Source organism: Medicago truncatula, chromosome 8 (assembly GCF_003473485.1).
Source record: "Medicago truncatula cultivar Jemalong A17 chromosome 8, MtrunA17r5.0-ANR, whole genome shotgun sequence".
NCBI lineage: Eukaryota > Viridiplantae > Streptophyta > Magnoliopsida > Fabales > Fabaceae > Medicago > Medicago truncatula.
This window is the reverse complement of record NC_053049.1, coordinates 45,648,223-45,792,401: the sequence shown is the minus strand read 5'-3', so window position 1 is coordinate 45,792,401 and position 144,179 is coordinate 45,648,223. Positions and strand designations below refer to the sequence as shown.

At 32.0% G+C, this 144,179-nt stretch overlaps 12 protein-coding genes and 1 long non-coding RNA gene across 15 annotated transcripts; 8 read left to right on the top strand and 5 right to left on the bottom strand.

Annotated features, from left to right (window-relative positions):
* The first annotated feature begins 851 nt into the window (after positions 1-851).
* LOC25502135 (disease resistance response protein 206) lies at positions 852-1,693 on the top strand. The gene has a single exon (XM_013591688.3). It carries the CDS (start codon positions 906-908, stop codon positions 1,473-1,475), a length of 570 nt encoding a protein of 189 aa, XP_013447142.1. The 5' UTR covers positions 852-905; the 3' UTR covers positions 1,476-1,693.
* An 18,502-nt stretch (positions 1,694-20,195) lies between these two features.
* On the top strand, positions 20,196-23,986 carry LOC25502133 (uncharacterized). Its single transcript, XM_013591686.3, has 2 exons — positions 20,196-20,424; positions 21,342-23,986. The coding sequence occupies exon 2, from the start codon at positions 21,614-21,616 to the stop codon at positions 23,645-23,647; it is 2,034 nt and encodes a 677-aa protein (XP_013447140.2). The 5' UTR covers positions 20,196-20,424; positions 21,342-21,613; the 3' UTR covers positions 23,648-23,986.
* Positions 23,987-31,145: 7,159 nt separating this feature from the next.
* On the top strand, positions 31,146-36,410 carry LOC25502132 (calcium-dependent protein kinase 1). The gene is made up of 8 exons (XM_013591685.3): positions 31,146-31,931; positions 32,230-32,373; positions 33,335-33,487; positions 34,028-34,143; positions 34,915-35,082; positions 35,580-35,707; positions 35,799-35,898; positions 36,021-36,410. The coding sequence occupies exons 1-8, from the start codon at positions 31,271-31,273 to the stop codon at positions 36,099-36,101; spliced, it is 1,551 nt and encodes a 516-aa protein (XP_013447139.1). The 5' UTR covers positions 31,146-31,270; the 3' UTR covers positions 36,102-36,410.
* Positions 36,411-39,004: 2,594 nt separating this feature from the next.
* On the top strand, positions 39,005-46,163 carry LOC25502131 (potassium transporter 3). Its single transcript, XM_013591684.3, has 9 exons — positions 39,005-39,252; positions 40,222-40,465; positions 40,570-40,818; positions 40,958-41,008; positions 41,495-41,755; positions 41,837-41,889; positions 42,607-42,721; positions 43,745-43,999; positions 44,484-46,163. The coding sequence occupies exons 1-9, from the start codon at positions 39,205-39,207 to the stop codon at positions 45,584-45,586; spliced, it is 2,379 nt and encodes a 792-aa protein (XP_013447138.1). The 5' UTR covers positions 39,005-39,204; the 3' UTR covers positions 45,587-46,163.
* A 797-nt stretch (positions 46,164-46,960) lies between these two features.
* On the top strand, positions 46,961-51,381 carry LOC25502130 (uncharacterized). The gene is made up of 4 exons (XM_013591683.3): positions 46,961-47,520; positions 48,076-48,231; positions 50,242-50,313; positions 50,501-51,381. The coding sequence occupies exons 1-4, from the start codon at positions 47,386-47,388 to the stop codon at positions 51,167-51,169; spliced, it is 1,032 nt and encodes a 343-aa protein (XP_013447137.1). The 5' UTR covers positions 46,961-47,385; the 3' UTR covers positions 51,170-51,381.
* Positions 51,382-59,438: 8,057 nt separating this feature from the next.
* On the top strand, positions 59,439-66,143 carry LOC25502128 (uncharacterized). Its single transcript, XM_013591680.3, has 15 exons — positions 59,439-59,820; positions 59,902-60,023; positions 60,650-60,738; positions 60,831-60,866; positions 61,011-61,104; positions 61,394-61,442; positions 61,555-61,655; positions 61,957-62,021; positions 62,144-62,640; positions 62,733-62,820; positions 62,947-63,105; positions 63,335-63,903; positions 64,927-65,065; positions 65,366-65,434; positions 65,532-66,143. Exons 1-15 carry the CDS (start codon positions 59,591-59,593, stop codon positions 65,805-65,807), a joined length of 2,583 nt encoding a protein of 860 aa, XP_013447134.1. The 5' UTR covers positions 59,439-59,590; the 3' UTR covers positions 65,808-66,143.
* A 1,267-nt stretch (positions 66,144-67,410) lies between these two features.
* LOC25502127 (reticulon-like protein B2) lies at positions 67,411-69,825 on the bottom strand. The gene is made up of 5 exons (XM_013591679.2): positions 69,456-69,825; positions 68,643-68,823; positions 68,406-68,547; positions 67,947-68,016; positions 67,411-67,814 (listed from the first exon to the last, which is right to left on the bottom strand). The coding sequence occupies exons 1-5, from the start codon at positions 69,673-69,675 to the stop codon at positions 67,645-67,647; spliced, it is 783 nt and encodes a 260-aa protein (XP_013447133.1). The 5' UTR covers positions 69,676-69,825; the 3' UTR covers positions 67,411-67,644.
* A 10,885-nt stretch (positions 69,826-80,710) lies between these two features.
* On the top strand, positions 80,711-82,563 carry LOC25502125 (probable membrane-associated kinase regulator 2). 2 transcript variants are annotated; one of them, XM_039829636.1, is made up of 2 exons: positions 80,711-81,993; positions 82,127-82,563. In XM_039829636.1, exons 1-2 carry the CDS (start codon positions 80,964-80,966, stop codon positions 82,198-82,200), a joined length of 1,104 nt encoding a protein of 367 aa, XP_039685570.1. In that variant the 5' UTR covers positions 80,711-80,963; the 3' UTR covers positions 82,201-82,563. The 2 variants fall into 2 exon arrangements, with proteins under 2 accessions (XP_039685570.1, XP_013447131.1); XM_013591677.3 differs by having other exon boundaries at positions 80,716-81,993; positions 82,124-82,563.
* A 7,763-nt stretch (positions 82,564-90,326) lies between these two features.
* Positions 90,327-91,382, bottom strand: LOC25502124 (uncharacterized). The gene has a single exon (XM_013591676.3). It carries the CDS (start codon positions 91,332-91,334, stop codon positions 90,651-90,653), a length of 684 nt encoding a protein of 227 aa, XP_013447130.1. The 5' UTR covers positions 91,335-91,382; the 3' UTR covers positions 90,327-90,650.
* Positions 91,383-94,651: 3,269 nt separating this feature from the next.
* LOC25502123 (respiratory burst oxidase homolog protein A) lies at positions 94,652-104,857 on the bottom strand. The gene is made up of 14 exons (XM_013591674.3): positions 103,772-104,857; positions 103,413-103,572; positions 103,099-103,147; positions 102,301-102,414; positions 98,864-99,286; positions 97,798-98,184; positions 97,602-97,697; positions 97,229-97,344; positions 96,670-96,837; positions 96,406-96,565; positions 96,057-96,254; positions 95,786-95,914; positions 95,587-95,665; positions 94,652-95,483 (listed from the first exon to the last, which is right to left on the bottom strand). Exons 1-14 carry the CDS (start codon positions 104,415-104,417, stop codon positions 95,374-95,376), a joined length of 2,835 nt encoding a protein of 944 aa, XP_013447128.1. The 5' UTR covers positions 104,418-104,857; the 3' UTR covers positions 94,652-95,373.
* Positions 104,858-131,311: 26,454 nt separating this feature from the next.
* LOC120577332 (uncharacterized) lies at positions 131,312-131,802 on the bottom strand. The gene is made up of 2 exons (XR_005643385.1): positions 131,740-131,802; positions 131,312-131,650 (listed from the first exon to the last, which is right to left on the bottom strand). It is a non-coding gene; the product is annotated as an uncharacterized lncRNA (long non-coding RNA).
* Positions 131,803-136,724: 4,922 nt separating this feature from the next.
* Positions 136,725-138,008, top strand: LOC25502119 (protein LURP-one-related 8). Its single transcript, XM_013591670.3, has 2 exons — positions 136,725-137,216; positions 137,444-138,008. The coding sequence occupies exons 1-2, from the start codon at positions 136,920-136,922 to the stop codon at positions 137,846-137,848; spliced, it is 702 nt and encodes a 233-aa protein (XP_013447124.1). The 5' UTR covers positions 136,725-136,919; the 3' UTR covers positions 137,849-138,008.
* A 104-nt stretch (positions 138,009-138,112) lies between these two features.
* Positions 138,113-143,531, bottom strand: LOC25502118 (uncharacterized). Of its 2 annotated transcripts, none has more exons than XM_024772507.2 (7): positions 143,250-143,531; positions 141,822-142,160; positions 141,589-141,744; positions 140,209-140,546; positions 139,473-139,980; positions 139,082-139,129; positions 138,113-138,951 (listed from the first exon to the last, which is right to left on the bottom strand). In XM_024772507.2, the coding sequence occupies exons 1-7, from the start codon at positions 143,326-143,328 to the stop codon at positions 138,428-138,430; spliced, it is 1,992 nt and encodes a 663-aa protein (XP_024628275.1). In that variant the 5' UTR covers positions 143,329-143,531; the 3' UTR covers positions 138,113-138,427. The 2 variants fall into 2 exon arrangements, with proteins under 2 accessions (XP_024628275.1, XP_024628276.1); XM_024772508.2 differs by having other exon boundaries at positions 139,097-139,129; positions 143,250-143,530.
* Between the last annotated feature and the right edge of the window lie 648 nt (positions 143,532-144,179).

Sequence of the window (144,179 nt, the reverse complement as noted above, 5' to 3'; positions counted from 1 at the left end):
AAACAAAAAGAAATTGTTTAAAAAATTGTATTTAATAATGACAAACAGAATGATATAATTCCCCCATATCGAATATAAACAAAAAAGTGGTTATATTTCTTTTTCTTAAATATAAGCAAATATATAATTACTTTTGATTTTATTACTCTATTAGTATCATTCCTACAATACTCCTTAACTAATATACGTTTTATTTTTCAGTGACTCTTTTATTTACGATGGAACAGATCCTTATAAATGGTACTTTTGAAAATGCTCTTATTTTGTTTATGGGTGTGAATGAAGTTAGTTATTTTTCCTTATTATATAATCATGATTGAATGAAATATGTAAGCATATAAATAGAGAAGGCAATCCAATATTATTTTGTACATCCTTTTTATAAGTTTTGATGGTGCAGCGGAAGTGTATATGCTTTTATTCACACACAGGGAAAAAAAACCTAATATTTATAAGATAAATTGCCAAAATAAACGAGACTTCGGTATCATGCGTAAGTTTTAGGTGATGTTTGTCACTTCTTTGTACCGACAAAATCCAACTATAGACCTAAAAAAGAAAGGCAATCCAACAAAACTTAATTAATTGCAACATGGTGACAACTAGGGTACCCATGAAAGAATGGTGGGTAATTTACCCCAACCAATACATATTAGCCACATAAGCACATTTTTAAGTGGTATCCATGAATTATTTTGACCCCATCAACAAATTGCTCATTTTCATTGGTTGGTGGGTAAATTACCCACCATTCTTCAAAGGTAATCTAGAAAAAACCTTGCAACATAGTTTATGCTTTTGGTGCACAACCGCTTATAAATATCAACTTCATGAACTCATAAGTCATAGCCTCCAAACTATTAGATAAAACCAATTAACAATATTGAAAAGAATTGAAGGAGGAAATGAAGCTCATTTCAACTCTCCTCTTCTTCTTACTCCTAATCTCATTGACATATTCATCTGCCACTCCAACCAGATCAAGAAAAAGGGATCGTGTTCATGAACCATGCAAGAGATTAGTGTTTTATTTTCATGACATTATTTACAACGGTCACAACTCCAAAAATGCTACATCAGCAATTGTAGGCACACCAGCATGGGGTAACCGAACCATATTGGCAAACCAAAACCATTTTGGTGATTTGGTTGTTTTTGATGATCCAATCACTTTGGACAATAACTTACACTCACGCCCAATTGGTCGTGCTCAAGGATTTTACATTTATGATAAGAAAGAAATTTTCACTGCTTGGCTTGGTTTCTCATTTGTGTTTAACTCTACTCAACATAAGGGTAGCATAAATTTTGCTGGTGCTGACCCTTTGATGAATAAGACTAGGGACATTTCGGTAATTGGTGGGACTGGTGATTTCTTCATGACTAGGGGAGTGGCTACTCTTTCAACAGATTCATTTGAAGGTGAAGTTTATTTTAGGCTTCGTGCGGAGATTAACTTGTACGAATGTTGGTAATTAATTAATTGGCTAAATCATTGTTTTCAGCTAATTATTACCAACTGTGTTTGTGTTTTTTTTGTTTGTTTTTTTTTTTTTTTTTTGTCATTTACATTTGTTTCTTTTACCTTTCTTTTAAATGTGGAGCCTTATTCAAAATTGAATAATGCTTCGCATTTAACATTATGTGTGAAGTTTTGTTTGGTGAAGTTAATTAAATTCTTGGATATTTTATCCGCGTTCATTTCATGTTTCTTAATGGAAATTTGGAATTAGGTTCAAAATGAAGTTTACTCGTTATTAAAATTGCCCTCCGTGAGCTTCGTTTTTTTTTAGATAAACAAACTTAACTCATTTTATTAATAATAAGAGTCTCAATACAAAATGAAATATGATCATAACCGTGAGAACTAGTACAAGATAATTATGTCCTTGCTAGCAAATGGACAATACTATAATTGCTTGTTTCCGAATGAAATTTATCTTAAAGTTTTGGTAGGTTCTAAGTGAAGTTTTGCAAATATCAATAATAGCGCCAAACATTGAACTAGTGTTGAGTCTCCTAGTTAAGCCGTCAACCACATACTTGCAATCAAGTTCGATAAACACCTTAGATAAACATATATTGTCAAGTCATTTTATTGCTTCTTTTCAGCTCCTTGCCTCCGCTTTGTGTGCTTGTGGTAATCAAAAGAACCAAGTTGGTTTTGCCTTTATGAACTCTCATACGCTTCATATGATGTACATGCATATTCCATAACATCCTTGTTCCTTGAAGATTGTTGTACGATATTGCACATGAGCTTATTTAAGTTAGTAAGGATATTACATAATATATGCAGAGAGGTACACGTTCGAACCCCGAACAACTATGTTACTGTTCACCGGTGTTTTCGTAAACAACAAGACTAGTTTTGATTATTACAAGCAGGATCAAACCAGAAATCATATGACATTGTGCAATCTTTTTCAAGAAAGTGTGGAATGTTCATCATATTCATAGGTTGCTTTATGAACAAGACGAAGTTGTGTATGAAAATAAATGTCTTTCGACAGAGAAAAGTAAAGGAAATGCAAGTAAAAGACTTAAAAGTTTAAAAGGGAGAAACTTAAAGAAAAGGTAGATTACATTACATTAATGTAAAGGTGGTTCGACAAATCAAATTACATACATTCTGTATGACTCTTTTCTCTAGACACTGGTACTTCGAGTGCTAGAATTCTATAAATGATTTCCGACCCTGTTTTTCCTATGAAAAACTCTTATTTATACATAGAAAAGTAACTGTAAAAAGTTAAACTGCCGCGAACTGCACTTCTTCCATCGAAAACTGCTTGTCCACCACGTCTTCAATAAGAAAAACTGCTGCTTCTGAATTTGAATGTTTTTCCCTTCGACAACAACTGCTTGGCTTCGACCAATCTTTCCTCTGAATACCCTTTTGTCGAACTTTGAAGCTCTTGAACTCTTCAAAATACTAAGTCCCAGACCATGTCGAAATCTTCATGTTGAAGAAAATAACTTTATTTCTTGAAAGAACAAAAATCAACTCTCATTGACTGCATTAATTGAGCTTGTCGAAATTATTACAGGCTAACATCTATTTGACATAAAAATTGCTCTATTAAAATCAGAATTTAAAGTTGTAACTCAATACTTTCACCGTCCCAAATTATATGTCATTCTACCAATTTAATCTTATACTAAGAAATGCAACTAATTAAGATAATTATATATTTTTAGTGGTTGAATGTTTTTTAGTGTTTTTTTTTTTATTGTAAATTTTTTATCTACGACATTTGTGTTATTTTGGAATTGATTTTGCATTATTTTGAAATTATTTTTTTATTTTGATTTTGATTGAATGATTGAAATAAGGAATGTGGTGGTAGTTCATGATTGATATTTCGAAAAATGCACATTTGTTCGGTTAACAGATCTAAAATCAGCGTAAGTTAATTCACGTTTGGTATCGAATGGAAGTTAATTTACGTTAGAGTTAATTTTAGAAGTTTTGGATGGGAACGAGGAAAAGATTAAAATTCTAAGATAATCATATGTATATAGCCTAAAATGGAGTAGTTTTTTTTTTTTTTTTTGACAAAAGCCTAAAATGGAGTAGCTGACATGTTATCACTAAATATAAGATGATTGTATAGCGTAAAAGCTTGTTAATTGTCAACATGGAACAATTAGGCCCTGGTTGACCGACCAAACAACTAACTACTAACTACACCAGTTGCCAACCACTGAGCCAAAACATGGGCTGGCTATATTTGACTTCTTTTCAAGTTAGAAAATCACGACAAAAAAGTTGTTATCATGATTTGGGTAATCGTAGGCTTAAAGCGTTTGAGGAAAATTAATTAAACAATAACATTCAAATGAGAAAAGTGGTCCTTCTCCTTCCCTCTTTCTCAAATATGAACTGTTTTTTCTAAATATTTAGTTTAACATGGCTTGGAAGTAAGATAATAACTTGAGTGAAAATGAAGTATTAATTAGCCAATAAAAAATACACGAACGTATACTATTACTAGTCTAGCCAAAGTAGTCTCCACTCCCCACCCACTCACGTCACCGACAGTACAGCACATACAAACTAAATTACGAGTAATGTTATAAACACTCGTCATAACGCACATTTTCTAATTTTTACCATTTTATCGGATGAAATACATAATCATCATGCCACTTTAAAAACTGATTCAACATAAAATGAATTTCACTTAATAAAGGATTGAATGTTAAGATTAAGAAAAATGTGTTAAAATAAATGTAGTTAACGTCATCTTACATTAAAGTTTTTAATTTTAGTCGAAAATACCATTCTATTAATGGGTCGGTCTAAATCCGAAGGAACAGGGCATTGAGAGCATCTACAAGCAGGGCAGAGATACGTGTTGTTCAGGGTGTTCATATGAACCCCCTCAAATCTTTAAATTTCCATCAATTATCTCCATTTTTAATTGTTTGAACACCATAAGATTTGAATATAGCACCGGTTTTGCACCATTTGTTAGTAAAAAATTCAATGTTATGTACGGAAAATGCTTGAGTGACTTTCCATTTTGGTAACATTGATGACTTTATTGTATTTTAGATGAGAAGTAATGATAGATAAGTGTGACTTTCCATTTTGGTAAAATTGATGACTTTATTTTTAGATGAGAATTAATGATAGATAAGTGATTAAGATAAATTATTTTGATAAGAGAAAATTATTCGTTAGGAGAGAGATAAAACCAAATGTTACCTTTTATGTACGGTGATGCACAGTAGACATTCTAACACACGCATATAATGTTTCAGATTAAACTATTATTATTAAATTAACTAAAAATATTTCTTTGGAATGGCTGTAAAGGAAGGAAGTAAAAGATGAGCACCTTGTCCTTACGGGGGGGTTTAATATAGGAAAGGGAAGTTCTTTCCCATCATGGGAAAGTCGAACTATAGCCATAGATTTAATATTTTTTTATTTGGATGGCTAAGATCCATGACCTGGTAATTGTTCTAAGCTTGGTATTGTGAAACAAAGTGGTGGACCCCACCAATTGATTAAATAACAATTTTACATTTATTTGATTAATCGATTTTGATTTTATTGCTGTTATTATCAAATAAATGCAGTAATCAATTGGTTTTATTGCTGAATCTGTCACCACATTATCATTTCTCTTGATGAATTTCATTCATCATCCTTTGTCATATAATAATACCATCAAAGAACACGAAAATACATCTTGGATCAGTGACATAGAAAATGCCATAAAAATATTTTTAAAAAAATGCAAAATTCCAATTTTATGTTCAATAAATCAGATCTATAGCAATCATCACCATCTGTGTCTCAGACACAACTTACAAACTAATTCGTTACACATCAAAAATCTTATAATTCTTCTAATGACAACGATATTTGTCCTAGATCTACGAATTTGCGTGTTCGATCAACAAAGTTTGACAAAATTTGTATCTACCATTGTTAAATTCTCAGTAATGAAAAGAAAAATGGTGGTTATGACTTATGAACAAACATGTTCTTGAACAATAGTGAGACAGGTTAAGCTTTTTCCCCTTTGCTGAGTTTGACTACGATGAAAGTTTAAAGCTTTTCAACAATTAACTCTTGTGATGATTCACAATAAGTAAAAACATCAATTCACAAGAGCTTGATGATGGAATTTGATTTCACTGTTTTTATTAGTACCAACAACATACCTACTTTATTGAAGGAATTTGATTTAGTTGTTTTCATTAGGATTATTGAGATAAAATTTGATTACTGGGAAGAAGAAGATCTGAATGTATGAACATTAGGAAGAAACAAGAAGTGTGCGTAGAGAGAGAGTAAAAAGAGGAGAAAGAGAGAGGGGAGAGTGTATGGTACGGTGCCTAAAAAAAATAACATTAAAAAACAAATTTCAGTTTTTTTTTTTTATTTGGAACAGGTTGACAACTGCCACCTATCCTGAAAAAGGGAGCTTTCCCAAGGTGGGAAAAAACTCCTCATTCCCAGGTTAAACGCCACCTGTCCTTACTTAAAGAAGAGTGATGATATACAAACATCCATACATGGCATACATCCTTCTACACACTCCCATGTGGCATTTTTAAATAATTTTATTAAGGGTAATTTTGTCCATTCACTCTCTTCCTTCACCCATCTCCTCATGTGACTTCTTTCACCCCTTCTATCTCTCTCTCTCTCTCTGAACTCTCATCCGCTCTTTCTCTCTCAATCCAACCTCACCACTCCCTTTTCCTCCGATCAGCCACCACCACTCTCCGTCGTCGGCATTACCTTCGCTGACGTGATTCTGTCTTTCCGTCGTCGTCGAACTCCTCTCACGTCTACTTAGCTCTCGCTGTTTCGACTGAGATCCACCATGGTGGTGATGGTTTACGTGGTTGTTAGTAAGTTTAATTGTAAGTCTTCAGATAAAACAACTAACAAGAACATGGTTGTGGATGTTTTCTGTTTTCATATTCTGTTTCTGGTATATTATGTTCTTTATGCACATATCAAGCTTGTACATGTGAAGATGTTGAAGAAGAAATTGGTGAAAGCTTTTATGTTCCATTAAATAGTCAGCTCAATGATGTTGGTTTAGCAATATAGCCCCATTTTCCAAGGCTGGATTCTTCAGTAAGATTTCGTTTTGGTGGTTGAATCCATAGTTTATTTTTTTGTAGAAGGAGAGACCGGAAAAGGGAAAAGAGAGACAGGAAAGAGAAACAAGAAAATAAGAAAAATAAAATAAAATGCCACATGGAGTGGTACAAAGGTGGTATAGGAATAAGGGTGTTTATGTATAATTATCTCTTAAAGAATGATATTTGATACTTTGTTGTCTAGAGTAGATACATATATAATGTATAAAACGAATAAGATGATATTTATTAAAATATTTATATAGATTAAAATTGTATAATTCTAATAATTACTTTATCAAATAAAAATTTGTTTCTCCACATACATGTGTATTCACACACATGCACACCTATATTTAAAGGAAATACATAATTTTGGTGTGATATTTTTTTTTTTCAATTATATATTTCATTTAAATTCTATAAATTTTTTATTAAAAAATAGATAGAATCCATTATAATGAGAACAATCTCTCCGTCGAAGAACAAGAACAATCTCAATACAATGGGAGTAACTTAGACACTATAAAATAAGTTTAAATTGATGTTATTTACAAAATAAAAAAAACTTATAATTAGATGTAATAAAATAAATATATAAATATATAATTATCCGCAGTAGAAAAACGGATAAACAAGTATGTTGGCGCTTTTTTTTCCACTAATATAATAATAATAAGTTATTATTATTTAAAATAAATTGCACCCCTAAGTCGGAGTCTTGACTACGCCATTGGCTACAAGAAGCAGGATTGGGTCCAAAAGTCAAGTTCTGTTTGATAATTTTTGTCTATATATATACGCTGAAGCTACCTCCTTCCTCCTCTGCAAGCACAACAAATATCATTTTATCATTATTTATTTTTATTTACTTAATTTTATATTAGCAAACTCAAATTTATATTTATATTTTTCTGAATAGAAATTAGTTCTTAAAAAAAAACTGTGATAGCTCGATATTTTGGCTTTTCATAATAAGTAAAATGTTGGACCAGAGGTTGCTCGATCATCATTCAATTACCCAAGGGGAAATATCATTGATATAATATATTGTATTTTTTAGAGGATATTATATTGTATTTTGACATACAACAATGATATTTGGGCATTTCAAATTTCTCAATCTCATTCATCACAACATTTTTTAATTTAGATTTGACGTTGTCCGGATTTGAGGATTTGATTGTTTATAGTTTATTTTGTTTATAGTTTATTTAATGTAAAAATTTTATCTTAAAAATTGTGTATTTAACTTATTGAAATACCAAAAAATAATTTATTACTACATAAAATTTAGCAACTGTTTTATTTTTTGAATTATTAACTAGTGCCCTAATAGGACTTGTTAACATGACATTTATTTTAAGGAAAATGACAATGATTGTTCTAAAGATATTCTTTAAGGACTTTAGATAGTAAGTTTTTATGAAAACTTGTGCATTCAATTCAATAAAAATTGAAGTATTAAGTTTTTGGGTCTTGTTAACCGATGCCCTGTGGTATTGGTTAAGAAACTAAAAGTGGAAATAAAAGATATGATTTGCATTGAAAAAGTAATATTTTAACTTTTAAAAAATAGAATACACAATTTGCAAGAAATTTTTTCCTTATTTAATTCCTTAACCAGTGCGTGCCCCAGGCACTGGTCAACATTTCCGTAAGTTTTTTCATTGATTCATAATTAGGAATCCTTACAGATTTCCTTTATGGCACTCATTTTTTTTGTTACTTTATGGCACTCGTCAGCAAGACTATTTTATCTCAACCTCTCTTTTCATATTACATTACCAATCTATCACATCAATAATATTGAACTCCATCTACATTTTCTCTATGAAGGGTCTCAAGGTGTATACACCCATATATCATGTCCACCATACATTTTCTTTTCACATATGTAGATTAGTAAAGATGGTGAATTACCCTAAATTATAAGAGAGTTTCTTTTATCATCCTTAAAGCTTGCGATCTAGTTCAAAAGTTTCAAAAAATGAGCATTTATAGAGGTTTTTTTTTTTAACATTTTTACTACTTTTAGATTATATAAACCAAAATGTCATAGGACACGCAAGAAGCTAGTAGGGTGGGATAAGAAACTCACAAGTCACAAATTATAATTCTTATAGTAACTGTTTGGTAGTGGAAACCAATATCCTTGGGACGACCAAATAATGTTGAGTGAATATTTATGAGAATTTTCTCACGATCTATATTTCTTATGCACTTTCCAAAATATAAAAAATGTTCTCGGCTGTATAACCTAAAATGAGGTTTTCCCCTATTTTTAAATTACAAAAAATTAGCCATCATCGTTTTAGCCACGATTCAACTGTGGTTAACGGCTTTTTTTTCTTCACCAATTCAGATTCTAAAATTCAAAAAAACAAACACTTCAGATTTTATAACTTGAACACCCGCTATGTCAAAATGAAATTTTACATTTTTTTCTCAAGATATTTTTGCACAAGAGGCAATTAGATTGTAAGATTCAAAATACTTAATTTTTCGGAATTCAGAATCTAAATTGGTATTAAAAAAAAAAAAAAAACAGTTAGCCACAGTTCAACCGTGACTAAAATGGTTGTGGTTAATTTTTTGCACTTTGAAAATAGTGGTAAACCTCCTTTCAAATTATAAAATCCAAGAGCATTTTGAAATTTTAAAGGGTGCGTGAGAAGTATGGAAGGTGAGAAAAGAAATTGACAACTTTTATCGATGTTTATTAGGCCATGGACAAAATAGCTTTGCAGTCACAACTTTTTATGGGTTGGTTTTAATGGGTTAACTATAGTTTGGGGACACTTTCTCCACCTCCCACATTTCCAAAGAGCTACAAATGATAATTTCAAACAAACATGTGCTTTTTTAATGTGTGCATCCGAAATCATATTGAGGTATCTAGGAGCATTTGAATAAGACGATTTAAGTTTCTTGTAGGTTAACAGGTTAGTGGTCTGCTTGAGAATGTCGCAATTTTGAAACACTTGAGCGAGAGTTTTGTCGCTCATTGTAATTTTATCCGACTTGATCAATTAGTACACACAATTGTGCGCAAAGAATAGCTAACAATTTTTAAAGAAAAATACATTGAGGTGTGAAAAGTTTCTCCCTTTAGCATTGGAAGGTTCGCATAGAAATGGCCGAAGATTTTTACATGACAACTGGTAGAGATTTGATTCTGCAGTATCTGGCCCCAGAATAGTTCACTTGTGTATAATTTTCAGCCAAAGAAACCTAGTATAAAATCTAAATGATTGCTATGGACAGAAGTGACGTGGTTGACTTTCCTTTAAAGAGGCCATTATTGGGAAAGAATATGTTCTTTCAATTCAACCAGTTAAAACAAGACTTAACGAAGGAAGTCTCGCTATACTTTAAGCATAACAAAATGTTGGTGCTCTTCTAACCACAGTTTATATTCTGCAGATTATGCACTATGGGTAGCATGAAATGAAATACATTGTGTATATGTCGTCGAATATTCCATATGCAGCGATAAAGAAAACTATACACGCCTTTCTTATTCTTTATTGAAGATTATTGACTTTTCGGTGTGGCTGATAGATTATTGACTTCATCGGGCAAAAGATTATTGACCACTTGTTCCGTTTGTTTCAAATAATATTCATGAAAAAAAAGTATTCTTCCGTTCCTTTGTCTTTTTTGTAGAATTTTTTTGTTTCTATTTAATTGTCATTTTCAAAATTCAATGCAATATTAAATATTTTTATCAATATTACTAGAGCTGTCAAAACGGGCCGGCCCGTTTAGTCCGAATAAATATAGGGCTTGGGCCTAAAATATTGAGCCCGAATTTTAATAGGCCTTTTTAGCCCGGCCCTTAAAAGCCCGGTACCCGTTAGGGCTAACCCGAATGGGCTGCGGGTAGCCCGTTAGCCCGCATAACAAAAAAAAATTCTATAAATTATATATATTTTTCAAATAATTATTTACTTAGTTGATTATCAAAGTAAAAAACAAAAGTGAAAATTCAATGAATTAACACAAATATAAATGTAATATAAAGTTATATTTATTCATTTCGTCGAATATATAAATATCTATAACCATAACATATCTAATTTATTTAAAATCATTTTTCTCGTCGTTTTAGTTTACGACGTTTGTACGAAAATGTTTACAATTTACTTTTGTGCCAGACATTATTTAAACATATTAAAAATATTATTTATAAAAAAATTATAGTAGTGTTTTATAGTATTTTTTTAAAATAAAAAATATATAATTTTTAATACGGGCCGGCCCGTTTAGCCCGCGGCCCGGGCTCGGGTAGTATATTTCAAGCCCGTTTTGTCAACCGGGCTTTTTGGCCCGACCCACTAAAGCCCGAAGCCCGCAAGGGCCGGGCCGTCCGTTTTGACAGCTCTAAATATTACCCTTAGTTATTTATTACGAAGAGAGAAATAATTGAAACAAGATATTAAATGAATGAGGTTATTATTGGAAAAGGATAATTTATTATATCAAAAGTAGTAACATTTATTGACTTTATTGGTTTGTGTAAAATGTCAAAAAATTACAATTAAAAATGAACGGAGATAGTATAATTTTGAACAAGTAATAAAGAGGGTCTTTCTTATCTTATGACAATGTAAGATTTTTGAAAAACAAGTTAAAGAAGATAATCTCTGGTTCGTCTCCAATAATTTGGAGGCTCTTTTATAATCTTGACAATTTTCATTTAAAAATAATTGAAAAAAATCTAACATCATTTATTTATAGTGGCTGACAACTAAGTTGTAGTTAAATATATGAGCAATAGTTTAAACATGACTTTTACCTACATACAAAGAGACATTTACATATGGGCAATGCATAATTGATAGCAAAATAGTTGTCTTTAAAACTTTTACCTACGAAAAAATTGCATTTAGTGATGGATTTTTGTCGTAGGCACAATTGTTTTTTTTCAAATTTTTGAGTCCATCTATACTTGAGGCCCTATGACGAGGGCCTTGTTGCACTTACTTATTTGAGTAGCTTTCAAAAAGAACAAGATATAAAGAGAACGACTCTGTAGTTTTTCATAAAGGTCGATCTTCGTGCGTAGTTATTATTAACTATTTCTCTCTATTTTGTGCACAAAAAACTATTTCTCTCTATTTACAAGTAATTTGACATTTTTCACATAAATAAAATTACCCGTAACAATTCAATAATTTTTTACCTCAAAATTTTTTTAGATGCATACTCGTTTAAATTTATAAAGTTGGACATTTGTTTGCACAAATTTACCATAAAAACTACTTTAAAAAGAGTTTACCCTTAAAAACACAAAAAAATAAATTAAAATATAAAAGAATTACATGATATTAAACTGAATTTAGATAAATTAAGAAAACACAGTGGGTATATTATAAATGTTAAATTAACAAATTATATTAAATCATATTTTTTTAACAAAATTAAATCATATACATATACACAAACCCAAAACATAAAAACTACTTTAAAAAGAGTTTACCCTTAAAAACACAAAAAAAAAAAAATATATATATAAAAGCATTACATGATATTAAACTGAATTTAGATAAATTAAGAAAACACAGTGGGTATATTATAAATGTTAAATTAACAAATTATATTAAATCATATTTTTTTAACAAAATTAAATCATATACATATGCACAAACCCAAAACATAATTAAATCATTTTCTTGCGTTACTGAAACTAATATTCTTTTACTCAATTCAAGATTGTAATTCGATTCTGCTCTATAGGTTTGTGATAGCATTTTCGGCAAGGCGTAAAATTTTTAGGCATCATGTGAAATGATATTTCTCCTTACTTTTTTTGGAGGAAATATTTCTCCATTCTTTTGTTGCATGCTTTCTCTTACGTATAATTTTTTTAGGGCTTCTCTTACATATAATTATTGCCGTATAGTTTGACATATGAAAATACACTCTAAAACATTCACCATACGAAGAGAAACGAGAGGATTTTAAGGAGATTCCGTGTAATGAAGGGCTGCGGTTATGGTGCATAAGGATGCACCCTGCATATATCCAGAAATTGTTCCTGTGAGTTGTATTCCAAAACCATTAGATATACATATGCACCATATATGACCGGAATACAACTCACAGAAACAATTTCTTGATTTATGCAGAGTGCTTCCTTATGCACCATAACCGTAACGAAGCATGTCTTAATAACTTGCATGGAAGATATTTTGGTAGTTAAAAAACACGTAAGTGAATGTGATATGAATCATCACCCATCAGAGTTAAAGTCGGTGGCGAAAAACAGACGTGGCAGTTCCTCTCCCATGCATATGTAAGGTGCGTGAAATGGAAGAATCAGAAAATGGTGAAAGGGACGATTGTGATTTTTGTGGAGAATTGGGGGATGGACAAACATCACTCTCTCCAGTCTCTCTCTACCCACCACATTGTCTTGTTCCTATGTCCCTACCCCACATAAAACCTTTACCACTCCACTTGGTTTTATATTTCCACTTTTGTGCTCGCACACGGCTTACTTGTGTAGAATACTAATACTAATATCTCTCTTTTGTCAAATGCATGGGAAAATACTTGCCAAAACAAAAAGCTTGGCAATATTAATGTTCTGTTTAGAAGGTAAAAGAAAGTGAAAGGAAAACAATCACTGCATTATAGACATCAGAGGATATATGGTCCACTAATTATGTGGAGAATCTCTATAACCTCAATGGAGTTTACCATAATTCTCCAAAAATCCATACACATATTTTATGCAATAGATTTAACATGATATATAAAGTAAACCCACGATTGGTAAAAGTTAAAGCAGAGAGTGAGTAGCAAGATTCAATGTAAAGATGTTGTGGGACAGAAATGCACATGCTCGTAGTCCATCCACTGCGTATCTTGTCTTTGTTCCTTTTTTTTTGGGTACCCACTCAGTAGCAATTTAAAAAAAAAAAAAAAACTAAAATAGAATATATTAACCGAAATCCTTGAGAATTCAGTACGAGGAGTGCCGAACCTAGGATAAAAATCATATTAATTATATCAAATAGTAAAAAACAAAGAAAAAGAGGACAAAACCAAGCTAAATTAAACAAAAAAGTTTAAAGAGATTAAAGATGAGTTTGTACCATTTTTAACAAAAAAGTTGAATTTTACAATAGTAAAGTAATGAGAAGAAATATAACGTTTCATGTATGCAAAATCTAACTTATCATTGTGTTTGTGTATGAATGTATTTAGGTTTATTTAGAGTTTTGATCCCTCTTGTTTAATTGGCCTCCTCATTTAAAAATCACTCGATTTTAGAACCTTTATTTTTCATATTTTTTTAGTAAAGAATGATTATGCGACGTATTTTAAACGATACGATTTGATGATGAGAAATGATCAATAACTATAAAATTACAAAATATTACTAGAATCTTGAATAAAAAATCAATGTAAATATGACATATCACAATTTTTAAGTTCAATAGTATAAAAAAGATACCAAAACTAGTTGATATTAAAATTGATTGCATAAACTTCTGTTTCATCAAAAAGAGAAATCTTTATCCAAACTCTTTGATCCGATTAAATTTCTCTCTTTATGGTGGATGAAAGCAAGAAAACATGGTCTTGATTTTGATATTCAACAATAGTGGATTAATCTGTATTTATGTTTCTGTTAATCTATTGTGTAATTTTTAGTTTCCTTGTTGTTTTTGGTGCATCCGTTTTATTATTTCATACTCTATTTTCGGTTTCTCTTTATGTCCTTCTTGTTTAACGCATAATTTTATTTTAGCTTGATTAAAAAAAAACTGCATAAGTCAAAAAAAAAAAAAAACTGCATAAACTTCAAAATGGTTTCTTTTATGTCCTCCTTGTTTAATGCATAATTTTATTTTAGCTTGTTTAAAAAAACTGCATATTGCTTAAAAAAAAAAAACTGCATAAACTTCAAAATATTTTTATTTATTTAACCGGTGTCCCCACACTCTTGTTAAGATTTTTTTTCTAAATAACCAAAAAATTAGAAATGGAAGGAGAGAGTACAAAAAGCCAGCAGACATGCCTGATACACGGCACGTGGGCTCTAGAAATCGAATACCAAATAGTATATTCTATATTATTCTCTTTGAGGATTGCTAGTAACTAGGCAGGCAATCCCAATATTTTCCACAAGTGACAACTAGGGTATCTATGGAAGAATGGTGGGTAATTTATCCCAACTAATACACATTAGCCACATAAACATATTTTTAAGCGGTATCTATGAACTATCTTGACCCCACCAATAAATTGTTCATTTTCATTGGTTGGTGGGTAAATTACTCATCATTCTTCAAAGGTAATCTAAAAAAAACCTTTTCACAAATGCAAATTATAAGAATTGGGGATTTTTTACACCATATAGATAAGAGAAATGATATTTGTACATCCATTTTCTAACAATTTTTTCTCTCATACTCACATTATATTTTTACTTTCTCTCTCTCTATTGCTTTGATTTTTGTGTCAACACATACTTTTCTTTGTAAAAATATGGTTGTCAACGTGGTTGTCAACCAAATTGATGTTCAAATAACATTGCTCTATAGATAAAGACTAAATTGACTTTGGTTTGCTAATTTTGTTATTAGAATAGTTCCTACCGTTGAATGACAAAATTTCATGGTGCAAATTTAGTGGTTTGAAAGTTCTTTTTTTCTTCAGTTTATCGTATCATTGATAAGAAGCTTTCACACTCGTTTTATACTAATTGTAGAGTTTATATGGTGGATCTTTTCTTTGTTATCTGAGTTAAAAATTGAATATCTAACTATAAATTTAAGATGACAAGTCTCTTACGCGTGAACCAATTAATTGTTGATCTAGCGGTTTGAAAGTTGCATCGGACTTCTAATGGTTTTTTTGTTGTTTAGACATCTAAAATCCCTTTCTTAAATATCGAGTGAATGTTGGGGGACAATGTTGTATGAGAGAATCTCATCGTAAAACTTGCATCTTATATTCTAAGATTACATGTAAAGATTCAATGGTTGGGAGATGTAGAAGATAAGGTTCACTTGAAAAATATACGGAAAATGTTAACAAACGGTCTTATGAAATTGTTTAAGAAATAACTTCTGCATAAAATATTTGATTTGTATTTTTAAAATAAAATTTCGTTTTTAATTTTTTTTAAACAATATTTTCGATGAACTTGTTATCATGGTATATAAAAGATAATCAAGGTGTTACAATCTTTCGGACTGACTTAATTTTTTTTTTTGATAAATAATATTTGTAAACCTTTTTTAAAATAACTTTAAAACAACAACTTTCCCTTATTCTTTTGGAACAAAACAAGAATGGAGAGACAAGGAATAGAGAGAATAAGAAGATAATATGGTTGTAAGAGTGAGAGATAGAGTTGTCTCAAAAATTGTTCTAAAATGAATGTATAAATATTATTACTTATTTTTAATTTTTCCAGAGTATTAGTTAATTCATTTATCTTTTTTTACATTTTGTCAATCATATGCAACTAAATACTATGTTCAAATAGTTTCACCCAAAACTTCCTCTGTTCAATATATATTAGTAGTATTTTTTATTGTGATGCATGCATAAATTTTTGAATAAAAAATATATTGAACATAAATTTAAAAATTATTTAATGAAAATAAATGAAAAAGGTTAGAATTTTGACATATAGTAACGGACCGTAAATATGGTTCCTTCCATATTTCTATTTAATTTGTTGTGGAGATACGTTTGACTGAAGCTTTAATTTTGTTGGCTTTGTTATTCTTGCAATAAAATTGCATTGTGACACAATAATTATTGTCAAAATGTCTCATCAAATCATTTTTTAACATATTAAAAATTGAAGTATTTAACTTTTTCAATAAATATTTTTTAATTAGAAATCCTTTAAAGAATATCTTTAAACACTCATACTTATTCATTTTTGTTTTTTTAGAGATTTTTGGATGAGTGTCTTTTAATTCCGTAGTTAAAATATGGCTTAATTGATCTGCCGGTCCCTTAACTTATTTCTTTTATTCAATTTATTCTCATAAGTCTTAACTTTCTCAAACATGTCCTTTAACTTATTTCTTTTATTCAATTTGGTCCAATTTTAATAATTTTAATCCCCTAAAAAAGAGACAATTGGATTACAGAGGTCTATCATGTTTTATAGTGTATCACCAACACCTAATTTTTTGCTTTATTCATCTTCTTCCTCCATATTCATCTTCTTTCAACCTTATCATACCCTAAAAATTCTTCACATTTCTCATGAAAACCTAGAAAAATAAAATAAAAAAACTCAAATTAAACACCGCAAATAAAAAAAACTCACAAATTAAACCATACAAACCCTACAGGTTTTGGATCAAACTCTTTCTTCTTCTTCCTTCGATGACAAAGTAACCTGGGAAGATGTCATTAAGATGGCTGAACAAGTTTCCAAACAAGCCACCACAGGTACTTTCAACTCTTTCTTTTCAATTCTAATTCAATTGAATCTGTCTCTTTATTTAGTGTAATTAATTAGCATAAACAAAAAAATTGATGAATCATAATTTTGCAAACTTAAATCAAATGGAAGGTAAATTATCAGCTCCAGAAATATGAACACCAACAAGTTGGACAAAACGGAACAAAGGGAAACCATTGAAGACGGAAACCGTGTTCCTCATAAACACGAGAAGCGATTTTGGCGTTCCAGAAACGGTGAGATCTAGGGACGCGATTCATGACTGAGTGGTTGTGAGAGAGAAGGTTAAAGGTGAAAAAAAATGGGTGTCAGATTTGAATTGAGTTTGTAGTTGAAGATGAATTGAATTTGTGGTTGAGGGTGATGAATTTGATTTAAATTGAGTTTGTGGTTGAAGATGAATTGGATTTGTGGTTGAAGGTGATGAATTTGATAAATGAGTGTTAATTTTTTTTTTTTTTATTACAAAATGAGTGTTAATTTTGATTGTGAGTTATATGTTGGTGGCGGTGTTAATTCTAGATTTAAGTAAGTGTTTAATTATATGGTTTTTGTTGAAGTTGAAATGATAATTTTTGAAAGAAAAAAATTTGATTTTTTATGAAGAAGATGAAGATTGATGAATGTTGTATGAAGATGAAGATTTAAGAAGAAGATGAAGGAAATGTTTAATTTTTTATTTTTTCTGAATTTTTACGACGAAGAATTGAAGATGATTAAATTTGATGGGTTTAGTGATGAAGAAGAAGAAAGTAAATAAATTAGGTGTTGGTGATACACGATAAAATCTGATAGACTTCCGTAATCCAACGGTCTCTTTTTTTAGGGGATTAAAATTATAAAAGTTGGACCAAATTGAATAAAAGAAATAAATTAAGGGACGTGTTTTAGAAAGTTAAGACTTATGGGACCAAATTGAATGAAAGAAATAAGTAAAAGGACCGGCAAATCAATTAAGCCTTAAAATGTTGATAATTTTAGAAGCAGCTCCCAACTTAAAAAGCAATTTTGATAAGTAATTTAGGGCCCGTTTGATTTAGATTCTAAAAATATGGATTTTTCTTTCTATTTTTAAAAATGGACTTTTTTTTAAATTTATTCAAAAATAGTAAAAGTTATTTGAAACTCATTTAATATAAGTTAAAAAAGAGATTTTGACATTCACTAACTTAAATATTCATTGTTCGAGATTTTAGATAGTAAAAATCACATATTTCAAAAATGATTTTTATGAAAAGCTATTTGAAATAGCTTTTTTTTTTAGAGATTTTTTCAAAATTTTAGTATAAAAAAAAATTACAACCAAATGATGAAATACTTTGAATGACATTTTAAGATAAACTATTCAAACAGATTTTTTCATTTGAAGTTTTCCTTAAAAATTTCTTTGTTAAAAAATTATAACAAAATCACACTACACTATCAAAATCTATTTTGAAAAAAAGCTATAACAAACGGAGGGCCTTAAATGCTTCTACTTAATTAACCACATAAAAGGTAAACATAGTTAAAAACTTCATGCCTGTTTGGTTTGTATTGCAGTTTGTTGCAGATAAAAAGGGGATATGCATGTGACACAAAATGGTTTAGCAAAAGATCATTATAAATATATAGGTGATTTGAAAAGGTTTGAGTGCCAGTAAAATTTGCATGAGTGTGTGTGCATATAACCTAAGTAAGTAGAGAATGAATGCAAGTTATATAAATGAACACACGAATAGAAATCACTTCATCAGATATAAAGGGAGAGAAAATGAAAATATCATATACGAAAGAAGAACCATGCTAAGTTATAATCGTCTGCCATGAATATATGCACATTTTTAATGTCAAGAAAACAAGTTTTGTGGAATATTGGCGCTTTTAAATAGTTAACAGATTCGTTTGTGAACCACATGAGATTAGAAACAAGGGCACTATTTGCTTAAATGAAAGGTTATAAAAGTTACTTAAGACACTTACATATCAATATATAAAATACAAATTCTTGTAGAGAATTGAGAACTATAAAATACAACTTTTTGTAGAAAAATCGAGAACAAACAATTAATTTTTTGAAATCGTTTCACCTAAATCACGCAATTACCTAAATCACGTGTGAAACAACCGCCTTCTAAAGATAAACTATTTACCGTTAAAATCTAAAGATATCAATTTTCATATGACGTGCTGCAATCGATGTTAAACACATCACCCACACAAATCATTAAGATTCCAATCGGTGTAAGAACTAACACAAAATATCAAACGTAACAATGACTTAGGTGAGTTGCCGCTAAAAGCTAAAATGTTTCTTTCTTCTCCATGCGGTGTACATGAACTTCTCCATTTGGATCCACAAGGATTTTCTCCAAATTGTTAATAATAGGGAAAATGTCTTAAAAATATTAAATAATGACTTACTATGGTAGAGATTGGTGACAATGTCACAAGGTTAATACAAGAAACAAGGTAACATTCCTTAGAAGACAAACCTAATGTTTTTTTTAACACAAGCTTGAAATTATTGGTATCTCGTTTCAATTAATTTACTTGTGTTTTATATTTTTAGTTTTTAAGTATTTTCATTACTTTTATGATAAAAATTTCAAAATGAAAAACTTGGAAAATCTTCTCCTTTAAACAAGACGACCCATATCTATTTCTTTTATATGTTATTTTCGTGAAGTAATAAGAGTTTTTTGCACTAAAACAAAAAACAAAAGTAACAACAAACAAAACTAAATCATGAGAAATCTCATTGCGTCGTGTCATATTTTTACAACAATTTTAACATCTTATTTTTGTTACAACATCTATATACATACACATTTTCTATATACATCTTGTACCGATAACAAATAAAAAATCTTATCTCAAAACGATAACCCTTCGGTGTTAAGTAACGATATATAAGTTTTACCAATTAATTTTTTTTATTGAAAAAAAATTAGTCTGATTTTCTTTTTACTATTTTTAAAATAAAAGAAACTTTTTTGATCAAAAAAATAAAAGAAATTTTAAATTAATTCATTCTTAGTTTTTTTTTTTTTTAAAAAAAGGAAAAAAGTAGGAGGAAAAAAATGGAAAAAGAAAAAGTAAATGAAAAAAAATGTAACCCTAGAAAGGTGGTATTAAATTTGGGTATTGCATAGGCACAGAGTCCTAACAGTAAACACGCGCCTCTTCATCTTGTTGCTGCCAACCTCACTCCTTTTTTTCCTTCACCGTTCTCTTCTCTTCTCTTCTCTGTCGGTATCTTTCATCTCTCTCTCTCTCACTCACTCACACAATCCCTTTTCCGATTCCAAAACCCTAATTAACCGCCGCTACTCATAATCATAATTCAAATCAATTTCCAAATCGAATCGAAACAATAGGTAGGTAATTCTCCCTTTTATCTCCAATTTTCAGTTTCAATTCTTTTTATTTTGATTTCAATTTTATTCTTCCTCCTTCAATCTCATAATCTGCAAGCAAGTCAATTATCATTTTATTTCAATTTTCTTTCGTTAATTATTATATTTTGTTCATCCTCTGAGCTCTGTAATGACGGGATTTTGGTTTTGATTGAAAATTCTGAGTTTTTGAAGTTTATTAAATTTGTAACTGAGAATTGATATATTTGTTCCCCTTCCTCTTTCTCTTGCAATTCAAAAACAGAGAATTTTTCCGTGTTTTATAATTCTCTGTAATATTCTAGTCAATGTTTTTCTCTACTATTTCCCTTTTTTTAAAGTATAGTTTTTTGTTGATTTATTTAAGTTAACTGTTAGTTGTGATAACTTGTTCTATATTTTTGGTTGGTTTTAATCAATTTTAGTTACCTATGATTGTTTAATTTATGTTTTTTTTCAAGTGTTGGTTCACTTTGAGTTCAATTATCTCTCTGATTTTTGCTTTTTAGCTATCCATTCAAGTGTTTTTGAATAAAAAGTTCATCCTTTGGAATTTGGGTTGTGGTGTTCAAATTTGTGAAGAATTATTAATGTTTTCCTACCAGATTATGTTAAAATAGATTTTGGAATTGTGGGTATGAATCTATATTATGTTCACTTTGATATGATACAAACTATTGTTAAAGTTGGCCTACAATGCTTTGTTCATTTGTTAATATGCTATCAGTGTATGGATACATTAATCAGTGCTCTTTATGTTTTATCTTAGATTTTAACTTGCACGTAAAACATTTTCAAATAAATGTTTTTTCTTATTTGGATTTGTTTTATTTTTCCATGAATTATCCATTAACATTTTAATTCAAATCCATCTTCTGACCATTGTCTATTACTAACAGGATGATTGCTTCCCCTATGGGTTTTGGAAGGAGTCAGATGTTATTGGGTTAGTTTGCACTTACAACAACAGATAAAATCAATCTCAGTTTAATATATATTATATGGATCGACGTGATACCTCGGGGTTCGTCAGCGGGGGTGCATTATACTCTTGTGGACATATCTAACCCTAACTTTGTAGATATACTTTTCTTTTTTGCTCAGAAGTCAGGCAGGCTATTCTGTTGACATTCGTAAATAGGATTAGATATTTATTTTCTGCAGTTGTTTTATGGAATCAAGGTTCGGGCACTTGGGATTTCCTGTTAATAATTCTGCAAATGCATTCAAGATTTTGGGCAGCTCTATGCAAGTTGAAGGAAGTGGAGTTGATTATTATGGTACAGATACTATGCTGCGACTTGATTCCCCTGGTACTTCGATCCCCTCCCTTAAGCCTTCCTCTAGGGGATTAAAAAGGAAGTGGGATTTAATTGATGGTTGTATCGATCAGACAGTTGGCTCTTCCCTGTCACTTGGGCTTGGGCGTTCAACCAGCTCATCAGACAGCAAGGGAAGTTCAGCCGTGGCTTGCACTGCTATGTCTTCAGGCAAAGATGTTGATGAGGAGTCATCTATGGATATTGGACTGGACTTCACTCTTAATCTCGGCTGTGAAAAGGTACATAGCCTTAAGAAATCAGCTGATTCCAATATGAAGGCGTCGAGGTTTGATTTGGAATTGAGCCTTTCCACCAGACCTTGCGAGTCAGATATTACAAGTGTTCATCTAAATCCATCACCTCTTCAATTGAATATGGAGATGGCATCAGTATTTAGTGGGACTCAAAATGCAGACGAGGGATCAACCTCATGCAGTTGGATACCGGGGGTTGTTTTGCCATCTTTGAAGGCATCATCAAATACAGACACCAGTTTCCTTCTAAATCAGGCTCCAAAACAGTTTGATCACAGTCCCATTGTTCTGGACCACTCCTCAACTGGACCAAAAAGTGCAGTCACCTGTATTTCCGGGATAACACATCAACAGCAGCCACCGCATCGCCATGTTAATTCCAAGATATGTCAAGTTGAGGGATGTGGAAAGGGAGCTAGAGGTGCCTCTGGACGTTGTATATCTCATGGTGGTGGTAGAAGGTGTCAGAAACCTGGCTGCCACAAAGGAGCTGAGGGTCGTACCGTGTACTGCAAGGCCCATGGAGGAGGCAGACGATGTGAATACCTTGGTTGCACTAAGAGTGCAGAAGGACGGACCGATTTCTGTATTGCCCATGGTGGTGGCCGAAGATGCAGCCATGATGGTTGTTCTAGAGCTGCCAGAGGGAAATCTGGACTGTGTATCCGACATGGTGGTGGCAAGAGGTGCCAGAGAGAAAATTGTACCAAGAGTGCAGAAGGCCTATCAGGTCTTTGCATCTCACATGGCGGAGGACGTCGATGCCAAGTTGCTGGGTGTACAAAAGGGGCACAAGGGAGCACCATGTTTTGCAAAGCACATGGTGGAGGGAAACGGTGTACAGCACCAGGGTGCACTAAGGGTGCTGAGGGGAGCACCCCCTTTTGTAAGGGCCATGGTGGGGGCAAACGTTGTACCTACCAGGGTGGTGGAATTTGCACTAAAAGTGTTCATGGAGGTACCAACTTTTGTGTGGCACATGGTGGTGGAAAGAGGTGTGCTGTAGCAGGCTGCACAAAGAGTGCCAGAGGAAGGACTGATCACTGTGTCCGCCACGGGGGAGGCAAGAGATGCAAATCTGAAGGGTGTGGAAAGAGTGCACAAGGTAGTACTGACTTCTGCAAGGCACATGGGGGAGGCAAGAGATGCTCGTGGGGCCATCCTGGGTCAGAATATGGCATCCAGCCAGATGGTGCTTGTACTTCATTTGCAAGGGGGAAAACAGGTCTGTGTGCACTTCATAGTGGACTAGTGCATGATAGAAGGGTTCATGGAGGTCTCTCTTTGGGATCTCTTCCGGATCCTCGTTCTAGCAAGCCAGATCAACTAAGGCAGTCACTCTTTGACAGAGACATGGAAGTTGCTATGATGAAAATAGGGAGTGGTACTGCAGCTGCCCCATTGAACCAACTTGAACTTGCAAGTGCTCGTGCCTCAGCTGACGAAGGTGGTCACTTTCCTATGTCAGTTGCTGTTCCTGAAGGTAGGGTGCATGGTGGAAGTCTGATGGCAATGCTAACTGCGGGTTCCGGTAGTGGTACAAGGACAAGCACCGGGAAAGGTATAGCTAATATTGATCCATCCATGCCAATCAAAGGTTACAATGTCATGCCCCAGAGTTGGATTTAAAGCTAGTTATCGATTCTGTTGTTATGGTTTCTTTATTTAACATATTTTATTAGCATTTTACTTTGATATCCCTTTGACGTCAGATTTTGGACGATTAGTGTTATTCTCTATGGAATGCACAAGTTGTCTGACGATTTAACGTAGGGACATTGTACTTTGTTAGGTAGTTGGCGATGTTCTTTTTCTATTCCTAGTTCCTGTGTAAATATAATTATATCTGATGAAATGTCTAGCAGGTTGTGAATACATGTTGCTACCTGTAAGGACTTTAGTGTGCCATGTATTCTATTTAATAATTTCAATAATAAAGCCTTCCTGAATTGTATTTCGTTATTATAATAATGTTGTGCACTAGCTTGACACAACCATTTGACAGGCTATATATTCGGACCGAGGTTGCTGCCATTTGGTTATTAATACTATTATCATAGAGACCGTTCATAAAAATTGTGATGTTTATTTTGTATATTCATTGTTTTCTTTTTTAATTTCTTCAAAGATGATAATTTGTTTGTAGTTTTTTCAATCACTAGGATTTTTTTATTTGGGTGATGTGTGCGTGGTGACAGTTCAAGAGGCAAAATAAGTGCTGCTGGACTTTTGATGAGCATGACAAGAACTACATATTTGTGTGAACTGTAATTGATTTACATTATGTTCTTGTATATGGATATTATTCTGCACCTTTGTTTTTTTCTCGCAAAAATCTTCATTCACAAATAATTGAAGTGTCGCTAAGAACCCATCTCTATCTCTATAATTGAGCTAATAGCAATTGCACTAGAGAAAACTGAGTTTTATTTCCTTTGGCTTTTCGATTTCATCAACATGAAATGAGAAACGACAATGCCTTCACAATTAGTTTGTTGTAGCATTTTTCTTCCACTAGAGCCATTTAGTTCTATTAATAATTAATATCAGACTTCAATTTTACAAGAAAAGGCTACCTAACATTATTTATATATAGGCTTATTTGATCCAATGGTTCCTTAAATAATTTTAAATTTTCATTTTAGTCTCACAATTAATAAAACGTACCTTTAAGTCCCTCAATTTTTTCTATGTTTGTTAAATAAATCCCGAAGTTAAGTTTAACCCCAAATGATGTTTACGGTGGATCATTCCCATAATCCATTTTTATTTAAAAATATTAATATTTAATTATAAGAAGATGCTTGCAAGAAGAGGAGAGAAAAAATTGAAATTTTTAATTTGACATTAGGGGTATTTTAAGTATTTCACAACGTTAGTATTATTTTATGAAGATCTAATGGTCTCTTTTATGATAAATAAATTGAATGGTTAAAATTAACAAAATTAATAAGGTATACGATGAACCACTTTTAAGGTTGGTTCACCATAGACTTTTGGAGTTCAAGTTAACGGTCGGGATTTATTTGGCAAACGGAAGAAAACTTGAGGGATCAAAATATACGTTTTATTAATTGTGAGACCAAAATAAAAACTTGAAATTATTTAGGGGACTAATGGATCAAATAAACCTTGTATATACTTTAAAAGCTACACGCTATTATTTATAAAAGAAGTTATGCTATCAAATTAATAATATTATAGAGTAGATAAATAGTTTGGGGTTGATAGCTGAAATTGTTTTATTTGATGTACAAGTTACAAATTCGTGCTTTGCACGGGTTCAATAACGTATTCGATAAAAAAAATCGAAAGAAAAGATGTTAAAACGACGGAACATTGTGATTCATCATAAAATATGTATGGGCTGATTAAGAGAGCATATAATCAGTTTATGAGACTAGGAATTGACAAAATATTTAGGATGAAAACAATTGGAACCAATGATGTGTGAATTTACATATTATCCAAAATTATAAAAAAGAGTGTTGTTGTTATAGAGTTACCAAAAAATGATTGATAATCATATTTACATCAAATGAAATCAAGCAAAGAAGTAGCATCGGTGAGTGAAGATAATCTAGTCTAGGATTAGAGTTAAGGTGATCTGTTGAAAGTGCGGATCATGAACATTAGATCTTTATTTGGAAACGACTTGAACATCCATACTTTTATGTGGCTTCTCTAGATCAAAAATTAACTTATCACCTACCTCTAACATATATTCTTCGGCAAAGTTTGAACCATTGGCCGCCTAAGTATTTTGTAACTTGCTCTCTTTGCCATTATCAAGCGAACTTATACCTTTTTTGAGCTTGTTTGTCGATGAGCGTGATTGTTTTTCGTGTTCCTTTTAGAAATGTCATTGATATCTCATTTGAGAAGTGATAGGTACAAAACAAATTTCAGTGTTAATTAGAAGTTATATATATGTACATTTCTAAAACATTTACCAAAACATTATAAAGATTTACTGTTGAAAAACAACATGTTTTATTTTGTTCAATAGATTAGGAAAACAACATTACAATTAACATGATACTAATTGGAACCAATGAAGGAACCAATAATGTGCAGATTAACGTTGCATAATAGTTAGGTTTATAAAAGAGATTGCAAGTGTCATAGACTAACGAAAAAGGGTCTTTTGCCAATATTTACATCAGACAAAATGAAAAGAACAAATGACATCTCAAAGTCAAGATAGTTTACGACTACAGTCCAAAGCGATACGTCAAAATAGTAAAAGTTCAAATAGTTCAATAACAAAGATCTACTTTGGAACAACTCGAATTTGCAAGTTCTTCTGTGACTTTTCGAGATCAAGGATGAGCTTACCACCTTCTTCCATCTCTCGTAATCTGCAGAAATTGAACCACTACCCACCCAAGTAATTTTCATAGCTTGCTCTATCGGCGGTAATGAGGTGACAGTTATACCGTCTCTCTGTCTGGTCATCAATGAGAGTGATTGTTTTGCGTTTTCCTTTCAGAATTGTTCTTGACACCTCGTTTGGGAAATGCTAAACAGGAAAATAAATGCAATATTAGTCTAATGCATATTTACATGGATAAGATGTATGCGAATATAGTTACATATAATTTATAAAATAAAGGTAGCATAACTGATTTTAAGCTAAATAAAATGTAGCAGGACTTCTAATTTATCTTCCTATAAAGTCTAGATAAATGCATGCATGTACATTATATGTACCCCGTTGACCAATTAACATTGTTGAAACAAATGAAAATTAAGCATCACTTACGCATGTGCATGTATAGCTAGCACCATTTGACATTGATGTCTTCGAACATTTGGTGCAACACTCATAATACAATCCAAACTGGTTAGGATTGAATTTGGTTGTTTTCCAAATAGTGATGCAATATGTTCATAACACAAATTATGCACATGAAATAAAGAATAATGCAATATGTATTTTTAATTTGTGCGTAAAAAAACTCAAAGCATGTTTGTGCATAAAAAAAGCAAACATTGACTAAGTTTATAAATTCAGCAATTGGCCTAACCTGAGACAATTTGGAAAAATCGTTGTACGAAGTACGTTGAGAATAGGTCGAACTCTGACTTAAGTTCTAACTGAAGCTTTGAATCTGAGCTTGAGAAGTGTCAATGTCACGACAACAATTCAAGAAACATGGTCAAAAAACAATCAAATCGGATTGTGAAATAATAAGTTACTCTAACACTGTATTGTGAAATCATAATGCAAACTTACTAAGTCTTAAACTTCTCAACAACCGGATGATGTAGGTTGATGAATAGCCTCGAACCTGACCAATTGTTACATATATTTGAGTTGTCATTGACTACAAAATGGAAGCAAAGAACTCAAGGTAAATAGATGGTAAATGATAAAGCTACAGAGTATTTTTCCTATAGTGTTACATCAACTATATTCCCACTACATAAGGAAAGACATCTTTCGGGTCATCATCAAACTTATACAAAATCCTATCATCTGATGCTGACAAAATAAAAAATAATACATTTTCTATTTAGCAATGTTTAGTTTTTTTGAATATGAAAAAGATATGTATAGTTTGTTACGATATAAATGTGCAATATATATATATATATATATATATATATATATAAAAGATAAGTATAATTTTTTTAGACATCGATAACTTTTATATATAAGCATAACTTTTTTAGGCATCTATACCTTATTTGAAGAAAAGACATCTACAATTTTACTTTTAATTAAAATCAAAATTAATAAAAATTACAAGTATTAGCGTAACAAAAAAACAGACACACATAAAGTATTACTCTACACGCTAATATATGTGTCTGTATATTTGCGAGGTTGAAGAAAGAAAATAAAAATATTTTGTATCATTAAATGATAGCGTGGATAAAAATATTTGTGAGATTGTTATGATTAAACGATATTTAAATTAAATATATAAGTGATAAAAAGATAATAAAATTCTTTGAAAAAAAGTAATAAAATTAAATGGAACCTCCTTAAAGAAATTAAATGGAACGGCTAAAAAAAAAATTAAATGGAAGAAAAAATTATATTGAAATATATTATTGAAAAAATAAAATAAAAGGTTCCCAACGTGAATTGAAGAGAGATGCTTGTGAAATAAATTGTCGAGAAGTAGTTTTTTGAAATAACATTCAACAAATTTTGGGCAAAGCTCATTCCATTCAATTTTATGCATTAAAAAAAATATCTTTTTTAGTAAGTACTTAATTGATATTGTACTTGGCCTAACTTCTCCTTAAAATGTAGAGAAGTTAAAAAAAAACCGGGTCAAACGGTATCTTAATCTCCCACAACGGTAGTGTAGAAGCAACTGAATTTAAGAGAAAAAAATTAGAAAATAGTTAAAAATAACAAAATTGGAAAATAGTCAAAAGTTTTTAGAAATATGAAAATTGGAAAATAGTTAAAAAAAAAATCCGTGAGGTAGCACTCAACCAAGCAATACTAAAAAAAATTATATGCATTAGCGTAACAAAAAACAGACATACGGACATAAAATATTATTTTAAACGTTGATGTGTGTGTATATTCACGAGGTTGAAGAAAGAAAATAAAAATATTTGGTATCATTAAATGACAGCGTAAATAAAAATACTTGTGAGGTTGTGATGATTAAACAATATTGAAATTAAATATATAAGTGATAAAAAGATAATAAAATTAAATGGAACAATTCAAAAAAATATAGTAAAATAAATTTAAATGAAAAGAAAATATATTGAAATATAATATTAAAAAATAAAAGAAAAGGTTTCCAGCGTGAGTTGAAAAGAGGTGCTTGTGAAATATATTGTTGAGAAGTAGTTTTTTAAAGTAGCATTCAACAACTTTTGACCAAAGCTCATTCCATACAATTTTATGCATTAAAAAAAGTTCTCTTTCTAGTAAGTACTTAATTGATAGTATGTTTGACCTAACTTCTCCTTAAAAATGTAGAGAAGTTGGAATAAAAGTCAGGTCAAACGATACCTTAATCTCCCACAACGGGCAATGTAGAAGCAACTGAGTTTGGATTGAAAAATTGAAAAATAGTTAAAAAAAGAATAATTGGAAAATAATTAAAAATATAAAAATTTCAATTATGGTTATTGACCCCTAACTAATTTAAATACAAAACAGCCCCATATGTTTTGATTCTTTGGCAGTTTTGGCCCCCCAAGGCAAAATAAAAATAAAAAATTTGACACGTGGCACCTCACTTAGGGTGCCACGTCAGCGTTGACCGAGTCAACACTGAACTGGGGGTTCAAAACTGCCAAAGAATCAAAACATAGGGGGCTGTTTTGTATTTAAATTAATTAGGGGTCCATAACCGCAACTTTTGAAAAGATAGGGATCCAAAAGTGCAATTAAGCCTTTGTTTTATAAAAAGTTTAAGGGAAAATTATTTGTTAATAAGATGCTAATACTATTTTACAATTGTCATTATTTTTTCTTTAAAAATTAATTGTCATTGTTTCAAGAACTGTCGTAGATTTTTTTTTTTTTTTTGACAATAACTGTCGTAGAATTTAAACTTTATCTTAAAGTTATGAAGTCTTTTTTTTTTTTGGTGGTTGGGGTTCGAACCCTAGACCTTACATATATTATGCATTATTCATACCAACTGAGCTAAGCTCACGGGAACTAAAGTTATGAAGTCTAGTTTTACCAATAAGCTATAACTCATTTTGTATAACTGAAAATGTAATATTCTACTATTAATAATTTTTGCAAGATCACGCATCTTTTTAATAATAATAATTGTATATAGCCTTACTTTAAATATAGGATTTTGCAGAAGACACATTTTAAGAAGATGTTTTTTAGCAAGTTATTCAATGAGCATTTGCTAAAAGATACTCTCTCTGATCCTTATTATAAGAAACAATTTAAAGTATCTTTTAGCAAGTTATTATGAAGATGTCCTTTTAACAAGTTATTCTATGACTTGTTCAAAAAAAAAAAAAATTATTCTATGAGCATTTTAGGTTGATTGAATAATTAACGTATGTTGTTATAAATATAGACTAAATACATCACTTATATAAGGAACCTAAAAAGTCATATGTTTCTTATAATAAAGATCGGAGGGAGTACCAACTAAATTTTACGAAGGTGTCTTTTAACAAAGTTATAACTAAAAAGTAAAAATCACACCTTGAGGTGTGAGTTGCTAAAAGACACTTTCATGGGTGGCTTATAGCAAAACCCTTAAATATATATAACTCATGTATTTATTTATCTAATCATCTCTTAAAAAAACTCCTGAATTCATGAAAAAAACTTTCAGGAACGAATAATTAAAATAAGTAACTCATTCATTTTCCTTTTCTAAAACAAATATTTTAATTTATTTCTTATTGATTTTTTCAATAATTATAACTCATTCAGTTAGTCATACGAGTGTTCTACTCCGAATCAATTAAAATTAAAGATGTAAACTGATTTAGAAAAAATCAAAATCGCACAAAAATTGAATTTTATTGCATATATTTAGATGTTCTTTTATGAAAACCGTTCGGATCGTACTAGATTTTGTATTGATTTTTGATAACAAAACCAAACCAATTAAACCGCATAAATATATATTTTAATACTTTTTAATTCTTTATTACAATGATATGTTGCATTAATTTAATATCCGATGGTTTTAATACTATTTATTAGTTTAATTCAATCTTCCTTAAAAAATTAGTTTAATCCAATCTATTTCTTTTGACCATTTCATATGTTTGTAACATAATCAGTAAATATCATACCATAATATTCTTAAAAAGAAAAAAACCATACCATAATATTATTTTTAAAGATTATATGTAGTATAATTTGCATCAAACATATTATTTTACATGTCTTTATAATTAATAAAAAATTATAATTTGTATTTTTGATATAAAATAAACCGCGTTAATTTGACTTTGATCTTATTTTTTAAATAAATCATCCAAAATCGAACTAAAATATGTAGAATTTTATCTTTGAATCGAATGAATCCCGTCTGAAAATCAATTTAAACATAAAAACAATTAATCATGAGTAGTTTCTTTGAAGTTACCATTACACACAACATATAACACCAAAATCTTTTCAGTTATTTACATGTAGCTACATTTTCGGTTAATTAATTTAGACATAAAAAACTCCAATTTAGTCCTTGTTGTACGCCGGCAACCTCGTCCAAGACACTACACACACTCTTTCTCCCCTCTTTCTCCGACATTTCACTCTTCTCCATTGACTTCAACTCAATGGGGGGCAACTGCAGCACCGGCGCCGGCGCCGGAATCAACACCACAACCACCACCCCCCATTCCGATCCTCCACCCAAAAACGCCCCAACAATCCTCCCACAAAACTTCACTCCCTCACCCCCTCAACCACCCTTACCCACCACCACCCTCGGCCGCATCCTGAACCGTCCAATGGAAGACGTTCGCTCCATCTTCATCTTCGGCCGTGAACTCGGCCGAGGCCAATTCGGCGTTACATATTTAGTAACCCACAAAGTTACCAAAGAACAATTCGCTTGTAAATCAATCGCTACACGTAAACTCGTCAACCGTGACGATATCGATGATGTCCGCCGCGAGGTTCAAATCATGCATCATCTGACCGGTCATCGTAACATTGTTGAACTCAAAGGTGCTTATGAGGATAAACACTCTGTTAACCTTGTTATGGAGCTTTGTGCTGGTGGTGAACTTTTTGATCGGATTATTCTCAAAGGACATTACTCTGAACGTGCTGCTGCTAATCTTTGTCGTCAGATTGTTACGGTTGTTCATAATTGTCATACTATGGGAGTTATGCATAGGGACTTGAAACCTGAGAATTTCTTGTTTCTTGGTAAAGAAGAAAATTCGCCTCTCAAGGCCACGGATTTTGGTCTCTCTGTGTTTTTCAAGCCAGGTTATTTTCATTTGTATTTGCTTACATTCGTGTTTCTTAATTTTTGCATTCATGACTTGTAAAATGTGATTAATGGAAGAGTTTCTTAGTTAGTTGTTACTTGCTTAAGGACCAGTTTTGTAAAAAGCTAAGATGATGTGTTGAGAGTCTCTCGTTAGATAAGATATGACCTGAAAAATATATTTATAATAAGTGGGAGGCAAGGCATTCATCACTGACAAACTGGTTTTGTAAAATCGGGTTAGTTTAAATAGAAAAACCTAATAGTTATTAGTTTTATTTTGATTTATGGGAGCAGGAGACGTGTTTAAAGATCTTGTTGGGAGTGCATATTATGTTGCTCCTGAAGTGCTGCGCAAAAGTTATGGGCCTGAAACTGATATTTGGAGCGCCGGAATTATATTATATATTCTGCTTTCTGGTGTCCCCCCCTTCTGGGCAGGTAAAGTCTCCTTCCTTTCCTTTCCAAGTAAATGCTCACACTCACAGCCTTATTTACTATATATATATATATATTTTTTTTTAATGTTGATAACATGCATTGTAGCATATATATAGTTGCATTATGAACTATAGTTGCATGGAATGTATGTAGGATGCTAATAACTGTAGTGTAGACTTGTTTGTCGGTGTGTTGAACCAAGTATCTCCAAAGTTTTAGTTGTTGGCTGGTCGGACGAAAAACGAATGTTGTGTACCTCGTTAGCTTTATTGGTGATTTGGTCTACACAGACTAATTGCAGTTAATATTTTGGCAGTCTTTGCAGTCAACCGACTTAAGTTGTTGGATAGTGATCGGATGACTCACATTGTGTGTTAGGAACCCAAGAATTGAATTCCAATGAACACAATGCTATTTGGCTCGACAACTTTTTCGTCGGAAACACGCGAATATATTAATTACCCAATCAAATAATGCTAACCATAAAAAGTCAAAGTGCTGGCCGGAAAACACGGTGCATGTGGAATAAAGCAACGGTGGTGATGCATTTGTCCACTCTCGTCTCGTACTACAAAGCATTTTTCTTCCAAAGAAATACAGATTTTATTAAGAATACTGTATTCACAATTGCAATATTCGCAGATACTCTCTAAGCCTATACACATACTCTATGACTAATCCAAATACCAATCTAACTCTAACAACTTATAACTACATTAACTACTCTAATTTCCATTTATTCTAAATCATCATAACATTATGACTTTGGCAAATGGGGAAATTGAAATCTCAATCATTTTATATTTATTTGACATTTAAGATTATTGGCTTCAGTGATTGCTGATTGCATCAAATACAGTTTTGTTAAGCATGCAAGTTTTTTTTTTTCCTTCTACCTTGATTTACATGCTTTTGAAACTTCCCAATGTTTCTCACACCCATTTTTATCTATGATGTGAAGAAAATGAACAGGGTATCTTTGATGCTATTCTTCGTGGACAAATTGATTTTGCGTCGGATCCTTGGCCTTCTATATCAAGCAGTGCCAAAGATCTGGTCAAGAAGATGCTACGAAATGACGCTAAAGAACGGATATCAGCAGTTGAAGTACTCAGTAAGTCTAATTCTTCTAGTATACCTAAAGTGATTTGTTTTATTCAAAAGTGGTTTATATTTTATTTTGATCATGTTGGCACTGAGGGAAATTCTGGCATTGTTTACTCGCCTGGAAAGATTCTGATCATGTAGGGTATTACACTATGATTCAGTGAGGCTGAGATAACGAACTGAAATAGGGTATGGATATTCAAAATAGCTGTATTTGATTCGACTCCTTCAATAAGAGAAAGAGGATGGAAATTTATTTTAACACCTAGAAACACTTAAATTCTACTCACATGAAAAAAGAAAAAGAGAAAAGAAAGTTAGGTGGGTTAGGACAGACAAGTATGGTTCCTGCTTACTCCTGAACTTTGATTTTCTTTCGGCCTCGTGTATAATGTGCTCTTTTTTGTCACTCTTTTACAACCCTGTGATAAGATGACTTTGCACCTAATGCATTTGCCATTTTATATAAAGTATAGTATGCATGAGTTTACTCTTTTACTAACATTTTGAATCAACCAATCATAACAACATGTTTTATATACTCCAGATCATCCTTGGATGAGAGTAGATGGAGATGCATCTGACAAGCCTCTTGATATTGCTGTTTTGAGCAGAATGAAACAGTTCCGAGCAATGAACAAGCTAAAGAAAGTAGCTTTAAAGGTAAACCATCTTATATAATAATTTTTGTTGTCATGAACGTCATAATCAATCTTCAAATAAAATATCTACACCACCACTATAAATAAATAAAAGGTATACGGCATTCATAACTGAACTAGATCAAGGAATTGAATTCTGTTCTTCCTGTTAAATAATTTCAGCTTTGGCTGCTAGAGAATTTATTCCTTATTGGGAAACCTAACCATGAAGTGTGTTAAGGAGAAATCAATAAATGATTAAGACCTTGTTTGGATAAACAAATCAATTAAGTGGTTATCATACAAGTGCTTATATATAAGTTATTTTTGTAACAAAAGATAAAATAAAGTCAAATTATGTTCATATATTCTAAAAGCTGTTTTTATAAGCTATCTTGTCGAGCTTTTGAAAATAAGCGGAAAACAACTTATGGACATGTCATAATTTGTTTCCATAAACTTTCCCTAACAGCCTCACAGGTGTTCATGTCAGTAGGTAAGTTCAAATAAATCATCCAAACAGACCATAAAATCCATGTGTCCAGGCTACAGAGCTGAAACTATCTTAAATACACTAAAAGCAATAATTACAAGAATCTCAAAATCTTTGAATTATTGCAAGTACAATATATTATCGGCCTATTTGTAATATTTACTTGTTCTCCAACATAGTGCAACAGCAGTAGTAGATTATATAGTTTTATAATATGATTAAGATTTGTTGAAGGGTTTGGTTTCTTAGACAGCCTATCCAGCATAAAAAGACATCTCATAAGTATTTTATTTATCACAGGTTATCGCCGAAAATCTTTCTGAAGAAGAAATTATTGGCTTGAAGGAAATGTTCAAATCCATGGATACAGACAATAGTGGAACAATCACTTTTGAAGAGTTGAAAGCTGGCCTCCCTAAACTCGGTAGTAAAATGTCAGAGTCTGAAGTAAGGCAGTTGATGGAAGCGGTAAGACTATTTATTTTCTTCTTTGGGTATACCATAGGATAGGTTGTTGGTTCTTCCTGAAGATGTATTGTGGTCTACATGTCTTGATAACTAGTGTTTGTGTTTAAAGGTTACTTAACATTTATTTCATCTTGTTTCTTCTACATTTTGACCTGAAACACTAAGCTCATTCTGTGCAATCTTATCTTTTGTCTTTGTTTCTAATTATGTGTCCAAAACTTAGTTTTTCATTTGCACAAAGTCTTATATTAAGCAAATACAACTTTCACACCTTTTGCATCTTGTCTTGTTGATAATCATTGGCATCCAAATCTTGTTTCATGCTTATAAAGAACTTGACTGTGTAAATTATTTATTCCCTTTATTTTCAAATAAATTTGCATCTCTGCGTATGTAACAATTATGATGATGTAAATAGTATCTTTAAAGCTGCATGAAATTTGATCACTTGGTTACTACTTCTCTTGATTTTAAGATCATAATTATTTGCTTTTCAGGCTGACGTGGACGGTAATGGAACCATCGATTATATTGAGTTTATAACCGCTACCATGCATATGAATAGAATGGAAAGAGAGGATCACCTATATAAAGCCTTTGAGTATTTTGACCAAGATAAGAGCGGGTATTCTCATTACTTTTCCGTTCAGAACTTATAGTTTAACAACATTATCGCAGTAGATGATGATTTAACATGTTTTCTTCTGGTTTTGAAGGTACATCACAAAGGAAGAGTTGGAATCTGCCCTTAAGAAGTATAATATGGGCGACGAGAACACAATAAAGGAGATCATTGCCGAAGTTGATACAGACAACGTACGTTGCTTCCTTGTCTTTATATTGTTTGAATCAGCAACACACTAGTCAAGCAATTAATTTTATATTTCTATTCTTGTTCAGAAAATAAATAAATTATATTTCTACTATTGTAAATGCAGGATGCAAGAATTAACTATGATGAGTTTGTAGCTATGATGAGGAAAGGCAACCCAGATATAACCCACAGGCGTCGCAAATAAGCTCTATATAAGCTGTTTTAGTAACATGGAGTGAGAATTGCATTCAGCAGAGTTTACGCGCCTGTAGTGTCAAGGGAGCACTTTTGTGTAGCATAATTTTGGGCGTTTTCTTTTGCCTGTTATTTGGCTGCAGAGATTGGGCATTTGTATCTGATATTTTCAGTTCTAGCTGAACTGAGTTTATTTCTACTGCTTGAGTAGACAGTAGACACAAATATGTACAAATTCTGGAAGAAGAAAAACAGGTCAATACCATTTTCCCTAGTGAGGTCAAAAGAAAACGATACAATATTTTTTTTGGTGAGTAAATGGTACTCCAGTTTTTTTTGGATCAAATAAGCTTAGTGGCGAGAAACACACACTTAAGTGTAAGTGTGGCGAAGTGTGAAATTGCAGGTTCGAACCCACTTTCCACACATCATATATTCATGCAGCTATCGATTAGTCTAATATAGCAATCATGACATACATTGTGATGTGAGAGTATATATATGCAAACATGGTATTCATTCACTAATATGCCAACGAGACAATGCAAAACAGTTTTTGTAATCTAATAACTCTCTTTTGATTAAAAATAATCTAATAAACTCTTGAAGTGATCAGCTTAGTCTAATCTCCAAGTGTGCCCTGCTCTTTCTGCGTTATTTTTCAAACTTTCTGCGTTATTCAACAACAATAATTTTTCAAAAGTGGAACAAGGTCAAATTATTTTATATATTTTCCCTTGTGCTAAAGTCGTGATCATTGCTGAACAATTAATAGTTACATACATTATTTGTAGGGGGTGAAATTCGAAATACAATTTTCCACTTATCCATATTTAAAGTGTGTGACTCTATCTATTATATTAGATAGTCACGACTAAAAGGCGATGAATGCTTCACACTTATAGAAAATAAAAGTTGGGATTGAAGGAGTTATTAGTTATTACCATAGCCTTCCCATTTTGTTTTGTTCCTTGTAAAAATTTCAAACAAGAAATGGTGAATTTCCACATGAGATGAAGTTGGTGAATAACTTGAGCACGTGCATCACGCAGTCCAGCACGTTTGAGCATTTGCCATGAGAGTGTCGTTTTCGGAACGGTGAAAAGGTGCGCCGAGCTGTTAGCCACTGCGACAGTGGCACTGTTAGATTCGTTTGTCAAAAGTAAACAAATACTATCAAAGTGGGAAATCCCTGTGCTTATGCATATTCAGCGTCAACAATATCATTATGATTTATGCACCTCATATAATAAATTCCATGTATGCTTCTGCATCTTGATAAAGACATAGGTATGATTAATGACGTTATTTATATGAAAGGGAAATGATATTATAAACGTGTTCCGTCAGCATAATTCATCGGTACCAACATTGTAATATGTAGAAAATTCTCCATTTAATTATTTTAGCTAAAATTACATTTTTAGCCCCTTAACTTAATTTCAGGTAACAGTTTGGTCCTTTATCTTTTTTTCATTTTAATTTGGTCATTTTTGTCCATTTTTATATACATTTTCAAGTTTCAAATCTAATATTCTTATGCAAACATAGACGAGAATCATAGATTTGAAGATTGAAAGACCATAAGAAAATAAAATCATGAATTAAAAATTCATATGAAAATGGACAAAAATGACCAAATTAAAATGAAAAAAAGATAAAGAACCAAACTGTTATCTGAAATTAAGTTAAGAGACTAAAAGTGTAATTTTGCCATTATTTTAAAAGGTGAAATTCTAACAAGGAAACTGTTTTCGAAAAAAAGTTTATCAAGCCAACAAATAAAGCTATCCAGATGTATTAAATGGGTATTAGTCACTTTGGTCCTTGTATGATGAGTAGTCATAAATTTCAAAATACCCCTGATTGCGCACTTTGATCCTTAACGCTAAAATAATCTCTCAATATTCACAATACCTTTATTTTATATAGGGTTATAAAGATTGATATGACAATAAATAAGTATATAAAAGGACTGAAATGATATTATTAATAAAACATTTTAATATCGTAGACTATTTTGACTAACGAAGTGCATAACAAAAGATTATTTTAAAATTTCAATACATTAAAGAATTATTATGATTATTCGTTATACATTTACTTACCAAAATATTATTACCCAAAACAAATCTACACAAAATAAATAAAAAATAAACATGCAACAAAACCCCCAAGATTTGGATCAAGTCTTAAATAGACCGTAGTGGTGATCATATTATTTGTAAGAAAATTATCCAATTTTTCATTAAACAAACTTTTCTAAAAAATAGTATATTTTTTTTTTAAGTAGTTTAGCGGTTAGAATTCATTTTTTTTTTTCATCCCCGTGAGCATAACTCAGTTGGTAGGGATATTGTATATTATATGCAGGGGCCGGGGTTCGAACCCCGGATACTCCACTTCTCCACATTATAATGTGTGAGCTCCAGCCACTAGGTTACTTGACAAAAAAAAAATAATAAGAATTCATCTTTTTCAATGTGAATAAGTAGGGTGTCCGGAGTTCGAATTCCGACCCCTGCCAACTATGCTATGGTCAGAGGGACTTTATTACTACCTCCGTCTCTAATTATAGGGCCATTTTGAAAATATAACATGAATTAAGATAGTGAATATTTGTATTAAATATGTTTGCAATTAGTATTGTTTTTACAATTTTATCCTTTAAGAGAGATGTTTGATTTATTTATGTTTTCAACATGTTATTTATTGCTGATTAAAGAAAAAGATGTATAATAAACAGGGGCATGTATGTAAAGATATAATTAATGTAGTTGAAAATAACAAAGAAATTTTATAAAAAGGGACAACAAAATTTTTAAAAAGGTTTTATAATTAGGGACGGAGGTAATATTATTTTTGACAATAAAATACAATGTATTGTTGAATTTCATTTCATTTGTAAAAAAAATAAAAATTGTGAGAATTTGTAACAGCATTTTACAAAGGCGTTGCAATTGGAGAAGAAACAGTGGATTACTCCTTTTTGAAATGAAACGAGCACGACGATGTTAAACTGATTCATTTCAACGCGCGCTCTCTCTCTCTCTCTCTCCCTCTCTCTGAAACCCCCCCCCAAAAAAAAACAATTGCTCTGTTTTGGCTTCGCTATGAGCTCAAGCGATGGGAATAGACAACGAGGTTCATCATCCACAACGGTACGTTCTTCTTTTTCTCACATAATTCAAACCCTAACATAACCATATAGATTCTTTTTCTCCTTTCTAGATTTCGATTTTTACTGCTTTGATTGAAAACCTTATCATTGAATCAATCAATGTTTAACACAGTAACTATCGATTAAGTATCATTTTCTTTAATTTTTGCGCAATTACTGAAATGGAATTAAGATCCGTTGTTTATTTCAAACTCGATCCTCGGCGTAAACATGGATCACTTGAATGAAAATTTGCAATGCGAAGATCATATGCTTTGTAAGTTGAAATTTGAATAAATATAAATGAAAAATGAGCAACCTATTGAAGTTCTATGCATGTAGAGGGAAAAAAAGGAAGCATTTGAATACCTCTGTAGTCTATCTTTGTGGTATTCTTGTGTGTTTAGTTTCACAGTGACAAAAATTGGTTATGAATGATTCGATTATGTAAAATTGATTGACTAAAAGTGAGCCAAATGTAAAATGATTTATGTTTTGGTACATTCATCTGAACGTGAGTTGAACAAGGTTAATACAATGTTATCAATTGCTGATCACGGAAAATAGAGGTTTGTTCAAGTTTCACAATGCAACACTGTAGACTTGATTTCACAATATTTTTTTTTTACTAAGTAGTGTATTGCGGAACAATAGGTTTTGTTCAAAATCTGCTATGCAATAGCACTATAGCATCAAGTTAACAACATTGCACCAAAAATCATTTGTTGAATCCAAAGTTAAAAATTCTAGCTTTAAGACTCTGGAGGCAAAATCAATTCTACTTGAAACCATCCAAACAAGTCAAAATCAATTTTATACCTCTAGAATCAATTTTGGCTCCTACACAAATGGAACCAAACATACACTTCGTGCTTTACTTTAGTTGTTTATATGCCTTTTTCCTCTTTCCCCTGAAGTTTGTTTCATTTATGTAAGTGTACTATAATGTATGATTTCTTTCTATTGACAGGTGGAGCGTAAATCTCAATGTAAAACACTTTTCTTTTTGACATACCAGAGTTTGGGTTTTCTGTTTGGTGACATCAGCCTCTCCCCTCTTTACGTCTATCAAAGTATATTTTCTGGAAGACTGAAACATGTTCAAAATGAGGATGCAATATTTGGCTCATTTTCTTTGATTTTTTGGACTCTCTCACTTATTTCTCTGTTGAAATATGCTGTTTTCATGTTGAGTGCAGATGATAACGGCGAAGGTAAGGATTATTATTCTGTGAGTTTTGATCCCCCCTGTCCCCTCCCCTTTCAAAGATCTTTCCTCTTATTAGACTTAGTAGTGCTAAGCATTCAACTTGTGCAGGGGGAACTGTTGCTTTGTATTCACACCTTTGCAGAAATGCAAAATTTTGCTTGCTTCCTAATCATCAAGCATCTGATGAGGAGTTATCTACATATCGCAAACCTGGTTACTCAAATAGAAATATACCACCATCATCTTTGAAAAGATTCATTGAAAAACATAAGAACACAAAAATTGTTTTGCTTATTTTTGTTTTACTTGGTGCTTGCATGATAATTTGTGTTGGTGCACTCATGCCTGCTATTTCAGGTAAGGCACATCTTTTTCTCTTCACAAACTTGTCAGTTTTGTCTGGTAGAAACTTATATGGTTGATATTTTACTTTATAATTTGTTTACCACGTATTAGCTCTATCAGTATCTCTATTGATCAGAATTTTGTTTTGCAGTTCTTTCATCTGTTGAAGGGTTGAAAATCGAAGCGAAGATTAAAAATAATAGTAAGTAGAAAAAATGCTATTCTTCCATCGAACAATTTCCAGTGTTCAAAGCTTAAATAAGCAAAACAGAATAAATATCAACGAAGACTAAAGAAAAGGAGATACCTTAGGTCTTAAGATAATATAATGGAATGTAATTCCAGAAAATGCAACGTTGTATGACTTTTGTTACGATCTATAACCTATAATATTTCTCCTCTTATACCCCAAGCTCACTGTCTGGTGCATGGATTGATTCAAAGAAAATATCTCAATAGTTTATTGGGTAGGTTCTGCTTTGTGACTTGAACTTGAAGAGTTGTTTCCAAAAAGTTCAATAAAGCTTTCTTTCCAGTATTCTTCAGTATAAACGAAATCACTAGGATGTTGATTCTGAAATTTGACACACTAAATTTCCCCCCATAGTTTTTGACGTTTCATACATATATATGTAAAATGCACTATAGGTAGTTTTCCATTAAAATTTACGCTTATATCACTATGCAGGCATGGTTCCTCTTATTTCTTGTGTTCTACTGGTTGGACTCTTTGTTCTGCAACACCGTGGCTCCCACACGGTTGCCTTCATGTTTCCTCCTATAATCATCCTATGGCTACTGTCCATTTTCATGATTGGCATTTACAATGTCATCAAGTGGAATCCAAGAATATATCAGGCCTTTTCTCCATATTATATATACAAATTCTTTTGCGTTACAGGAAAAGATGGTTGGATTAATCTTGGAGGGGTATTTTTGTGTGTTACAGGTCTGTGTCTCTTTTAAATTTCATCTTCTGCTTGAGTGTTATTCTTACCATATACATTATGTTTTTCTTGCATAACTTCAGGGACTGAAGCTATGTTTACCGACCTTGGTTACTACAAACAAGTGCCTGTAAGGGTAGGTGCAGTTAATAAGTATTAAGTAGGATTTCAATTTCATTTTAACGGGGATGTTCAGTTCATGAATGTGTAGCCTACAAATTGATACCCAAGATTGATTAACATTATTTGACTGCAGGGTTTCTTTTAGGGTGATGAAAATTTCCTTTTGTCTGTGACTTGGTGTTTATACCTAGTTATGATATACTTTTTAGACTTGACATGTTAGATGTGTCTGTTATATGTGAAAGAATTAAATTGCGGTTTGAAACTATGAAGGAACTGGGACTTAAGATGGGAAGTTACCACAGATAAGTAAACTAATATTAGCAGAATAGCAGTTGATTCAGTGATACATACTAATTTGTATTACACACTATATATTAGTAATTAAGTACCATAGAAGTAAAGCCCTTATTTTAGAGTACATGTCTATACAAATCACAAGCACTACAAGAAAATCACTACAAGAAAAGCAACAGTGAGACTGTCGGTAGTTGATTCAGAAAGCAATTATTGATTTGTTGTCAACAATTCTCAGGCTAAAGCGGAATATGTGAAATCAAATGTTGAGTTGACTTACCAGTTTAAGAAAGTGCCGTATATAATTCACCTTCATCCATGATCTTTGCATATAATCGTGATTCCTCATTTTAATTAGAATGCCTTATCTTTTACATTAAATTTGAACAATGACCGTCTTAACTCCTAGTATTGTATCCTTGTTACCTTGCAGGTTGCATTTTCTTGTGTCGTTTACCCGTGTCTAATTCTTCAGTACATGGGGCAGGCTGCTTTTCTATCAAAGAATTTATCGGCGGTACCTATAAGCTTTTATGCTTCTATTCCAGGTCAGCTAATGTAAATACTATGATTAAAAATGGTCTGATAGGTCATGTTGATTTCTTAAAGACACGGAACAACGTTGTTTGCATTTGGAAAAATCAACATTGAATGCTCTTGTGTGGATCTTCTGTGTTGTAACTTGGCCAATTTGAATGCTTCAGATGTCTCTGGAATTTTTGAGTGGGAGAGTATTGAACCTAGTGATAATTTTAGATTTTTCAAAGCATCCTATATTCTCTATCCTATTAATACTGAATTTGAAGGATTAGCGTTCGACTCACCGAATCCCAATTTTATAGTTACAAACTGATGCCGGCATTGAACGCTATTACATTCAAGTTTTGGCAATGCTCAGCCAATTTATATGGGAGAGATTTGATAGATAATTTTAACCATTAATATTTTCTTATCTAATAGGATTGTTTCAGTGGCGAATTATATTTGGGATGGATGTATTACTATTACTGCTTTTTTCTTTTCTTCATAGCATGTTATTTTTACCGAGACATAACCTTTTTGCATTCTTATACCCTTATACATTAAGTCAGTTTCTAGTACATATTCTAACAATTCTATCAATTATTATAATTATATTACGAAGTCCTGTTTTGAACAGTTGATATCTATCATTTATTGGTTAAGGTTTTATTATTGGTGCAACACTTAGAATATGAATGATGTAAATTTCTTGGACAGATGATATGAGAGATCCGGACTTCTCCCATCGTTTTCCACTCAATACAAATTGAGCCCCCTCTAATCCCCCTTCATTTTATAGCTTATGCTCCCTCTCTGTAGCTAATATCCAAGTAACTAGTTTAACTCACTCTTCAACTAACTAACCTATCAATTTTTGTGTGCTAGATGCTATATGCCATCAGTGGAATAACATAACCTGTTAGCATTTTTGTCACTACTATGCAAGAAATATAACTCTAGTAATAAATAAAGCTAAATAGTTCAGTTGACAACAACGTCCTGCAATATGTTTTCAATGTGAATGCAGTGATGTTTTTGTCATTTTGTAGATGTCCTCTTTTGGCCGGTATTTGTGGGGGCTTCTTTGGCAGCAATAGTTGCAAGTCAAGCTGTCATCTCTTCGACATTCTCAATTGTTCAACAATGTCATGCATTTGAATGTTTCCCTCGTATTAAAGCAGTACATTCCAGAAGGTGGCTCAATGGTCAGATATTTATACCAGAGCTAAACTGGGTTCTTATGATAATCAGCCTGGCTGTGACGGTTGGGTTTGGAGACACAAGTCATATAGGATATGCATATGGTAAGCTGTTGTTACAATGGTATTTCAAATGCCTATTAAGAGTTCATGGGTCTTCATTCTTTTGTTTTATCTTTTTGGCTATTTAGTTTTATTAGTTTTTTACAACAACTGCATTCTTTTATATATTATGTGATTTTGAAATATGATCAAGTCTTCATCCACTGATGAGATAGTACTAAAATTATTAGAAATCAGAATTAGCATAATGCCATAATTTTGAAAGAGTTTACTGATAAAAGGTGCCTATAGAGTTCAAACTCTTTGAACGATGTGAGCAGAACATTTTGGATGTTACTCATGCTAGCATAAAAGAGATACACCAACAGTGGATGAAAATTAAATTCTTTTAAATAGCTGATTATGTATGTAGATTGTAGATGGTCCAATGATCATGGTAGATTTTTTTCTTCTAATTTCCGGATCACTTTATCACTTCACTATCATATTTCAGCTAATGATTGCTAATGGCATCATCTAATTGCAGGGATTTCATGTCTGATTGTGGCGTTTGTGACCACATGGTTGACTTCACTCGTCATCAACCTTGTATGGCATCAAAGTCTTGTAGTCTCTATGGCATTTCTCTTATTCTTTGGTTCGATAGAGGCCCTCTTTCTTTCATCTTATTGCATGAAAATCCCAAAAGGTGGATGGGTTCCAATTGTGCTCTCTGTAGCCTTCATGGTTGTTATGTATGTGTGGCATTATGGTTCTAAAAAAAAGTATTTCTTTGATATGCATAACAAAGCTTCAATGAGGGAGATCCTTACATTGGGTCCTAGTCTTGGGATTGTTAGGGTTCCAGGAATGGGCCTTATCTATACTGAATTGGCTACTGGAGTCCCTGCCAGTTTCACTCATTTCTTGACAAATCTACCAGCTTTCTACCAGGTTGTTGTTTTTGTTTGTGTTAAGACTGTGCCTGTGCCTTCTGTGCCCCATGCAGAACGCTATCTCATTGGCCGAATTGGTCCAAAATCCTATCGGTTGTATCGATGCATTGTTCGAAATGGTTACAAAGATGCTTATAGCCATGAAATTGATTTTGAAAATGAACTGGTGATGAGCATAGCAGAGTTCATTCAATTGGAAGCTGAAGGTTGTTCTGGAAACCTAGATGGTTCTGCGGATGGCCGTATGGCGGTCGTTAGGACGTCTGGGAAATTTGGAACAAGATTGCGAATGTCAGAATCTTATGGTGTTGAAGAAGGCGACAGTAGTAATATTCCTGGTGCTTTGACTGTTGCTAGCAGTAAATCTCCCACATTGAAGAAGCTGCAGGCCACATATGAGCAAGAATTACCTGAACTCAACACTAGACGGCGGATTAGATTTGAGGTTCTAAATACAATATATAGAGATCCCCGTGTTAAGGAAGAGCTCATGGAACTTGTGGAAGCCAAACGTGCTGGAGCAGCATATGTAATAGGTCATTCTCATGTAAAGGCCAAGTGGAACTCTTCGTTTGTGAAGAAGTTTGCTGTAAACCTCTACTCTTTTCTTCGAAAAAATTGTCGCTCTCCTTCTGTTGGACTAAATATTCCCCAGACTTGTCTGATTAAGGTAGGAATGAATTACCATGTGTAGCATTTAGATGCTGAAAATATCGTGACTGGGGATGTGATGTATGCAAGCGAGAAAAAATGCTACCTGGGCTTACACAATCAGATAGATTATGCTACTTTGGTATATTCAACTGATATGGATCTCATTCGAGAATGTCCTCTTGGCATGTTGGAAGAAAAAGAGCTGCATCTAAATTGCCAAGATTTTTTTTTGACTTTATGATGGCGCTGACAAGTTATGTGAATTACTAATTTGTTGGATTAGAAGTTATATTGGGGATCCTTTACCTGTTATTTGTTTGAGCTTCCCAAATTACACTTAGAGTCACGCCTGTCTTAAGTCTAGTTTTGTTAAAATATTTTGCATCTAGCGCTGCGTTTGTACTTGTACGGAAATTTCTTTGCCATTTTTGTAATCGTCCTCAGCATCAGCAAAACAAGGAAATGATCTTTACTCAGAAAGAATGGAAATTATACATGAATATAGACCTGTCATTTGTCCCAGCAGCATCTAGATGGTGGATTTGAATTTTTGTTCTATTGATTTATTTATGTTGCCAACTTTAAAATTCATCTTTTATTTATTCTGTACTCTCAAACATTCTATTCTATTGTTTTAGCTGGACTTTATGGGATCAGTTCCACAAAATATAGAGCTTTTTTAGTGATTAGACTGAACATCTTAAATATAGAGCAACACTTGACCAAAAAAATAATAATAACACATATCAACGTCCTTACAACTATTGATTGAGTTGAACTTAAAAACACATACTCTCATTCCGTAAATAGAAGTTAGTATATGTCAAATTTTTGTTAAAAAAGAAAAGAAAAGAGTGGTCTTTAAATCTAAATTTTTTAGTTTGGTAGTAATTCTTCAAAATCTTGTACGGTAGTAATAGTTTTATTTTTCTAATAGAAAATCTTACAAAATGCTTACCTCCAAATGCTCTAATCCTTTTTTTTTTTTTTTTTTTTTTTCCGTATAAAGAGAAATTATTTAGTTTATTATTATAGAAAAAATGAAATTATTGAATTGATACGCATTCGAATTTCTTATTATATAATTTTTAGTGGATTATTTCTTATTGTATTTTAATCAAACCATTTTTTTTTTGTGGTGTCTGAGGTTCGAACCCCAGGCCTATATATATTATGCGTTGCCCTTACCAATTGAGTTAAATTTACGGGACATTTTAATCAAACCATATGTAATCAATTTATCAATTTCTAATATTATTTTTTTAGTAGAATATAATATAATTTTTTCCTCAAAAAAAATAGTTTTTGAATTATCTTTTTTAATCATTTTCGCGTTAAATATAAATAGTTTTGGGTAGATTTATTTATAGTAGTGTATAAAATAATTGAGGTGATAAATTGGTTTGCGGTGATGGAATGGAATCATTTACCTACCCCCCCAAGTTAGATGCTTTTACACAATTCAACAGCACCCTACCCCTAACCCTTGGGATTTGGCCAATTGTCTTGTTCAGGTTCAGGATATATCAATCAAATCAACCAAATAGAGTGAATGTACGTCCTAGTTTTTCCTTTCCTTTTCCAAAACCTATCCTGTTTTTTCTGGGTTAGAAATCGAAACACAAAATCCCAATATAACAGGACAAAACTAGGTATTTTATTTGATTTATAAATAAATAATTTACTAATTAGTTTTCTAGTACAGTATTTTAGAAAAAGATGCAAAGATAGTGTATGGAAAAAAGTAGAAGCAGAAGAAGTAGAAGAATAGCATCATCTTCAAATCCTTGATGTAATCAGTGATTATAGAGAGGGTTATAGTTAATCATCGATTCATAAATGTTGTTTACTTCATCTTCTTCTCATTCTCTCTTTGCTCGTCCAATTAAGCCTTTTTCTCGTCCCCCGACACTTCGTCCTTTTCCTACCACCTCTTTTCGGATCCCCAATTCTCGTTTCAATCCTTCAAACAACGTAAGTACGCTTTTTATGTATTCTGCAACTACTTCCAACAACTTTTTTATTTTTTATGTTTTTTTATTTGTGTTATGGAGGATTGCTTTTTAATTTCTACTATATTTTTAATAGAATTGCTGGCTGAGTAAAATGAAATGGGTTGAATAAAGTTCTTAAATTTATAAAGTTTAAGTTCTTTATTAATTTACTAGTGTTATTATAGCTGAAACTGCTGTGGCATCTTAGTATTTTTAGATTACTTTTGGCACTGTTTAGATAAACAACTTAATTAGCAGTTTACAACATAAGCGCTTATTATAAGCTACTCCATTTCCGTAACAAAAGATATAAATAGAGTCAATCTGTCTTCGTATTAGCTGGAAGTTATTTGCTTAGGTTATCCTAGAGAGCTTATGGAAATAAGCTGAAAACAACTTTTGAACATGTCATAAGCTGTTTTCGTAGTTTCTCCCAAACTGTTTCACAAATGCTTATCCTGGTAGATAAACACTTTCATAAGTATGTGTTTAAGTGATTGTGCTCAACATTTTTGCTTTGGTGTTTTGATTGCAGAAATTGAGTATTCTGTGCTTTAGGCATGAAGAGGATAATTCTTCAGAAACGCCCAAACCAGATTTTATAGATCACTGTTTTCATGAGGAATTGGTGCAATCCGAATCAAGGGACCCTAATGTTGTCAAAAGAGACTGGAAGTCAATCGTTCCTAAGGTCGTACGTCTTTTGTTTACATAAAAAAAACTAATGGTTTTCTGTTTTATATGCGGATGGCAATTTAAATATTTGTTATCAATGGATAGGTGCTCTTCTGAATAAAATTGAAACATGCATATTTCTGTCCCTGCCGTCAGTTTTGATGGTGATGAAATTCAAAGCAAGACTCACTAATCTATAATGGTTTTGCATTGCTTTTCGTTTCTTCATTACTGACAAATAAATTTAGGATGGTGAGCTATGTAGTTACCTGATAATGTCAGCTGTATAGTCAAATAACATAATATCAAAAGAAACACTTCTCTATAATTAGGTATTTGTAGTATAGGAAGTCCGTGAACATATTTTATCAATCAATGTGCGACTGCAGTCAATCATAGGAAGTGCTGGATATTGGATTCTCTAGGGAACAATATACTGACTGAATATCCACATGTATTTTGAACTTCTGAATCGATGGATCAGGAAAGAAACGAGAATGTGGTTTCCTTTGTCATGTCAGATGTTTGATTGTAACTGTACGTGCTTAAAAGTAAATATATGTTTGTATTTGGGCATTGAAGAATTATTGGAATAAAATGAGCATCAGTGCATGTAGATTTTGCCATTCCCAATTGGTCATTTCTTTTATTATACTTATTTAGTTCAATGTTCTTTTGATGTAGGATTGAAGTGGGATTTGAGATATAGGATACTCAGATGGATTAATGATATAATATAGATGGATTGAATCCAGATTATAGACTAATTGAAGGTTCAATGGATGTATGTGAGGGTTAGAGTGACTTGCAAATGATAATAGGGGGTCTTAGGGTCAGATTGATGACTGTTTGGGTGTTGAGAACGGTACCTGCATTATCAGAATTTTGATTTTGATTTTAGGACAAATCAAAGATGAGCAGAAAAGAAGCCTAGGCATTGCCACAGATTTTGGTTACATCATCACACAACCAAGATGAATGCGATTTTCTGTATACATGCAAGTGATCATTCTATTTAAAAAAGCATTGCAGCTGTTAAAATTGACTTACTGTAACTTTTCCTTCAAGATATAGAAATAAACCGAAATCCCATAGTGTCTTCTATTACTAAACCCACAAGGTAGACATGGATATTAAGGTAGTGTTTGGATTTGTTAATGGTTAGTAGAATGAAGTGGAACTGGATGGATGTAATAGAATGGAGTGAATAAAAATTGTTTGGTTTTTTTAGATTGGAGTGAATAAAAATTGTTTCCATTACATATCTCCAATTGAGAAGAAAAATAGGGGTATTGGGTGAAATGCGATCCATCGAGTTTCATTTGATATATTCTTATTTTCATAATCCAAACAATGAATTGAGCATCATTGCTTTCCATTTCCTTCTATCAATTCAAACATAGGCTAAAACAATTTCAGTAGCAGGTATCATTGCCACAATACAACCCCAAGACTTGGGAATGTAAAAATTCAATAGATAAAATCTTTAGTTTGCTGTTAGTTAGAGAATTGGGGAGCTCTCGGACCATCCCTAAGAGTGTATGTGTCACCGTTAATCGAGACCCCTCAACAAAGGATTCCTATTTCTGTTTTAGGGTGAATTATCCTTTCTTGTCAATTACCAGCTGGTCCTATCAAATTCGTATATTGCCTCAAGGACTGAAACATAAGAAATAATTATCCCTAAATGACTACTCTTGTTATGTTATTACATGAAGTAATTGACTTTGTAATAGATTTGAAACTGAAACAAAATATTTAGATGATTTGATCTTCAAATTACGCATTATTAAATTTACTGTACCTGCATCATCTTCCTTCTCAGTTAAAAATATATCAACTTTTAGAATTTATTTGCATCGCTTTGTCAATGGTTGATGGAGCGGTATTATTAATGTCATATCGTTAATGTCATATACTTTAATGTTTTTCTTGTACGAGAGCCGACCCCGCTTAGTGGGGTAAGGCTTGGTTGTTGTTGTTTTTCTTGTACGAGTCTGTTTACCCAAAGGCTCGTTCTTTGCAGGCTGCAAATGAAGTATTCAATGGGATTGGTTATCGATGGGTTGTACCATGGAGTGCAACGACCATATTAAAAGTAAGCGTTTCTCTAAAGTTTCATCAAAGTATAAATACGTAAAGTTTCGCTTTTGTTTAACAATTCATCGTAGTTATAATTTAGGGTACATGTGGTATGCGTGGAATGTATCCCAATTGAGCAGAGTTGAAATCCTGAACAATAAACGCTCAACCTGAGGCTGTAATTCGTGCAATCTTTGATGCAGGTTATGCTTCTTTGGACATCGGCCTTTTGGTTTATAGGATCTTGGATGATTCCTTTTGCAGCCCATATAACTGGCTTTAGCAAGGATTCTTTGACATTTAGAGGGCAGGCCCTATTTAGCCTCGTCACTGATGTAACTGAAGGACTAGCTGGAATTGCAATTCTTGTTCGTTGTCTTTCACGATTCCGTCCCCTTCCACCCGACTGGTTCAAGTTTAGCCCGGAAGGAAAATGGCATTTTGATGTTGTCATGGGTTGTCTCATGTTTCCTCTTGTCAATCGGCTCTCTCAGTTCAACCTTGACCTACTACCTATCCTGCCATCGACACAGGTCACCCTTTCAAGTGTTGAACAATCAATAAAAGCAAGGGATCCTGTGGCAATGTTGCTGTATGCAATTGTAGTATCAGTCTGCGCTCCTGTGTGGGAGGAAATAGTTTTCCGTGGTTTTCTACTCCCGTCACTTACCAAATACATGCCTGTGTGGTGTGCAATACTGGTAAGTTCAGTTGCGTTTGCGCTTGCACATTTTAACATACAGAGGATGCTGCCGCTTATATTTCTTGGGATGGTAATGGGTGTGATATTTACACGGTCAAGGAATTTATTGCCATCAATGTTGTTGCATAGTCTTTGGAATGGGTTTGTCTTTTTAGATTTGATGAAATAGCTTCTTTAAACTTATGATGATTCTTTAGTAAGCAGGTAGTAGCCTATTTTTGTAGATAGCAATGCTTTGGATCAGCATCTTCAGTAGCAAATTCATGCTAGAACAGTACCTAATTGTTAAGGTACAATGACCAAACCAAGTGTATTTGTAATGGATTCTTACAACTGTATATTATTATTATATATCATGGACCTACTTTGTCTGTATCTGATGAATATGCGGTATTATTTGATAGGTATAATTGAAACTATCCATTTAGAGCCACTATTTTCTTTCCTATTGATAAAGGGACAAAAAAGTTTATTGAAAATATCGTATATTTAATGATGGAGATAATATATCCTGTCAAAAAAAGATGGAGATAATATAATTTAGTGAGAAACTTTATAACAATCGAAGTAACAATTTTAGCAGTTTTTTAAATTACGATTGGGATTGGAGAATCAGGAAATTCTGGTTTAAAAAATCACACACTGACATTTTGTATCAAGATCATACACTGACATATGTATCACAGGAATCTGTTTTGTGCAGTATTAATAATTTTTTTTAGTGGTGGCAAGGGTTTGAACCCCAGACCTTACATATATTATGCATTGTTCATACCAATTGAGTTAAGCCCACGAGTCATATCTTTACGATCGATTTTTTTTATATAAATAGTTACGGTATACTAAATCTTTTTACCCTTGTTTTTCTGGTAAATCTGGTAAATCAAGACGTACATACTAAATCTTCAAAGTACCTTAAATTTAGTTAGGCTTAATAGCAGTTTTAGCCCCCTAAGTTTCAAAAAGTTGCGATTTTAGCCTCCTAAGAAAAAAAACTACAAAACCGCCCCTTAAGTTTTGCCCCTGTGACAGTTTTGGCCTACAATTTTGACTCGGTCAACGCACACGTGGACGCCATGTGTGTATTTTTAATAAAAAACATTAATAAATAATAATAATATTTTTAAATAATTAAAAAATTAAAAAATCTTTTTTTTATTAAAAAAATAATTTTTAAATAATTAAAAAATATATTTTTTAATTACAAAAATAAATAAAAAATACAAGTGTGCGTTGACCGAGTCAAAATTGGCTTAGGGGGCCAAAACTGCCACATGGGCAAAACTTAGCGGGTGGTTTTGTAGTTTTTTTCTTAGGGAGCCAAAAAAGCAACTTTGCATTGAAAAATATAACAATTTAAATTTTAAGAATATGAATACACGATTTTTTATGCGTATATTTCTATAATGAATTCCTTAACATGTGCCGTTGAGAGCACAAGTTAGCATTTACCTATGTTTTTCATTCAATAGTCTAACCTTCAACCAAATGAATAAGAAACCTAAATATCTACCAATTGTATTTGACATGTTTTTAGTTTTTGAAAAAGAGGATTCTTGCATATGTGGAGATAAACTCTACGTATACCTTGAACGGTTCATTTGTTTTTGAAGAAAAATAAGTGAGGTGATCAGAATGGCAATTACAACCATGTGGTGACAAAACTTCATTCAAGTTCTACAACAATGTATTCACTTTGAAACCACTTGATCGACTTGCATGCCCATGATTTCCAAATTCTAATAGATTATATGATATGAAAAGCTTTTAAATGGGAATTGTGAAGTTGCAAACAGAAGATGTCAGATAGTAATCTTCAAAGCAAAAAATTGTGACCTTTCAGCTTTGGTATGGGATCAAACCAAAGTGCTACTAAGGAATCTGTTGTCTAGTATTTGGCGTGGCCATCCCGTGCAGTTGCAGAGTTGCAGCCAATAATTTTGCTGCAGCATTCCATGTCACGTGCTATGCAAGTAGGATTCTGACGTAAGTTGTATTTGTGTTTGTGCCACTTGCATGTATTTTAGACTTTAGTATAGGAAACTGTGCCTGTATAGCTGCTAACTTTACAAGTTACAATGCTTTATTTTCTTTCCAATGGGTATAGTTTGATACATTTTCTTCCAACTTGCCAATTGGGCCACAGACGACACAATTCTGCTCTCCACCCAGCACCTCGCACCCTGCAACCGTTCTAAATTTACTCTTGCGCTAGTTAATTAACACAAATGAAAAACTATGTGTTAATTAACTAATGCTGCGCAAGTTAAGATGTGCAAGTGTAAATCACTCTGTGAGACTGCGTCAATTAAGTTGCGCAAGTGTAAAACAATGCGTGAGTTAACTCACGCATAGTGTTAACTCACGCTCTACTGATATATCAGTACAACAATAAATGTTTGAACCGACTTATGCCAATTTAATAAGATTATTGGATAATACGACACAATCGATCAAAATTACACAAAAACATCGTTTTTTTTTTCACAATCACATAATCACACATAACGATTTAAATGGTCCAAATTACACAAATTCGTCGGTAATGACTCGTAATCACTTAAACACACTTAATGACACGTAAACGATCCAAATTACACAAATTTATCCATAAATTTCTAAAATTATATAATCTCACATAAACAGTCAAACTTACCCTTAAATGATTTGGGATGAGGATTTTGACCCAAAAAATCGCACTTTTTGGGTTTTTGAAGGTGGAGGGAAAGAAAATGGTGCTTGAAGTTTGGATCGATGGATTTTGTACGAAAACAGTAACACTGCGTCACTTAACATGCGCTGTGTGAGTTAAGTTGCGCATCGTTACTTAAGGTGCACAAGGATAAATTTGGAACGGCTGCAGGACGCGAGTAAAATGTGCAGGGTGGAGAGCAGGATTCTTTTGGTTTCCACTGCTCTAGTCTTTCCATCCCTCTGTTGACAATCCAAGATTTTATTGTCCCATGAATCAATCTACTACCATATAAAGAGGGTTGGATTAAGAAATTTCGACTAGTGGGAGTAATATTTTTTTTATAAATAAAGAGAGTGGACATGCATCAAGAGGCAACATCGATATCCCAACTAGATTGGCACCCCGAGAAACTTTCATCCTATGCCGCTAAACTCTAAAATATTATTAAAAAAAGGAAAAATAAATATAAAGGAGAGGAGACTATACTAAAACCCTCCAAAGAGAAAACAGAAAGCAAGAAAAAAGAAAACAACATAAAAAAACACCCTACAACTGGTGGGAGTAATATTGTATACAATAAGTACATATATAAAAAATACATTAATGGGTTAGTGGTATAGCATAAAATTGAGTGAAATGAAATGAGATAAAATCCAATTTTTAAAAGAGGAGTAATATTTGAACAAACAATTTGGCTGACAACTTAAGTGACAATCATAATTTGCAAAGATAAAGTACATATTTGCACGGAAACCAAAGCAATAGAGAGATAAAGCAAAATGATGTGAGTATGAGAGAGAAAGTTGTCACAAAAGTTGTCAATAAATGAATGTTCAAATATCATTTCTCTTTCTAAAATTGACTATCTTATTACATCTTATTTTATTTCATTCCACTATATACCACCAATTCATATGAAATGTATATCATACGAGATAACCAGACAATCAAAGTTTTGAGTATTATAACTTTAATTGTCCAAGTACACTATTTTTAATCGTAAAAAGCTCACACAGTTGTTACCTACTTTAGTGTCAGAGTCTTTGCAGGTACATCACCCTCTTTCATGGAGCAGTTAATCAATCGCTGTTACCTTTAACAATCCAACCAACTCTCAGACCGTCAATCTTAGACCCGATCAGAATTATTGGTGTTGTCAATTGGGAACATACTTAACGATCTCACCACTCTTTTGTTCCAAGGTTAATGGCCCACACTAGAAAACGTGTGGTAAGTATCGTAATTAGTATTCCATAACTCCAACAAGTTGAAAACATTGTAGTGTTGTCATCATCTCCAGAGGATGCAAAATATCAGCTTTAGAATCGAGAGACATCTCATCGAAACGAAGAGATAACTTATTATACCCTTCGAAGGTGGATAAGAGACCAACAACCTCCTCCAGAACCTATTGAAGTTCGTTCAGCAGTAGTCCCAACACCCAAGTCATTGTAGAGCAAGGTGAGCGCCTATCACATGTTGAGAATGTACGATACGAACTCTCGTTGGTCCTAGATGACAATCTTGGTTGTCAACATGCAATCATTTGCCCATAAGAGATGTCATTCTCCATCTGTTGAGGTTCATCGTTCCAGATCCACATTATTGCCACCTGTAACGCCCTCTTTGAATTATTTGTTTTATTTTATTGAGTTTAGAGTCTTTTTGAATAACTTATTTGATTTATGATGATGTGTGTTATTTTTGTGTTATATGTTGGTGTTTTAGTAGCATATTATATTATAATATATATTATTTGGTGTAGAGATATTATGTTATTTGTTAGTATAATATATATGTTATTTGGTGTAGAAATATATTTGTTATTTGGTGTAGAAGTATTATATATATATATATATATAGTAAAATAGAATATTGAGACTTTGGGGGCTGATTTGGGAATTTAGAAGAGTTTAAGAGAATAAGTGGAGTTAAGAGAAAATAGGTAGGTTAAGGTTATAAAAAGAGAAAAGTGAGAAGTCAGAATAGTTTTTCACGTACAACCAGTTTTTGGAGAAAAAGAGAGAAAACCTAGAGAAGAGGAGGAACGAGAAGAGAACCTTGCAATCGATTTCTTAAGGTAAGGGTGAGACTAACTTTGCAATTCTATTAAGTATGTGAATCAATGGTTAGGTTTAACATGAAGAAGAATGAGTTTTAGAGAAATCGAAAAGTAGGTTAAAATTGAAGAACTAATGATTAAACGGTGGAAGCTTGTTAGATTGATGTAGAAATTGTTCCTAGACCTTAGATAATGATTATGATGAATTCTGAAATCAAGGTTAGGCTTAAAACCATGAGAATTAGTGATTTTTGTGAAAAACTGCACTTATGCCTGTAGCGACATTCATCGCTCGCCACCCGAGCTATGATCCTCGCCACGGCGAGGGATGAACTTCATCGCTCGCCTCGCGAGTTGCACGTCGCAGCTCGCCATAGCGAACAGATGAACTCGCCTAGCGAGCTTGACCAGAGAGCTTGCAGGATTCCGTGATTTTGACTTTTGAGTTGACCCTTAGATGCTTTTGAGTGCCTGAACATGTCTAATAATGATTATGAAAGAATGTAGAATGAGATTGAACCTGGAAAGATTTTAGAATGAAACTTTGGGAATCTGACCTGAACTCGCCATGGCGAGCAGAGGCTCTCGCCTCGCGAGTGACCTAGTTACAGAATGCTTGTTTAGGATTTTGCGATCTTTGCCGCACGAGTCGTTGAGAGTTGAACCTTGGGGTAGTTATGAATATTATATATAATATTAATGATGATCTGTGAAACTGATTTATGATGATTTGATGTTGTTATATTGTGATATAATTGTATATGCATTACTTGAATTATATGTGAATAATTGAGACGTTGTTGACTTGCATTTGATATTATTATGTCATGCTGTTTTTGTATACTACTGTGTTGCTGTTGTTATTCAACTAAGCTGCATGAGTCGGTCTAAGTTGATTAAGATGATGAAGTTCCAAATTATTGGATTATATAAGAGGTTGTCAATTTAAGATGTTTAAGAGGTCGAGTCCATGCATTAGCATTCATTGTTGGGGGCTTGATGCCCTGGAGTCTTTGCTCAATTAAGTTGAGGGCTTGATGCCCTGGGAGCCTATTTATGCTCAAATAAGTTGAGGGCTTGATGCCATGGGAGCCTATTTATGCTCAAATACGTTGGGGGCTTGATGCCCTGGATTGGTACCACATGCATATAAGAGGTCTAAGTTGCATAGTCAAGTTGGAGTCGCATTTGTCGAGTCAATGATGTTTAAGTTGCCAAGTTGTTGAAGCTGTGATTCTTTACATGAACTATTAAAGATGTGATATATGATATATTATTGTCTATGATGAACATTATGACGATTTTAGGTTGTTAAATATAATTGTTGAATTATATGCTTAATATTATTGTTTTGTGAAATCTCACCCCTTCTGCTTGGAAATGTTGCTCTTCGTATGAGTAACTTGCAGGTGATCGAGAGTAGGTTGCTGGTGTTGCTGTCGTGAGTGACTTATTCCTCACTAAGTCTTAGGATGCTCTGATACGTAACGGGATGAGATCTTTTGTGGCTATTTTCTATTCCTTTACGTATTGCTTATGTTTTGACATGACTATGATTTAATTTGAATATTTTAAGAGATGTTTTAATGAGACCTGCATGCCAAGACTTATCTATGTTGATGGATTTAATTCGCTACAAAGTTTGAATTAATATGTTGATGATTTTTGGAAAGATAATTAGTTAATTATCTCATTTATGATTTTTAAGAAGTGTAGCATTCCGTTATGTGTTGAATACTCTGATAATTGTTATGAAATTTTTATGTTGGGAAAACGGGGTGTTACACCACCCATCTAGGCCTTTTAGGCCCAAATCTCAAAGACGTGGGGTAATGTCCACCCCCGATCACCAACAAGGATTTGAAGATCCTCTATCAGATCCGTGAGAAAAAGTGACCATAATGGTAGGGGTTGTGGAGGCTCCCCACCATCCCTGAGGAGGATGTAGTATAAGGTCATGGAAGCAATTCCTAGTCATCCTAACATTAATGCTACCATCGATCTTCCTAGTCAGAGAGGTCCTAGTTTGAGTACAAACCTCCACCCCCAGTCGCCATCTCAATGCCTTCACTAGCAGGATAAATGAATGTCTTGTCTTGAGTACTCTTCATAAACGATTACTATTGGATTCATATGACATGACTTCCGATTCGGACGACCACATCAAGACAATGGATGTAGTCATTTCCTTTTGAGAGGTCACAAGACAGATTAAGCGCAAAATGCCTATTTGACCTTGAAAAAAGTTGTATAGCTTGATTTAAGGGTTTGATACGGTATCCATCAAGTCATGGATCAAACTTTGTCACTACTTTATCGCTTCCCAAAGACAACTAAAGTTGGTGGAAAACAATATGGCTATACGCCAAAAGAAGGATGAACATTTTTGGGAATACATAGAGATGTTCAACAAAGAAACAATCCTAATAAAGGATGTCGATGACAAGATGAAGTGGTGCCTACTAAAACAAGGGTTACTTCGAGGGACGAATTTTGTCGTGAGTATTGGATTTGAGGCACTAAGGAACTTAAACCACTTGCAGGAAAAGGCTAAGAAGTAAATTCAGTATTAAAAAATTATGGATGTAAGAAGGGCCATAAACGACAACAACGATAATTAAGTCATAGGTTGAGTAGTGATGCAATGGAAAACACAAGAAAGATAAGGACAATCGAGTACCACCCTCACAGTACCAAGAATACACACCCATAAACACTCCTAGAAAGTGTATTATCAGAGAATGCGCCAACGCAAAGTTTAGAGATGAAAGGTTCGAATTGCCTAAGAAGGTCCGAGATTGACCTAAGTTGGACAAGTCAAAGTTATGTATGTTCAACCGAAGCTACGATCATAACACTGAGGATTTCGTTCATCTGACAGATATATCGAAAATAGGAAGCTTATAAAGTATGCGATCGTAAAAAGAAAGAATTAGGGTCATAAACCTAGATAAAAAATTTCCCCTCTTAAAAGGAGGACTGCAAACACCAACATAGCCAATTTTTGTGATACTATTTGAAAAAAGCTTACGAAAACAATTTAGCACGATTTTCATAAGCTTTTTTCAATTTATTTTTGTAAGTTTTTCAATATAACTTGTAAAAACAAATTATATAGCATATACAAAAATAGCTTTTGCAAACTTATATATAAACAATCATCATGATTAACGCTTATACTATAAATTGTAAATAAGTTGCTTATACAAGCCCTTTATCCTTTTATTTTCCTCCTTAATTAATTGATGAAAAAAATTAAACAATGTTAGAACTTAAGTCCATTTTTATTAGAACATTGTTTGACTATGTACATGTACACATATATTTGCATTTTCTTAAATGCTTGTTTTATGATTCATAACTTGAAATTCACTTTGTATGAGTGTAACAAATTTTCTTATTTGAGAAGTAGTTATAACGAATTTTGAAAAAGTTATGAATTTGAGAATAGTATGAGGATAAAAATGAAACAATAAGCACATAAAAAAAACAGAGGTACGGGACATGTAACTATCTTATGACCTTTTACCTAACTAAGGATAAACCAAAAGTAGAGTGGATAATAAAGAAGAATAAAAAAATGAAAACTGTAAAACCGACAAAGTAGCCGTCAAAAGAAGTGACACGTAGCACAAGGTATACATGAGTCACCTTGTTCCCTATTTAAAAACTCCTAATCCAAAGGAAAAATATCACACAAAAAGCGGGAACGAAAAAAAAAAAAAACAGAGCACATTCATTTCCATTCTCCTCCGCCGCCTTAACAAATATCCATCACTCAAACAACATATCACAGTTAGTTCGGGCTCTTCAACTCAACTCAAAAAAAAAATATGGAACATAAAAGTATATTGATATCAGCTTTGAGTGTTGGTGTTGGAGTAGGAGTTGGAGTTGGAATTGGATTAGCGAATTCTGGACAAAATGTTTCTAAATGGGGTCCTAATTATTCTTTCTCTTCTAATGCTGTTACTGCTGATAAAATTGAACATGAAATGTTACGCCAAATTGTTGATGGCAGAGAAAGCAACGTTACTTTTGATAAATTCCCTTATTATCTAAGGCATGCTTACTTTATGCTAATTAATCAACCTTTGATCTTTCATTTCTTTTCATAATCACTTATTTTGTTTCTTGATAACAGTGAGCAGACGCGGGTTTTGCTTACAAGTGCTGCATATGTTCATTTAAAGCATGCTGAAGTTTCTAAATATACGCGTAATCTTGCTCCTGCTAGCAGAACTATTCTTCTCTCTGGCCCTGCTGGTTAGTTTTATTTATCATCTTCTCTTTTACATGTGTATGCGCCAAATTCCTTACAAGAAATCCAAAAAATATATATTTTGATCAAAAGAAAAATCATTATGATTGATTATTATCATTTGATTCATGATAATAAAAAAAAATAAAAAATAAAAAGACTATGTTTATACTGATCCAAGTGGGTAAGGGATTTAGGTTTGATGCCTCACATGGAAAAAAATTGTTTGGAACCTGTTTTTCGACAGAGAGTGGAAACTTGGTACCTATGGTAACATGCTAAAAACAATATTATGATCATCAATCACACCTTTTCTCTGAATTTTCTGTGGCCAGCCTTTGTATTTCTCATTTTCGTTTTGATTTGATGAATTATTTTTAAGTTCTTATATAAATATGAAGTTTTTTCTTTTTAAGTATGTTTGTTGTTTTTAGTTTACTTTTTTAAAATTCGTAATAAAATTCTATACCAAAATTTGTATTTGATTCATAATAAGATTGTATTCACGATATCGAGAATAGAGTTTCTGATTCATAATTGAATCTCGATTTCAATAATCATGGATTGAAATACTATGTTGAAAACCTTAAGCTAACTATATTTTCCTTTATCAACCTTTTTTGTCTTGAAGAACTTTACCAACAAGTGCTTGCCAAGGCTTTGGCTCATTACTTTGAGGCCAAGTTGCTTCTCTTGGATTTAACTGACTTTTCATTGAAGGTGAGTGTTACATGTTTTGATTTATTCAAATCTTTTCTATTTTCCGATGTCACTTATGTGTATTAATGGTTGATCTGCTATGATTGCTACAGATTCAGGGTAAATATGGTACTGGCAACAAAGAATTTGTAAGACCCTCCTAGTTTATCTTTTATTATTTTTTCTCATGCATGTAATTTTGCAAAAATTACTCTCTTCAGAATTCTGCTGCATACCGTCTTGGATAAATATTATGCTCCTTCTTGACTTAATTTTGCTACCTTTGATTGCAGTCTTTCAAAAGATCCACTTCAGAATCAACTTTGGAGAAGCTATCTGACATATTTGGGTCATTTTCAATATTTTCACAAAGGGAGGAACCTAAAGGTACAACAAATTCCTTACATCTTCAAATCCATGGTGAATTAGAGCTAGATTCATAATCAACCAAAAGCTTTGTCAATCTTTAATACAGGGTTTTTCTGCCTTGTTCTGGTCTGAAGATTAATGTAACTTATATTTGGTCAAGGGGTCCTGAATGTTTTTAAATTAGGGTAGCTTGTAACTGGTTAATCTCTTAAATTTCTCTCTTTATCTGGACATTACTAGCTTAAATGATGTTCACAATTTTTAAAAGGCCCATTAAATCAATATTACTGACCACATGCAAAATTAGTTTCAGGAAAAATGAACAGGCAAAGCAGTGGAATGGATCTACAATCAATGTAAGTAGAGTAGATAAAGCTATATTCTGACTATGAGAATGAATATAACCTACTTTCATGCTATTTTCTTTTATTTTATATTATTACTTAGTATTTGTCTGTTGATTTGCAGGGGGGATGAAGCATCTTGTAATCCTCCAAAGCTTCGCAGGAATGCTTCTTCCACTTCAAATATTAGTGGCCTTACTTCGCAAAGCAATCCTACAAATCCAGGTTTCTTGAAAAGTTTATGTAAAAAGATTGATGTTGACTATTGATCTTATTTAGTTATAATTTAGGATCAGTTACAGAACCAAACTCATATTGTTTAGTTAATGCATCATAAACCGGAGTGCTGATTTCTGATATGGAGTTACAACTCACATCATTTATAGAATTGGTTTCTTGTGTATTTAATTCAATATCTTTTGGAGTGAGAACTAGACCAACGCACAGTAGAATCAGTTTCATTTTAATTCTTAGACATATCTGTGAAATTTCATTGTTCTCTCTTTCTAATTATATATCCGTTCAGCTCCTTTGAAGCGCACAGCCAGCTGGTCTTTTGATGAAAAACTTCTTATACAGTCTCTTTACAAGGTACTGTTACAATTAATCATATAGAGACTTCAGCATCAGAGCATTCCCACGTTTTCACTAGACAAGATATATATATTCCTCCACAAAGACATGGATTTGGTAATTGGACGTTTTACTTGCAGGTTCTACTTTCTGTGTCAAAAACTTATCCCATTGTGCTATATCTGAGGGATGTTGATAGGTTATTATCTAGATCACAAAAGATATATAACATGTTCCAAAAAATGTTGAAGAGACTCTCTGGACCGATTCTGATTCTTGGTTCGCGAGTTCTAGATTCTGGTAATGAATTTGAAGAATTGGATGAGAAACTTACTGTGCTCTTCCCGTACGATATAGAAATCAGACCTCCGGAAGATGAATCACATCTCGTCAGCTGGAAGTCACAATTGGAAGAGGATATGAAGATGATACAAGTTCAGGATAATAAAAATCATATTACGGAAGTGCTTGCAGCCAATGATCTTGATTGCGATGACTTGGATTCCATCTGTGTGGAAGACACAATGGTTCTCAGTAACTATATAGAAGAGATTATTGTGTCAGCAATCTCTCATCATTTGATGAAAAACAAAGACCTCGAATACAGAAATGGGAAGCTGATTATTTCTTGTAATAGGTGAGACTTGAAAGTTGCAACATTAATTGCATGAAAATTAAATGAACATGAACCATGTATATTTGATGTACTTACTAATGCTTGTGGAACAGTTTGTCGCATGCATTGGGTATATTCCGAAAAGGGAAATTCAGTGGAAGAGATACATCAAAGTTGGAGGATCAAGCTCTAAAATCTGAGGTTTGCACTATTAGTTATGTTTGTTCATTAAGTTTAAAATAGAAACTAGTAACTACCTTGTACTAATATGCATATATTGCTCTCTCTCTCTCTCTCTCTCTCTCTCTCTCTCTCATGGACACGAAGATTCCAAGCGTGGTGGAAACTGTTGCGAAACCAGCAGTTAAGGCGGAAAGTGCTGCCCCTGCCGACGGTGCTGCTCCAGTAAAAAAGGCTGAAGCAGAAATATCAACTTCAGTGGCAAAGGCAGGTGCTGAGAAACCGGTTGCAGCATCAAAAGCTTCTGTAAGCCTTTGCTTTTTATCAAAATTTCTTTGTAATCAAAAATCTATTCGTTTATGTTTCATCTTTAAGCTTAATACTCGGCAGATAGGTATTGGTGTTGATTTCATAACTTAAGATTTAGGAACATTTTTTTCTATTTTTGACTCCTCTCTCTTTTTTTTTTTTTTTTTTTCTGATCTTATGTAATGTGAATTTCACTTCAACATTTACTGTACATGTTCACTTGCAGGAAGTTCCTCCTGATAATGAATTTGAGAAGCGAATAAGGCCTGAAGTTATACCAGCAAATGAGATTGATGTCACATTCTCTGATATTGGTGCCTTAGAAGAAACAAAAGAATCACTTCAAGAACTAGTAATGCTTCCTCTTCGAAGGCCAGACCTTTTCACTGGAGGACTTCTAAAACCATGTCGGGGAATATTGCTATTTGGGCCTCCTGGAACTGGGAAAACAATGCTGGCGAAGGCCATTGCAAAGGAAGCTGGAGCAAGTTTCATTAATGTGTCCATGTCTACCATCACTTCTAAATGGTTTGGTGAAGATGAGAAGAATGTTCGCGCTTTATTCACACTTGCATCCAAAGTCTCCCCAACTATTATATTTGTCGATGAGGTTGATAGCATGCTTGGGCAACGAACAAGAGTTGGGGAGCATGAAGCCATGCGGAAAATAAAGAATGAATTTATGTCCCATTGGGACGGGCTCACGACAAAACAAGGAGAGCGCATCCTTGTTCTTGCAGCAACCAATAGGCCATTTGACTTGGATGAAGCTATTATAAGGCGATTTGAAAGGAGGTGTGTCAATTAGCTTTTGGCTTATTCCATTCTTCATTTTATTATGCCACTTGATTTCTCTGCTTTTTTTCAAGTATGTTTGTCACATTATTCCATCTTTGTCGCCCACTTTTTGGTTAAGTTATGGATCTAATATTCAATTCAGTCTCTAAACTACGATTCTCTCTCCTATTTGGCCGAGAATATAGAAATATAATAAAGGGTTAAATATGTTTTTAGTTCCTATAAAATTGGGACCTTTTAAGTTTAGTCCTTACTTAATTTTAATAGTTCTTTTAGTCCTTAAAATAAATTTTTTCAATCAGTATTAGTCCCTCCTCAATTCAAATTTGTTTAATTTGTGCTTAAACTCTTGAGCTTTTGAACAATTTTTCGCATACGTGTTAAGAACATTACTAAAAGTTCCTCTACAAAAAATTGTCGCAAAATTTGATTTCTACTTCCAGAATTTGTTAAATTTATCTTTAACTTTTGTCATTTTAAAAAATTCATATTTAATTCGTTTCATGTTAAAAAATTCTAAATTTTAGTAATGAACCTTTCATAGTGTTATAAACTTGTCATAAAAAAATTGTTCAAAAATTTAAAAGTTTAAGGATAATTAAACAAACTTTGTCGTAACAAGGACTAAAATTAGAAGTAATTTTTTTTGTAGGGACTAAAAAACCTATTAAAATTAAGTAAGGACTAAACTTAAAAGTTCTCAATTTTATAGGGACCAAAAACATAATTAACCCTATAATAAATTATCCCTCGACTATTGTCAATCCATCAGGTGTCCCTCTGTAGAAATATATTACAAAGTTCATGAATCAACATGATGGATTGAGAATATTTTAAGAACGAATTATTACATTTAAATTTTAGAGACTAAATTGGAGAGAGATTAATAGCTTAGAGATCAAATTGAAGGTTTAATCTTAATTTATGTTGAGGGAGAAGGAAATATTATGGTGTACTTGCCACCTATATTTTGTGTATATGGGTGAACTAATATGATCATCTGAGTCTATTGTTATGCAGAATTATGGTAGGACTACCATCTGTTGAGAACAGGGAAAAGATTTTAAGGACTCTTTTGTCAAAAGAAAAGGTGGACAAAGAAATTGATTTTAAGGAACTTGCGACCATGACAGACGGATATACCGGAAGTGATTTAAAGGTTTCTTGTTTAATATTTTCTTATGTTTTCAATGGACATAACTATGGGCTTGTTTAGATTGGTTTATTTGAGCTTGTCTACTGACATAAGCTTTTTGAGACTGTTTTGGAGAACTTATGAAAACAACTTATAACAATTTTCAAAAGCTTATTTGAACTTATAATAAGCGCTTATCATGATAAATGCTTGTGCTATAAGCTGCAAATAAGTTTATTTTTATCCAAACAGGCCCTATAATAATATAGTACTACAAGTGCTTTTGATTATCCTTGATCTTTACTGTCAAACTTGTCAATGCAGAACTTGTGCACAACTGCTGCTTATCGGCCAGTTAGAGAGTTGATTCAGCAAGAGAGGTTAAAGGATCTGGTAATCCCAGAAATTATGTTTTAACTTCTTGTATAATCTTCTGATAATGTGTTTTCATTATGGTGACCTTCTATATGCTGTTTATATTACTTAACAGGATAAGAAACAGAAAGCTACCAAGGAACAAAACAAAAATACTCAAGAAGCAAAGGAACAGAACAAAAATAGTCAAGAAGCAAAAGAGGATGAAGTTCCACAAGAAAGAGTTATTACCCTTAGGCCATTGAATATGCAGGATTTCAAAGAGGCCAAGAATCAGGTTGCTGCAAGCTTCTCTGCCGAGGGAGCTGGAATGGGTGAGCTGACACAATGGAATGAGCTGTACGGAGAAGGTGGTTCTAGGAAGCAAAAGCAGTTGTCATACTTCCTGTGAAAAATTCAGAAGACAGAATGTGCTCTTTTTCAATGAAATAGTGTATGGAAATCATTTTCCTCTTAGGCAATGAAGAATTCACTAGTTATTTGTGTCTATATTTTCCAATGATAACTTTGCTGTTTTGCCCATTGCCACGGATATAATTAGTTACAAGTGTAGTATATTTTTTCTATAAATGTTTGTTGTCAATTTCAACATGATGTTTGTTTTAAATCTTGTAAAAGTGTGTGATTGTTGATCATTCTTATAATTTACATCGTTATCGTTTTGGTTAGCAGAACGATTTGGATGGAATTGATAAAAGGAATGAATGCACTCTCAAATTTGTATTGACCTACTGTGTTGTGTCAGTAATGTCTATAATTTTTCTCCAGACTAAATCACTGAGCCATTGGAAATTAGAGAAAATTTATACAAAAAGGACTCTGAAATGACTTAATTTAAGTTTAGTTTAGTTTCTAACATCAAATAATGTTAAATAAAATGGATACAGTGAATTGTGAAACTATCAACTCTTTTACATACTCTAGCATCGTAAAATTTTACTATTAGATCAATAAATTCCACCATTACCATTAAATCTGAGATATGATAAAAATTCACAATAAAAGACACTTATGCATTGTACAAACTATTTCGCTTGTGCAAAATTAGAAAAAGCATGGTTTTTATTTCACTTGTGCAAATCAGACAAAGTATAATTTTAATTTATGACGGTTCTTTCAAAAAAAAAAAAAAAAAGGTCTAAAATGCAATATCCAAAATCAATCTCCACTTTTAAATCAAACCATTTTTCTGACCAAAAGATAGATACTCTAAGTCTTAGTATTACAATGCACATCATCTAATGATTAAAAAAAATTAATTTTAACACACCTCAATGACATAAAATATCAAATTGTTATACGATATAATTTTTAATGCAAACCTTGTAATTGTGAGGGTCGTCAAATTTAACAATTTTTTGTTTTTTGATTGAGTCAAATTTGTAGAGTAGTTTAATCGTTGTCAGGTTTAATTCAATTGATTCATAGACTACGCATATTTTTGCTATATACATAAAAGAAAAAAGTAAGCGAACAGTAAATTTCATAGAAGTAAATAGAGTACACATCAAATTAACGCCCTATTGATAAAGAATACCCAGGCACAAAACTTGGGGAAATTTACTTGCAAAACGCAGAAAATATAATTAATCCAAACCTTGAAGAGAAATACAATTGATTCAGCGGCTTCAACACAGTAACGTCATTGTTTTTCTCAGTCATGTATAAACCAGCCTTACGTCTCAAACTACCAATCCACTCGAAAAGAAATTGCAATCCAGAAGAGATTGTCCTAATTATTTTATTTATTAGGTAATAATTTCTTTAATACGCAGTACTAGTAAATAAGAGAACTAAAAGTACAAAGAGGAATGCCAAGTGCTCATGCTATTCCAGACAGGAGCTAAGAAGTGAGAAGCAAAGCAGTTGCAGACTGCATTAGCTGGGAGATAATAGTAATAAGATTCATACTAGATGGGGGAACCTTTCTAAAAGCAATGAAGTTGAAAATGTCGGGAGAAATAAATACCACCTACTCCTATGAAAACATTAAGTGCAGAAAGTAGTATATTCATGATGTAAATACAACCAAGCAGCAAGTCAACCATAAGCATATAAGACGGATCCAAGGTTTACATGTAAGCACAAAAACATATAAAGCATTTCTTCGACAATGTCTACTAAGAAACCCTAAAAAAAATAAAATTATAACATCACAGGGTTTAAACTGAGGTGAATCAGAACATAACAGCATTGATGAAACCCAGCTACAACATACATCTCAACACTTAATCTTTCTTTTTGTCTTTCAAAGGACCTTTGGGAATCTTGCTCAATACCTTTTCATCGAACACCGCATACTGCTTCTTGAACTCATGAAGTGCCTTCTCGCCAAAAGAGTCCACACGGTCTTCATATTTCTCATAAAGCACAGGTACAGTGTGAAGCAAAACAAAAGCTGTTTTCACAAAATTATGGGAAGGCAACACAATACAAGACATTAATTATTGTATATACACACATACATAACAAATTAAATTTGAACTACCCGGGAAATGAATATCATTGATTAAAGAAGGCATTTCATTACCTATGTAGAACAATGTCAAGAAGTTGGTCCAGCTCCCAACAATTGACAAAACCCATAATCCAGCAATAACCTAACCAACACAACAAAACTCACAATTAATACAAGCTAAACAGTTGAAATTAGCATAATACCACTGTACAGCAATGCAGGACACATTACAAAAAAAAAAAAAAAAAAAAAAATACTGCAGGACACATGACCTCCTGCAATTATTCATCAGTGGAAAATTACCAGGTTATCAATAGGCCGTGATGTCACATAGAAATGCAAGTTGAAATTAGCATAATACTACTCTACAACATTGCAGGACACATGCCCTCCTGCTATTTTTCTTCAGTAGAAAATTGCCAGGTGGATAGAAAATCCCACCTACCTCCATTTAATCACTACCAGTTTCTATATTGACGAAGCAAATGCAACAAATGATGACAAAAGAATGAAAAGCAGAAATCAACATACCGAGAGGAACTGTTTGAGATCCCTTCCAGATGCAATATCTCTTAATATAGCAAAAGCCCTGTTGATCTCAATCCTAATAGCAGAGGCAATCTGTAAAACAGGTTCCTCAGGAATGTGCACTTGTGGGATCTTAGGTGGAGACCTAATCAAAATAAAAACATGAAAACTTAATCAACCAACAGAGAAGGAATTATATCAAAAAGTCAAATGCAATCCCAGTTAAAGCAATTAACTTACTTGTTAATGAAAGTGGATGCATTTGACCACAAGAACAACACAGCTAGAGCGAGTATCGCCAAGTGGGAAATCAAAGTCAAGAGGTGGTATTCAAGCAATTCAAAAAGAACCCATAAAGCTGTGGCAACTCCAAGTGTTGTTGCTGAAATCTTCTTATTTCTCCATAGGAAAACATCAGCAGCTGTTGCATAACATGCCATTCAACGTTATTAAAACAATAATAATGCAATCTATTATTCAATGAATTGTTCAAATATGCCATATGAGCAAAAAGGAATGTATAGTATACCACAAAAAACTCAAAATTATGTTAGCATGAATCAAAATTAAGAGACTGTAAGGTAAATCCTTAACGATGAAAGGTAATTCAATTACTTAAACTTGACAAATTAATTTCAGTAAAAATGTAGTCTTTATCCAAAACAAACAAATCCAGCGGAAAAAACTAGCTACGAAATTTGATCTTGTAATTTTGGGGGAAAACGACATAACAGGTGAACAGGGTATTGTAGATCTAAACCCAAAACGGCATGCAAATGATACATAATCTTTTTAATTCATAGTTAAACAGCAAAATAATCAACAAATAACAAAAATCAGAATCAAAATGAACAAGATCTGACCTAAACATCTAAAACCCTAGACCCAGTAAAAACCAACTACTAAACCACTGAAGAACAAAAAAAAAAAAAATTCCTCAATCCATAAAACAAAAACGTATAAAAAACCATAGCATAAATTGAAATCGATTAACTAGTATACAATACAGAAAATAGAATCAAATCGAAAAGAAGAAAAAGGAGAATCGCATACGTTTTCCACCACCAAGAACATTGTGAAGGGGCTTTTCTCTGCCGAAAAGCCTGAAAACCTTGTTCTTGAGAGAAGTAGGAGATGAAACTTTTTTCTCTTTTTTGTCGTTGTCTGAATCGGAAGAAGATGAAGAAGAATCATGGTGGTCATGGATTTTACCAGAAATCTTGTCCAAAAGAGATTCACTCTTAACTTCTTCGTGCTCGTTATGATCTGCCATGTTTGATCAAAACCCTAAAACTCGATTTCTGAATGAAAAACCTAAATCGGTGGAAGAATCTCGAAGGAATAAGAAGCTCGTTTTTTTTCAAGAGTGTGAAAATGCAGAACTGGTATTATTCACTTCAATTTCTATCTCTAAATAGAGACCGTGATTGTGATCGATCGAATCTCGGCCGTTTATTTATATCACCCGAATATTTTAACGGTTCGGATCTGAATTCGGAAAAGTAAACCTACCCGGAAAACGCATGTTAATCTCTCGTTTCACTAACGCCAAAGGGCCCAACCCGTTATTAAAAAAAAATTAAATTTGTTTTTACTTTTTATTAAATTAAATTAAATTATTTTTTTGATTAAAAATGACTTAGAAGTTGGACGCGTGGCAGAAATTCCATAATCTATGCTTCAGAGTCATACACGCGGTTCATCAAACAAAAAATGATATTTGTGTGTGGCACACAGATCTTCACCACGTAGTGCTAATAGTGTAGTCATCTGTGGGGACCTAGGTTTTAATAAATTCCCGTCTGATATAAATTTTGATTAAATAATTAATGCAAATTAAAATAAAAATTGTTGATTTTTTAGTTATAAAAATAGATGCGAAATTAACCCCCTATGATTTTGATTGATTACATAAATTAAAATATAAACTTAGCACTTAAGAAAGCTGGAGTCAACTAGCGCGGTAGATAAATTTTAAGGAGAAAAAGACATATTAAAGACCTAACCGGTAATTAAATAAAAGATTCTAGTATTTAACTTGCATATGTGAGGGGAAAATAGACAAATAGCAGAATCTTCGTCGTGGGGCATGAACAGCAATAGCGGACCCCATTGAGCGTGATGAGTGTCCCACTTGAATGGGCCTTTGGGCCGACAATGTCAATTCAATTAGCCCGCTGATAATTACTTTCAATGGTTTCTAAAAACACATGTAAAAATTAAAAAATTCAGCGGTAGATAACTGCTCTCGATTTTCTAGTTATAAGTCAGCAGTAGTTAACTACAGCTTGAGTGTTTTAGTATTTTACTTGTGTATTTTTTTTGGAAGAGCATTACTTCTCTATAGAGTTGATTTTTCAGAATGACTGAATAGCATTTATGATATTAACAAGAAACTAGCTACATTTTCTTTTTTGACAAACAAGAAACTAGCACATAACTACATGTATATCAGGACAAAGAAAATAATGAGATGAGATATGACCCCATGTGTCAAATTTACAATTGAAGGAAAGGTCGGTATAAATTAAAGATAACATACCCCGCCACCCAGTTAATATATTGAACTTTTAAGAAACATGTGGTAAAGCTCAAATCCAATGCCTAAATTGTTTTTTTCTTTGTAGAAAGGTTAATTAGTGAACACAGGTAAAAACCCATAATAGCAGACTTTGCATTTTACTTCACCCAGACACGTATTTTATTTAATATGGGAGATGTAGTGTAATTTTATTTCTGAACCTCTTGCATAATATGGGTCTATCAGCATTTTATCCCAAAATCGAACTCGTTTAACTTTAATCTGTCAATATTCCTAATCATAGGAATCAATATGGAATTAGAAGGATATACAATGAAAGCTGGAAAGGATTAATCCCAACTACTTTTGTACTTCATAAGATTTAGACACGGTCTTTACAAACTCTAACCCAAACATAAAAGGAATTTATGGACCCATGTCCAGCTTGTTTGTGAGAGACAACACACCCAACCGATAAAAATCAAACGCCCGCAAGTTATTCCAAAGTAGAAACTAGCATTGTGAACAAAAAGCAACACAAAAAACACCAAAAGCAGCGAACTAGTTATATGGGCAAATAGGATAGGTATTGTACCATGTATAAATTTGTTTCTATTATTAATCGAATAAAATTGATGGATTTTATTGATTTAACGATGGAAAAAAAATGTGTGCATGATACAACATTGTTAGATAGTACGTCATGAATTAGCATTAATATTTTTTTGTAGAATGAGGAAAATACGAGTAAAATTAAGGAACAAGACGCGGTGTAGTGTACTACACCCTAAAACATCAAAATGAAGACGTAAGCAACCTCAAAGAATCGCCGGGTGGAGTTTTTTTTCGTTAACTTACCATAAGGTGAAAGGGATGATCTTTCAACCAAATGACCTCTCGGATGACCAACAAGAGGTTGCGTTGAGTATGATTATACCGACTAAAGTGAAATAATCGTGATGTAAAGGTGTTCAAATTTATTTTATAACTATTTTGATTTGTTGAGATCAACCCGAGAGTTGTATGGTAGCCTTATGGTGGGAGACATTTACGATATAATATTATCTTAAATATTTGAGTTATTATTATTTCCACCTTACAAACTACTATTGAACTTGGATCCTCCACCGTTGTAGCATCGTAAGTGCAAATGTGGATGATCCCACCATTTATATCCAATATTCAAATTAAAACTTTTTTATTTAACCTCTATTCCCCAAACTCAAAAAAGAGATTGTGAAAAATCCTTGTTGATATTGTTCCCAATCTTACAATTTTTTTGTTTGATATTATCAAGGTTAGTGAGAAGTTTTTATATTGAATTCAACTTATCTTTACAAAATTCTAGAATGTAGCTTGAATACATAGACTTTTATAACATATTAGATATTTATATAGCTTACTTGATTGAATTAAGGAATTAAATGAGTTAATAAGATAAAAAGATTTATGGTTCAGATCCCAACAAGAGAGAAAATACTAACATAAACAATTAATATAATTAAAAAAATTATATTAAACATAATTCATCTTTATAAACTTAGCTTGTAAGTTGGAGGTGCTGATCCTTATAAACAAGGATTTTTCTCAATATCATTACCTAAGGAAGATAGGTTGCATACACACATCACAACAAATTTTATATCATCTTTTTCTGACAGAAAAAACTCTACATTTTTATGTAATTTTTTTTTTTTTCCATGTTACTTCCACTAGATGATGTTATCATATTTGAAACATTGTGTGACACTAAATATAAACTTGTCTTGTAGTCGAGAAATCTAACATCTTATACCCAACTTAAGTTGGCCTTTTATATAATATCTTTATAATCACTTGTAATACTAATATATTATTGCCAAAAGAATAGCTACAATTTCCCGAAGATGAACTAATGAGAGAGTGAGGAAGGTGCGTGGATTGATTGGATTCTAATCTATCATTATCTACCCTGGCGAGTGGCGTGTAAGAGACATATGGATGAATGTAAGATACAAATAATATAACTTACATGGAATTTTAGAGGCATCAAGTATATGCAGAGCAATTAAACATACACTTAGCAAAGCTAGAATGAACACTAACATCATCTATGACAGATTGACAGTTATGTATTATCGTATTCTAATTTGATAGCTTAGTTTCTAGTTTATCATAGCAACAATAGAAAAATGAAAATTTTACTTACTTGTTTTAATTTCTTATTGATCCCATAATTGAAAGCAATAAAATTGGTTTAGCACGTAAAACCAGTGAAAAACGATGTAAAATAGCAGAATTGTAAGGTGAGTTGTAAAGTTCAAAAGAGATGGTGGATTACCTTATTGAAATCTCAAAGAGATAGATGCAAAAGGCAGAGAAAGCAGCACAAGCATGAGAAGCAAAAGGGTCACATTGCGAAACCATATTTTTTATTTGTATCAGTCGTGGTCGTTTTGCTTGCGAATTGGATTCATTTTCCTTTGTAAACAACAATTATGAATTTATGATACTTTATGTATGTGTTAAGTGGCTTGACATAATTGCCATAGTGATTTCTATTTGTTTGCAAATGATTGCTTGATTAAAAGTGGGTATTATGGTAGTTTTAACAAAGGAGGCGAATGAACTGAGTAGGTGGAAGATTCGACCATCAAATTGAGAGGGAACATTTAACGAATATGCGCTTGCTATACCCTTTTGCTATTGCACGGTGGAAATGCGACAGGTAGTCCACCATAGAAAATAGAAAATTGGTGTACACTTCAAACAAGGCTGAAACACACTAGAAAAAGACGTAAATGTCCATCGACAGTTAAGTGTCGTAGATTAAAATTCATCGGTAGTTAACTGTTGATGAAGTTATATTGATAAATTACCATTATTTTTTTAGCATTGAATGAAGTGTGAACAACATTCTTTTTCACCATAACGCAGAGATTTAGTTAGGAGGCCCATCCCACGTTCATAAGCCCCAAATCAACAAACCAACGTCATCCATAAGTGTATTTGGATTGTTTTTTCTTCTTCTTTAATTCATTAGTTTTTAGTTTTAGTTATTACTTTTTCCACCCATGCATTATTCACGCGTTATATTTATTTTCAAAATCTTTTTTGCTCAGATAATATAATTAGAATCGTGTTTGGGATTATATAATCTGAAATGTTCTTAAATGCAGTTCGGATTATATTTGCCGAAATTTTGCAAAAGTGTTCAACAAATATAATCTGAAATGTATCAAACACCTCAGAAGACCATGTTTAGAGGTAGATTGTAGTGTGTAAAAAGACATTGTTCGAATTATATAAATCAAATGTCTAACTTATGACTCAAGTTATATTTGTCGACTATTTGGAGTAACCAAATCTGATATAGGTGGGGGCTCCTATCTGATTCAAAATAGTTCCTTGTATGTAGAAGTGTTCGCTGTCCGGGTTGAATCGGTTTTGAGGCAAAAACTCATCCGATCCAAAGATAAAATTATATGCAGTTCGGTTCGGTTTTGGATGATTAATTTTAAAAAATCGATCTGATCCGATCCAATTTAATGTGGTTTAATTTGGATCGGTTTTTGGAAATCCAAATTACAAATTGTAACTTTTTATTAATAATAATCTTATAAAAATATGATAAAATATTAGGTTTGATACGGAATATAACATTTTTTTTAGAGATACGGAATATAACATGTGATTTATAAAAAAATTAATAGTACAAAATAAAATGATTGATTATCTTTGAAACGTATGAAATAGAAACAAAATTGATTAAATTAAACTCATATGTAGTATTAAAAGAATTAAAAAGAAAATAAATAATAGCTTAATATAATATATTATACTTTTTTTTTGAAGGAATAATATATTATACTTATAAAAATGGAAATATATGTATTAAAATAGATATATTAAAATGGAATTATATATTAAAATATATGTATCCGGTTCGGTTTGGTTTTGAAAATTCAATCAAAAATCTGATCCAATCCGAGCGGTTTTCATAAAATGTTTTCCAAACACAACCAATATTATTAGGTTTTGTGCGGTTTTCGGTTTTTTTGGATCAGTTTGTAGCTTTACGTTCAACGTGTGGTGGCGGTGTGTTGATTGGGAAAACAAAACACATGCTTAAGGTGGTGGAGTGTGTCAACACTTTTCTCATTCTTGTATCACCCAATTTGTGATGTCTTTTTAAGTGGTGTATGAGATAGGATCATCTGCTAGCTGCACCATGTCGTAATGCGAGGCTGTCACCTTTTGTAGTCTTAGATATGGTCATTTCATTGGATTTTCTAATATATACAATTGAAATCCAAAGAAAAGGCACCACCATTGCTAGTTAGGTATAGATACAACAACACATACACTAATGACAGAAAGTAAAGCAATGAAGGAGATTAATCCTCCAACGTTGAAAATCGGAAAGTAAATATGAATATTTTGCTTGGAACCATATGAAAAAGTAGAGTTTCACATTATCCACAAGCTGTTGCAAAGACCATGTCTTTGCCGGAAAATTAATAGTAGAGTTTTTTTCCCGTTAATGAAATTACTGAACTTTTATCTACCAAAACCCCTCGAAAAAAGATCTACCATTGTCCTTTGTCATCAATGAAGCCCTCAATAGACACAGCAAAGTTACCATTGGAGTTGATAAATTATCGCATATCATATCAGCAAAATTACACACTCCACATGCATGGTAGATCCTTTGTTCTTTTGACCTTAGCTCCACACAATACTTCTATGTTCCCAGCAGCTAACCTATCTAGAAGTAGAAGCACTTTTGAAAATAATGCAACACATTATCGGTTTAAAAAAGTACGCTATACTAATTCTTCATACGAGAGGCAGAGTTTATAACAACAGGACTTATGGAGTTTTTTAAGAATCTTCTTTCTTGACTCCAATCTTTTCCAGTAACTCTTGTTCAAATTAAAATAATGCTTTCATCCAAGGTTGTTGTGACTAAAGCAATAATTTTTCTTGTGATTTTCGTAGTTGTACCCAAAGTATTAGTTGTAATCTCATTCATAGTGACTTGGGACAATCTCTAAAATTCTTTGATCACTTCGCCGTAGATCGGTTTATCTTCAGTGTTGAAATAATTGTATCATCAGCCCATTTTAATCCAGTTCCCCATGGAATCAAATTTTTAAGAAGGATTGATATGCATGGTAGGAGTTTGTCTTGAAGACAAATTCTTCGTATTTTCACTAAAAAAAAATCTAAAATAATCACAACTACCAGATTTTAGGGGTGTAAAAAGTGTTTTTTTTTTTTTTGGTTATATTAAATTTTCCGTTAAAGAATATTTTTTGCTTTCTTAAAAAACAAACTCACTTCTCTCTTTTATATTTCTCTTCTCTTTAACTTATATTTTTTTTTATCAAATGGAAAACCTAAAGCAAAGGAAAAATTAACAAAACAAAAAAGAAACTACAAACGGGGAATGAGTTCCCTAACATTAGATAGACAATATCTGGATAGAGGAGAAGAACAAGTAGAGATAATTCTAGGCTCATTAGTAAGTGAGACGTCAAGTTTATTGAGTCAATCTGAATCTACACAAGAGTTTCATTCATATAAGAAGATATAAACAAAACCAACATTTCAATCTCTTAACATATAAGAACGAATTTTATCAATCAAAGGAGCAGGGTGAGTTAGTAGGATCTCGTCCTTGATAAACGTCAAAGTTGTTTGATAGTCTGACTCACAGATGATATCCCTAATAAAACCAATATCCAAGTGATTTGTATTGAGTAAATAGTCAATTTCCCCCCTGAAATTGTAAGTTTCGTCAATTATCCCCCTGAAATTAACAAAACTTCAATTACCCCCCTGAAATTGCATAACGTTAATCAATTTACCCCTCCGTCAAATTTTTCTGTTAACTGTTTACGGTTATGATCAAATACCCCTGATAAGTGCTCAAAATGATCTAATTCATGTGTTAGTTTAGGCATATTTGATGAGTTGTTTTACAAATTATTGATGGAAAAGCTTCAATTATGTGCCTAAATGCCACTTATGCTTTGCATGCCTTACTTTACCCTTTTTGTGCAGAAAAATACAAGCAAGGACCAAAAATATTAGTTTTGACAGGAGACAACACGCCATAAGCGTGTTCCAAGCCAAAAGCCGAGAAGCCGGAATTCAAGAAACTCGCCATAAGCGAGTATTTGGCCATTGGCGAGTTTTCTCCAGAGGATACACGCCATAAGCGTGTTCATGGCGAGTTCAAGAGATCCAACAGGATAAGGGGCACGTGGAGCATAACCATTGGAGCAGAAGCTGATTTCGTGCATCTCGCTTATGGCGAGTTATTTTGGCCATAAGCGAGTTGTTCAAACACAGCCCATATAAATAGTTTTTCCTTCTCTCTCTTGAGATTCTATTACATTTTTATTCATATTTTTCTGGTTTTAGAGAGAGACTAGGGCTTTTCTAGAGAGAGAAACACAAAGCAAGGTAGTTAGGAGTAGATTCAAGCCAAGATTTGTTGAGACATCATGGATCTTGTCATGGAATCTTCACCCTTTCTTCATCCTTTGCAAAGCTATCATAGACATATGTAGCTACATCTACTCTTGTAGCTTTGAGGTATTCAAACAAGCTATTATGTAATCTTTTGATCTTTTAATATATGGTTCTAGCTTATTTATTCAATATTGTTGTTATTCTTGTTTTTATTGTTTTATTGAGATTCAAAATGATATGGACACGTACTTTTGAATCTAGAAATAGAATAACAATCTATCTTAAGTTATCACTCTAAACATGGATCTTAATATTTGATAATCACTTTTAATCTAGAACTTAATGCTTTTGGGTAATTTAATCGGTTGGGAAATCGTCGATTAAACTACCCAAACGACTTTGTGATCGTTTAAATGTTTGGGAAATCGATGTTTAAACGATCCCTTAGAAATAACGATATCATTTGGACACGAATGATATTGTCGAGTGATTGTGATAATATAGTTTAAAAAGCTAGAATCCGTTAATCGATCGAGAGATTGCAGCTGTTACGCTTGGTTGATGTCTCTGACTGCAAGCGGAATAGCCTTATCTCTTCTCGTTTTACTTTTATGTCGATTAGGAAAATAGTTTTACACAAACAAACAATTTATACCCAAACACTTAACGTGACAAATATTGTGAAAATGCTTATGAAATACGCAACTCCCTGTGGACACGATCCTATTATACTTACGTGTAAATAGTTTTATGAGAGGTAAAAATCCTTCATCAACCCCCCCTGAAATTTTGCACTTATGTGCAAAATGCCCCATAAACTTAAAAATTTAGATTTTTTTCCTTACAAAAAATCATACATTTAGTTCTTCAAGTAGTATATTGTACCTATTGTCATAACTATTCAGAAGAAAATGAATGAATATATGCCAAAGAAATCATGGTTTTGTCATGTGCAGCCTTTTCATTCATATTTCATATTTATCAACAAGGAGCAAGATAATTTTTTTTACAAAGAAGGTAAAACTAAAAACCAAACATTAAAAAATATCAAGCTGTTGAAATAAACCAAGACAAGAATGCCATATCAGCAAAAAATTGATATCTATCACATAACTTTTTAGTACAATGTGATATACCGGCTTCATGCAGAAGATCCATGACATAGGCCCCGTTTGCATAAACAGTTTATATAGATGCTTATAGCATTAGGACTTATAGCATTAGAGCTTACATCATAAGCTCTTATACTTGATAAGCTATTAATGTTTGGATATGTACACTAAAAAGTACTTAGATGAATTGAAGTGTTTGGATGTGACATTGCATAAGCAATTATCAAAATTTTAAATATTTTTAATTTAACAAAAAAATCAGAGAATCGAACCACAATTATCAAGACTTTTTTTGATAAATTTAATCAAGATGTAAAAAATAATATCATAATATATTAATTATAAATAAATAAATATATATATATATATATATATATATATATATATATATATATAGTATAATCAATATTCGTCCTTAAAAAAAAATAGTAAGTTAAGTTTGTTTTTTTTATTCAGTTTCATTTTGTTACGTAATAAAAAAATAATAAAAAACTTCCTTAAAAAAAAATAATAGTAAAATCTTAGTTACGTGTGTTACTTTAGTAAGATAAGTATATAGTAATTTTGTTACTCATGCACCGTCAAAGATAACTAACATTATAATTAAAATATATGTTTTGAAAAAGTGGATCTAGAGAGAATCGAATGAGGTTACATAAATTCATAAGCTCCTTGTTAAGTCGGAGGGTAAGCTGAAAATTTAGGCTTATTGAAATATGACATAAGCAGCTTATGAAACTATGATAAGCAATTTTTATTTATTTATCCAAACACCTTTAAAAAGGCTTATGGGAGTAGATAAGTCTACATAAGCTCAAAATAAGCCAATCCAAACGGAGCCATGATCTATTTAACATGTTGCAGCTAATAGATATGACATTTCATGCATTATAAAAATTATATCATTAATTAAGTTGCAAATTCACAAACCTAAGTCTTGTTTCTTCTTCCTTCTGCAGATATTAACCTATGAATTTTATTTATGGACACACAATTATCAATGACTTGTGTACTTTATGACTGCATACTCTAACATAATTATCAACTTGTGTAAAAAAAGTCTTCTAAATATGTATATATTTAAAACACATGAGAGTAACATACCTTCCATAAAGATTTATATGACCAATAGCTGCATAAACATACATTCCATAAAGATTTATATGATCAATAATTGTTAATTGTTTGCTTTTAATATCTTTTGAGTGAAGGATAAAAAAAATATAAATTTTCAAGTTTAGGGGGCATTTTGCACATAAGTGCATATTTGATCATAACCGTAAACAGTTAACAGAAAAATTTGACGGAGGGGATAAATTGATTAACGTTATGCAATTTCAGGGGGTAATTGAAGTTTTGTTAATTTCAGGAGAATAATTGACGAAAGCTACAATTTCAGATGGGAAAATGACTATTTACTCGATTTGTATTAGTATAACCACAACTTCCAACAAAACGAATGATCCAACCACCCGTAAAATTCTTGATGAAAAGTCCTCCTTGTGATCTATCATGATTACCAATTAAATTATCATTAATCATACGTTAAATCTACTCTGTTTCTCCCTTATTTCTATCAATATCTCACCAATTTCTCTCTTTACAATTTTTCTTTGAAACCAAACAGAGCCTTAATAAAATGAACAACAAACAAGTAGTCAAATTGGTCATATTTTCACTAAAAAAATCACAACTGATTTCACCCAATTTTTTAATGCAGCCTGCTTGAATGCATGATACATGTTGCTTCAGTAGATTTTATTATGCTAGCTACTACCCATAACCCTTCCCATGGTAGCATTACTACTGCATTAGAGTATAGGTTTGTTCTGTGGTGTTTTGAGCCGAGCTTACCCTCCTCCTCCTTTGCAACAAAAAAAACAAAAAGGTTTAATTGCACTTTTGGACCCCTATCTTTCTAAAAGTTGCGATTATGGACCCCTAACTAATTTAAATACAAAACAGCCTTATGTTTTGATTCTTTGGCAGTTTTGGATCCCAAGACAAAAATAAAAATAAAAATTGACACGTGGCACCTCACTTATGGTGTCACGTCAGCGTTGATCGAGTCAACAATGGACTGGGGGTCCAAAACTGCCAAAGAATCAAAACGTAGGGGGCTGTTTTGTATTTAAATTAGTTAGGGGTCCATAACCACAACTTTTGAAAAAATAGAGGTCCAAAAGTACAATTAAGCCAAAATAAAACTAATAGGTCTCTTTTGTTTTATTTTATTATAAACACATAGGACCAACCCCGCAAGAAAGGAAACAGACAAAATAAAGGCACAACAAAACAAAAGTACCTTCTCCTCCTCTCCTCACTCACTCACCTACCTACCTTTTCTGATACTCACGGTTACTCAAACCCTGCAATCTGCATTCATTCACCTTACATACAAATCCCTTCCTTCGTCTTTTTCTTTATTTCTCTAAACAAACAGCCATTTCATTTCCTCTTCCAACCATGGAAGCTTTTACCTTGCTCAAATCCTGGAAACCAACTGCAGGTGAAACACCTCAACTTCCACTTCCCTCACCTCCTCCTCCTCTTCCTGCTACGGAGGAAGAAGACACTCATGACATCGAAACCACTGACGAAGAAGATGAAGGCGAACCTTTCTTTGACATAGAGCTTACTGTACCCGAAGAAGATGAAGAAGAAAAGGCAAACGAGTCTGATATTAATGAATTCAGGTTTACGCTTTCTCCTTCCACCAATGACCCTAACCTCGTGCAATTGGAGCTTGATTCCTCTGAACCTAACTCCAAACCTCAGCTCACAGCCTCTTTGTTGAAATCTGCCACCAAGTTCCGTGTTTTCATATCAGGTCTCAACAAATCAAACAAATCCTCTAATTCCTCATCTCAAAATCCCAATCAACAACCAAAGTCAGAGTCACAGAAAAAGAAGCTCTTCACTGTGAAATTCAAGGTAGATGAAGTTCCATTTGTATCATACTTCACTAGAGACAACAGCTCCAAAGGGAAAGGAAAAACTGGTAATAATAAAGCCTCTCAAAAGCAGAAGAAGCAACGCAACACCGATGAATCAAAGTTACATTCACCTTCTTCTGATGAGAAACAACGTTTCTCAAAGGAAGCAATTGAAAAGTATTTGAAAAAGGTTAAGCCTCTGTACGTAAAAGTTTCTCGAAAGTATGCAGAGAAGCTCAAGTTTTCTGGACATCTAAACACATCGTCGGTGAAGACTGACGCGGCGGAGAAGGTTGAGGTGCGAGCGGATCCTACTGAAAATGAAAATGAGGTAAAGAATGTAAAAAGTCAGAAACAGGGGACTCTGCCTCTGCCTCTACCTGCAGGGTTGCGAGTTGTGTGCAAACGTTTGGGAAAGAGCCGTTCAGCGTCATCTTCAACACCATCGCCGGAGGCAGGGACGGTGTCTTCACGGCGGAGAGATGATTCAATGACGCAGCAACAGGATGGGATTCAGAGTGCCATTTTGCATTGCAAGAGCTCTTTCAATTCTTCCAAAGGTAAGTAAATTAATTGGTTTGTTATTTCTCCATTTTTAAATAACAAGACTAAAGTAGTATTTTATTTTTAAATGGGTAAATAAATGAATATCTTTAATTACTTCATCATCTATTGTTTTACTTGATACAGAAGAAGAGTCTTCTCAACATGAATCATCAAGAAAACTTGCGAAGGACTTTGATGATGAAGGAGGGTCCTTGAAATAGTTGAGTATCGTACTTTGTTGTTTAAGACACGGCGAATGCGTTGCGTTTTGTTTTGTTTTTGAAACGTGTTAGTTTTGTACAAAGGAAAAAAAAAAAATGAAATGTTAATAGTACTAGCTAGCTAGCTAGGTGGCTACTTTTAGTTAGACATGGTATGAGGATGAATTTATTGTAGCAGATAAGAAGTCGTAAAATGTTTGGTTGTGGGGGTGGCTATTGCAGGTGACAATAACTGTTTTCCGCTGAATCAGCCTATTGTGCCTGTTGAAGGCGACAGTGATCAACAACATCTGTAATTTTACAACTTATGTAAAATCACGATCATAGTTCATTTCATTACTTATATGTTAGCCTCTGTTTATATGCATGCATGGTCATTCATGGATATCCTAGAACCACCTTTGATTAGTAAATTGTGGTTTGACCACAAATTTGTTATGTTTAGCTTCTTGGTTAACATAAAATTTATTAGAGTCACAGTCAGACATACATACCTACACAAAAATAATTGATTTGAACTATCAAAACATAAATGACAAATTATATGGTACACCCAATAAATTTGGATATATCGGTACACTAATTTGTTAAATTAATAATAAATTAGTTGTTTTTTGAAGAAGAATAATTATTTTCTATCATTGACAATTATAATAATTAAATTTTATTTACCAAAAGCTTCGACGGAATAAAATTTAATTTTTACCACTCATAACAATGAATATTGATTATTTTTTATGACAAAATATAAATTTTTTAATATAATTCTCATAAACAATGAAATTATGTTTTTTCTTATGATACGACGTTTTCTAAAATATAAATATTAACAAATAAATTTTTATTTTATAAAAATGATCGTTAATTTTTAAGTTTTGTGAAACAAGAGTATCGATACACTACAATTTCTGAGTGTACGGTAGAAATTCCCAACATAAATTTATAAAAAATAAAAAAATTATTATTTTACTTTACTGAATGTTTTGAAAGAACTTATGATTTTGGTAACCACTAACCAACACATATGATGTCGAGACTAACGGTGTGTTTGTTTCCACGTTGAATTTCCCTTCCATCGTACATTTACCTAACTCCACATTATCACATGAAAAGGGCATTAGGATGCAAGAAAAATGGTTCAAACATGCATCCAAACGATACCTGAATACAACTTTTTTGAATTTGTAGATTGAATCTAAACAAAAAAACTTACCATAGTTAACTAAAAAACATTATGATCATGAGGACTAAAGTCATAATTGAAACTTTTTTTAATAAATGCATCTAAATTATAAATATAAATCATTTTACATTCAATTTACCTTTAAAAAATCAATTCAGTCGGGATCGATTTTCACAGACGTCGAACCACACACATCTTTATTGTACGTTTGGATTGAAGGTGAGTTTAGAAAAATCATGGAGATACAATGGTTTTTTTTTTTTAAGCATTGAAGTTTAGCGTTAATCAAATTCCAAAAGTTGTAGTTCTACCAATCTCAATCCAAATTTAAACATGCAGTGAATCCTTACTTTCTTTTATGAAAAATGCTAACAACTATTTTTGTGACATTATTTAAGGAATCAAATAAATAACTTTTGCATAGAAAAATGTGTATCCATGACTTTGACAAGTATTTTACTTATATTTTTAAGATAAATTTTTTAAGAGTCTTGTTAACAAGTATCCTTAAACAACGGCGAAACTAGCAAAAAATTTATGCAGGGGCGAACTAAAAAGAAAAAATAAAATCTATTTTTTTTAAGGAAAAAAGTTTTAAACATATTAAATTTAAGGATGCAATATATTTTTAGTCCTATAAATTATGATTTTTTAGATTTAGTCCTTAAAAACAAATTATTCAATTTTTGTCTTGATTTTCTAAAATTTTACAAAAAAAAAAGTGTTTTTAGTCTTGGATTTAATTTGTATAGCAAAAAAGTTAAGGACTAAAATTTAAAAATTGCTAGTGTTGTATAAATTAAAAACAAAATAATCCAAAAATTAGTCAATACATGAAAGTTAGCTTATAGCACCAACAAATGATAAGAATTGACCATAGCTATTTAGAAAAGTTGGACTAAATGCGTTTCAAGAAGCCAATTTTTATCCATAATTGATTGTTTACAAAATAGATTAATGTTGTTTTTTTAAGGTAAACAAATAGGTTATTTGCAAGAAACTCATTACTCATTTAATATGTTTATGACTATTTACTTGATAATTGTTATTGTTGAAAAAGTTTTCTCTATATAGTTGTTAATAAGACCGAAAGTTCCAAACCAATACACATATCTATCAATCATGTAATAATTTTTTAACTTTCTTATATATGCAAATTTTCGGCAACTGAACTTTTTTGGGGTAGCTCAATATTTATTATTTGGGGTAGCTGAATATAAATACATACCTACCAACTCAAGAAAAATATTGTTTTTGGGGTAGCCAAGGCTACCCCTTCCACATGAAGGGCTACGCCCATGCCTTTAGGGCACTTGTTAAGGTTTCCAAAATAGAAATAATTGATAATTTTCATATGTAAAAACTTTTTGATATTTCAATGTGTTGAATACATAAATCCCAAGATAAAATTTCTACTTTAAATTTCTTATCAAGTGTTCTAAGGACACCTGTTAACATTTTCCATTTTTAATTTGATGCTATTTAAACAATCCCAATAAGACATTTGTTATCACAACCCTTCTTTTGATTTAGATTGATTTTTTTTTTTTTTTTTGCGTGCTTAGAGGAGGACCCAAAGTGGCTGTCTCTCTGTTTAGATGCCTAAATGAGTCATGATGCTACACATAATCTATTTATAATTTTTTTAATAACTATACTTGATAAACATTCGTTTCCTCCAACCTAACACTTCAAATTTTTTTAATCAATAACTCACAAATAACTTTATGTAATTACTCTCAACAAAAATCATTTATTTTAATATAATTTAATATGTTGACCCATTAAAAATAATGAAAAAGAGAGTATTTGTATAACTATTACTTCCTCCGTCTTTAAATATAAGCAAAATTGACTTTTTAAGTTCATTCATTTAATGATGTATGTGATTTATAATATGAACCACATACATCATTAAAAAAATGAACCTAAAAATTCAATTTTACTTTATTTAAAAATAAAAACGGAGGTGTACACCTTAATAGTCATCCATTATTTTCTATCTCCAATAAAGGACATAGAGTACCTAAAAGGTGGTGAACCCTAATAGGCAAGCAACCTCCAAGATGCTCTTAGAATGGTGATTCGGGGGCACACTAACTACCCAAGAGAATGGGAACGGTGGGTGAGGGTTGGGTCGCTCCCTCTCGTTTTATTACAAAATTTGTTCAACATTCTTCATAAGAATTTGTTTCATTTAAATAAAGTAGTCATTGCAAAATACTTCATCCGATCCTATTTACAAGAAACAATTTACTTTTTAGATATATTAAATAATTTATGTATTTGGTTGAGGTTCTTGACTAGATACATACATTATTCAATATATCTAAAAAATCAACTTTCTCTTGTAAATAGGACCGGAGGGAATATTAAGTTAGAGTTACTAATTGAGAAATCAATTTATTATTTTTAGAATAAACTCAAAAACAAAATAACTAAGGCTGTGTTTGGTACAATGGATAGATTAATGAAAGAAAGCATAGAGAATGGAAAGTTTATGGAAAAACGTGTTTCCATCGTTTGGTTGCTTTGACTGAGAGGAAAGAAAGTTTGATTTGGGTGTGCTCCACTGTCAAATACTTTCCCTACCAGATTGCGAAGAAAGCTGGATTGAGCTTCTAAAATTTTAAAATTACAGAATTGCCCTTGCTTTGAACTTTGAAACGGCATATGCTTAATTATATTTCCTTCTATTAATTTGTTTCTCATTCAGCAGTAACATGCGTGCCTCTTCAATTTATTTTTATTATATAAATTTTTTTAATTTACTTTGTGTGCATACGTTGCTAATTATTCATTATATCGTGGCTTATATAAACAGATTTCGTATATCTATAATATATGGGTATATATTTCATTTAATACATACATATCTATCTTTCTTTTCAATATATTTCTCACTTTCTCTTATACCAAACAACTAAAATAATCATCTCATTTTCCACTTATTTTCTATTCACTTTCATTCCTTTAACCTTCTTTCCACTACTTTCTTTCCTTACATTTTCTTTAGTCATCCAAACATACCCTAAATACACTTACATGTTTCGTCTCTAATGAAAAAGTTGGTGTTACATAGGATGTGGAGATTCCCAAAATTCTTTGTGATTAACTATATTTTGTTTTTTAGGATATGTTTCATAGTTCATCATCAAATGTACATCAGAATCCACCAAAATCAGATCCTTTTTTGAACGAACAGCTCCATAATCGATCCTTTTTCAAATTCTTAGATTTCATTCATTCCATCTTTTAATTTAGATTTAGATAATAATCGGTTTTCTTCTTACCTCTAACAATGGAGGAGTACTTGTATGTTTTCAATTTTCATCAAGAAAACCTACAACTAACGTGAAAACAAAAATAATTAATAGAAAAATGTTAACGAGTGTCTCCGATGCGCTCTTTAAATACTTTATATTAAATTTTTTAATGAAAAGTTGAATATTTAATACATTAAAAATTATAATAATTGACCTTTTGAAAAAATAATTATTAAAATTAAAATCTTAAAGAGTATATAGGACACTCATTAATAAAACCCTGATTAATAATCATGGTGTAGATTTGATAAAGTTTGAAACATTAAAGTATCATAGTAATTCGAGACGACGGAAAATGCGGTCAGAGAAGTGGGAAAGATGGGGACATGAGCAGTGAAAGTAAGATTGTTTTTGGGTAAAGAGGGAGGGAAAGTGTTCTTGACACAGACAGACAACAAATCAGGACTTTGTATTTATTTACTTTTACTAAAGTGAGGACAAATATTTTTTTAGCTTCACCATTTTATTTAAGTTTCTGTTCCCGTAAAAAAGCAAAAATTGATTAATAAATTTCACCAACTCAAGTTTGATTTTTCAGATTAAATGATTTATTTTGTCAGACCTTACTTTTTTCGACCAAATTTTAGATTACTGAAACTCATTTCCATTAAAATTAAAGGTTAACACCAAAAGCCATATTATAGATAGCGACAACATATGAGACGGATTTTGTACGATGACTAATTGATATAAAATAGCTTCCACTAACAATACACAACGATTAAAATGAAATAAAAGAAATGATTTTCGACTGTGTCAGATTACTGGTGATGGTTTGTTTGTGAAATCAATTGTCGTGATAAAAAACATTTCAATAATACTCCCTTCATATATTGATTTGTATGAGTCGTTTGAATTTATATTCCTTTTCAATATAGTTATAGATTATAAGCTTAATATCAATTTTAGTTTCCTAACTTTCTTAAAGTTGTAATTTTGGTCCTCTAAGAAAAAAAAACTACAAAACAGTCCCCTAAATTTTGCATCTGTCACAGTTTTAACCCTCAATGTTAATTTTGACTCGGTCTATGCTGACGTGACACCTTAAATGAGGCGTCACCTATTATTTTGTTTTTTTTACCAAATATTAGCGTTGGGAAACCAAAATTGCTACATTTGCAAAACTTAAAGGAAGCAGTTCAATAGATAAAAGTTTGTTTAAAAATTTTAGAAATATATTTTCCTTATAATAAAGATCACATACCTTGTTAATGGAATATTCTAAAGTGGGAGTGAATATACAGTGACCGAGTAAACTGTAACTTTGCAAGCTACTCTAACTAACTTTGCAAGATATGCTTAACTAACTCTTCGCAAGTCATGCTTAACAAATTGAATTTAACTATCTGTTAACTGTTTTGTAAATAAATTAGCAGTCGAGTTGTGCCTATTTGGTGTGAATAAAGTGATGTGCGAAATAGCAACTAGTGGATATATGATTTGTTTTTTTTTTTTTTTTAGCAAAAGGAAAACTAAAATAAATAAAAAGAGAGATACAAAGACCGGTCAACATAAAACCTGACCCAGGTACAACCCAAAAGGGGATACATCGATGAAAACAGACCTAATGCATCCACTCTTATCTATCATAACAAAGTTTAACTAATCACGGACGCAATCCAGCGAACCCGCGTACGGCGCGAAACCAAGTTACAAAAAATATGAGAAGTTAACTTTTGCCAATAACAGTTAGAGTTTAAAAACGACAAATGGATCGACCGCCAACACGGTATCAAAATCTAAGTGGCAACAGCTCCCTGCACAAGACAACAAGCATAACAGCTCTTTCGAGCATTAAATACCAGAGTGTAGGAATACAAGACGACTTGAAACCTGCAGACCTCAACAGACCTGAAAACATCAGAGAGTCAAAGCAGTCAAGCAACCAAACACAATGGAATTCAAACATACGCGTAAGAACTCAGATCGTGGGATGAGTCTAATACGTTAGTAACCAGACCCTTATGGGTTAACAGAACCATACCCTTTCGGGTTTATAAAAGCAAACCACATCAAAATAGGCCAAAAGTCTTCGACCACCCCATCTTTGATCATGAACATCACGAACAAAAAGGAAAAATATACCATAAACACACCACCAGCAACCCAAAGCAACACCAACCACCAGACACGGCAGCTTCACCTACCAACCAACCTTCGGCGCGAACAAAAGCAAGCACCAAAAAAGGACGCAACAACCTAAACTGAAAATACAAAACCAAAAAGCCAGAGATCCTACAAAAGCAAACAGCCCACCGGTGACTGAATAACCGACGAACTGAAACAGATGGTGAAAACAAAACAAAAACCCAATCCTTGCGACATGAGACCAAACGACCCACCAACCCACAGATCTGGAACCGGAGCAAACCGCAACAACCTAAAACCTTCAAACCACCGGCAAGGATGGATCTTCCATAAACGCCGACGAACATAGAACACCACACAACAGGTGACGGCGGAATAAGGAAGCAGAGTGAAGGCAGGACTGACTGTCGGAAAGGATGGAGAAATGGTGCCGCGGAGGATAGAAGCGCCTCGTCGCAGCACCAAGAGATATGATTTGTTGGAATAGGGTTAATAGGTCCTTACCCCCGTGTAATATAGGTCATTTCCGGTTTTCCACCCTGTAAAATTATTTTTTTGATTTACCCCCCTGTAATTTTTTTTGTTTTGATTTATCCCCCTAAAGGCCAAACAAAAACCAATTTTATTTTATTTTATTTAAGAAATTTTCGTTTTTGTTTGGCCTATTAGGGGGGTAAATCAAAACAAAAAAAAAATTACAAGGGGGTAATTCAAAAAAATAATTTTACAGGGGGCAAACTCGAAAATGACATATATTACAGGGGGGTAAAGACCTATTAACCCGTTGGAATACATGTCATGTAAAAAAAATCAAGAGATTGTGATACGTACGTGTATTTCATTTATTGTGCCTGTTTGTTTTTCATACAACATAGCATTTCCTTATTAGTTTTACAAGTTTTGACAAGTTATTAGTTGATTGAGTGTGAAGAAACTTGATTGCTTGACTATGAAGTAACTGATACTCTAATAACGTGAGACTTCTATCATTAACATTATTCTTTAACGTAACTCAAATGTCAACGAATATATTGAATCCAAGCTAAAATATGATTCCATTAAGTGAGAGAATTTCATGACTTAACTTTTTTATCTACTCAATTATAAGAAACTCCTAAAATACACTAATCTAAAAATTGCCTGGATACAATTATAATAATAAACCAAACCGGTTATTTTGTTGAGAGAAAAAAACTTGAAAAATATTGTGGTGATGAATGATCAAATTTTTTACATTGTTTCCTTAAAAAAAAAAAAAATAGAGAGAATCTTGATCCTTGTCCAACTATGTGAAGTTGGTGGATGGGGGTGGACGGTGATGTTTCATTTGTAGCCTAAAGTGCCATCTAAAGTTGTGTGATTGCCGCTTCAAAGTAATACAAAATATTGTTCTCCATTGTGAATACAAATTAATTTTCTTATTGTAGGAAAAAGAAACATATACAAGTTAAGGAAGTCGTACAATTGAATTTACTAGTTGATAAGTAAATTTGACGATGTAAATTGTAAACTAACTGATTGCATGCAAGAAATTCAAATTCATGTTTTTTTATAAAACCACTTTTAATAGGAGACCAAACGTGTGTTTGGCGAATTGAAAAATCATGGTAGTGTGGTACGTTCCACAATCTAAAAGTGTGATTTTCTTTCCTTTTCTTCAATGTAGATGAAACATTTCTAACTTTAAGTATTTGAGAAAAACAACCTATATAGAGGGGTGGGATTTAACATGGGAAAGTAGAAAAGTTTCTATAGAGAGGTGGTCTTTTTGGTACAATATATATCTACAAAAATACCATAGTAAAAGGTCTCACAAATACTAATTACCAGAATTGAATCCTTAAAAATGAAACCTAAATATTAACGAATCCAATACAATTATCACCTCGTGTGATTGATTCTGTTGGGATATTGTATGTACTAGTACAATTCAACTCAACCTTAATTGACCTCTTGAACATGTTCAATATTTTTACTTTTCCATTGATCCTCGTATAGGTGCTGAAATTTAAAGCTTGATCTCTAATATCAATAATCCAGTCTTGATTGTCCACAAGCTTTTTCGCGTTAATAACCAAAGTCACGTTGAACCTCGCCGTTCTTTGCGCCTTAGCTTTTCCTGGTGGTTGTATTCCTCCTCCAATATCAATTCCATTATAGAAAACAGTGGTGTTTACTGCTCCATACCTGAAAGTGAATGAATTTGTATTCTTCACGGACATATCAGCATGAATTGTAACGTTATTCGAAGCGTTGCTACCGTTGAAACTTCCACTTATAAGGAAAACACCATTCATTCTAACTTCAGGTTCTTTTACATTGTAGACAGTAAAAGCTAGGATTATGACTATGACAATAAGTAACAAAAGAATTGCAGTGATGCATCCACACCATACGACAAACTTTTTTATGCGTTTTGTTTTGCGTTCAGATAAGTGTTGCTGTTGATTATCTGCACTTGGGCTGCTAAAGTGAGTTGTTAATGATATGAAATTTGGTGCTATAGGTTTGAATTGCTCTCTCTGTGTATGAGCCATTTTTTTTATGTGTGACTTTGTTTTGGTTTATTTGCAACTTTCATATATATATATATATATATATATATACTATTACTAGTAGTTTATTATATAGTAAGTCATTTCGTGTACTAATTAAATTGTGGATCCATGATCCATTCCTATGTCCCATGTGTGAACATTTTCAAATGTTTTGATCATAAGATAATGATGGCTAAGAGTCTTGAGTTTTAAGTTTAACTTAGAGCATTGAGAAATATTAATGAGTCAGTCAATGGTTGATATATTCCAATACGCGTTTACACCAATAGGTGCGGCTGGATAGAACCGTTGACTATATAATTAATGGGGGTGTGACTTGAATTTAATGGGAGGGGTATAATTAGAAATGGGGTAATAGAAATTTGGATGGAAGGAATCAAGACATAGCGTACTGGAAGGGATACATCGATCTGGCCTTTCTAGAAGTCATGTGAAGTGCAGAATAAAAGACCAATTTAATACTAAAAGTTTAGAAGAATTTAGAAAATCAAATAAATAAGTTGGTCATGAAAGCTCAGAAGGAGTTACTCCAATACTTTTGATCCAAGACATTAAAAATCTCCTCAAGGTTGACTGATATGCTTACATATTGTTCACACCCTTTGAAAAGGAAATAGTTGTGTTGATTTTTTAGTTAAGTTTGATGCTTCATTTACTATGGATTTCATGGTCCATACCTCTTCCCTATTAGGCGTTCGGACTTCCAACTTACGAACTCTATGAAAACTTGGTTTTGTAGATTATAGTTTTCTTTCGTTTCCTTTTTCCGTTGTTGTTTATTTTCTCTTAACCTTGTAACAAAAAAGAAAACTCACCAAGGTCAATAAAATCTTTTGGAGAGTATTGATAGAGATATTTACATATTATTCATCAACAGAGTTTTCATATTGACAAGAGAATTCAAACTTTTTTTTTTTTTTTGGTAGATAGACGAAATGGCAAAACCATTATAAACTCACACACACACAAGTGGAGGTACCGGGGTTCGAACCCCGATCATAGCATCCGGCCTAACAATTTCGACATTTTACCAGTTGAGCTAGGACTTCTGGATCAAGAAAATTCAAACTTAATCCTTATAAAATCAAATGTGAATATTTATTGATTAGACCAACCGATATTCGATCAACTCAATAGGTGTATTTTTTTTTAAGGCAGTACTTAGGTGTATTGTTCTAGTATCATTTTTTTTCTTTGATAAGAATGCTTTAGAATCAATATAATTTTTCAGATCTAGAATAATATAAAGAAAAAACTATATTACACTCTTAAAAAAAAAAATTAGGTCTATATATATCATTTAATTTTCTTAATATAATAAAAAATAGAGTAATTGTATTTCTCAAACTAGCATTTATTAAAATTTAATCAATGAAAGAGTAAATAAATATACTTTAGTCTAAATTTACCTTAATTGCGTACTTCTTAATATTTTCTACAAAATTGGGGTAAAAAGAATTTGCTACAAACTTTTTTTCTTCCTTTTTGTTAAGATAAATTATTGCTACAAACTTAAACACTGTAAAATCAAAGGGAGTGGATACGGTATTTTGTTTTTGTCCATAAATATATGATTTTTTATTTTGTCTTTTTTAAACCCACTTCAATTTTTCCTTAAAAAATAGCTCACTTCAAATAAACCATAAATACTCTGAATGATACATTACAAAATAATAATATCAATAGTTAGTAAATTTAATGCTAAAAACAAATTATGTGATAGAATTAGTTTTTATTTTTGAAGGAGTGATTTAATTAGCTAATACTCTATTCAGTTTGATTATAAACTTCTACAACTGATTTTTCGATTGTAACAAAAAAAAAAAGACTTTTGGATCTCATAAAAAACTTTTTTTTTTCCATTGTATAATAAGTGATTCATTTATCAAAATAAAATAATAATTATATCTAGTAATTTATAGTATTAAAGATTGTTAGAGACATGCGTAGATACTGAATTTAACAAAAATAAATTAGGTCAAATTCCATGCAACTATTTTATTGAGTTTTGTCAATTGAGAATTAGTTAAAATTGACCTAGTCATAAAAGACAAAACTGATTGATCTTTTTTTTTTTTTTTTTTTTTTAAAAACTAAGCAAAATATATTAAAGAAATATCCAGTCCCTCAAACACAAGGTGTGCCTAAGAGGACTAAATATTAGTTACACAACAATAATCCATTTGTGCCGAACGCTATTGGTTTATTGATGTATTCACTATCATCATTATCATAAGAAATACAATAAAAGATATTAACTTAGAAATGATAAATTTAATATTGGTTGGAAATTACAATTAGAAAACGTAATATTACGTACGTTAAAAGGCAAGATGACAATCACTATGAGTTATTTCTTGGGTTCGAATCTAGTTTGAGACATACAATATTATTTAATCTCTTGAAGGAGTGTTTTATCACCCATTTCGTTTCTAGTGTAGTAATGAAAACATAGAAAATAGAAGAATATGAACACCAAAAGTTTATGTGATTTAACTTTAAAGACCTACTATGAGGAGAGAGAGCAACGAAGACTTACTCAAGCCCCTTTCAACATTCTATTTTCACTCTGCCAATGATCTCTCAATCTCTCTAATTTTCTTTTCACAAGTAGAGTTTACATGAATTGTCTCACATTACACATCAAATGTTTCCCATGGATTCCCTCACGAAATTACCCACGTAGAAATACTGTATGTTTCTTATATAGACTCCTGAATACAAACATTAACTCATAATTGACATAAGTGAACTGTTATCATGTTATGGCCAGTAACTGATTTGTAACAAAATTTAAATGCTGTAGCATATGCAGATATGCTTATAACTAAAACCCGAGTGCTACAAGCCTACAATACTTCTGCTTGTACAAGATTTGTGAGACACTTCAACAGTTTCGGCGAGCATCCTAACGAATAAGAAGCAATATTAAATTTATATTGATAATAATTATAACCATGTATGTTTTGTATAACTTTTGTTTTTTTTTGGTATTATGTATAACTTTAGTTTTGTAACAAGAAAAACTTCACATTAGTTGACAATTAGCAAAACCACCCTCTATTATGCAGAAGAGATTATTCATTTGGACTATATGTTTAAACCATATTTAAAGTCTTGCCGACAAATATTTGAAGGAAAAGGTGATATCCAAATGAAACCTCCAGTTTCATGACATGAGATTTGGAATAATCAGGGTGGCCCGTGAAAAAGCACTGTGAGACCAAATTCCCAATATACTTTGATGCTGTTTGTAAACTAAGTGCAGACAGTACTGAAGTAAACATTTGATCAGATGAGCACATTAATAGTCCATCACCTCACTTGTTTAATTTTATCAACAACAAAAAAACTCATTCTAATTTGTATTCTTCACTATCTAACCATAATGTGTTATGATACAAAAGGTAAAAGGATAGCTCTAGTGGTAACCTTGATAAAAGAAAAAAGAAAAAACTATATTAGCCTCATTTACATATAGACCCTTCCTCTGAGGGAAATTCCTCAATAGTAAAGCCAAACAAAAATCAGGGTCCGGTTGAGAGACGGAGAGAGGGTCGTAAAAGCAAGTACTCGCTCTCCTTTACATGACGATGCCAGCGTGAGTCACCATTTTCAGCCCTATTTTTCTAGAATTATCGAATTTACTCAAAGAAAAATGAGGAAGTTACTCTCTTAAAAAATAACCAATCCCTTGTCCCCTTCCCCTTACCTCCTTTTATCTTTCTTTATCCTCAAAACTGTCCCTTTCAATTCACTGCAGATCTATCTGCAATAATCAATGTAGCTTCCAATTAAGTCAATGTCTTCAATGTTTGTAACGTACTGTATGGTGCATAAGCTGCCGTTGTATCTTCTTTGCAGCTACATGTATGATGAAGTGCCAAGCAAGTTTGCTGTCTGGTATGTACAATGATGTTTCGCATTCTATACAAAAAAGGTTCGAGCTTATTGAACAAAATCATATAATCAGGCCACATCAATTTGCTATAACGGGCTTCAGCTCAATCCAAATTAGTTAGAAATGCTCCTTGTGGAACTCAAATTTTGTTGGACCCTTTTCATTGAACTCGAAGCATAGTTTATTAAGTTCTTTGGCCAAAACCGGCGCACCACAATAAAATACACCTGATACGAATTAAGACAGCAATAATGTCAATGCAAGAAAAACAGAAAAAGTCTACCATACTACCATGTATGAAGTACCAACATATACTTGATGGAGACAAACCTATTCGTCCACTATAGTGCTTGGAACACATTTTTGAGAAAACTTTCTTCCAATTAGGCCTAGCAAAATGCGTCCGTACCTGATAATTAGAAATTCAAAAGAAGCTATTTTAATTTACTCACTCCGGACTTAGAAATTAAAAGAGTATCAAGGGTAGGGTACTCAAATGCATCGTATATAACAAAAATAGAATGCTTACCCTGGTTCCAGAAACAATATCAACTCCATTTTTGGCATGGTTAAGTGCTTGAACCATGGTGATAAGGGCGGATCTAGCATCTCCTTCCTCGTATACGCTAGTTAAGTAGTTGTGCATCTCAATGACACCCTGAAGTCCATAATTTGACGATCAATATTAGCCAATTGCAAGTAATCCTTATTCATCTTGCAGAAGGGAAAAGGAATACTTATAATTCTTTAGGAGCAAGTATCTATAACATAAATAAAATCTTCTGCAATAACCAATGTACCCTTTGATCAAGCTCAGCTACTTCATTCATGACTCCTTTGAACCAATCAAAAGAGCCTTGCTCTCTTGTAACCCAGTAGAAATAAGCATTGGTAGTCTTCAGTGTTTTCTTCCTTTTTGGAGTAGTTTTATTAAGAGATGGTGAATCAGTACTCCCAACGCTAAGGTCTGAACCTCTACTTGTATCAGAGACTGAGTCCTGGATAGAACATAGAAGTAGTGCTGATGGTTAATTTACTTTATTTACAAACAAAAATTAAAATGAGAATCAGTATAGTTGTACTATAACATATCATTATTACTTTTTATACATGGATTTTAACACGTTTTCTATTATCAGTAGCACTCACCGCCAGCTCCTCCATTTTGACAATGTTGTTGAGAAGATCTTTCAGAATGCTGATGAAAGGAGTTGCTCCTATACCGAGACCGACCAACAACAAAACGTCGTATTTTCTGTAGTCTTGTGCTGGGGCACCATAAGGTCCATCTATCTTTAACTTAGGCAAACTTTATCAACAGTTAACAAGATGTAAGCAGAATTTTCAGTATAGGTTATAATTGATGACCAAAAATTTGGAGGCAAAAATATATTACAGGAGAGCTACATTCACCTTTTCTTTGTCGTTTCATCAGCCCTGAGAAGCCCACTCCTTCCGGACACAGGAGGCTCACAAACCTCAGAAAATACCCTTTTAAGCTCCTGAGTCCAGTCACCCAGTTGTCGAATGTGAACACTCAGATAGTCATCCCCAGGGGCTGAGGTAATAGAAAACGGATGCCTGTAATAAATATATCACCTCATGTTAGTGTTAGATACCGACACACGATGCTAGTTAAATTGGGAAACAATGCCAAAAATTTTGCTCTGAAACAGAATCAAGACTCTTTATTGGTCATTAAAATGTGATATCACTTCACATTTCCCTTCTTTTCTAGTTCAATGTCAATGAGGGACACCTGCTATCTCTGTTTTATGGATACTAACATATGCAGATGGTAGTTAACTATCCACAATTTATATTGATTTCTCTCCTTTTCCTTAAAAAGAAGCCCTTAACTTAAAACCCAAATATTATATGAACGCTGATTTAAACTGTAACAATGTAACATGCAACCGAAAAATCACCAGAGTTATTGCAAAATAACGCAAAAAACTGAAATATAACTTACCACTCAAACGGAGAGACAGCAGCACATTGTACAAACATGTATTGTCCGCTTTTGTAGCGAAATTGAGGAGGCTTGGACATTTGCAATGTGAGAACATTTCCAGGATAAATAGCAACCTAAATGTTTTTCACATAAAAATAAAAGGAAGAGGAAAGAAGTTAGTGTTGGTTCATTTACAGGATAGTTTGATTTACAAAATATGATATATACAATTTTTACTGTGTTGAACTCCACTCACTGGAATTTAGATATATAAATTAGTCCAGAACAGCAAATTGTGTTGTATACAAAACAAATAATGGATGTGTATACATAATGAAGTTGAAACTAATTTGAAGAGCCTGCCACTAATTGTTTCACTTCCTATGCTCACCTTTATTAGACGGACTGTATATAAACCAGAGCGAAATAATCTGAGTGTTCTTTCGGATGCATAGAGTAAAAGCGGAACTGTAAGATACATCCATGTCTGAAAATCAAAACTCAAGGCGTCAAATAACTAATCACCTTAAGCAATGCATTTCATAAATATCCTAAACAAGTGAAATCCCATTCTCTAAATTATATACCGTTTGATAGTACCATTTGTGCACGAGGTAAAGTTTTACACCATGGATGATGAGCAGAACATAGACAATGACAAACAGATGGTGTGAATACCAGAAAGCATTGAAGCCAGTGAGCCTACTAAATGGTTCAGGCAGCTTAATGAGATTTCTCCTGAACCATTTTGTTGCAAGTGTAAATGATATTGCCATTAAAACCACCATCAGAATTCCAGTGACACCCTCAACCCCTTTTACTATGTCTCCATAACTGGGTCTGTTATGACCAAATACACCTTTCAAATACTTCTGATAATCAGCTTCAGACGAACTTACAAGTCTTGGAAAATCACAAGCAAGGTGATCCCCGGCATGAAGTATAACACCAATCACGATTGCCCCAGCAATTGTCTGTAAGAATCTCAAAGTAAAAACTGAAATCATATACATCACCATAGAATTTACATAAACTTACTGTTGAAGTTTCTGCTATCTTTTTAATTTTTTGACAGAAAATATTTTCCCTTGTTTTTTATGAAATAAAATATCTTCTTTATGTCAAATTTAGAATATTGTATTGAGTACTGGGATTATTTTTCGCATGATAATTTAATTCACAAACTAGTAAGAACTTTCTTATAATAAAAAATAAAATAAAAAATAAAAAAACGAGTAAGGATCTCATAGAGATATTTCTTAAAATTGAGGATTAAAGTTCATTATACAAGAATAAGGTAATATAAAATTAAAACAGTTATAGTAAAAACATGAAAATAGTTAAATATATTTGCATTAGTAGTATATGTAAAAACATATCTAATCTACCTATTACTTCTTTTTGCTAGACTTTTATTTTTGGTGAAATTTTCTATTGCTAGGCCATTATTGAAATTTATTTTGTGTGCGCACTTCATATTTTATATTTTAGTTTGCATTTTCACTTTATTCACCGGGGATTCATCAATTTTACTAATTATTACTAGTTCTAAAATTGCAAGTGTGGAAGAATAAACAAGATATGATGACGGTCAAACACCATAATAAAATAGTTTCCAGATTATGCAGGTTTCCTTGTGGTATGAATGCGTACCTTGTGGAAGTTGATGTTATCGTCAAAAGGTATAACATAGGACAGCTTGGTAGACCTGAGCCAAGTTATGGTGTTTCTGCAGACGGGCAAGAGTATAAGTGCCATGTTGAACTTCAGGGTCTCAGCCCCACCTTTGGCTGTGGGAAGACAGTAACCCATTATATGGAAAGCATCCTTTCGCGTATATTGAATAAACTTCCACGTGAAGAGCCCAATCATGATGCATACCCACAATGTTAAAATCCAAAGTCTCTTCCAATTCTCTTGCAAATAATAAATAAATCTGCGGCTCATCCTGCGTATAGGACTTTTCTTTCTAAGCCCCTGTAAGTTCTGGCTCAAAGCTTGGCTTGTATAGCTTAGAGCTTGGCTGTAGTTGAGATACGTGTCCTTTTGTAAAAGAAGTGTCTCCAATTGCCATAGCTGCACAAGCGATAACATAATGACCATCCAAAATTCCACAAAACAATTAGAGGTTGAGTTGTGTACAACAAATTTCGGTATATGTCAACTATATGCATTATTAGCATTACAAGGGAAACAGAACGCAGCAAACTTGGATAAATGTTGAGTAAGGTGTAACTGTGTAAGCGTAACAGGTGAAGAAACACAAAAGGCCACAAATTGAAGCTTAATGAAATACTATATTGTATCATTTCTTTTGCAGTTTAACCCCCTCCCCACCATGGACGTACCACCAAGATATTTTACCACTGTATTTGTCACATTTATCTTAACCTTTGAAGTTCAGAGATGTCAAAAAAGACAGAAAAAACAGTTATGTTGGTGAAATAAAAAACGAGGTCCCTATTAATTCCTAGGATTTGGATCGGCTACTGTGATTATAGTGTAAAATGAGAAAATTATTTTGACAATCTCATGGTTTGTTATAAGGTATCTATAATATCTACTTCGAGTTATTAATTAATTTGCTCACTTTACACTTGAGAGGAGTCGGACTCCGATACTTATATTAATCAGCAGTGCTACTTGCTTACTCAACGAACTGAATAGTTAGAAGTATTAATCATATATACAAGGCACATGGAGTAGTTTACATATATACAAGCTAGCTGATTGAATTTAGGCTTAATTGCACTTTTGGATCCCTATCTTTCTAAAAGTTGCGGTTGTGGCCCCCTAACTAATTTAAATACAAAACAACCCCTATGTTTTGATTCTTTGGCAGTTTTGGACCCTCGGTCCATTAGTGAGGTGCTACGTGTATTATTTAGGGGGGCACGTGGCACCTCACTAATGGACTAGGGGTCCAAAACTGCCAAAGAATCAAAACATAGGGGGTTGTTTTGTATTTAAATTAGTTAGGGGGCCATAACCGCAACTTTTGAAAAGATAAAGGTCCGAAAGTGCAATTAAGCCTTGAATTTATGTTAAATTTGTTTCTTTATTGGTAGAAGAATTTATGTTAAATTTGTTGACTGAGCAAAAGGATGAAGACAACAATTTGTTAAATTTGTTTCATTATTGGTATATGGAGTAGTTACAAATAATGTAGCTATGTTGATTGGACAACAATTTATTAGTTTATCTTATAACTGCTAGCTAGTTTGTAATAATTTATCAAATATGCCTGTTTTTTCTTTCCCTTCTTTTTTTCTTTTTTTTTTTGGTACAACTTTCCCTTCTTTTTCTACACGGTTGAACAACATTGGAAATGTTGTGAGATTTGATCAATTACACAATTTGGCCCAACTGTGGACTAAAGAAAGGGTCTTACTTCAACACTGACTGAATTAAGGTACGTAACCAAATTAGGACGACCTAGCAACTATACCAGTGGAACATTTTTTTTAATTCTTTATTCTTATTTTGTTGTCTAATAGAAATTATATATAGTGATAATGTCAACTAACTACTCTCGTGAGCTTAGCTACTCTTTTTTTGACATTATCACTGTATATTCACTAGAGTGTCCATCATTATGAAAGAGTCATATTCAAATAATTAATATGAGCACCACTGTTTTTTGATTCACCACCCCCCATATCTTAGTTAATGTCTAATCTTATAAAGTTATAAGTAAAATATTTTTGTCCAATTTCAATTGTTATTTTGCAATATGAATAAAATTACCTATTACTACTTTATTTATACTCTTAACTATTACTCCTCCTTCCAACAATAACTGTGACATTTTTCTTTTGTTTCATATATAGATTAAGGAGAAATTAAAATGAAGGAAAGAGAATAACAATTTTCATTATCATAAAGTTTATATATGAGACAAAAAAAAAAATTGTATATGAAATTATATAGAATAAGGAGAAATTAAAATGAAGGAAAGAGAATAACGTGAAAGTATGTTTATTTTTATGAAAAAAATTGAGTGCAACGGATCACATAACAAAACTTTGACACTTTCACTATATCGACACCCCAAACGTATCAAATATCATTTGCATTAATTTAATAAAATTTTAAAAATAAAAGAAAACGATTAGACAAATACTTGGGGACTAGACCTATACCCTTCCAAAATCAGCGTGTCTTTACTTATAAAACAGTTTTCCAATTTTTTTTCCCATTTCATATTTTTTTTGGTTACAAAAATTTTAGGGTGAGGGGATGGTGCTCCAGTCTAAGGCAGGGAAGACCTTCGAGCTCAAAGAACACTTACAAAGGTATTTACATTTACGTTCCTCCAAAGACATTAGTGGGACTCGAACTCGGGTTCTCTCGAATTCAAGACCTATCATTTTACCACATCAAGCCTTTGGAGTTATTTCATATAAGACACTTTCAAAATTAGCATGCAGTAACGATTTCTTTATAAAAACGTTACTATTTAATTTACCATTGAAAAAGCTAATTTGTTTTCCCTCTCTTGTAAGGATAAATGTATAAAAGTGACAATTTTTTTATAAGAGCATTGCTACTTGGTGCGAGAAATAACACTGCGACTGGCACACGAATCATGGGGCAGTGGTATTATTTTTTCAAAATACATAAAAGTCAAAATAAACTGCAATCTAATGAAATATCCAATGGTACCTATTTATTCATTGTTTTTCATGGATAGTTTGTCGCACTATCAAACTTTTTCCTTTTTATAAATATCCTACTACGACTATTTTTCTTTTTCTTTTTTACAAGTACAACTATTTTTCTTAAATGTCATAATATAAATTAGAGATACAATTGGAATAAAATAAATAAATAACATTGAAAATAAAATTGATAATCTTTTTTTTAGATTTTTTTATAGTTTGAACGTTATTATGGGACAAATAGAGTAATATTAATATGTTCAATAATCAACGTGCACTTTTTAACTAATGTGGTTACCTCCCCCAATTAGTATTCAAATATTGGTTTATTACGTTATGGGAGTGTAGATCATTCAACTAAACCCAAACCTGTTGGTTTTAAAGGCTAATATTTAAAAAAAAAAAAACTACATATATCTAAGCTAATACCTCGATGTAGCCAAGTCTTTCAGGGTCTAACTCTTCCATGATGAGAGCTGCATATTCTTCGGCCTGCTCCTGCAGTCTAGATAACTTATTTGCAGAAGCACTTAACATGATAATCTGGAAGACAAGAAATACAGCAAGAATTGGATAATGAATTATTTAATTTAATTAATGTAAAAAAATACTAAATATTACATACCCTAAAAAAAAGAAAATATTACGAGAAAATGTCTATCTATCTAATTGTCAAAAAGAAAATGTCTATCTTGTGACAAAAGAAATGCTTTTAGTTTAGCGTAAAATGACCACCACACCCCCACCAACTCCACTCTGAAAACGTCTTCACTATGAATTCCATGAATTTGGTAAAATCAGAGAAATGAAAGCGAAATCTCTATGACCAAAACCGCAAAAAAGGAAGACATATATTGTTCACTAACTCTTCAATATCTACTACTACCAACTATTATTATGCTCTAGAACACGGAAAATTAATGTCTAGTTTGAAGTTTGAACTCAATTAATACTTGCTGGATTTTGAAGTAATTATTTTTAACAACCATCATATTAAGTTTGCCCATGCAGCCATGTCAGCCTAATGTTTGATTAATTAAACACAGATGCAACGTTTTACGTACATCATATCATATGAAGAAAAGCTTATACTATTTTTAAAAAATTAGTATTTAAATTACTACAATCAAGGTTGAATGTTCAAACATAAGTATACTATAGTACTAGTAAACAATAGATAGTTGAATATAAAATGAGAGAACAAAATTAGATGATAAAATAAAAAACCTCTTTTACTTCTTCTTCGGTGATTCTTCCATCTTCGTTCTTGTCCACCCTGTGAAGACATGAAGATTTATTATTTTAAAATTTGCACTTAATGATCACAATAATAATTGAATGAATTACAAGCTAAGAAAGCTTCAAAGTGACATTAAAATATTAAAGTAAAATACGGTGACATTTAATAATGTGGTGTTTAATTTGACATTCGATAGTGCCAGTGCAAGTTTTAAATTAAAGGTAACCTTCGAAGATTATTAATCACTAATTAAATATAACTACAACAATAAACAATTAAACAATAATCTTTGAAAGATTACATGTCAAAGAAGATCTGGAGCCTGGAATCGAAACTTTGATCAGTAATTTGCGACCAAAATTCGAAAAGTTCTTCCCTGTTTATCTTTTCAACCTTCAACCTTCGTTTTCGTCCAAGAGCATCAAAGAGTTCCAGTGCAAATTCCTTCGAATCTTTCATACCTTCAGATAATTAAATTACTATTAAGACTCTTTCAAGTCAAAACGAAACATTAATTTCAAGATCTAAACAATATTTAGGCCATAAATTCACCAAACTAAAATGCATTTAAAGAAACTCAAAAATAAAAAATAAGAATAAGATGCATTGAACAAACATTGCAAGATTATGATAAATTGAGATTTGAAGAAAGAAATTGACCTATGCATTGACCGAAATCAACGCGATGAAGAAAACCGTCTTTCGCAAGCTTATCAAAATTCTTCTGCACTTCGTTCCACGCATCAACACCGTTGGATTTACTGCTGATGAATTTCAAACTACGCAGTGCTTTATGAGCACCGGTTCGAGTCCGATCAAGCTGAGCGCGTTGCTTCCTCAGAGCTCTTGCCGCCAACGCCGTTTCAAAACCACCGCCGGCGGTGGTACTAGTTCCGGCTCGAGCGGATGAAGATGAAAGAGTTCGCGAAGCATGACCGTGACTCCACGAGAATCGCCGTAGCTCCTGCGAGAATTGCTTTGCCTTAGCAACCGCCTCTGCTTTCAGCTCCTGTGAGAAATGCCGGAATCCTCTCGAGGAGCTTCTCCGCATCGACGGTGACCGTGGAACAGACACCGGAGTATCGTAACCGCTTCCGGCGACGGAGGAATCGTCGATATTAATAACAGCTGGCTCAACACTACGAAGAACGATTGTATCATCGTCTCGAAGATCAAGCGTAACCTCCACAAATTCATCACCGGTGTAGCTTGACTCCGTTCCCGGCGAAGTACCGGCGCTGACAGTTGCTTTTCCGGGAACACTGTCTGACGCCCATCGGCGTTCGTGCTTCGGTATATCATTCATTGATCAGTCTTTAGTGTTTTCCCTTTTCAGTCTTCAATCAAATTTTTCGTTAAAGACATTAAATGAAAAGAAATGTGAAATTTGGTATGCAATGTTATTATGCTAATGTTTGACACGCGTTGATAAAGTGGACAAGTGTAGAGAGATTAATTGAAGAAAGTTAGGAGAATTACTTTATATATAGAGAAACGGAAAAAATCTTAGCTAGATTATTTGATAGAACGCGTTCATTCAAAATCTAAAAGAGAAAGAGACATGAACGCATAGTAGAATAGGACAATATAGTTTTTGTTTTGCAGCAGAGATGAATTAAAGGAAAATGTAATTGATAGTAATGAGAATATATATAAGAAATTAATAGGAAGAACATAATAAAGTGTTTATGGTTGGGTTTTGTTTTATTAGTGTGAAATGAAATGAAATGAGGAATTAGTAAAGGTGAGAGGAAAAATAGAAAAACAAAATGAAGGAAAGGTAAATGTGGCCAACAAAAGATGTTGGTGTGTTCGTTTGAAAAATAATGATTATGATTATGATTATGATTAATTAGTTAATTGGAATTGTTTATAAGATTATGTATGTTGTGTGGCGTGACGCGGTTGGAATGACTTGGCTTTTGAAGTAGTGGATGAAGAAGGTGAGAGAGAGATAAAGTGTGGGAAGAGAAGGAATTGGCGGGTCGGAAAATGAAAGGGAATATCTCTATTTTACGTTAGTGGGACCGCTAATTCCAGACTCTCTGACTCGACGGCAGGGATGCATTGCAATGTCAACTCCACTCACACATAATTCTCCATTTTTGTTTAGATTTACTAATATTTTGGCTAAAAGAAATTTTTTGGCTTATTTAATTATAAAATTTTACTGCCTCCATCTTTATTTATAAAACTTTTTCGATGCTATGAATATCATATGTCGATGTCCACAAACCCTTTTATTTATCTCTTACGTATTTAACTCTTGAGTAATATCTTTGCACTTCTCTGTAAATAGAGTTCGAATGTAACATATTGTACAACACAGAAGAATAATATAATCATTGTTTTTCTCTTCTTCTCTACTTCTCTTTATTCATGTTCTTATTCTAATAGTTTCATAACATTAGAGAATTTTTTTGTATTATTTTTTTTATATACATACTTCTATTTATTATACATTTTTTTATAAAGGATTCCACAGTTACCAAATTATCCTTTGTAGAAATTCAGTTATGAAGAAGTCGTCAAACATAAATAGAAACCTATAATTTTTAATCTTATTTTTAACTTTTTCATTAACTATAAAAAAAGTATGGTTAATATGGTTTTACACCCTGTAATATAGGTCATTTCCGATTTTACACCCTGTAATTATTTTTTATTTACCCCCTGTAAAAAAAATCTTCAGAATACCTCCTAACAGGCCATTCAAAAAAAAAATTTGGTTTTTGAATGGCCTTTAGGGGTTTTTAAGAATTTTTTTTACACGGGATAAATAAAAAAAAAGTTACAGGGTGTAATCCCGAAAATGACCTATATTATAGGAGGTAAAACACTGTTAACCCTGAAAAATAAAAGTGGATTATACATTTATCTTTTTGTTCTGCACACACCCAAGACTCATAGGGTGCGTTTAATTTGCTAAAAAATGAAGGACAGGACAGAACAACTTCAGTTGTCCAGTGTTTGATTTGTAAAACTGTTTCAGATACATGACAAACTGGAGGCAAGAGACAGGACAAAAACTGATATTTTTGTACCTCAGCAGACCACAACACAACTTTTTGTCCCACGTACAAGTTGTCTAAAATATCAAAATAACATTTTGTCCCCCAAAAATCGTATAAAACAAAAAATTATTCAATGTCATAAAAATTTGTCCTGTGATGTTCTCCCTTGTATTGTGTTGTTCTTTCTTGTACTGTACTTGCTGTTTTACAAACCAAACACACCCATAGTTTATGTATTAAGTCTCGAATACTCAAAAATCCAACTATGATGAGGTTCGAGCAAACTTGGGTCCTCTCCGTCCAACAAAGCACCTTAACAACTAGCTTTGGATTCTATGAATATGTAACACCTCAATAACTTGTAATGAAAGTCGGAACTCAACATTGATGGAGCGTCGTTTGTAACGACCTCTCATCAACCCTCCACGGCTACACATCCATGCCTATAAAAAGGCATCCTTCACCACCAACTAAAGGTACACAATTTATATCTTTACAACACCTCACACTCTTTACTCTTGTAGTCACTTGAACGTCGGAATACTCTCAATTCTCAAATACCCACCCCCAACTTCAACCTTGACGGACTACTTCTCAACATTGACCATAATTTCTTATCACTTTAAATCACCTTTTATTTTTTGTTGTTTTATAATTATCTTTTATTATGCAAAAATTATACTGAGATAATTTTTTTTTAAAAATGCTCTTTTAATTTGCAAAAGGTATAGCAATACTGTTTTTTTACCTTCGAGTTAACTTAGAAAACTTATTGTACGTAATCATCTCATTCTTCTTCATCGTTAGCTTCAGTATAGGATATATATCTTAGTTTGTCACTTATATGCACAAGTTTCAACTTGCTTTGACTTTTGTTGTCGTGATATTTGTCATCAAACCTTACATGTTTTAATTCTTCAACACTCAATGTTTTTTTATTCTACACTATGCAAGTTATAGAGCATTGAGAGTATTCCAGAAAGATGCGCTTTTGAGAATTTGAATCAAACTTGTTAAGGTTGTCTTTTGGTGTTTAACATACACACATACATCCAAATTGTAGAAAATACGAGATATATGATTTTCTTTTTTTGGATGTCTTATTCAAAATAAGTATTATATATAGATTCTATTTTTAATATAGCACACGTTAATATTTAGCATCTATGTTCAAAAGTAACATGCAAAATTTGTTTCGTGAATCGTGATTCTTGTCATCTCTTAAAAAGATCTAGTTTTCCTTTATACAACACAATTTGTTGAGGCATTGCAGGAGAAAGAAAATTATGTAAAAAATAATATTCTATTCTCAACTACGTTCAAAGAGTTTATTTTAAAATTCTTCACCATGATCACCATGCATTGTTGTTACACAAAAATGTTTTCCATTTTACACACTTTCTTTTTTGCAGAATACGAAGAACATGGTGCATGAATCATCCTTGTAGTAAAGAAGCTTAACCCATATGTTCATCTACCAATGGTCATTTACAATGTGAAGTCCATGTTTGTTTCTCTTTTTGACATGCCTCGCAAAAACATTTGATTTAAATTTCATATTTAGTAATCCTCTAACTAGATTGAACTTGTTTAATTTTGATATCATTTTCACGTTTGCATGCTCCAATTATTTGTGTTATATCCATTGCTCCTAGCTCATTGACACAAGACATTTTCCTTCTTGCTTTTCTATATCAGATTGTTTGATTTTATAAATATTTTTTTCCCTTTAACCAGGGAAAAGTATAGAGCCATCAGACTAACTAATAGCTTGACATTAACTTTGATTAAAGACAATATTATAAGGTTTTTTACTAGATTACTCTCTCCTATTTAGAGGGTATTTACCCTCTCATCATATCAACCAATCAAAATGTAAATACATTGGCAGCATTAAATGTCATAAATGAGTCATTTTTTTCTAAAAAAATAATCAATTATAATCATAAAGTAACTTTTAATATTTTTAATTTTTATTTAATTATAGACATGATTACATTATAGGTCCTTTATCTTATTTATTTGTTATACTTCGGTCCTTTATCTTTATTTTTTTCCACTTAGGTCTTTTATCTCTTATAAAAGCACATATACATCCTTTTTCTCATTTTTTTATTAAAAAAATACATAATTTTATTTTTTAAAATATATTTTTATTAAAAATGAAACAAATCCAGAAATATGATGAAGATGTTCATCATCTTCATCTTCTTCCTTTGAATCTTCATCATCTTCATTGAATCAAAAAAATTTCTACACAAATATATCTCCAAATATCATGAATTAATATTATATTCACCTCAAATCTTCTTTTAAACACAAAAATCAAAATCCTATAGAGAAAGAGATTTAGTTTCATCAAAAAAAAAAATTAGTTATATAAATTGTCACGCTGTATATTATTATTATTATTATTTTCTAACTCAATATTCAAGCCAAACATAAAAATAACCTCAAAATTGATAGCAGCTTTGCACATCAATTTTGTTGTTTCCAAAACAATCTTAACTTTCATTAAGCCTAACCCTTCCGCCAGTGACTAAGCCTCCACCATCCGCCTTGCAACATTTGTGAAATTAAGGTTTTGTTTTTTGTGTTTAAAAGAAGATTTGAGGTGAATATAACATTAATTCACGATATTTGGAAATATATTTTAGTAGAATTTTTTTTTATTTAAAGAAGATGATGAAGATTCAAAGGAAGAAGATGAAGATGATGAACATCTTCATCATATTTTTGGATTTTTTTTCTGTTTTAATAAAAATATATTTTAAAAATAAAATTATGTATTTTTTAATATAAAAAAATGCGAAAAAAGATGTATATGTGCTTTTAAGAGAGATAAAGGACCTAAACGGGAAAAAATAAAGACAAAGGACCAAAGTGTTACAAATAAATAAGATAAAAGACTCATAATGTAATATTGTCTTAATTATATTTAGGTGTTCAATCTTAATTAATTTACACTACAGGACTGGCTTAGAACAATTAAAATTTCACATCAAATTTCTTTCATCTGAATGTCCTTAAATTAATCAGTTATATTCATAAAATTCTTCCTCCCATTTTGATTGTGCAATTTTGTCGTTTCCAGCTGCCGCATTTTTCAATTTTCGTGAGAATCGTCATGATTTCAAATATCGTGAGAATTATCGTTATTTCCAGTACCACGTCAGGTATGATGACTTGATTTTTCTTGGTTGCGAGGTAGTTAATTATAACAATTGAGTAAGTCAGGACTTGAAGGTTTTTGCTGATAGTGAGACAGGTCTATATGTGTTAACATATTTTATTAGGTTGGCTGCTTAAATAAAATAAAAATAAGTCACGATACCTGACGCGGTTCTAGAAACAACGACAATTCTCACGATAATTGGAAATTGCGGCAATTTGGAACGACAAAATTGAACAATCAAAATGGGAAGAAGAATGAAAAAGAAACAAGAATTGATCGATATGGAAGAATAAAGAAGAAGAAATTTGAATGAAGGAGATGTTTTTGTTCTCACGTTCGTAGTTCTGGAATGGAAGAAATTTTATGAATGTAAATGATGAATTTAAGGACATCCAGATGAAAGAAATTTGATGTAAAATTTTATTTGTTATAAATCTTATAGTGTAAATTAATTAAGATTGAACACCTTAATATAAAAAAATAAATTAAATCATTTTCTGTTTAAGATAAATAAATAAAAATTAAAAGTTTCCTTATGATTAAGATTAACTCTCCTTCAAAAAAAAAAATTAAGATTAACTCTTTTATTTTTAGAAAAAAATCTACTCATTTATTTAATATTTAATGTTACTTATATATATTACATTTTGATTGGTTGATATCATGAGAGGATAATTACCATCTAAACAAGATAGGGTAACGTAGGTCTCCCCATATTATAATCATTGCCACTTAATTGTCTTATGCTCAGTAGGTTATATCTTAGTCTTTTAATACATGGGAGTGAATCATTACCTATTATCGTAACCAATGATCTCACCTTTTTGGTTTCACACGAACACTATGTATCTGCCATCTTTAAGTGTTAAGTCTTCTAGCACATGTCTTTCTTCCGCAATGTGTTATGAGCATCCATTGTCCAAGCTTTACGAATGATGTTTCAATATTTATTGTAAAGCATATCTAGAACATGTATAATTATGTCTTTAGGTAGCCAAATCTTTTTGGTTTTTACGTATTAATTTTGGAAGGTTTCTTAGCTTTTTCGGTATTTACTATGGGACGCACTTTTTTACCATGAACCTTTTTAAACATTAAGAGCATGATGTGATATCCTATCTTTTACATAGACAATATTTGATTCTTTTTCTTCAAAACCAAGACCATATTTTCATCATTTATGCCAACTTCATAGATCATTGGTGCTTGCTTCTATTTATATGGTTTGCAAGAAATTTTTGGGATGCTCCCTCATATTTTGAGGAGTTGCATTCATTTGACTTTGATAAACTTGGGAGTATTATTATTATAACGTCGATTATCCTTTCTCAAAGCTTCACATTCATTATGTTCAAATAATAACCTTTTGTAACTTTCAACCAAATGTTTGCTCGTGTTTCAAATTATTATATTTTTCATATATTATTTGAAACTCGCTTGAGAGTTGACATGCCAGCAAATGTATGAGTATGTTATCATAGTATAAAGAGAATCAAATTTAGAGAGACTTGTGAATCTTAAGGCTATCTTTTTCTCCTAAGTATACAATTAAAAAGTGGTTTTGAGTTTTTGTAAGGTTGATGAATAAAAATTGATTGAAAATATACAATTGATTAAAAACACCTCGAACATTCCAAATAATATTTCTTTCTTAAGTCTCAAGAATCCATTGCATAATTAAAGTCGAGGTAATCTCTAAAGTATAAAGCTCTATTTCTAGCAACAAAGAAATGTCTCACCAACATAGCTTCTTATTCTCATGGTTTCTAGGATGACCCATTAAACATGATGACCCATTTCATCTCAAAGTTCCTAGACTATTCTCATGCTTCGAATATTTTATCTAGATTTCTATTTCCAACAACATCCTTCACCTCTCGGTCAACCAATTGCCGTCTAATATTTTCTTATACTCACTAAGGTTACATTAGGTTTTAAATCCCTTAACAAAAGAAAAAAAAATGAGATCATGGAAAGTTTATCATAGAGTACGTTCCATGATCCGAGGACAAAAAAAGACTACTCACTCGTAATAGTGATGAGCTACCTAATAAAAATTAAGAAAACAATTAAGTAAATAAAACCAAGAAAAAACTTTATTGAAAGCAACTGCAAAGTTAGAAAAAATTTATGGTAAAATGCGGTGAGAAATTAATAAGAGTTGTTTCCCCCTAAAAAAAATGAGTAAATGGTCAATTTCCCCCCTGAAATTGTAGGTTTCGTCAATTACCCCTCTGAAATTAATAAAACTTCAATTACCCCCCTGAAATTGCATAACGTTAATCAATTTACCCCCTCCGTCAAATTTTTTTGTTAACTGTTTACGGTTATGATCAAATACCCCCCTGAAATTTTGCACTTATGTGCAGAATGCCCCCTAAACTTGAAAATTTATATTTCTTTTTATCCTTAACTCAAAAAATATTAAATACGAACAATTAACAATTATTTATCATATAAATCTTTATGGAATGTATGTTTATGCAGCTATTGGTCATATAAATCTTTATGGAAGGTATGTTACTCTCATGTGTTTTAAATATATACATATATAGAAGACTTTATTTTACACAAGTTGGTAATTCTGTTAGAGTATGCAGTCATAAAGTACAAAAGTCTTTGATAATTGTGTATCCATAAAGAAAATTCATAGGTTAATATCTGCAGAAGGAAGAAGAAACAGGGCTTAGGTTTGTGAATTTGCAACTTAATTAATGATATAATTTTTATAATGCAGGAAATGTCATATCTATTAGCTGCAGCATGTTAAATAGATTATGTCATAGACCTTCTGCATGAAGCCAGTATATCACATTGTACTACAAAGTTATGTGATAGATATCAATTTTATGCTGCTATGGCATTCTTATCTTGGTTTATTTCAACAGCTTGATATTTTTTAATGTTTGGTTTTCAGTTTTACCTTCTTTGTAAAAAAATTATCTTGGTCCTTATTGATAAATATGAAATATGAATGAAAAGATTGTACAAGACAAAACCATGATTTCTTTGGCATATATTCATTCATTTTCTTGTGAATAGAATTTTTATGACAATAGGTACAATATACTACTTGAAGAACTAAATGTATGATTTTTGGTAAGAAAAAAATCTAAATTTTTCAGTTTAGGGTGCATTTTGTACATAAGTGCAAAATTTCAGGGGGGTATTTGATCATAAACGTAAACAGTTAACAGAAAAATTTGACGGAGGGGTAAATTGATTAACGTTATGCAACTTCAGAAGGGTAATTAAAATTTTATTAATTTCAGGAGGGAAATTGACTATTTACTAAAAAAAAATTGGATCGTATTCACATGGACTTATGTACAATTTTAACTGTTTACGATTTATAATATAATAGAAGGTTTTTGAAAGGTTGTATAAAGTAGCTATTTGCAAAAGTGTTTCTAATTATTAAGAAAAAAATTGTGTCGGGATTAGACGTAGTTAACTAAACATTTAATGTATTTTGTGATCAAATATATATACTTTCTAAATTTTAATTAGAGGAGCGTTTTTGAACAACCATTTGGTTGACAACTTATGGGACAACCATAATTTATAAATAAAAAATAAGTATTTGCACAAAAACCAATGCAATAGAGAGATAAAATAAAAAATAATGTGAGTATAAGAGAGAAAGTTGTCACAAAATGGATGTTCAAATATCATTTCTCTTTTAACTATGCTTTCACATATATGTCCCTCATTGTAGGTTTACGTGTCTGGCAAATGACGTGGGATCCATCGTACTTTCTCCATCTCTATATCTAAGCATTTATTTGACTAAAAAATTCTCCTTAAATGTAAACTCATTTTCAAGTTACCAGATACATTTATTATTATTTTTTGTAACATACCCTTAATTAATATTATTAACTTTGTATGAAAATATGAAAAGTCAAATTTAATACATATAAATAAAGGACAATTTGATAATATTGACACACAAAATAGACACATTAGTTGTACTAACTATTTTTCTTAAGAAATGTGGAAGAAAAAAAAGTGTATACATATAACGATGGGGGAATACATATTAACTTCTGATATCTTGTTCATTAATCGGTTAAATGATATTAAGATGTGATAGTGTATGTGATTGTAAATCTAACCTTTGGTCTAGGGAGGCATTCTTCCATGGACACAAATATAAATGAATAATATTTAGTCATACATAAATCAAAAACGTTTTTGTTTAGAGACTAAACTATTTTATTATCAATTTCTTTTTTATTATTAAAAAAATAATCTTTTGATGTGTGTGCCCAAACACTATTCATTTACTCCATCCGTCCCAAATTGAATGTCACTTTAGAAAAAATATTTGTCCCAAATTGTATGTCACTTTAGAATACCAATGAAACATTAATGTTATGTTTCCTATTATATCCTTAACTATTTATTACTCTTTCTTTTTTCAATTCTTTCATTTATCTTTCCCATATCATTTATTAAAGATAATTTTGTAAAGCAACTCATAATATCTCTTTCCCATACAATATTAATTATATTTCTTAATATGTGTGAAATGCGCAAAACGTCGTATAATTTGGGATGGAGGGAGTATGTTTGTGTGACCATGGTAGACTTTCTCATGTCTAGGACTAACATCCACAATATATATATATCGTTATCGGTTTAAATCGCAAGCAAGGTCTTCGCCAAAGTATACAACCAGTGGATATTTAGGAATATTTACTAGAAGCACACGGCATGCACACTTAAAACATGCATTGAGAATAAATTATTCTTTTGTGGTTTATGGATGTTGTCATCATCAAAACAAATTATAGATCATTATTCATTAAACCAACTTTGGTTATTATAGAAGAAAGTAGTTACCGATCGTAGATACAAATTTTAGAGATTAGTTTAGTGACCAACTTTTTAATAACTTTATGAATCCAAGAAGGTTTTGTTAGCGAGTTTGAGAAAGAGATATGAGGGTTTTTGAGATTTTTTTTTTTAAAATATAAAATCCTTTTCATTTGAAAGACTAAAAAATTGTATTGGAGGATTGGGGAGTTTATATGAATTATTCAAATTTAATATATATTATTATAATTTTTTAAAAATTAAAAATATATTAATCATGAGTATTAATTTATTACTCTCTAAAAAAAAATATTTAAAAAAATGTAAAAGATTTTTCAATTTTCCTATATATTTAACTCTAAAGTTCTCTATTCCCCTCCAAACTCTCAAACAAAGTCTAAACATGTCTTTAAAATCACTCAATAAACAAGTATCTACAATCAATCAATCAAAATTTCATCGCTAAATCAATAATTACACATTGGCAATTAGTAGTGGCTTACCATCTACAATAAAAAGTGGTCTCTGAATCGATAGCTTTTTTTTCACTTACTGGTCAAAATTTCAGTCTCTAAACTATTTCTCTAGTAGTGGTTGCAATGTCTAACTTGTACCTTAAGGTATCCCTTGCTGTCTTGCATAAAACCAAACAGGAGAACAAAAAACTGTCATTCACATAGACATAGAAAAAAGAGAAATTCTTGTGTAGGAACGAACCTAACTATCATTCTTACAAACAACAAATTAAAACATGACACGTCGTTTTATTTTCTTTTAATCATGATTGGTGGTGGTGAATACTAACTGCAAATAATGGTTGAGAGAGAGAAGGAACAGTTATTTTTCATTTCTTAAATTATTTCAAAATTATTTTAAAATAAAACAACGACGTGTCATATTTTAATTTGTTGTTTGTAAGAATGATATGTTAGGTTCGTTCCTACACAAGAATTTCTCTAAAAAAAATAAAACGAAAAGACTAACGGAAGTGAAAGAAGACAATAAAAAGTTCATTTGACAAATATATCACCCACCAACCACTTCACAACAATAAAATATAATTAACAAAAAATAGTCCACCCATGGAGAACACGGGTTTCTTTTATAACGATGTTTACATAGGTTTTACAAATTTGATTATGAATGAATTTACTTAATTAAATACAAAGGCACTACCAGTTCTGGAAGTTTACCGACCTGTTGAATTTCGATTCACATTTATTTCTTTAGAGACCAAAAAGGCAAAATGATAGTGATACAACTAAACCAGCCTCTTAAGTCTACCCATTTAATTAAGATTTTGTTTCCAAGTTTACGTAGCTGATGCAATCTTTCTTCACATTCACATAATAGCAATAATATTTATAATCTCTTCCCTTTTTTCCTTTCCATCTTCAATTTCACGGTGAAATATCTTTTGACCATGCATCACTTTTATTTATAAAGTCTTCCCCAAATCCTATAGGACCTATGGGTTTGGGTGGTTGTGAATCCGAAACACATTGATTTGGTTTTCCCTATAACTCAATTTAAAGAAGGCCGCTAGTATTTGTTATTTTAAGAAGTTAAATTAGTTTACCGAAATTATCAATAAAATTTTGAGATTGATACAGTTTAAGGTTTCAAGACAACATATCAATATAAATATTCAAATATAATCAGAATTAAGGTTTAATTTTCCTTTGAGATTGTGGTTCATATTGAATAAGACTCTCTAAGGTGAGAATAGAATAAAGTGAGAAAACGAAATGATTGAATTTTTTAATATAGTCATTGTTATTTTGTTATATATGTAAAAATCTATATAAATATTAATTTACATATTTAAACATAGATGATATTATTACTATTCTACTCGTCAAAGTTTTCCATATTCAAAGAAAATAATATAATATCAACACAACATTGTAGATTTTTTTTTTACTCCCTCAAATTATTACTATTATTTTTGTCAAAACTGAAAAAGAATATATAATTGTAGTTTTTTAATAAACCATCATAGTTTATTTTGTTTAACAAATATCTGCTTTCATTTTTAAATCATTTATCATTTTTATATTCCGAAATTTCCGTGTGTTCATTTTATGAGTACGTAACAAGGATATGAAAAACTTGTGTAGTAACCATTGTGATAGAGAATATGAAATACAAGTTAGTAAGAAAAATGTATTTTCATAAACAATACAAAATGTAGCATTTTCAATATTAATGAAATTGTTACGTCTATTTTAGAAAATTATAAAAGAAAATGATGATTGAAATATTATATCTATCTATATTTTCTTATATGTTTATTAGTTAAATTGAAAATGAAAAACAAGAACCATGTCGGATTTCAGTAGATATCTTCGAGTTTAGTGATTTTGTCTAAATTTCTCTTCTAAACAATCATTCGATTTCACGGAAATGACTTATTTTAACGGATCATCTATCAAATCAATACACTAAAATGACCAAAATGATCAAAACTTAAAATCACGTAATAAACATACCAAGCAAAGTGGTCTTAAAATTTTGAACGACCATGTCTTGAAAGAGTTGGGATGTGTAAAATTTATCAGAATTACCTGATCAATCAAACTATTTGAAGAAACGATCACATCATAGGAATTGTGGCTTGGGACCTATATCTGGTCAAACAGCATATGTGTATGGTCAATTATAAGTGGAAACGACGACATGACTTGAAAAAAATAAGGTGGGGAAAGCTTAATACGAAAATGCTAGTATAACTACTATTCACTTAAACAGTTTTACGCGGTCAAAAAACACCAATCAAATGTAATTTTAAAATATTTAATTGGTGTAAAAAGTTAACTGCATCAAAACTATTTAAAGATGATGTTTTTAGCATAGAAATAGTTGAGTGCTTTTATATTTTTCTCAAAGTAACATAGTGGTTGAAATTTCATTTTAAGATGAATAAGTGACGAATTTAGAATTTGAACCCCAATTCATATTTATAAAAAGCAATATCTTTACCAACTTAGATATACATACGGATATTAATGAACTTTATTATCGTATATTAACAAAGGTAGGTAGTTCAGTAAATTAATAGTAAGGTGTGTGGCCTAATAGTGACTGAAAGTATATTTTACACAAAATCTAAAAAATTAATTGCACTTAACTAATTTTTTTTTTTTTTGAAGAAGCTAACTTTCTTAATTATCATGAAATTAACTTTTTTCTTATAATTCTGAATATAAACATTCCTTAGAAAAATAGTGAATGGACTCCAACAATGCTTTCTCCGTCAATAAACATGCACAGTTCGTGCAACGACTAAGAATTACTCATCTTATAGCATAACATAAAATCTTTCGATATCTCAAATAAACTATTTTTTATGGTCTTCTCCTTCAAAAACCAAGCACATCTTCACTCATAACATACAATGACGTCGATTAGGCCAAAACGTACTTGAATATTGGTCAAAAAATATTAAATAAAGAATATTTTGCCAATAAAAAGTTTATAGGCTTAACTTTTTATATTAAAAATAGGTGCATGTTTAAGATTATTATATACTATAAAAAAATGTAAAATTAAATGTAAAAATTTGATCTTGTTTTTTTATTTTATTTTAAATAAAATGAAATTTTTTGATCCAGTTATATCCTTCGAATGCCCTAAATTTGATATATAAGTTACATAAGATTTTATTCAAGAAAACCAACTTTTATCTTTAGCAAATATTTTAGTTGCACGTGCTACCAAAAGAATGAAGCCGGATATGGACAAGGGAGAGGAGCAAAAGGAAAATGATAGAGAGCCAATGAAAATGTCGGATTTAAGTGGGTGCCAATGCAAACTGTACATATGCTTTACAGCACATTAATCTTTGAATTTGATTTATTGATAATTGATTGTAGGTCAAATGCATCTAAAAGTCCTTTAAATTTTTTGTTTTTTTTCAAAGTCGTCATTTAAGTTTCAAAAGTCTCGAACAAGTTCCTTAGGTTTCAAAAGTCTCAAACAAGTCCTTTTAGTTTTTGAATCGTTTGAAACAATTCATTTTAGAGGATGATGGTGATGATTTAGATGATAGTAACAAAGAGTATTTTTCACTATTTGTCATGCCTAAAAAGATGACTAATTTTAAGTGGGTGTTAGGAGTCAGATTTGGTACCAAAGATAAATTCAAGGAAGCAATTACCAACTATGCTATCTACAATAGGACTTGTTTGAAACGATTCTAAAACTAAAAGGACTTGTTTGGGACTTTTGAAACTTAAAAGACGACTTTGAAAAAAATGAAAAACTTAAAGGACCTTTAGATGCATTTGACCTTGATTATACGAGAAAGTTACATTAAGCTGGAGAGAAATTGAAATGACCATAAAATTGGATGCTTCAATAACGATATAGAATCAACAAAAATATTAAGAAATACGAAAAGTTAACCATTGTTATCAAGATACTCTTTAAACAATTTAAATAGTAAGTTTTTTATTCATTCAAAAAAATGGTAAATTTTTTATAAAAATTTGTATATTCAATATACCGAAAATTATAATAGTTTCCTTTTAAAAAGAATAATTACTCCGAAGATATTTTGCATTAGTTCACAAGATCCTTGATAAATAAAAAAATTGTCCTTTTTTTATTATCACAACCATTTTTCTTTTTCAAGAAAGAATCTCTACCTATAAGGCTATAACTTTTGGGAGGATAGGAGTTGGTGAGCATCTGACTTGAAGGCATTTGGTGGGTCCCTGACTTATCGAGCCTTTTGCGTGATCCTCTTCTAGAATCCCCCCTTTTTTTTTGACAAATTCTAGAATCTCCACCTCACCTGTTCACTAAAAATCTATATATTTTTCTCTAATTTCATTCTTTTCCCATGTCACGGTCATGTACTTATTGTTCCTTGTAAAAGAAGCAAAGAAATCTATTTAGGTGAATCTTAAAAATAACATAAAAAAAATATCCAGGGAGGAGCTCCACCATTCAAATTTTATTATTCTATTTACAAGTAGAAATGGATATTTTGTTACTACAAGTTTATGATCTAACTAAAATCATAATTGTTTTAGACAATGCTTGCTTACCAAACAGAAAAAGATGATCCAAAATCATAATTGTTTTAGACAATACTTACTTACCAAATAGAAAAAGATGATCCAAATAAGTTGGATATGCTATAAAAAACAAAAATAAAAACTCAGATAATCCACATTACGAATTGTTTAGTTGAATCGTTGGTTTTTTATAATGAGTTATTTAAAAAAAGAGAGAGGGTAAGTCGGGCATAAAAGTTGGATAGGTAATGATGCTACAAGGAAAACCTTGAACCATTAGTTTTGGAATCCATTCATAATCATTTTTTTAGTGGTTGAGATTTGAACTCCGAACCTTATATATATTATGCATTGTTGTTACCAGCTGAACTAAGTTCACGAGGACCGATTCATAATTATTTGAATGATTAACAAAACTTTTAAGAAAAACAAAATAAAAGAATGGTTAACAAAGAGCATATCGCCGAGCTGGCAAAATGGGTCAGGCCCACCGGGCTGGCCCTTCGGCCCTCTATTTTAGTGTGGGCTGGGCCGGAAAAAAGGCATAAAAATATGAACCTATCTTTTTGGGCCAGTCCATCGGGCCTGCATTTTAGATGGGTCAGCCTGGGCTGGGCTTGCGGGCCGGCCCTTTTAAAAAAATAAATAGTTTGATTAGGTAAGATTGAATTATTTTATTATGTAATATTGAATTTATGAGTTATGATAAATACTCTACTTTTGCATTGATTCTTTTGTTTTATTTATCCTTATGGATGTTGATTTAATAAACATTTTATATATAATTTAAATAAGTTTACGAAGACATGTGATTTATTTGATGCATAATAATTTATGTAATATGTTTCTTTTAAAAAAAATATGTGATATGTAGCTTTATTGTTCATTTCATCAATTTTTTCCAAAAAAAAAAGCAAAATAATACATTTTAAAATATGGGCCGGGTTGGCCCATCGAGCCGTGTAGCCCACTGCTAATTGGGTTGGGCTCAATTTTAATAGCCCATGAACCAAGTGGACCGACTCACTCAGACCCATTTATATGAGCTGGCCCACCTAACCGAGGTGGGCTGGGTCGGGCCGGCCCATTTGACAGTTCTGCATTCTTTTATTATAACCCGATGGAAGGAAATGGACGTTAAATAAGATTGCATCGTTGCATAAAAAAAAGGGAGAGATGCATCATGCATTGTGTTCAAAAGTGAACTATTACTACCACCATTCAAAGCATTATTGGGATACCAAAAGTCTTCCATAATAAGTCTAAAAAGGGAAAGAAAAAAAAAACATAGATAAGGTTCTCTTGGTCTTGTACGTCCAAAATTAAAATGTTGGAACTCCTTTTCTTCTATATACTAATACTAATATATAATAATAAATGTAAAAATAAATGTCCCATGAATTTACCATTTTGCTCCTATAAGGGACAATTTGATAAATTATTAATTGGTTGAGTTTTTTTTTTTGAGGTTGGCCTATGAATTTCCATTTTAGCCCCTAATCAATTTTTTTAATTAATTCCTAATTTTTATATTTTTAATAACTTTTAATTATTTTCCAATTTTTATATTTTTAACTATTTTCTCCCAAATTCAGTTGCTTCTACATTGCCGTTGTGGGAGATTAAGGTATCGTTTGACCCGACTTTTTTCAAACTTCTCTACATTTTTAAGGAGAAGTAGGCCAAACACAATATCAATTAAGTACTTACTAAAAAGACAACATTTTTTGAACGCATAAAATTGAATGGAATGAGCTTTGACCAGAAGCTGTGGAATGTTACTTTAAAAAACTACTTCTCGACAATTTATTTCACAGACACCTCTTTTCAACTCACGTTGTGAACTTTTTCTTTATTTTTTAATATTATATTTCAATATGTTTTTTTCTTCCATTTAACTTTATTTTTTTCAACCGTTCCATTTAATTTTTTAAGGAGGTTCCATTTAATTTTATCTTTTTTTCAAAGAAATTTTATTATCTTTTTATCACTTATATATTTAATTTCAATATCGTTTAATCATCACAACCTCAAAAATATCCTAATCAATTTTTTTTTTAATTATTTTCTAATTTTTATATTTTTAATAAATTTTAATTATTTTCCAATTTTTATATTTTTAATAACTTTTAAAAATATGCACGTTCAAGTAGTTCCCAAATAAATATTTGGTGTTCATGATCCGCACTTTCAACATATCACCTTAACTCTAATCCTAGACAAGATTATTTTTACTCACCGATGTTACTTCTATGTTAGATTTCATCTGATGTAAATATGGATATCAATCGTTTTTTGGTAACTCTACAACAACAACACTCTTTTTTATAATTTTGGATAATATGCAATCATAATTCACACATTATTGGTTCCTTTTTCGTTCCAATTGCTTTCTTCCTAAATATTATGTCAATTCCTAATCTCATAAATTGATTATATGATCTCTAAATCAGCCCATACATATTTTATGATGAATCACAATGTCCTGTCGTTTTAACATCTTTTCTTTCGAAGAATTTTTTTTATGTCGTGATTATCTAAGGTTATTATTTTACCTTAGATAAACATTAAATGTAAAAGTGTGGAGGGAAAAATTAGGTTAAAATTAGAGCTGACATTTTGCATAAATTAAATCTAGGGTTAATATCGTAAAGTCACGCGAAAAAATAGGTTAAATCTAGGGTTAATATTGCGTCACGGGTTAACATTTAGAAATAAGAGATGACATTTTGCATAAATTAAATCTAGAGTTAATATAGTAAAGTCACACGTAAAAATTAGGTTAAATCTAGGGTTAATATTGCGTCATGGGTTAACATTTAGAAATAAGAGATGCCATTTTGCATAAATTAAATATAAGGTTAATATAATTTGTTTAGTAAAATTAAAGAGAAAAATTAGAAACGATTTGTTTATTTTGATTTCCCTAACAATTAACGTTAACATTTTGATTAAATTAAACATGGTTAATTAAATAGGGTTAATACAGTAAAATTAAGCAAAAAAGTTAGGTTAAATCTATGACAAAATTTTGCGTTCGGGTTAATTTTAAGAAATAAAATAGGTTAAGTATAGCAAGACGGGTTAACATTTATAAGTAAGAGATTATGTTAAGTATAGCGAGAGGGGTTAACGGTTATTCCTTTCCAAAAAAACAACATATAATTGGGAACATCATTTTATTTTACTTTAGATAAACATTAAATGCAAAAGTGTGGAGGGAAAAATTAGGTTAAAATTAGAGATGACATTTTGCATAAATTAAATCTAGGGTTAATATAGTAAAGTCACGCGAAAAAATAGGTTAAATCTAGGGTTAATATTGCGTCATGGATTAACATTTAGAAATAAGAGATGGCATTATGTATAAATTAAATCTAGGTTAATATTTCGTCACGGGTTAACATTTAAAAATAAGATATGACATTTTGCATAAATTAAATCTAGGGTTAAAAGTCACACGAAAAAATTAGGTTAAATTTAGGGTTAATATTGCGTCACGGGTTAACGTTTATAAATAAGAGATGACATTTTGCATAAATTAAATCTAGGGTTAATATAATTTGTTTAGTAAAATTAAGGAGAAAAATTAGGAGCGATTTTTTATGTTGATTTCCCTAACAATTAACGTTTACATTTTAATTAAATTAAATAAGGTTAATACAATAAAATTAAGCAAAGAAGTTAGGTTAAATTTAGGGCAAAATTTTGCGTTCGGATTAACTTTAAGGAATAAGAGATTACAATAGTTGTTATGTTATTTTTTATGTAGTGCTTTAGACTCTGTATTGCAAAATTTTGGTTAACGCAACTTTGATTTTTCCATTTATAAATGACAACAACTTTCCGTAATTTATAAGATTTCTCTTTCGAAGTTAAATTTTTATAAAATACGTTATTCAACCCGTGTTTCGCACGGGTTTGTAACTAGTTTCCAAGGAAAAGAGGAGTATGTAAAAGAAAATACTAACAAGAAAGTTGGATGAGCAAATACGCTAAGACTAAAGCAAGACAATGAGGTGAGAACTATGAATAAAGAGTCATGGAATTGGTGTTGACCTTGACTGAGGTTGTTAATGGAGTGTGAAGAAATATAGGTATGCATGCATACTTGGAAAGGTCCTTCTATAATTCTAGTCCACGCGTTCAGAGTGGATGTCTTTCCTGATTTAATTCATAGGGTAAAGGGAGATGAAGGATCCATATACACGTCTTCAAGCAAATAGTCCTCATTGAAATTCGTAGCATTCATGCACTAAAATTTGTTCTTCCATGTGTCTCACAAAGTTTGACGATAACAAAACAAAAAATGGACTAACTTGGAGAGGGTTCATATTAAGTAGTCTCATAAAACAAATTTTAAAAACTTTTTAGTATTGTTCCCGTGAGCATAGCTCAGTTAGCAACGACATACATTGTTATATGTATGGGTTAGAGTTCGAACTCCGGACATCTCCCTTATTCACCTTGAAAAAATTGAATTCTAACCGCTATGCTACTTGACAAAAAATAAAATAAAAAACCTTTTAGTATTATACTAGTAATTTATAAAGGTGGGGGTGTGACTCGTAAATCAAAGACACCTTAGACTTATTTCTTTTTGTTGGGCCTTTTGATCTTTCTTAAGTGAGTATTACTTTTCCCACCCTGTTTCCTTCTCGAACGTCTTGTAAAATTTTTAAAAATGCCTCTTTGCACTCCAGATTACGTAATCCGGATTGCATTAGCACCATGAAAAAAAAAAGGATCTAAATAATGCAATTTTGGATTTTGAGGGCGGAGTCCCGTAAGAAGTCTCTTCTAAGGGAGTCTTGATCATAAAAACACAAGGATGAAAGCTAGGAAGATTAATATTGTCCTTAAAATGACTATCAATGTTACAAACATTTTTAGAATTGGTGTTGGTGCTGTCTGGATTACGTAATCCGGACTGCATTAGCACCATGAAAAAAAAGGGTCTAAATGATGGAACTTTGGATTTTGAGGGCGGAGTCCCGTAAGAAGTCCTTTCTAAGGGAGTCTTGATCATAAAAACACAAGGACGAAAGCTAGGAAGATTAATATTGTCCTTGAAATGACTATCCATGTTACAAACATGTTCAAAATTGGTGATGGTGATGTCCGGATTACGTAATCCGGATTGCAACAGCACCATGAAAAAAAGGGTTTTTAGGGGGTGTTCAGATTATGTAATCTGAAAAAAATCATGTAACGCGCCCTATTTTTTGAGATTTCCGGATTACAAAATTCGGAAAAATCCGTAACTCATTTTTCCACCCTTTAACAAAGGAAAACATCATTCCGGATTATAAAATCCAGAAACTTCAAGGGCATTTTTGGAAGAAAAAAATAGGGCGCGCGAGAATCCTATAGGGTGAGAAAAGTAATACTCTCCTTAATTTTGGGCTTATTTTTAATGTTGGGCTTATTATTCCTTAGAAGAAACGAAATATCGTCTTCTTCTTTTCCCACCCTACTGATTTCTCGTGCATCCTATTTTGTTCAGATTATACAACCCGAACAACATAAACACCACATAAAAACTTCCAAAACACATTAAAATGTTCTAAATTTTAGAAGTCAAATAGGACAGATGAAAAACTTACAGTGTGTGAAAAGTAATGGCAAAAAATACCAAGTTGGCAAATTATGGAAGTGTGGTTGCGTAGTAAAAAAAGGTTGACAATTTCTAATCTCACACTTAAATATTCCCGCGCACCTTATTTGGATTATAAAATATGAAAAATGGGGTGTTTTGGATGGTTTGGACTTTAGAAGTGTGTTTTACGTTTTTAAGACTATATAATTCGAAATTAAGCGCGTGACAAATCGGTAGTGTGAAAAATAAACAACCAAAAAGGTCAACAAAAGAAGCATAATCGGTGAAAAGAAACACTATTGCTGAATGAATCAAGAAAAAAAATCATGGAGTAAAGGATCAAGGATTTGTGAGAAAACTTGAGTTCTTTGTTATTTTTCTTTTTCCTTTTTTCATCTTGAGCATTAAAAGGGATAAGAACCAAGGGTTTTTCTAGTAATTGAAATTGAATTCTTTGATTTATGTTGAACTAGTGTATTTATCCGGTGTTGCCCTGGTTAGACATATTTAAGAAGATAAAAAAATTATATGTATGATATCCGAAAATAAAATTTATCACGGATTGGAATAGGATGAATATCTTAATAAATACACACAAATATAATAAAATATACCATATTATAAATACTCGTAAATTTATAGATGCACATACAGATAAAATTAATTGAATTTAGTAAAAATATTAACACATATATAATAAAATTAACTTTTAGGAATTTGTGTTATTTATTTTTGTTGAGATATTTCTGTTACATAAAATATTAGGAATTCAATCAAAAAATTAAGTAAAATATTTAATAGATACGATCTAAAGTTTGTTGAGATATTTATGCCAAATCAAATATTGATTTTAAAAAATAGAAAAATAATAAAAATATTGCGAATATACGTGGAAGTGACACATGACATAAAAAACTTACTTTATATATATACTATACTATTGATTGATTGATAGATTGATGATTTATAGTTGAAGGGTATCATATGTAATTTGTTGAGATATTTCTGTTACATAAAATATTAGGAATTCAATAAAAAAGTAAAATATTTAATAGATAAGATCAAAAGTTTGTTGAAATATGCCAAATCAAATATTGGTTTTAAAAAATAGAAAAATAATAAAAATATTACAAATAAACGTGGAAGTGACACGTGGCATAAAAAACCTTACTTTATATATATATATACTACTAGTATGGACACCCGTGCCAAGCACGGGCTAGAATTTCGTCATAGTCGAGGGAGACAATATTATGATGTATCTAGTGTCAGTTAAATTCAAACATGGGATAAAAAAAACGGAGGTTTATTAACTAAGAAGCGGAAGAAAAAAGATATAATACTTAAGCATGAAATTTTTGGATGAAGATGCAGTATCATTCTCACTTGTGTGGTTGTTCCTTCTCAAATGTGTCGATCGATCGGTGCTGGCTCCTCCAGAAAGTCCAACGATGGTATGTTATTTATGTATAATATTGCGGGGGAGAAGTTCTTGGTGGTGGAACACAGATATTGTGTCAAGTGTTAGTAAAAATTTCACTTTGTATGAAATCAATGGCGGATCTATGTTAGGACTATGTGGGGCTAAAGCCCTACATGCCCTTCCCTATTTTTTTTATATATATTATAAAAATAGTCCAGGGAATGAAGTATTTGAATGTTAGGGACTATTTTGACTAATAAGTGTACAATCAGAGACAATTTAAAATTTTAATACATTGATGTACTATTTTAGCCTCACATGTATCCAATGTCTAGATATGTCCCTGGATGCAAAAGTAAATGTTAAGAAACATATAAGTGAGATGATCGATATACCTAATACACTAAGATTTTGGATGATGATGTGCTGTCAATTGTATGATTAACCTTAACATAACATGATGATCCAACTCATTGTAGTCTCCATCAGAACTCTAGACTCTTTTTTTTGTTACTGAACTCTGAACATTATGATGAACTGTTTTGTTAGTTTTTAGATGCCATTTATTTAATTTTAATATTAAATTAAAGTAGATGTTGAACAACATATAAATTATATGACTCATATACCTACTACTTTAAGCTTTAGGGTGAAGATGTGGTGTCTAATCACTTGTTTGATTTCTTTTAATCTAACGCGATGATCAAACTCAATGTAGGATGCCCCGAAACTCACGACAATATGATGAACTATTTTTTTAGTTTTTGAATGTCATTTGTTTAATTTTGGCTTAATTACAGTTTTGGTTCTTCTATTTTCACTCACTCACGGAAATTGTCCTTCCATTTCAAAATTACAAGGTGCCTCTTTCAGATTTTTGAACTTAAAAATGGTGATATGTCATATTTAAATTAAAACTTTAGAGGAGTTTTCATGTAATTACATGGGTATTGATCATTCTACATCATCAGACTAAATGCAATGTCATCTAAAATATGTCACATCATTGTTTTCTAGTCTAAAAATAGCATAAAGGGACCAAAACACTACTAAAAAAACAAAAATTAGTGAGGGATAACATGAAATCTCTCCCTAATTATGTTACTAAATTTTGCGATCAAGGAATTTATGAGGGATTTTATTTTTTCCGTCACTAATTTTGCATTTTCTAGTAGTGAAGCTGAGTGATTTTAAAATGAACGGACCAATTCATGAGTTGCTGAAAATATGGGACTAAATATGCAATTAAGTCTTTAACTTTTCAATCTTAAAATTTTATTTTTGAATGTCATTCTCTTTCCTGTGAATTTTTCATTCAACCTCAATTATTTCAAATTTATTTACTTTTGGCCGTTTGTGGCAAATGATAATGAAAAATTGTCAATGTGTTATGTTCGGTTGATAAATATATGCTTATTAGATATTTAAAAATATGTGGTGTTTTTTTAATTGAATCTAATTTTTTGGTAAAATAGTTGTCCAAAGAATCTCCAACTCCTTGAGTAAACTCATAGATTTATCATACAACTCACGCTGTTTTCTATACCTTCATAAACAAAACACACAATGATTTTTTTTTTCCATTATCTTCTCTCATGTTCAAATCTTTTTTCTTACTTCTAATTTCTTTTCTCTCTTCTCATGTGAGAAAGAAACATAAACCTCCCTCAATGAAACCATCACCAACCAACCTTTTTAAATATATGGTGTCTTCATTTGATATTATCTGACTATGTCACGTAATTATGAACACAGAGAGTTGCAAACTTGAATAAGAGATATTAATGTGTCAAGTGTGAGTTAAAATTCTATAGTGGATAGAAGAGTAGATTTTGAATAACATATAAGTGAGATGACTCATATACATACTACTGGCTTAAGGTTTTGTGTGAATATGTGATATCAATCTCACTTGTATGGTATCTTAGTCTAATATGGTGATAAAACCTAGTGTAAGATCCCTTGGAAGTCCCAAAGTTATGATGAATTGTTTTGTTAGCTTTTATATCTCATTTATTTAAAAAAAAATATCCTAAATTTTGATTATTGAATGTCATTCGCTTCCATGCTATTTTTTTTATTCAACCTCCCTTATTTCAAATTCCTTCACTTTGGGTCTTTTGTAGAATCTAACAATGGAAAAATGCATATGTGTTCTACTGAGTTGACAAAAATATACTTATTAAAAAATTTAAATTGATGTTGCGATTCTTTAATTGAGTCTAATTTATCGTAAAATAATTACCCAAAAACTCCTAATTCTTCAACAATTCCACAAAATTACCAGCAACTCACATTATTCCATATACTCTCATGGTCTGAACCCCATGATCAATTATTGTGTGCACGATTCTTATTATCTCATTCTTGTTAATTTAAGTTTATGTTTTTCCTATACTATGCCGTTTGGTCAGACTTTTTTCGGTCTAGAAGCTACTTTAAAACAAAGTTAAAATAAAGCTCTTTAAGAAAAAAACTAAAGTTGTTTGGTTTCTTTATTTTTTTTAGTTCTAAAGTTATTTTTAAGTTAAAAGTTGTTTAGCAAAATATTGTACAAAACTTTGAAGTTTTTTTTTGTGGTGTCCAGAGTTCGAACCCACGACCTTGCATATATATTTATACATTTTCTATATCAATTGAGTTAAGCTAGAGAATAGTTTGTTTTTTCTTTTCCAATTATATGTATAACAAATTTTGTTATAAGAATATCATATTTTTGGTGTCATTTAAAAAGATAAGAATTTATATTATATGATATTATATTTGTTACATTGTTGGTGTCATTGAAAAAGATATGTTTAGTTTTTTTAATAAGAAAAAGATATGCATATTTTGTTACAATATAAATGTGTAAAATATATATAAGTATAATTTTTTAGGCATCTATACTAGTACTTTTAATTAAAATCAAAATTTTATAAAAATAATAATTGTACACATTACGCAACACTGAAAAAATTATACGCATTAGCGTAACAAAAAAAACAGACATAAAATATTACTCTAAACGCTAATGTGTGTGTATATTTGTGAGGTTGAAGAAAGGGAATAAAAATATTTGGTGTTATTCAATGACAACATGAATAAAAATATTTGTGAGATTTTGATAATTAAACGATATTAAAATTAAATATATATAAGTGATAAAAAGATAATAAAATTCCTTCAAAAATAGATAATAAAATTAAATTGATCATCCTTTAAAAAAAATTATATGAACCGGTTAAAAAAAATTAAATGGAAGAAAAAAACAAATAAAAATATAATATTAAAAATAAAAGATAAGGTTGCATGCGTGAGTTGAAGAGAAATGCTTGTGAAATAAATTACAGAGAAGTGGTTTTTTGAAGTAGCATTCAACAACTTTTGGTTGAAGCTCATTCCATTCAATTTTATGCATTCTAAAAAAAGTACTTTTTTTCGAAGGTACTTTATTGATATTGTGTTTGGCCTAACTTCTCCTTAAAAATGTAAAAAAGCTGGAAAAAAAAGTCAGGCCAAACGGTGACTATGTTGGTACATAAAGTCTCATCATATCGTATAAATAAGTGAATATTCAGCAATTTATAAGTGAAAAGATTCATATATCTAATGTTTTAAAAGTTTGGGTTAAGGGGTAGCGTCAAGGTAATCGAAACCGGACCGGACATTAAACCGGTATAGATAGGGGTTCGAGCTTCAAAGGTTCAACCGGGATCGAACCGGGGGTCAAACCGGTGATACTCATATATTAGTTTTATATTCAAATATATTACTTTTATTAATTCTAGAGAGCTTAATATTAAATTTTTACATAAAACTAACACAATAATTTACATATACATAAGAAGGAGCCGCCGCACACTTTCTTCAATCCATCTCTCTATCATATCCTTCATGTTCATCTTCCTTTTCTATTTCCTTGTTCTTCATAGTGCAGTGTATGATACCCTCATATCCTCTATTTCTTCTTCTATATTACATTTCAACGTTTCACTTCGTTTCCCTCTGATGAAATGACAAAACGCGGTCCGACTAGTAGAATCGGATGAACCGCCGGTTTTCCGATTTTGTCCGGTTTTGCACCGGTTTTCCGGTTTGGTTTCCGGTTTTCATGCCTTACCGGACTGGAGTTAAGTCCGGTTCCCGGTTCAATCGGTTCAACCGGCCGGTCCGGTCCGGTTTTGACTACCATGGGTAGCGTATAACTCATTTGTGTAGTTGTTTTTGGTCATTTGTGGATGATATCTCGAGCTCTTTAAATGACCAACCTTGATATTAGAGTCTACTTAATACTTTAAGATTTTGAATAAAGATTTTCTCAAAAAAAAAAAAAAAGATTTTGGATAAAGATGGTTTGTACATATACCGTAAGATTTTATATAAGAATGTAGAGTAAATTCTCTTTATAGGGTTGCTCTTAACTCAATATTAGGATCATCAGGCTCCCCTCATAAGTCAACATACTACCATGATTTACGATTTATTTTCTACAATATTTTCTATTGCTATGTTATTTTCTCCATTTCTGGTTTTAGCAAAAAGCTAGTTTTGCATTTTGATACTGGGGAGGATATTGTTACAACTACTAATGTTGGAGACGCCAACTTTACTCAATATTCATCCAAGGCTCGTAAGAAAAATTTGAAAATTTGGCAAGTAAAAAGATATTGATAGTGGTTACAACATTAGTTCTAATGGTATTTCAAAATGCTATTATCTTTGAAAGCTTCTTTATTTCTTTTGTTAGGTATTAGTTTATGTCCCTGCATTCTTGTTTTCTTTTTTTCTTTTTAGTAACGGTTAAATATATTGTTAATCTTTGCAAAACGAAGATCTTTTAAAATTGTTTGTTAGTTAATTTCTTGTAGTTGTTTTTTAGTCCTTAAAAAAAATTCTACATGCAAATTTAGTCTATGCAAAAGCCAAATTTATTTACTTAAATTTAGATTTTTTTAACTTTTGATGAATTAAATATAATTTTTTTAAACGTAAAAGAAACGAAAATCTGAACAAATATATTAAATTTTGAATTCATTTTTTGGGAATGAACTTTTTTATAATGTTGTAAACATTTCAGAAATAAACCACTTTTAAACTACATGTTTTTTATTGTTGTTAAAGTGACTGTTTTTATTAAATCAAAGGTGACAATAAATCCTTGATAAAAAAAAAAGGTGAAAATAAATCAAAAGGCACGATAGCATAAATACAAGGAGGAATTTCTTCAACCCAATCAAATTCAGAACAAGATGTAAAAGCAAATAATTTAACTAAGAAATGAGCAGCTTGATTCGCATATATGGAAATTTTAAAGTAAGATATTTCTGTTGTGAGTCGTTAATAGCGGCAATGACATTAGATGAGTCTGATTCTACACTAAGTTTGAGGAGGTACAATAAGTCCTTCGCGAGCTCGATTCCTTTCAATATTGCCTGCCATACCTCCTGCTGCTGCGACAACTACACCCTCTGCGTCCCATTTACCATCCTCATTAGGTCCCGCTGCATCCACATTCAATTTGAAAAAAATCGTTCGCAGGTTGAGTCCATCTAAAATTATATACCGGTACCAAAATTGGGTGAGTAATCACCTGTTGTATGAGCCCATCACACAAATTAAAATTCATGGATTGCTTTCACAGCTCTGTTGTAAACTGTTATAGCATTTGGCATGTCCACACCCTCAAAACATCTCTTATGTCCACTCCCATGGTTGAACCAAACCATACTGTTTTGACTCATTCACAATCCATGAATAAATGATCAATTGTCTCGTTGTGTTGGTCACATAAGCAGCACAAAGGGAAACAGTTTACTTCTCTTAAACAAGGCATCTCATTACGCCACATCGGTTTAGACCAAATTATATTTTCCTGTGTTATGATTGATAGATTAGAATTTAAAATCTCATGTCTTTTTTTGAGGAACTTGTACGCCGATTTAACAGAGAATTCACCCACTCTATTGAGGGATTTGAAGTATTGTTGACTTCAAAAGGGAGAAAAGTAGCCTCTGTCAATTGGATATTCCATCCTCCCGCCACTACGGGAAATTGAAAGCAGAAATATTTCGTAGGGATTATACGATAATAAAATTTAGGATTAATACATCCCTCGATCCCTTAACTTATTTTATTTTCTCAGTTTAATCATTTAACTATTAAGTGTGTCAATTTGGTCCTATAAGTCTTCTGCCGTTTACTGTTTTAGTCCTTTCCGTCAATTTTTAACATCAAATATTTAAGATGAACCATGTTTAAAAGTGGTCCAGCATAGATTTTTCTTTAAAAGAGATTTGTTGGATGATGTAGGGTCTATTGTATTTTATTGTAAACCACCAACACCTAATATTTTTCTCACCTTTCTTTATCATCTTCTCCCATCTTCTTCTTCATCTTCATCAACATAATCATTCCTAAAAAAAAATTACTACCACAACCATAATCTCAAAAAAAATCCTAAATAAATCAATAAACTTTTATTTTTTATTTCTTCAAACTTCCAAAACTAAAGCCCATGTATTTTAACTTAAATCAACACCACCACCGTCATCTAATTTCATCCATGAATATTGTCATCCTTCATCATTTTTAATAATCAAAACACAAACTTAAACCATGTATAAAGAAAAGAAAAGAAAAACCACCGTAGCCAAAACCCCTATCTCTCGCCTTCCTTCTCTTTTTGCTTCGTTTCTTCCTTTGGAGTCTGAATCTGAATTTGAGGTGTTGTTGTGAATGAATCTGAGTATGAACAGGATCTATTAGGGGGCCAAACATAAAAGGGTCAAACAGAATAAAAACATTAAAATGGTGATTATGTTGAAGGATGTGAAGGAGATATGTATTTTCCTTTGGGGTATTGGCGTATTGCTTCTGGAATTGTTAACGGGAAGGAAACCTTTCGATAGGCATGCTTCATTTGAATCTGAAACTGAGGTGTAGTTTCATTTGAATGATGATATTGCTTTCTTTCAATTTATTACAGTGCCATGCCAAGGAAAGAGCAAAATCTGGCGAAATGGGTTTCCCTTTTGATGGTTATCAATTAGTGATGGAAGAAGAAGAAGATAACATAGAGAGAGTGACAAGAATTTTTTTGAGTTTTGATTTCTAATTTCTCCTACCTTACAAGAATACAACTTTGAGTTATTATTGTTATTGATGAATATGGAAGATAAGAAAGTGATTGATGAAGATTATGATGTTGAGGTTGTTGTTGGTGTGTTGTTGGTGAAATTGAGATCTAGGTGATTATGGTTATGAAAAGGTTGATGTTGTTGCTAATTGTGATGAAGAAATTTTCTGGGTTTTATATGAACAATGTTGAAGATGATTAAGATCAAGAGGAGGAACAGGAAAGGACAAGAAGAGAAGGGAAAAAAATTAGATATGTGTGGTTCACTGTAATATACTATGGACCTTCAATCTAACGGTTATAATCATATTAAAAATATTATCCATCAAAAAATTAATTGTGAGGACCAAAGTAGATAACGACAAAAGACTTGTGAGACCAAATTAACACACTTTATAGTTAAGGGATCAAACTGAAAAAATAAAATAAGTTAAGGGATCAGGAGATGTATTAAGCCTAAAAATTAAGTAAAGATTAAACTTAAAATATCCCGATTTCTTAAGGATGAAAAACATATTTAAACCATGTTAATAGTTTACCTTAAGAAATAGTTTAAAATTGTATCTCCAAGCAAACTACTCTTTAGTCCTACAATATAAGGCAGTATATTTAAAAAAGAGAAGTGTTATTTGAACAACCAATTTGATGATAACTTATATAACAACCATATTTTACAAAGAAAATAGTGGTATTGACACAGAAACCATAGCAATAACGAGATAAAGTAAAAAATAATGTGAGTATGAGAGAGAAAATTGTTGCAAAAGTTATCACTAAATGGATGTTCAAATATCATTTCTCTTTAAAAAAAATGGTCTCATTTATATATATTTTTAATTTGATAAATAGAAGAAATGACAAATAACAATTGAAACTTACACATAAGTAGGGGAATCAAGGTTCAAACTTCGGTCACAGCGTCCAACCTCATAATTTCTGCAATTTTTTTGTTTGAACCAAGATTTATAGACGTTTGTATTTTATTTTACAATACCAATAAATATTTTGTTTTCGTACAATACCATAACTATTTATTTATAAGCTTCTCTTTTTTCAACTCCTTTTATTTATCTTTCTCTGTTTTATGAAAGACAGTTTTGTAATGTAACGCTGCAACTGCTACTTGCTTGAGACCTTGCTTGTGTCATTTTTGTTTGTTTAGAAGAAAAGGACGTAGTTGTGACTGTGAGTGGGGCATTAGAGTTAATTTTTAAAATACAAATATTACTCAGAAACCAAGACAAAATTGTTTTTTTACAAATAAATAACTATTGAAATAAAGGAAAGAGAGTACAGAAAATAGTTGTGATTGAAGAAATTACTCGATAGGTTGCATTGCTTTCACTGTCAAAATTACGGCATAAGGTCCACTCTGCTTGAAATATTTGCAGATATATCACGTGGAATTTGCATCTGGACCCAACTGAAGGTTGGAAGTCCTTGTGGTCGGTCACTCCACTTCAACTTTTCTTGACATTATGCCCTTCTTTTTATTTTTGTGTGGCAATGAAATTAAGTTGATTTAATCACAAAATTGTGGTTTAAAAGTTAAAAAGAATACTACTTGTGCCAAAAAAAAAAAGTTAGAATACTACAAATTTGATCTCATTCTAATGTTCTGATTTCCGTCTCTTTCCAAAGATTACAGACAGCGGTAGGTGTAGCAAAGAAATATCATTAGCAAAAGAACCTTTGAAAGCAAGATATAAGTGTTTCGAATTTTTACCAGTAGTGATATTTGTACATTTAATTGACGATAATTTTGGTGATAACCTTGTTTTTCCTCTCTTTTTATTGGTCAAAAACAATGGAGAGAGATAATAAAAATGTCATTTAAGAGTATGAGAAAGAAAGTTGTGCAAAAGTTGTCATAAAATGAATTGTACAAATATTATTTCTCTTTTTATTATACCTTGCCGCCCCACACCCACCCCACGTGTCACTCTTAAATGGATTCTTAATGGTTTTCTTGTTGAATCTCACGAAATATCTCTCTCTAACTAACACAGTTCTTTTCTTGGTTTAATCGTACGTACATAAAAGACCAACTTATTAATAGATGTAAGTATGTCACTTTGTTGAATTGGTAATTTCCCTTTTTCTAGTTTTTGGGCTTTCAACATATTAATTTCTTTCTATAAGATCTTCACTTGATATGTTTGATTCCATTTTTAGAAGGATTAAAATTAATTTTAAAGTGTAAAATTGATTCTGACATATTCGGTTGTTGTCGAATATGATTGATTCTTTCTCCATTATCGATTCATCTTATTTATAGTTTTATATTTTAGAATTGATTTTCACACACCAAAATCAATTATACATAATCAATTATATCAAAATCAATTATTCTCACCTCACAACCAAACGCACACTAAAACTAGTCCTTTTTCTTGACATTGTTTGGGAATTGAAATTAAGAGTGGTTTATAAACAATACCCATACTCCTAAATGTTACGGACATCTTTTACAAATGATAAAACTGTGGAGTCATACACAAGACACAAAGTGGATAATACCTCAAAAACAATATTGTGGATTTGAGACCGGAACATTGACGTGTGAGGTAGAGATCGAACATATATCATGTTCAAGGAACTACAATAGCTCTTTAACTTCAAATTAGCTTGTGTTTGGTTACCTGGTGGACCACCGTTGTCTCACGTTTACTTCTTTTTCACCGTAAAATTGTAAAGCTACTGTCTATAGCTTCTTTCTCAATGTAACTTTGTACCCGTGACTTCTCCATTCATCAAACATACACTTAGAAATCGATGCTAAAAAGAATTTATAAACAACACTCACACTCCTCCCTCAAACCAACCAATATTTTCTAGGAAGAACAAAATTGTGAGTACTCATTATCAAGCCAAAGTGAACAACTTGAAGTCTAAACAATTAGTTTCCATAACTCGATTTTGGATCTCTCGGTAGATCCAACGATCTTGATAACATGGGTAAGTTTTAAGTGAAACAATCGGCTCATCTTTAAATTTGTATCTATACAAAATAATAAAATATCATCATTGTAGAGTTCTTATTATTAACGCTTATTCTAACTTTGATAGTTGATCCCTTCTCTAATTAATTTTGGGATTCCTTACTGATCGAAAAATCCAAATAAATATGAACGAATCATCAAATGATGATCACCTGGAATTTTAATTTGACAGAACACCTAGAATTATTCTATATAGCTACACATTAGTCTTTTAGCCATCTTTATATACTTCAACTTGTTTCTAAATTACAAGTTGTAAAAAAAAAAAGAAGTTAAAATAGGTAAAAGAAGCACAATGCATGTGGTCCTATTCAACATTCCGTGTCTATTCTTCTTTCTTGCTTCCAAAAAAAATCCCGTGTGCTTAACCGCTTAGTCCACCCTAAGAGCATAATTTGTGGACCAACGTGCGTCATCTTAGTACTCATTTTTACCTTAGAAAAAACGCGATATGTGTGAACACACACGCATACATTGCTGCTATGCTATATAAATAAATAATACAATACAATAAACATTAGGGAATGATCCTCTGAAACACATAGTCTAGCTAAGTAGCCATCAACACATTCTTAAATACTAAGATCACAACACAAACGTTGAAGTGAAGAAAAACATAGAGAAAAGATATCTATGAGGGTGTTTCCTAGGTTCAAGTTTTTGTCAAGAGCAGTGGTTCATGAGGAAAATGAAGGTGAACATAATTTGGAGAGAAAGAGGTATCCTATTATTGTAACTGAAGGAAATTTGTGTACATCATCATCACTAACAGTTTGGAAAAAATCCCTTGTAATTAATTGTAAAGGATTCACAGTCATAGATTCATGTGGAAACCTTGTGTATCGTGTTGATAATTACTCCTTGCACCCCCATGAAGTTGTTCTTATGGATGCTTCAGGAAACTCTCTTCTCTCTATGCGCCGCCAAAGGGTATCATTTCCTCTTCATCTTTCTTATGCTTTTTACTGATTTCAGCTTTGCTTGATAGTATAATGAGTTAGTTATTAGATTTAGATACTACACCGTCAATTATAAACTCAGTATCCGACTCAAAGACCTGCTCGTACTAAATTGTGGTTGATTTTATTCATGCATAAAATGACATTTATGATTTTATAAAATGGTATAAATGACATGTTGTTGTGACTTGATTGCAGAAGCTTGGATTAGGAGATAGTTGGTTTGTGTATGAAGGAGAAACTGGGAATCATAGTACGAGAAAAACATGTAAGTTGGAAAGGTCAAGAAAGAGTCCAGTTTGTTGTGTAAGGAAGAGTGTAAATATTTTAAACGGCAATACCAATGTTCAGGCATACGTGCACCGTGTAGCTTCTGACTCAGATAAACGACAAGCGGCGTTTACGGTGGAAGGTTCCTATGCACGAAGAACGTGTAAGGTGTTGGATGAGAACAAGAGAGCAGTAGCTGAACTCAAGAGAAAGGAGACCAATACAAAAGATGTGTCTTTTGGGATTGAAGTTTTTCAGTTAGTTGTTCATCCAGGATTTGATCCTGGTTTTGCAATGGCACTTGTTTTAGTACTGGATCAGATGTTTACATAACACACTTCCTGGAGTAATAATAATATATTTATTTCCAATTTCTGTTTTTATGTATCTCACATACCATTGAAGAGCATTTTAAATAGGAAGAAGAAAAACAATTGCGATAGTCCTGTTTTGTTACAAGAAGGAATTGAACTTGGTATCCCAAAATTTTCAATTACCTGCGCTAGACCAAGGTGATTGCAAAAGAATGAAAATTGATTGTTATAATTCAATATAAGTAACCCACAAATAACCACAAGCATTACCAAGGGGTATATATTGCACTAAAAATGTATTCTATCGTTGTGCCTTATTCCTATAAGCTGGCAATAGCAGATACAGTTCATAACACACGCGCCCACAAAATCACAGAATAAGCAATGAATTATGCTGTTTTATACACCTGTGCTTTATCTTTTAATGTTACAACATTTGAATCATGTTTGCCCTTGGACAAGACATTGGCAACAAATTCATTGCGGTCACAACATAACAATAAATATATACAAAGAGCAGCCTTTTCAATATACTAAACATTTGCTAATCACACAACAGCTCCTAGCTGCTAATGAGTCTACAGTCAATAATGGTTGATCAATCTGACTTGTCCCTTCCCCTTTTCCAATCCATCAATACTAATTTTCCAACATGATGTTGGCCATCATAAGCCTTATCCAAATCCCTTGAAGGTGGGGGCATCATCGTACAATGTTGCTGCTTGGTGATGCTCACATTTGTACGTTTGTTTTCTACAACAGAGTCCCTAACTAGTGTACGGGGTAATGATCTACCTGATTTTGATGTAGGCCACGGACAGGCTCCTTTCTTTACATTATTGGAGTGACCGATATTCTTATTCTCGACTGTGGACAGCCTTGGCTTCTTTGAGGTCGTTATCTGCTCCACACTCCTAGCCACCATATTCGATCCGACCAGTGAAACTGACGTTGAAGGTGCGTCTTCAAGTTTCTCATTCGATTTAAAATAGCAAGTTTTCATGGCCTTGTGTAAAGGTTTCCTTTGCCATCTTAAAATTCCATCTGAGCTCTGCCGAAGTGGATGAGTTTTAATTTCACAGAGAGTTTGTGCAGCAGCTAATACTGTTGGGCTACGGTCATCTGTTGCAAACATAAATGTTAAGCAGGAGGTATTGCTATAAAAGCAACTTCAGCAACCTATTTAGGTAAAATAAAACACCATGTACAGAAATATTCAAACAAGTGTCCGATTGCAAAAAATGTGTTTTACCCAATAACATCATACCATTTTCTTGAGTATCAGCCTGGCCTCCAAATTCTGCATTTTCAGGATAGATATCTGTTAGATGACTCCAAAAGGGAGAAAGTGAAGCAAGAGGGGGAGGGAGACGACTAAATAAAAAGTTACATCCTCAACCTTGACATGTGTCATCATATTAGTCCTTCTACACTAAAGAAACGGGAATAGGAGTTCTCAGTTTATATCTTTTGTCGGACATCCGAAATGGACTGATGTTGATGGAAAGTAGGTTGATTCCTTTTAATTGTGTTTCTTTAGTATACGGGATAACTACTATGATCACGTGCCCAAAGTTGGGGAGTTCACCCAAAGAAAAAGTAGATATAGAGTTCAAAATTTAGGAAGTTTAAGTTTTTATTACCTTTATTAACCTGAAAATCTTTAGAACATGTTACAGGAGACGAAGAATCCAACCGACGGAAAGGAAGATTAGCTAACAAAGATTGAAAAGCTTTGTTTTCTGAATTTCCAGATGAGGGAACAAGGCTCTGATCATAACTAAATGAATCGAAGTTTGTGAACGAACTGCGGTCAATATCTGTGGAACTGGCAATGAGACCTATCCTTGCCCATTTACCTTGGCACGTGCTTCTACTTGTTGATAACCTAGGCGTGTCAGAACTAGTTCTACAATTGCCGCCAAAAGCATGTGACCATGGGAAGGATGGCAAGCTTGGTCGACGAGATACCTGCTTGCCTGAACGTAGATCATTACTATTCTTTGTACTAATCGCAAGTTTGGAGACATCAATCAGCAAAGACTCAAAATCTCGGAAGGGATGTAGTGTGATCCGGTCTAATACATCCGTAGGTTGACATAATGGAAAGTCAAGCGGACTAGCAGTACATTCTGTTTCGCTACAAGGATCCTGGATATCAAGCACTAGTAAGTACAAAATCACATTAACAGTAACATTACATAGCGATCAATTGTCAGTAGAAGTAAATTAAACTAAGCCAAGCACAAGCAGTAAGTTACTTTTAGTGATCAAAGAAATCAAATACGATGGTGCAGCCTTCATGAGCAGTCCAATAAATTCAAATTTTATTTTACCAAAGCAGAAACTGATGTATACTTGAAACCATTCCGTACTAACCTTCTGACATGAAGACGTATCTGTTGAGCTAGACTGTTCTTTATCCTCATTAGCAACGTTTTCTAATGCACAAACTGGACTAAATTGGCTAATGGACATTTTCTTGTTGGAGGAGTAATCCATCTCCATATTTTGAGACTGAACAGGTTTGGGGAACTGAATGATTGAGCAAGCCTTTCTAACTGAACTCAGAAAACTTTCATTGTTATTCGATACTTTCTTTCCTTTATCTTTGCTTCTAGCAGGGGAGTCAAACGTGCCCTTAAGGAGCTCATCTAACGGGGGCTCATCCATGAGCATTGTGACATCATGAAAATCATGTTTCAGACCATAAAAACCTAGCAAACAGTTCCAAAAAATCCACTGAAATTAATTTAAGCTATTCCACTCAGTAATTGCAGCAACAAATAAAAAAACAAGCATTCAGGTAGATAATGTCAGCTTTAAACTCTAGGAATCAATAAAACAAAAAGCGTGTCTGTTACTTAGAGTTGTAGCTTGATGATGATATGAAAGATCAGAACACATTATTGGTATAGTATCATATTTATGATGCCATTATTTTGATAATGCTCGGATAAAAAGTAAGCTCAGATTAATACTCTAAATTATAATTAAAGCAAATAACTAAACATAAATAACATAGTTCAAATGACACTGATTTCAAGATTCCTGGAAAATAGTAGAAGAAGGAATAACTTCAGGAGAAAACAAGGCATTACTGTAACAATATAGTGGTTAAAATGCATCTCTTTAAAGCAATATAAACATGTTTGGTAGCTCTTAAGCTGGATAAGCACATAATGAAAACAGACCTGTTATGGCTTTTTGACTCGGTAAGTTGGGATTTTTTTTTTCAGTTAAAAAATACCATAATAGCATTTTCCCGTCTCTCTCATTCTGTTTCACCCCTACTGTCACTTCTCACCCTCTCACTGGTAAGTTGCAGCCCGTTGATAAGTTTTCATGAATATATTTAAATTACATAAGTTGTATAAAATTTTAAAAAATAGCTGCCGTCCCGCTCTTTGCTATCCCGCTATAGCATTTTTGGGGTCGGGCGCTATCCAGGACACTCCTAAAAAGAAATCCCCATATGTATTTTGAACTTCCTTATATTTCGAAGAAAAAAATTGACCTAGACAAGCAATAGTCAATTAGACAACTTAAGATAGGTTTTGCCCAAACATTAAATGAAATGACCTGAATCGTTAAATAGCTTAAATACATATGCTGTGAAGTACAAACTCATAAATCAGATAAAAAAAAGGGTTATAATGAGTCTGCAGCTATATACTAGATCATTCATTTCAATCACAATATGAATACCGGAGAATTGCAACAAAAGAGAACAATACCCCTGATAATTACATTACATACCAAAAAAGGTGTTCCCTCCACTGGCAGAATTGAAGTTTGTCGTAGCCATTTTCATAGAGGATGACTCAAATTTAGCCTTTGAAGAAGGGACTTTAAAGTTCTTCTTATCACCACGTTTGCTATTATTTACCTTCTGCTTTGGTAATTGACCTTTCTCTGTGCCAAAAGAAAATCAAGTTAGGAGCATGTAGACAGAAAGCCACAGATTGTTTATTAGAATATAATAATAATACCTGGAGAAGAACACTTCAGATTATGTGATCCAAGCCTGTCGAAACTATCCTTTAACTCTTCAGTTCCATTAGGGTTCGTATAATCATCTAATTGGGGCATCCGCGGCCTTTTTGAACATGAAGTGTTAGTCCTGTTAGATTTTGCTGATTTTCGTTGTAATGATACACCTTCCATTGTGGAAGTAATTAGAGCACAACTTTTTCCATCACCGCTGAGCTTATTTTTTGACAAATCTTCACCCTTGAGATGAGGGAACTGATTGGAACTCTTAAATGGTTGAGTCTTAAGAAATTCATTGCAGGAGGAAAACTCGGCAGACGTTTTCATATTTGCAACATCTGGCACAAAAACATTGATTGAATAAGATTATGCAATAATTATAATAAAACAAAAAGATGATGAATATCTCCGAAGTTAAGAAGACTGTCATTAGTAAGCTAAACCTCGTAAAATGGATAATTCAACCCCTGCGATATACATGAAACGAATAAACGTGGGTGGTACTCGAGGAATAGTCAAAACAGTCAAAGTAATGACTGTTCGAGAAAGTAAGCATCTCGACCACTACCCAATAACACTTGGCAGAGTTCTCACAGAATCGAAACACTTAACTAACACGGACACAAAAATGACACTAACATGGTGGACAGCCAGTCACGCCTACGATCTGAAGGGTCGGTGCTAAATAGATACAACTGGCATAAAAACAACTAGATTTGTCCGTATGAAACGTACCGTTCAGCCTTTAGTTATCTAACAGACAGATAATAATAATTTGGTGTCACTTCAATGCCGATAATAATTTGAGAAAATAGAATAAAAGAATATAACCGCATGTTTCGGTTTGACGATAGGGGCGTATACTGGACACGCCTACAATCTGCGGTGTCGCTGCTAAATAGATACAGCTGGCATAATAACAACTAAGATTTGTCCGTATGCCTTGTTCAAAAAAAAGATTTGTATGCTACGTCTAATTCAAACTTTAGTTAAATCCAACATACAGATAATGACAAAGGGGGGTTAAAAACACTATCTTGACTAACATTTGGATCAGTCGAGAATAGGTTCGTTTTCAGTTATGAATGTGCTAAAATCATGAATATCCCGGTCATAGACAGCAGAATAACACATGAAAAATGATAAAAAAATAAATAAAGGGAAATGACAATTACGAGGCCTAATTGATCACATCGAAAAATTTACATTCTTTAAAAAACAAAGAAAATTATAAATTATTCAATTTTCATAAAGTTTGATAGTTTTGTCAATTAATCAGCAAAATAGCACATACAGAAGCTAATGACAGCGAGACTCAAAGTAATAATAATTTAAAATAAAAAAAAAACAAGGGTAAAAAAGATAAAATGAAAGAACAATATTAACATAGAAAAATGAAATTGGGGTAAAGATAAGAAGTAACGAACCATTTTGGATTAGAGAAGAGGAGTTAGAGAAGTGAATTGAATTAGAGTGTGAGGGTCTACCAAGACCCTCAGATCCCATGAATTTAGGTGATTGAGCCGCCGCCACGTAAGAAGAATGAAAGTCAATTGAATAGAAGAGAAAACCTAGAGGCGTTTGTGTTTAGTAGAGAAAGTGAAGAAGAGTGTTTGGTAGAGATGAGATGAGAAAACATGGTGTTGCGTTGCGGCTGATGAAAATGTTTTAGGGCAAATTTAGGAGAATGAAAAAAGATAGGTATATATAGTTTTCGGGAAATCATCTTATGTCTTCTCATATAGTCCGTCCGTTTCGAATATTCCGGTGCGTGAGCCCAATCTTACATTTTTTATTTTTCATTTTTCATTTTTATTTACACTCTCCCCTTTTTTTGATGTATTCATTGGGTGAAATATCCTCTCCGTTTAACAAAATAAATGGAGTTTTGCAAGTTGGAAAGAGATAGATATAAAAAATAGATAGTGGGTCCTATCACTAAGTGGTTTCCACCATCATTAATTATATTTTACTTTTTTCAAGATTTTATGTGTTTTTATCTCTCCAAATTGAAGAAATGGAAAAACACATAAATGGAGAGGATCCTAACCCTTATTCGTTGTAGGGTTGTTGCCACTTCCTTCACGTGGCTTTATCCATTTTCTTAGGGTTATATCTATTTCTATTGACTTTTTTCTTTCCTCAATAATATCTTTAGATTATGTTTAGGTTGAGGGTTTTTCGAAAATGAGAGTGAGTTTACTTTTCTTTAATATATGGGTTTACTTTTCCGCAATTTAAAAAGGAAAAGTTAAACCCTTAATCCAAACATATTCTAAATAAATTCGATTTATATGACAAGAGTTTGAGTTAATTCAGAAAAATATATAAAAGTTAGAAATAAAATAATTCTCTCT

What these genes read in the sequence shown, in the direction of transcription:
- LOC25502133 (XM_013591686.3), top strand. Translation starts at nt 21,614, where the DNA reads ATGGAATCAAGGTTCGGGCACTTGGGATTTCCTGTTAATAATTCTGCA.
- LOC25502124 (XM_013591676.3), bottom strand. Translation starts at nt 91,334, where the DNA reads ATGGCTCATACACAGAGAGAGCAATTCAAACCTATAGCACCAAATTTC.
- LOC25502131 (XM_013591684.3), top strand. Translation starts at nt 39,205, where the DNA reads ATGAGCTCAAGCGATGGGAATAGACAACGAGGTTCATCATCCACAACG. An exon ending in GGTATTTTTGTGTGTTACAG is followed by an intron (nt 41,756 to 41,836) that starts GTCTGTGTCTCT and finishes GCATAACTTCAG; the next exon opens with GGACTGAAGCTATGTTTACC. An exon ending in CTTTTATGCTTCTATTCCAG is followed by an intron (nt 42,722 to 43,744) that starts GTCAGCTAATGT and finishes GTCATTTTGTAG; the next exon opens with ATGTCCTCTTTTGGCCGGTA.
- LOC25502135 (XM_013591688.3), top strand. Translation starts at nt 906, where the DNA reads ATGAAGCTCATTTCAACTCTCCTCTTCTTCTTACTCCTAATCTCATTG.
- LOC25502125 (XM_013591677.3), top strand. Translation starts at nt 80,964, where the DNA reads ATGGAAGCTTTTACCTTGCTCAAATCCTGGAAACCAACTGCAGGTGAA. An exon ending in CTCTTTCAATTCTTCCAAAG is followed by an intron (nt 81,994 to 82,123) that starts GTAAGTAAATTA and finishes TACTTGATACAG; the next exon opens with AAGAAGAGTCTTCTCAACAT.
- LOC25502118 (XM_024772507.2), bottom strand. Translation starts at nt 143,328, where the DNA reads ATGGGATCTGAGGGTCTTGGTAGACCCTCACACTCTAATTCAATTCAC. An exon ending in TGGAGGGAACACCTTTTTTG is followed by an intron (nt 140,547 to 141,588) that starts GTATGTAATGTA and finishes ACTGTTTGCTAG; the next exon opens with GTTTTTATGGTCTGAAACAT. An exon ending in AGATTTTCAGGTTAATAAAG is followed by an intron (nt 139,130 to 139,472) that starts GTAATAAAAACT and finishes CTGAAAATGCAG; the next exon opens with AATTTGGAGGCCAGGCTGAT.
- LOC25502119 (XM_013591670.3), top strand. Translation starts at nt 136,920, where the DNA reads ATGAGGGTGTTTCCTAGGTTCAAGTTTTTGTCAAGAGCAGTGGTTCAT. An exon ending in TCTCTATGCGCCGCCAAAGG is followed by an intron (nt 137,217 to 137,443) that starts GTATCATTTCCT and finishes ACTTGATTGCAG; the next exon opens with AAGCTTGGATTAGGAGATAG.
- LOC25502128 (XM_013591680.3), top strand. Translation starts at nt 59,591, where the DNA reads ATGGAACATAAAAGTATATTGATATCAGCTTTGAGTGTTGGTGTTGGA. An exon ending in GTACTGGCAACAAAGAATTT is followed by an intron (nt 60,867 to 61,010) that starts GTAAGACCCTCC and finishes CTTTGATTGCAG; the next exon opens with TCTTTCAAAAGATCCACTTC. An exon ending in ATACCGGAAGTGATTTAAAG is followed by an intron (nt 65,066 to 65,365) that starts GTTTCTTGTTTA and finishes TTGTCAATGCAG; the next exon opens with AACTTGTGCACAACTGCTGC.
- LOC25502130 (XM_013591683.3), top strand. Translation starts at nt 47,386, where the DNA reads ATGTTGTTTACTTCATCTTCTTCTCATTCTCTCTTTGCTCGTCCAATT. An exon ending in GTTTCAATCCTTCAAACAAC is followed by an intron (nt 47,521 to 48,075) that starts GTAAGTACGCTT and finishes TTTTGATTGCAG; the next exon opens with AAATTGAGTATTCTGTGCTT. An exon ending in GGAAGTCAATCGTTCCTAAG is followed by an intron (nt 48,232 to 50,241) that starts GTCGTACGTCTT and finishes CGTTCTTTGCAG; the next exon opens with GCTGCAAATGAAGTATTCAA.
- LOC25502132 (XM_013591685.3), top strand. Translation starts at nt 31,271, where the DNA reads ATGGGGGGCAACTGCAGCACCGGCGCCGGCGCCGGAATCAACACCACA. An exon ending in CTCTGTGTTTTTCAAGCCAG is followed by an intron (nt 31,932 to 32,229) that starts GTTATTTTCATT and finishes TTATGGGAGCAG; the next exon opens with GAGACGTGTTTAAAGATCTT. An exon ending in ATCAGCAGTTGAAGTACTCA is followed by an intron (nt 33,488 to 34,027) that starts GTAAGTCTAATT and finishes TATATACTCCAG; the next exon opens with ATCATCCTTGGATGAGAGTA.
- LOC25502127 (XM_013591679.2), bottom strand. Translation starts at nt 69,675, where the DNA reads ATGGCAGATCATAACGAGCACGAAGAAGTTAAGAGTGAATCTCTTTTG. An exon ending in TGTTCTTGGTGGTGGAAAAC is followed by an intron (nt 68,824 to 69,455) that starts GTATGCGATTCT and finishes GTTATGCAACAG; the next exon opens with CTGCTGATGTTTTCCTATGG. An exon ending in CTTGACATTGTTCTACATAG is followed by an intron (nt 67,815 to 67,946) that starts GTAATGAAATGC and finishes TTGTGAAAACAG; the next exon opens with CTTTTGTTTTGCTTCACACT.
- LOC25502123 (XM_013591674.3), bottom strand. Translation starts at nt 104,417, where the DNA reads ATGAATGATATACCGAAGCACGAACGCCGATGGGCGTCAGACAGTGTT. An exon ending in GCTGTCTCTCCGTTTGAGTG is followed by an intron (nt 96,838 to 97,228) that starts GTAAGTTATATT and finishes TATTTATTACAG; the next exon opens with GCATCCGTTTTCTATTACCT. An exon ending in TCAAAATGGAGGAGCTGGCG is followed by an intron (nt 96,255 to 96,405) that starts GTGAGTGCTACT and finishes TGTTCTATCCAG; the next exon opens with GACTCAGTCTCTGATACAAG.